The following is a 121,896-nucleotide window of genomic DNA, read 5'->3' on the forward strand; positions in this document are numbered from 1 at the left end:
CAATGATCTGCAACTATCCCTATTTTGTCCAGAAACAACAGGTTAATAGGAGGACACTGCCCTGGGAGGCCTCAATGTCCAACCATATCGAGGCTGAATCCTCACAGGCCCAATCACTCACAAAAGATAAAAGGGAGCTCAACTGATGTCTTCTGACATCCAGGAGATCCACTCCTCCCAACCTCTGGGGCATTTGTAATTTCGTAAGCTTGATAAGGGGCTGCTTATGGCACCAAGTAAAAGAACAAAACCAACCACTTAATTTCTGAAATGTTTGTCTAGGAAAAAGCAAGGGAAGCATCCACAGAGGGTATAATAAGTGAGGAAGAACATTCATTTTAATAAAAGCTACTTGACCTAGCCATGATATTAGAAGGGCCCCCCATCTTAGAAGGTCTTGTTTAAGCTTGGTAAAACAACTGAACAAGATTAGCCTCGAATAATTGATCAAAACTAGAGATAACAGAGAGGCCCAAATAAAGTAAGCCTCCCTGTGCCTAATTAAAGGGGAACCCACCTTCAATGTCCGATATTCCCCTAAGACACCCCTCATAGACATAGCCTCTGACTTTTAAAAATTGCTCTTGTGACCTGAGAAAAAGTCAAATGAATGAGTACATTGTATTAAATAGGGCACCGAAACGGCCTGGTTCGAAAGCAAAATGAGAACATCATCCTCATATCATGTGATCGTATGTACCTTCGACCCCTACCTTTGGGGCAGCTCTGTTAGGGTCCCCACGAATGGCCTCTGCCAGCAGCACAATCACCAATGTGAAGAGCCAAGGTGAGAGGGGACAGCCTTGCCGACTGCCCCTACCAGTGTTAAAATGATCAGACCAGACACCATTAGTGAGAACCACCGCCAGAGGATCACTGTAAAGGACCCTTACCTGTCTAATAAACATTTCACCCAGGCCAAACCGCTCCAGGGTATAAAAAAGATACGGCTATTCCACCCATGCAAATGCCTTCTCCGTGTCCAAGGAGACCATCAACCCTTGAACTAACCACTGCTGGCACGCTTCAATCATGTTAAGCAGTTTCCTAACATTATTAGAAGATCTGCAACCCTTTATAAAGCTCATCTGATCCTCCTTAACAATAGAGGGCAACACTCTTTCCAACCTCAATTCCAGAGTTTTTGATAAAATTTTAAAATCAGAGTTTAAAAGGTACAAGATGGCGGCAATCCAGTAGGTCTGCCCTGCTGAGCTCTGCACCAGAATCCAGACAAAGTAGTGCACTCGCCCTCCCTTTTTTACACAATGTGGTAGAAATTGATAGTTTTTGACCCCCAGAAACTCCGAGAGAAGATTGATTCAGCGATGGGGGAGACCCAGGCCAGGCTGAAACGATCTCGGTCATGCTGCAGAGGCATGACCAGGAGATCCAGTGCCTTGGACAGTGTTGTGGAGGTGGAGCAGCGGACCGCGGCCGCCCAAACCACAGCAGAATCCTCAGCGGATCGGGTCCAGACCCTGGAGCAACAGGTGCGGGCCTTGGTGGAGCAGGTCGATGACCTCGACAATCGAGGCCGTCAGAAGAACATCCGCCTGGTCGGGCTGCCGGAACAGGAGGAGGAATGCCAGCGCGTCGGCTTCTTGGAGCACTGGCTCCTGGAGGTTTTGAAGCTGGAAGTCGAGGCAGCCAGGTGTGGGTCGAGTGGGCCCACCGGGTCGCAGTGTGTAGGCCTGGATGAGACCAGCACCCTCACCAGGTTCTGGTGCGACTCCAGAATTACAGAGATAAGCAAATGGTGCTGGAAGCTTCTAGAGCACTGGGAAAGGATCCACAGGCTCTGGCATACAAAGGATCACGAATTATGCTTTTCCAAGACTTTTCTGCAGCTGTGATTCACAAGAGGAAGGCCTTTGATGAGGTAAAAAGGCAGCTGAGAGACTTGAATATCCAGCACGCCATAAGATTTCCAGCAATATTACGTTACATGCACGGAGGGTTTGTGTTTAATTTTGACTCACCGGAAAAGACAAAGTACTTCCTTAAAATAGACTGGTTGGCTCAAGTAATTTGGACAATAATGTTTATTTTGTTTTCTCCATAGTTTGCCTGATTTCCCTTATTGTCAGGGTTTTTTTTTTAATATGTGGGGGCCCGAATTGTTTTTTTTGTTTTCTCTCTCCCTTCCCATTATCCTTTGTTGTTTTGTTCCTCACCATTTCCTTTTTGTTTGTCTCTCTTAGTATGGGATGGGGGGGCAGTTAGGGAGCCGGGGGGATTTATATTTTTTTTTACCAGGGTAAAAGTATGGATGGGATGGGTTGAGTCCCCACTTTTAACTTTCTTGTTATAAGACTTGTGTAACTTTTTCTTACTTTGTGTTGCCTGGGGCTGGGGCGTGGCTTCAGCTGGAAGGAGCCATGAAGGGGTTAGTGGGTAGCATGAGTGCCCCCTGTGGGCAAGGGGGAAAGTCTCCTTTCATTTGTGTTATATGTTGGTTTGTTGTAGAAGTAGTTGTTAAAAGTTTTGATCTGGTAGTTTTGGCAGTTGTACTTTCAAGTTTATACAAACTGTTTACTGTTTTCACTCGGTGCGCCATGAGTGGGGTTCTTCCTTCCGGGGGGTCATGGACTGTTTCAAATGGTTATGGCTAACCGTTCGTTTAAGTGGTGCACCTGGAATGTTAAGGGGAGTCATTCATCAATTAAGAGAATAAGATACTTTCAAGCCTTAGAAAAGAGAGGGTCGAGGTAGCCTTGCTGCAAGAAACACATCTAACTGATAAGGAGCACTTGAAGTTAGAGCAGGGAGGGTTCGGACGGATGTTTTTCTCATCCTTTAATTCGAAAAGTAGAGGAAGTGCTATACTCATCCAGAAAAATCTCCCATTTCAACTGTTAGACCAAATTAAGGATGAATATGGGCAGTTTATGATTCTTAAAGCTTTAATACATGAAGAGGAATATGGGATTTCGAATGTATATTGCCCTCCAGCACATCCCCTCAAATTTTTAGCAGATGCACTTTCCAGGTTGATGGCCCTTGGGGCACCTCATACAATTATAGGGGAAAACTTTGATCGACTTATTGACCCCGAAGTGGACAGGATGCCTAGGAACCTTGTGGGTGTGTCCCCACAATCCAGGCAGTTGGTGGGTCTTGAACATGGAGCTGGGGTTGGTGGATGTGTGGAGATGTCTTCACCTTGAGGGTAGGGATTTCACCTTTTTCTCTAACCTACATAAGTGCTATTGATAAGGATAACAATCAATAAGGATTGATACGTTTTTTGCCCCATCAACCTTTTTGAACTCGGTGCTGTCCAGCAGAATTGGGAACAAAGCCATTTCCGATCATGTGGCAGTGGTAATGGGAGAGGCTCGCGGCACTGGCTCATGGATCCTTTCCTCCTGAAGGGTAGCAAGTTTATTAAATATTTTTTGTGGGAATTTAAAGTTTTTTGGGACATTAATTTGGGTATGGCCAGTGATCTGTTGGTGTTCTGGGAGACTGACAAAGCCTATGCAGGGGGTTTGATTATTTCTTACTCGGTGACACAGAAGCGACAGAAGGAGGAGCAGCAATGTTTGCTTAAGGCTCGCCAGAAGGCAGCTGAGTTATCGTACTTTGACAGACCATCTGGAACCAAGTTGCAGCGGATTACAGCCCTCAGGGCTACTTTGAATGCTCTGCTCACCCCGACAGCAAAGAGGGAAATCTCCTTCGCAAAACAAAGGTTATTCGAGTATGGTGATAAACTGGGTAGGTATCTAATGTACTTGGACAGAAAGAAGAATGCCCCCCAATCTATCACATCCACTCTTGCTTGCAATGCCAAAAAGATTAATGAAATATTTAGGAAGTTCTACTTTGAGCTAGACCAGTTGGAGGACTGTGAGGGCAGATTGGCAAAGATGGAGTCCTTTTTTAAGACCCTGAACCTTCCAGGTGTAACTTTGGAGCAGGTGTTTCTTTTGAATGCCCCTCTGACAATCCAAGAGATACAGGAGGCTGCGAGGCAGCTCCAGATCGTTAAAGCATCTGGTCCAGACAGATTTCAAAGTGAGTTTTACAAGGAGTTTATCGAAACGCTGGCCAGGCCACTGTTGGATATGTATAATTACTCATACAGTCAGGACTGCCTCCCATCCTCTCTGAGAGAAGCAAATACTTCTCTTATTCTCAAGAGAGGGAAAGCCCCAAAGGATTGCACTGAATATCGGCCCATATCGTTACTGAACGTGGATTTTAAAATTCTGTCAAAAATGCTGCTATTGAGGTTGGAGAGAGTTTTGCCCTTCATTGTAAAGGAGAACCAGACAAGTTTTATTAAGGGTCATAGGTCTACTAATAATATTAGAAGAGTATTAAACATCGTTCAGGTGTGCTAGCAAGGGTCAATTCCAGGCTTGACAGTCTCCCTGGATGCAAAGAAAGCATTTGACCGGGTGGAGTGGCCGAACCTCTTTTATGTACTGGAGCAGTTTGGACTTGGAGGGGTTTTTGCCAGGTGGGTGGCAGTGTTATATAGTGATCCGAAAGCAGCGGTTCTCACTAATGGTGTAAGGTCTGACAATTTTAGTATCGGTACAGGTAGCCGACAAGGGTGCCCCCTCTCACCGCTACTATTTAAATTGGTGATTGAGCCATTAGCAGAGGCCATCCGGAGGGACTCCAATATAATTGCCCTGGAGGTAGAATCAGGCAGACATAAGTTGTCTTTATGCAGATGACGTTCTTCTGTTATTAACTGATCCGATGATAACTGTGCCCCGTTTAATACAAGTGATCAATATATTTGGTTCGTTCTCATGATATAAAATCAATTTCATGAAGTCAGTGGCCATACCTGTGGTGGGTCTTATTAGAATATCCGATCTTCGGGGTGGAACCTGTTTCCCTTTCAGATAGTCACAGGGAGGTTTCATGTATTTCGGCATTTTTATCACTCCCAACCTTCAATCAATTATATGAAGCTAACTTTGTGCAGTTGCCAGAGAAGATAAGGCAGGACCATCGGCGCTGGGAGGATCTTCTGATATCCTGGTTGGGTAGACTAGCTCTGGTCAAAATGAATGTTCTTCCTTGTTTATAATATCCCATGCGAATGCTCCCTTTGATTCTGACCAGGCAAGCACTACAGAGGCTTAACAGTTGGCTTGGATCTTTCATCTGGCAATCCCAACTATATGAATAGTTATACATGTCTAGCATTGGTCCTGACAGTATGTTTACAAATTCTTTATAAAAGTGTCTGGGCAGCCATCAGGGCGCCTTGCCACTTTGAAGTTGCCTCACCGCCTCCTGTATCTCTTGGGCTGTTAACAGAGCACTAAGGATGGAAACATGTTCAGCAAACACACCAGGAAAATCCAAGTTCCTAAAAAAAAACTCCATCTTATCCCATCTGTCCTCACAGCATTCAGACTGGTAAAGTTCAGATTAAAACTTCTGAAATGCCTCATTGATCTTTTTAGCATTGTGAGTAAGAGTCTCATTCCCTCCCCTAATACAAGCAATAGACTGAGAGGCATTCTTCTTCCTGACCAAATATGTCAAGTATTTATTCAGCCAATCACCATGCTCAAACAGCCTCTGCTTCACCAAAGAAAGTTCCTTCCTTGCTGTATGCATTAGCATGGAGTTTAAGGTGGATCAGAGAGCTGTGATCCGCTGCAGCTTAGTCACTGATGGTTTACTGTAACATGCCATCTCAGCTGCCTTCAGTCGTGCCTCAAGCAAACATTGCTGCTCTCCCTTCTGTCATTTCTGATTGGCAGAGTATGAGGTAATTATGCCTCTAGCATGGGCCTTAGCAGTCTCCCAAAGAATGGAAGGATTACTGGCTGTACTGGATTTGGTGGCCAAAAAACCTTCAAATTCCCGAGAGAAGTATTCTCCGAACTTGCTGTCATTGAGGATGAATGGATCCATTCGCCAGTACCGTGAGCCCATTGCATCACCCTTAATCTTAATCATTAAATACACCGCTGCATGATCAGAGATGGTAATACTCCCAATCAAACAGGATACCACCAAATCTAAAAAAGCCGCGGGAGTTAGGAAGTAATCAATCCTTGTGTGGCATTTACGAAGATTAGAAAAGAATGTAAAATCTCTGCCCATAGAGTGTAAACATCTCCAAATGTCTACCAACTCCAGCTCCACACATAGATCACCCAACTGCTTAGGTTGTGAAGAAAGCTTTGGGAGGCCTTTGGGCATTCTTTCCAGCACAGGATCCATAAGGCAATAATATGCCGCAATGCCAAGGCCATCGGCTTAGATAGTGCAATCAGCCAGAAATTTAAGAGGGTGAGCCAGAGGACAGGAGACATTCAAAATACCATATTCCTCGCCATGTAGAAGGGCCTTAAGAATACCAAACCAACCTTACTTATCTTTAACACAACCTATTAAATTAAATGGGAGCCTCTCGGGTGAGTATTGCCACTCCTCTGGTCCTAGTACTAAAGGACGAGAAAAACACCCGATCAAACCCACCCTGCTGCAACTTCAAGTGGTCCTCATCATTAACATGAGTTTCCAGTAACAGGGCAACATCCACCCTCTCCTTTCTAAGGCTCGACAACACCTTTTTCCTTTTCACTGGCGAATGAATCCCTCTGATATTCCAGGGGCACCATTTAAGAATGCAGCTAACCTTGATCCTTTACAATCACCTTTGACCTACCGAGAGGAAGAATTCGTCTTACAACACGCTGAGCATACTCAAACGGAGACTCATAGAGCCTATTTACAAAAAAGACATTCATAAAATGAACTAACTACAAAACACAAAAGGCACTTCATGAGGGACGCTACGCCCTGCCCACTGAGGGCGCTTACATTTCCCACACACACACTTCCATCCCCCCTTCCAGCTCGAGCCACACCCCAAACCCAAGCAATGGAAGAAACCAAACAAAGAACCTTGTAAACACAAAGGTATAACAAAAACAGTGAGCACTCTGCCCACGCCCCACCCCCAATATATCAATATCTCTCCAGCTCAGAGAGAAAAAAAACCCACCAACAACGGCTTCTTTGGGAAAAGAGTGAAAGTACAAGAAATAAAAGCATGACAAAAAAACCCAGACATTATTGTCCATATCCATAAATACATCAACATTATTTTAAAGTGTCCAAGAGTTTTTAGCTTGCTACAAGGAATGAAACGACCGCACAGTCTCCTTGTAAGTAATATGAAGCACCGCTGGGTATCTCATCGAATATTGAATACTGAGGTCCTTTAACCTTCTCTTAACCTCATCAAATGATTTCCTCTTATGGATCACTGCCACAGCAAAGTCCTGGAAAACATTATCTTAGTTCCCTCTTAGATCAGGGCCTGTGGATCTCTCCCCAACCTTCTAGAAGTTTCCATGACTCTCTGCTTGTCCCTGTAGCATTGAAATCATATCAGAACCTGGTGGTGGCGCTGACCATGACTGGATCTGCATACCGCAACCCGGTGAGTTCTGTCAATCTTCACCTGGCATCCCAGCCAAGAAATTGTGACAACCAGTCTTCAAAAAACCTTGTTGGCTGCCCACCTTCTACTTCCTCCGGCAGGCCAACGACCCAGATATTTTTCCTCCTGCCTCTATTTTCCAGGTCATCAACTTGCTCAGCCAGGGCCTGAACTTGTTTGTCAAGGGCGTGGATCTGCCCCACCGAGGACTCGACCTCGGTCTCCGATGCCGTGGTCCCACAGCCCAACCTCTTCAACTCACTTCCCGAGCCCTTCCAACTCCTCCTCATGCTTTTCCAGCATGGCTGAGATGGGCTCCAGTTGATTATGAGTCTCTTCCCTCATCTCCTGGATCAGCTGTCGGATCGCTCCGAGTTCCTCCATGATGTTCTGCTGTGCAGGCATTTCTTTCACGGCTGCTGAGGGAGCAGTAACTGCTTCCCCAGTTACAGTCTCGGGCCTGCCCAATATTTGAGTGTCCGCAGTGTTGAGACTTGGTCATTTGCTTCCCCTTAGTCATTCTCGCATGCTTGAAAAAGGATTGAAATTGTTGTATTACCGATTAACAATAACTTTTTCCAAAAATATATTAAGATGGGGGGTGAAAATCTATTAGTACCCTAGGTTGGGGTGCAGAGCTCAGCAAGGTTGATCTATTTATATCACTGGATTAGTGGTGCTGGATGAGCACAGCAGTTCAGGAATAAAAAAGCTTTTTATTCCTGATGAAGGGCTTTTGCCCGAAATGTCGATTTCGAAGCTCCTTGGATGCTGCCTGAACTGCTGTGCTCTTCCAGCACCACTAATCCAGAATCTGGTTTCCAGCATCTGCAGTCATTGTTTTTACCTCTATTTATATCACTGTCATCTTGAAATCCCCTCCTCTCCAGTACCACTATTTAAGAAAGGTGGTAAGGACAAGCCAGGGAACTACAGACTGGGGCACCTGACATTGGTGATGGACAAGTTAGATTTGATTAGCTTCCCTACAGTGTGGAAACAGGCCCTTCGGCCCAACCTGTCCATACCAACCCTCTGAAGTGTAACCCATCCAGACCCACTTCACTCTGACTAATGCACCTATCACTATGGGCAATTTAACATGGCCAATTCACCTGACCTGTACATCTTTGGACTGTGGGAGGAAACCAGAACATCCAGACAGACAGTCGCCCAAGGCTGGAATCGAACCTGAGACCCTGGTGCTGTGAGGCAGCAGCGCTAACCACTGAGCCACCGTGCCGCCCATATGAACCACCGTCCGCCCATTGGAGTTGTTGGAGAGAATCCTGAACGACAGGCTTTATACATATTTGGAAAAGCAAGGACTGATTAGGGATAGTCAACATGGTTTTGTGCTTGAGAAATCATGTCTCACAAACTTGACTGAGATTTGTGAAGAAGTAACAAACAGGATTGATGAGGGCAGAACTGTGGATGTGATCTAAATGGACTTCAGTAAGGTGTTTAACAAGGTTCCCCATGGGAGACTGGTTAGATCCCATGGAATACAGGGAGAACTAGCCATTTGAATACAGAAGTGGCTCAAAGGTAGAAGACAGAGGGTGGTGATGGAGGGTTGTTTTTCAGACTGGAGGCCTGTGACCAGTGAGTGCCACAAGGATTAGTGCTAGGTCCACTACTTTTCATTATTTATATAAATCATTTGGATGTGAACATAGGAGGTATAGTTAGTTAGCTTGCAGGTGACACCAAAATTGGAGGTGCCGTGGACAGTGAAGAAGGTTACCTCAGATTACAACAGGATCTTGATCAGATGGGCCAATGGGCTGAGGAGTGGCAGATGGAGTTTAATTTGGATAAATGTGAGGTGTTGCATTTTGGGAAAGCAAATCTTAGCAGGACTTTTCACTTAATGGTAAGGTCTTAGGGAGTGTTGCTGAACAAAGAGACCTTGGAGTGCAGGTTCAAAGCTCCTTGAAAGTAGAATAACAAGTAGATAGGATAGTGAAGAAGGCATTTGGTATGCTTTTATTTATTGGTCAGAGTATTGAGTATAGGAGTTGGGAGGTCATGTTGCCGCCGTACAGGACATTGGTTAGGCCACCTTTGGAATATTATGTGCAATTCTGGTCTCCTTCCTATCGGAAGGATGTTGTGAAACTTGAAAGGGTTCAGAAAAGATGTTGCCAAGGTTGGAGGATTTGAGTTATCGGGAGAGGTTGAATAGGCTGGGGATGTTTTCCCTGGAGCATCGGAGCATTGTAATATCAGGGGCATGGATGGAGTCAATAGACAATGCCTTTTCCCTGCGGTGGGGGAGTCCAGAACTAGAGGGTTTAGGTTTAGGATGAGAGGGGAAAGACATAAACGAGACCTAAGAGGCAACTTTTTCATGCTGCGTGTGGTGTGTGTATGCAACGAACTGCCAGAGGAAGTGGTGGAGGCTGGTACAATTGCAACATTCAAAAGGCATTTGGATGGGTATATGAAAAGGAAGGGTGTGGAGGGATATGGGCCAGGCTGGCAAGTGGGGCTGGATTGGGTTGGGATAGCTGGTCAGCATGGACGAGTTGGACCAAAGGGTCTGTTTCCGTGCTGTACATCTCTATGACTCTATATGCACCCAGCTCATGGACTGGACCAGACTGCATCTCAGGGCTATTCATGTGCTGTCTTAGTGCTCACTCACTCTGAGTCTGCCTGGATGCATGCATGCCTTGCCTTTTTGCACCTTGCCCCTCAACCAGTGATACCAGGCTCACATTATGTGTGTCTTGCTTTCCTAGGAGATTGTCATGTTGTCAATAGTCCACAGTCAAGTTAAGGGAAGTACCTCTTGGTCAGAGCGTCCTAACACAGTAACTCAACTAAGTCAAACTGCTATTATATTCAATTGAGTAGATAAATGGCATTCAAATATTTAAAATTCTACTGGTATTTTTAGCAGGTTGGATTAATGTATGAAACACAAAAATACATTGTGAATAAAACAACACTACACACCGTATTACAGAAATATAATTATACAGAATATAACGTGCAGATGCTGCCTGGCCTGCTGCGTTTTTCCAGCATGACATTTTTCAACTCTGGTACTCCAGCATCTGCAGTCCTCACTTTCTCCTACAGAATATAACGTCTCAGTGTAATATCTTGCCTTTGGGCATTATTTATAAAGCCAAAATATTTTACCAAGACTTCTTCTAATTTTCTCTTGGAGCTTACTGTTAAGTTCATGTTTTTAGACAACCAATTAACCAATTAACTGTATTAGATCATGCACTAAGGTTTCAGTACACATCGATGCATTTTGTTTTGCACCTGTTCTTGGAATTTGGGCATTGCAGATAAAATCAGTATCTATTCGCTGATCCTTATTTGGCTTTGAGAATGTGGTAGTGAATTAATTTCTTGAGCAGGTACAGACAACAGTGTGTGGTGTGTGTCCACCCATAGGACTGTGAGGGAGAGAGATGGAGGATTTTGACCCCGCAACAATGAAGGAAGAATAATATTGTTCCAAGTCAAAATGGGAAGTGACTTGATTGGTGGTGTTCTTGTACAGTGTTGTCCCTCTTGTTTAAGGTGGTAGAGGTTGGAGGTTTGAAAGGTACTGCTGAAAGAGTCTAGTCCTTAAGTCACTTAGTGAATTGCGTGGATGGAACACACTGCTGCCAGGTCAAGCTTCTTCAGTGTTTTGGAGCTGCAAGAGATACAAGGACATAATGCCATTCTCCTGACTTTTGATAAGCGTTTGCTATGTTCCCATATGATAGCAAAGTTATGAGCCCTTGGGATTCCAGAATTGGATCCAGAATTGGCTGAGTGGCAGAAAGTGGAGGGTGATGGTTGAGAGGTGTTATGTAACTAGAAACCTGTGTCCAGTGGGATGCTTAAGGGATCAGTGTCAAGGTCATTACAGTTTGTGGGCAGGACAAACAAAACAAAGGAATAGATGATGAATGGTAGGACCCTGGGAAGCACAAAGAATCAGAGGGACCTTGGAATGCAAATCCACCAATCCCTTCAGGTACGAGATGGGTAGGTAAAGTGGTTAAGAAGGCATATGGGAAACTTGCCTTTATTAGCCGAAGCATAGAGTTTAAGAGCAGGGAAGTTATGGAACAGTACAAAACATGGTTGGGGCACAGCTAGAGTATTGAGTGCAGTTCTGGAATCCACATTATAGGAGGGATGTATTTGCATTGGAGACGGTGTAAAAAGAGATTTTCCAGGATATTGTCTGGGCTGAAGAGCTTCGGTTTTGAAGAGACACTGGACAGACTGGGGTTGTTTTCCTTGAAGCAGAGGAGACTGAGGTGGGACAGGATTGAGATGTCTAAAATTATGAGCAGCGTAGACAGGATAGATGGGAAGAAAAGTTTCTCTTCGTGGTGGGATCAATGACCAGGGAGCATAGATTTAAGGTAAGGAACTAGAGGTTTTTTTGCCCAGACAGTGGTGAGAGTCTGGAACTCACTGCTTGTGGTGGTTGTAGAGGCAAAACCTTCCCAACATTTAAGAAGGTATTTAGATGTACATTAGGAAAAAGTGAGGACCACAGATGCTGGAAACCAGAGTTTAGTTCAGAGTGGTGCTGGAAAAGCACAGCAGGTCAGGCAGCATCCGAGGAACAGGAAAATCGACGTTTCAGACAAAAGGTCTTGATGAAGGGCTTTTGCCTGAAATGTCGATTTTCCTGCTCCTCAGATGCTGCCTGACCTGCTGTGCTTTTTCAGCACCACTCTGATCTAAACTTAGATGTACATTTGCAATCCCAAAGCATGCAAGGCCATGGGGCAAGTGCTAGAAAATGAGATTAGAATTGTTAGATGATTGTGTCTGCACTGGTCAAAAATAATGAGCCAGAAGGCATTTTTCAGTACTCCAGATCTCTATGATGTTATGACTCTGTGACTTGTGCCTTGTAGGTATAGAGCTGAAAAATGTATTGCTGGGAAAGCGCAGCAGGTCAGGCAGCATCAGAGGGCTTATGCCCGAAACGTCGATTCTCCTGCTCCTTTGATGCTGCCTGACCTGCTGCGCTTTTCCAGCACCACGTTTTTCAGCTCTGATCTCCAGCATCTGCAGTCCTCACTTTCTCCTTGTGGATATAGGACAGGTTCAGGGACTGAGGAGGTGAATCATTTGCTACAGAATTCCCAGCCTCTGACCTGTTTTTTTAACAATGTACTTATGTACCGTTCTAACGAATGGTGATGCCCTCAAAATGAAGATGGTGGGGCATTCAACTATTATCATGGCATAGAACATCATGAAGAAATGGTTAATAATCTTCTGGTTGGAGATGGTCATCGCTTGACTCTTTTGTGGTTTAGACATCACTTTTTTTAAACGGTTGTCCAACTTTGATCACAAGCTGGTAATTATTCATTACACTTACGTATTATATTTTTCACAGAAGCTGGGATCACTAGATTCTTCGATGTTTTATGTAGTGCTATGCAATATTAAACACAGCAAAGTTGATTTCCATCTTAACTGAAGTATTCTGAAAGTCCAATTGTTCCGGTCCAGGTTTTATTCCCCTCCTTCCTAGCTATTCGAATTTATCTAATTTGCCTTTTTCTCTGCTTGTGCCTCCTTGCATTAATAATTCTTCTGATGCACTTAGTCCTGGAGAAAGGCATTGGACTTGACAGAATTAACTTGAGAGTTCAACATCCAACCGGCAGCTCAAGAACATTAGGGGACATATTTCTGCCAACTTCAAATCCAAAAAATATGTTATGAATGAACAGCTTTTTAAAATCTGAGAGGTGCATTATTTTCATAAAATATGCAATAGGTCAGCGGAAAATACTGTAATAATCACAAAAGAGAGGCTTCCAGAAAAATTGAGGGGTCAATTGAATAGTGCATCAGGTTCTGTTTCTGGATAATTTAAGGTACTTGGGCAAACACCACTGCTAATAAGAGAGAGTCAAAAAGTGCAGTGCTGGAAAAGCACAGCTGGTCAGGCAGCATCCGAGGAGCAGGAGACTCTCCTGCTCCTCAGATGCTATCTGACTGGCTGCGCTTTTCCAGCACTGCACTTTTTGAATCTGATCTCCAGCATTTGTAGTCCTCACTTTCTCCTAGTTAATTAGAGAGAACATAATCATCTCTCTTTACCACCACCGAATCCTCCAACCTTAAATAACTGGACCAGCCCTAAATCTACTCTCACTGCAGCAGTAGGTCAGAAGTAATTAACTCACTACTTAATTCTATAAAACCTGTCCACCATCCATATGTGAAAAGAGGGGATGTGGTGGAATATCAGTCAAACTTTAAAAAGCACAATACTCAAATCAAAGCTTGATTTGCATCCCATTCATGATCTTAAATATACACTCCCTCCACCACTGACACAAGATACACTGCAGCAATTCACAGGCCCCCTCCGACTGCACTTTCCAAAGGCATGACCTTCTAACATACAAAAGGACAAGGGCAGCAGATGCATAGAAACACCATTATTTGCAAGTTCCCCTCCAAGCCTCACACCATTCTGATGTGAAGTAATATTGCTATTCCTGCTCAATCATTGTGTCAAAACTGTGGGATGTGGACATCATTGGCTAGGCTAGCATTTGTTGGCCATTCCTAATTGTCCTTGAAATGGTGCTTTCTTTTCCGGGAGGGGGGTGTTTGGGAAGGGTGATTCGGAATCTATGGCAGAGACTGATACCCATATGATGTGTATCTTAGGAATTCTGCATTGTGTGAACTGACTTCTTGAACTTGTATTTGGAGTGGAAATACTCCCAGTGCTGTGAAGTGGAAAATATATGTGGAATGCATACATGGAATATATATTATAAACATGAAGAATGTTAAGATTGAATTTGAACTACCTCAGAGTTGAAAATGTTTTATGGAGAAAAGTTGAACTGGATTCAAACATAGAATCCCTACAGTGTGGAAACGGGCCATTCGGCCCTACAAGCCCACACCGACCCTCCGAAGGGTAACCCAACCATATCCATTCCCCTACCCTATTACTCTACATTTCCCTTGACTAATGTACCTAACTTACATATCCCTGAACACTACAGGCTATTTAGCTTGGCCAGATCACCTAACCTGCACATGTTTGGATTAATGGAGGAAACTGGACCACCCAGAGGAAACCCAGATAGACTCAGGGAGAATGTGCAAATGCCACACAGACAGTTGCCTGAGGCTGGAATCAAACTCAGGTCCTTGGAGCTGTGAGGCAGCAGTGCTAACTACTGAGCCACCATGCTACCAATTCTGTTGTATGTTTCACTATTTATTTGAAATGTTTTGGAACGTACTTTTACAAATTTCATGAATAAAGTGCATTTTGGAGGAATAAAACTGTTTGATATTTATGTGAGCAAAATATTATTGCAGTGTCAGATGAAAAAAAGCTTTAGGAGTGAGGGAGATATATTTAAGAGGCCAGCCATGAAGAACTAGGGGCTCAGTGGTTCACACTGCTGCCTCACACCACCACCAGGGACCTGGGTTCAATTCCTGCCTTGGGCAACTGTCTGTGTGGAGTTTGCACATTCTCCCTGTGCCCGCGTGGGTTTCTTCTGGGTGCTCTGGTTTCCTCCCACAGTCCAAAGATGTGCAGGTCAGGTGAATTGGCCATGTTAAATTGCCCGTAGTGTTAGGTGCATTAGTTAGGGGTGAATGTTGGGGAATGGATCTGGGTGGGTTGCTCTTTGGAGGGCCTGTTTCCACACTGTAGGGAATCTAATTTAATCTAAAATCTTCAGTGTGATTGCACTCATGGGGCTGGTTTATATACTGAGGGTCGGCTCCTACAATCTCAATGTTAATGCTAGGGCAAGTCTGCCTCTGCTTAGCCTGATTGCCCGTCTTTAATCTTTCAGGAGATGGCCCTTTATTTATTATGTGGCGGGGGTTCTGTCCATTGCCAGTATCAAGAGCAATGGTCACTGCTTGTGCAGCAGGTGGGCCATAGAGGTGGCAATCACCGTAGGCATCTAGGTGTATCTGGGAACTTGCTGGGGCTAGGCTGATAGGCCTTGGTGTGTTTGGGCACATAGAACAGTATAGTACAGGAACAGGCCCTTCAGCCCATCATGTCTGTGCTAACTATGTTGCCATTTTAAACTAATACCACAAGGTCTGTATCCCTCTCTCCCCTAACTGTGTCTGTCTGAACACCTCTTAAATTTTGCAGACTTTTTGGCTTCTACCACCTTCCCTGGCATCACATTCTAGGCACCTATTACCTTCTGGGTAAAACACTTACTTCACACATCGCCTTTAAACTCTCCCCCCTCACCTGAAACCTATGCCCCCTAGTATTTGACATTTCTATTCTTGGAAAAAAACCTCAGATTATTCATCATATCCACGCCTTTCAGAATTTTAGATACCTTTATCAGCCCATCAGCCTCTGACACTCTAACGAAAACAATTCAAGTTTCTCCAACCTCACCTTATTGATAATACACTCCCCACCAGGCAGCATCCTAGTAAAACTCTTTTGCACCCTCTCCAAAGCCGCCACATATAACGTGGCAATCAGAACTGCTCACAATACTCCAAATGTGGCCGAATTAAAGTTTCATACAGCTGCAACATGACTTGCCAACTTATACATTCAATGCCCCAACCAATGAAGTCAAGCATACCACATGCTTTCTTTCCCTCCTTATTCACTTGAGTTGCCACTTTCAGGGAGCTATGGACTTGCACCCCAAGATCCCTCTGTATATTAGTGCTCCATTTACTGCCATTTACTTTATACTTTCCTCTTGCATTTGACCTCCCAAAATGCATCACCTCACACTTGTTCAGATTAAATTCCATCTGCTATTTCTCTGCATAACTTTCCAACTGAAATATTCAGATGCATCCTTTGACAAGCTTCCACACTATCCACAACTCCACCAAATTTTGTGCCACCTGCAAACTTAATGATCAGATCATGTACATTTTCATCTATAACATTAAATTGCAAAGATAGGTACCAGCTCTGACCCTTGCGGAACATCACTGGTCACAGACGTAGTCAGAAAGCACTTCTCCACAGCTAATCTTCGTCTTTTATGACCAAGCCAATTCTTCTGGACCCACCTATCATGAGGGACCTTGTCAAATGCTTTAGTAAAATCCATGTTGACAACATCCACTGCTCTACCCCCAATAATTTTCATCCCTAATAAGTTCATTCTTTTCCAAATGTGAAGAAAACCTGTCCCTAAGCATCTTCTCCTATAATTTTGCAACCACTGATTTAAAATCCTGGATTATCTCTGATGAGAGGGGCAGGAGAGGGTTATAGGGGGAAGGTGGAAGTGGGAGGACCTCTGATTGGCAAGACCTCTGATTGGCAGCAGGGACCCAGCAAGAAACACCCTTCCCCTGCTCTTTATAACTCAGTAGGCAGGCAGGAAGCTGGAAGAACACAGCAAGCCAGGCAGCATTCGAAGGTAGAGAAGTCAACATTTCCGGTGTAACAGTTAGACTTGCCAAACTCTCTTGAAGTATGTTAAATCAGCAGCAGGATGAGGCCCTTAATTAGATAATAATTAATAATGACATTCATTGAGAAGACAACCAGCTTGACTCATCCCTGTTGCTCATAAAGGTCAGAGGCAGTGATGGCAAGGGGTGCTGGTTGGCAAAGGGCATGTGGCTACTCTAGGGTGTAGGTTTGCTCGCTGAGCTGTAGGTTTGCTATCCAGACGTTTCATTACCTGGCTAGGTAACATCATCAGTGGCGACCTCCAAGTGAAGCGAAGCTGTAGTCTCCTGCTTTCTATTTATATCTTTCTCCTGGATGGTGTTCCTGGGGTTTGTGGTGATGTCATTTCCTGTTCGTTTTCTGAGGGGTTGATAGATGGCATCTAGATCTATGTGCTTGTGTATGGCGTTGTGATTGGAGTGCCAGGCCTCTAGGAATTCTCTGGCATGTCTTTGCTTAGCCTGTCCCAGAATAGATGTGTTGTCCCAGTCGAAATGATAGTTTTTTTCATCCGTGTGTAGGGCTATGAGGGAGAGAGGGTCATGTCTTTTTGTGGCTAGCTGGTGTTCATGTATCCTGGTGGCTAACTTTCTTCCTGTTTGTCCTACGTAGTGTTTGTGGCAGTCCTTGCATGGAATTTTGTAGATGACGTTGGTTTTGTCCATGGGTTGTACTGGGTCTTTTAATTTTGTTAGTTTTTGTTTGAGAGTGTTGGTGGGTTTGTGTGCTACTAGGATTCCGAGGGGTCTCAGTAGTCTGGCTGTCATTTCTCAAACCAAAAATCTGGGTTCGCTACGTAGATGACACCTTTGTCATCACAAAACGAAACAAGATAGAAGAGACATTTAACATCATCAACAACACCCTCACAGGCATAAAGTTCACCAAGGAGGAAGAAACAGACAAACTCGCATTTCTGGATGTCACAGTAGAAAGAAAGGACAAGGGAGAATTACAAACCTGCGTATACAGAAAACCGACAAACACTGACCAAATACTCAACTACACCAGCAACCATCCCAACACACACAAACAAAGCTGTATCAGAACACTATTCCAACAAGCCACCACACACTGCACCACAGACAAACTTCGAAAAACGGAGGAGAACCACCTATATGACGTATTCAAGAAGAACAGATACTCAAAAAACACAGTGCGCAGATTCCTCAAGAACAAACCATGACAAGCAGACCAAATACAGCCAGAAATCCTAACCACCTTACCATATATCAAAGAAGTTTCAGAAATGACAGCCAGACTACTGAGACCCCTCGGAATCCTAGTAGCACACAAACCCACCAACACTCTCAAACAAAAACTAACAAACTTAAAAGACCCAGTACAACCCATGGACAAAACCAACGTCATCTATAAAATTCCATGCAAGGACTGCCACAAACACTACATAGGACAAACAGGAAGAAAGTTAGCCACCAGGATACATGAACACCAGCTAGCCACAAAAAGACATGACCCTCTCTCCCTCATAGCCCTACACACAGATGAAAAAAACCACCATTTCAACTGGGACAACACGTCTATCCTGGGACAGGCTAAGCAAAGACATGCCAGAGAATTCCTAGAGGCCTGACACTCCAACCACAACGCCATAAACAAGCACATAGATCTAGATGCCATCTATCAACCCCTCAGAAAACGAACAGGAAATGACATCACCACAAACCCCAGGAACACTATCCAGGAGAAAGATATAAATAGAAAGCAGGAGACAACAGCTTCGCTTCACTTGGAGGTCGCCACTGATGATGTTACCTAGCCAGGTAATAAAACATCTGCATATCAAACCTATAGCTCAGCGAGCAAACCTACACCCTAAACCTCAACCTGAGCTACAAACCTTCACAAACCTTGCGAACACAGTACTCTGATTTATGGGTGCACTCATTGACTTTCCCTCCCATGGGTGGCCCTAGTAACATTAGACCCATGCCTTCCTGTCATTTCCAATAAAGAATCTCTCCCTTAGTCTTGTCTAACCAGCCTGAATTGGCATATGGTTGTGCCCAGCTCCGTCTTTTCACCATGGAGAGCATATCATTAGTTAAAATGAATAAAGTTTGGGAAATCTAGTGGGGAATCTGGAGTTTTGAAAATGCCATGTGTTTAGCTGTGACTGGATCAGAGCACCGGGAATTTTACGGTGAGAGTTGTCAATCACGGCAAGTTGTTCGCTAATGCCTCATGATTCTGGAGCCTGTTGTCCATCAAAAGGTTATAGCTACTCACAACGCCAATGGGTCAGTTATACAGTCATAGAGTCACAGAATTGTACAGCATGGAAACAGAACCTTTGGTCGAAATTGTCCGTGCCAACCAGATATCCTAAATTAATCTGGTCCCATTTGTCAGCATTTGGCCCATATCCCTCTAAACCCTTCCTATTCACATACCCAATCAGATGCCTTGTACCAATCTCCACCATTTCCTCTGGCAGCACATTCCAAACATGTACCACCTTCTGCTTGAAAAAATCACCCCTTAGGTCCCTTTTAAATCTTTCCCTCCTCACCTTAAACCTGTGCTCTTTACATTAGATTAGATTCCCGACAGTGTGAAAACAGGCCTTTCGGCCCAACAAGTCCACACCATCCGAAGAGCAACCCACCGAGACCCATTCCCTTACGCTCACCTAACCTGCGTATTTTTCGACTGTGGGAGGAAGCCGGAGCACCCGGAGGAAACCCACGCAGACATGGGGAGAATGTGCAAACCCCACACAGGCAATCGCCCGAGGCGGGAATTGAACCCGGGTCCCTGGTGCTGTGAGGCAGCAGTGCTAATCACTGAGCGACCTTTAGTTTTGGACTCCCCTACCCTGGGGAAAAGATCTTGAATATTCATGCTATTTGTACCCCTCATGATTTTATAAACCTCAACAAGATCACCCCTCAGTCTCCAAAGCTCCAGGGAAAATAGCCCCAGTCTATTCAACCTCTCGCTATAGCTCAAACCCTCCAACCCTGGCAACATCCTTGTAAATCTTTTCTGAACACTTTAAAATTTCACAACATGCTTCCTTTGGCAGGAAGACTAAAATTGCATGCAGTGGCCTGACTGACGTCCTGGAAAAATGAGGACTGCGGATGCTAGAAATCAGATTCAACAAGTGTGGCGCTGGAAAAGCACAGCGGGTCAGGCAGCATCCGAGGAGCAGGAGAGTCGACGTATTAAGCATAAGCCCTGAAGGGCTTATGCCCGAAATGTCGACTCTCCTGCTCCTCGGATGCTGCCTGACCTGCTGTGCTTTACCAGCACCACACTTTTTAGCCAATGTCCTGTACAGCCACAACATGACCTCCCAATTCTTATAAAGTGACCAATAAAGGCAAGCACACCAAATGCCTCCTTCAGAATCCTATCTAGCTGTGACTCCACTTTAGTTTTGTTGGCTAGATGGCTTGGCTTGCAATGTCGGGTGATGCCAACAGCATGGGTTCAACTCCTGCCTTGGTTGAGGTTACTATGAAGGACTCTTCTTTTCAACCTCTTCCTCTCACCTGAACTATGGTGACCCTCAGGTTTAACCACCACCAGTTGTCTCTCCCTAAAGAGAGTGCAGCCTATGGTCCAATCAGACTATGGACTTTACCATTATAACCAGAATAAATGCTCCAGATCCCATTTATCCATGACAGGATTTATTTGTGCCTGAGTTGCTGCAGTGTAGACTTGCATTCAGATAAATTTATTTAAAAAAGGAAGGGGGCCTTATTAACTATTTAAAACTCAGCCAGAACTGATCAGTTATGAAGTTTTTATACCAGTCCTCATTTGTCTTTGACACTAGCGAAGCCTACAGGCACTGGACATTTGGGTACTGAAAACTGGAGCCTGTTCTTGGCTTAAGCCTCTGTCATTGATGCATGGACACATTTATGTAAGCATTTACAGCAGACAGCTTTCCCACCACTGATAGGCTGTAGCTAATCTTGGGAAGCAGTGGATGCTAAGGAGTCTGTTGTGGAATTCCTGATCGGGTCAGCTCCAAATAGTTTGGCAAACTGCGGCACATTGATGGAGAACAAAACAAAGACTTTCTGAAGGTAAGATTCAGGGAAACTGCTCCTGACCTATGCAACAAGACAGTTTTAGTTGGGCAAAAGCATTAATTGTAAGCATACCACACTCATCACTGCCACTTGAAAACAGCATTAGGCGAAGCATTCTCAGTCCTGACGGGATAATGATACAGGGCTTCAATTTTTCACATTCTCTCTTGCATTTTTATTGCTTTGTGAAAATTAGATACAGTGAATTGTTTGATGGTGACAAGAGTTCAATAGTCATTTGCTGTGTTTGTGATGATCTGTACCATCACTGAATTCTGAAGGCTCAGATTTTGCTTTAAGTTTTGGTAATGGCTTTAACTTGCATGCAAATATTTCTCAGTTAGATTTATTGACTTTTAAAAAATCTGTTTGTGGTAGCACTGTTGTATTATCACTGAAGTCAGTGTGGCTCTTACACTGCAGCTGGGAAGGTTTGTGAGTTTCCAGATGCACCCACCAACCCCTCTCTAATTTAGTTTTGTGTTTTTGGCTTCTGGGAATCCCACTAACTCAATAGCCTCTTTGAGAGAAAGCAAAATCTATTTAATTTCTGTGAGGCTAAAGGCATTCTTTTTTTCTCATGATTTTGAATGCTTTTGCTTTGCATTCTCGAATCCATGTTTTTCACATTACAATCCAGCTCCCTATTTTTATCACCAGATGTTTAACAAATAGGAGTCATGTTTAACTTTCTTTTATTCCCACACTCACCCTATATTTAGCATGGCCCTGCACCAGTAAGGAAAGAACTTGCATTTATATATGCCTTTTTATATCTTTGGGATGTCCCAAAGCTTTTAACTTCATAAAGAATAGTTATTGCTGTTATTTATGCAACATGGCGGTTACTGTGTTACACAGGGATATTTCACAAATATTATACATTCACAGAAATGTTATGATGCAGTACAAGGCCATTCGTCCTATCATATCTGCACCAGCTTTTCAAATGAGCACCATTACCTACTGTCAACTTCCTGCTTTTTACCCATGCCCTTTTGTATATTTATATTAACTAGTCATCCAATATCACCTTGAACTTAACCCCTCTACATCTTCAGCTGCTGCATTCTATAACCTAGGTACTTGTTGTGTGAAAAAAGAAAATGAAATAAATGAGCTGATCGTCAATTTTAGAACTTGGATAAATGATAACTCAGTGATAACAATGTATATGTTCAGTTCTCCAGTGAAGTTTGAAACCACAGCCAAATAGATTCTGATTAAAGTGTCAGCACAGTCCATGAGTTCAAAGATTGCGGATTATTTAACATTAAATTATCTGGGTTTACAACACCAAGGAAGCTGTACTGTTGACTGTGCTGTTGAAAGTCCTATCTACGTTCTCAAATGAATCTAAAACACTTTGAAGAAGCACTGGGGGTAACATAATGTTCATACTGAATAACTCAGTTCCAGTAGTGAAACGTGGATTGTTAGATCCTAATATTGTTTTTTCACCTGTGGGGGTTAGTTACCCAATATATTCACAGGATGATGCCAGTGTGCTTTGAAATCAAAGGATGCATTATTTATTAAACAATAAAAATATGAACTACATTACACAAAGAAAGTCAGAGAGACATCAGAAATCAGAAAAGGATTCAAATTCACACAATTCATTTTATTCCAACAGAATTAGTTTCATAGAAACACATCAGATTCCTGAAGAAGGGCTTATGTCCGAAATGTCGATTCTCCTGCTCCTTTGATGCTGCCTGACCTGCTGAGCTTTTCCAGCAACACATTTTTCAGCTCAGACTATAGTTATTCTGAGGAGAGGATAGCTTCCTAATTTATACCAGGACTAAAAGAGATCTAAACAGAATTCAAAAATGGAATTAAATCATGGATAAGCAGCTTCACAGATGCCTGTCTTCAACTAATTCAATCTATAGAAAGGTTACAGAATAGAAGGTAACCATTTAGCCCATTGTATTCATGCTTGTTCTGGCAAGATCAATTCACCTACTGCTCTTCCCCGATGTCCATAGCTCTGTAATTGTTGTGTCCTCTCCAGATAATTATCTATTTTGTCTTTTCAATTCATGAAGCCAGATTTAGACAACCTAAAAATGTTCTTCCTTTATTTACCCATCACCTAAAATTCAATCCCAACATGAACTGTTTTTTGTCATTTAGATCATTCAGTTTTGAAGATCTCAATAAACCTTCTCTCTGCAAAGGAGCAGGGTCCTAGGTTTTTAAGTTTGTTCTTGGAACAGAGTTTCGTCTTCACTGGAAACCTTGCCAATCTTTTCTCCCTAATGCCTTCACATTCTTCCTAAGCTGTTGTGCCAGAACTGGACAATACTTCAAATGAGGACAAAAATCTTCTATGAAGATTCAGTGTAACTTTCCTGCTTTCATATGCTGTGGCCTTATTAAGACCAGGATCCTTTTCCAACTGGCCCTGTCAGCCTTATGCAAAATTACCCACAGATCCTTCTCCTCCTCTATCCTTTAATTGTCCTGCTTTTTTCATGTTGTCTCTCCTCATCCCTGTGAAAATTAATAATTTCTCTGCTTTAAATTTCAATTCCAAATGTTCGCCTGTTTCATCATTGAAATTTATCTGTACCGTTCCCATGGCTCATAATACTTTCAGATTCTATGTCATCTGACAATTTTGAAATTATGCCATGAGCATCCAAGTGTAATATATTAATGTATCATCCACATTGGATATCAGAGCCATTTCAGTCTTCCTGAATTACACCATGGAAATGTCAACACCTTTAATTATGCCTGACCTCCCTTACCACACCACAATCTAAACCCCTGCATATACCTTCCACAACCTCTACTTCCAACAACCAAGGAATTGAGTTGTCTTCAACTGTACTCTCCTCTGGGGTGCTGGATAGATAGGGAAGTATTCAATCAGGCTAACGTTTGGCAGGAAATCTATATGTAAAAACACTCGAAACTCCTTGCCATTTGGAGGAAAACATCTTTCCAGATTTCTCAATCCTAAATCCTCCCCCACCTGCTGCTCCAAACACTCTCCCATGGAGTATCTGGAATATTAGTGCTGATTTTATTTTTGCTATCACCTTTTCTGCTGAGCAACTCTGGATATGACCCTGAACGTGTCTCATCGGGCTCTGATGAAGATCAGTACATATAAAATTAAAGGTTCTTCTTAGGATTTTAAGCCCCTCCATTCTTGAGTTGCTACCGTAATGTGCGATAGTATTAATGGTTTATGGCAAGATGTTAGATTGACCTATAATTTTATCATTTTGGATGATGCATCATTCTGCTATATGTATTTGTCATACATATTTTAGCATCTGATGTCAGCTAATGGATGAATTTGATAGCTATATTCTCATCAATCAGGAAACTAGGCTGTTCATGATGTATGAATACTTTCTGGTATATCTTTGAAATGTTCCATATTGAATAGGATCACACGTTCACCAAACCATCTCCTCACACCCATCCCCAGGACCCTACCCTAGGAAGTGGACTGTCAGAACGAAAAGCATGTAATACTTGGAAATTAACAACTTCATCAGACTGGAGCTCCATTTTGTGCTGTACAAACAGGTCCAGTTTTTTAAAAAGATTATTCATTGGCTAAGGGTATCGCTGGTCAGGCCAGCATTTATTGTCCATCCATAATTTGTCAAGGATCAACCACATCGCTGGGCTCTGCTTTGTAAAGATGGCAGATTTCCTTCCCTGAAAGATATTAGTGAACAACATGGGTTTTTGTTTGTGAGGTGTCAGTCGGTGATGTTGCTGGATTAGTAATCCAGAACTGTAGACGAATATTCAGGGGACATGTGTTCAAATTCCAGCATGGTAGGTGATGAAACTTTAATTCAATTTTAAAAATTTGGAATTAAAATCGAGCCAAATGATTATCATAGAACTATTACTGATTATTGTAAAAACCTGTCTTGTTCACTAATGTCCTTTACGGAGGAAATCTGCTGTCCTTACATGGTCTGGCTGACACGTCAGACTCCAGTAATGTGGCTGATTCTTGGCAATTAGAGATGGGCAATAAATACTGGCCGAGACTATCCCCATCCTATGAATAACTTTTATTTTTAAAACTGCACCTGTTTGTATCATTTGCATATTTCACTGACTTTTTTTCTGACCGTGTGATTTTGGAAATACCTGAATTTTCTATACTTTTCAGTTTGAAACGTTCCCGTGTTTCATCCTGAACTCTTTCTTCAGTTCTGATCAAAATCTTGCTCCATCTTTATTGAGTCACCATTGCTGGAGTTCTGAGAGCAGAGTTCCATCAGATCCATAGAGAAGGCCTTCCCAACCATGTTGCTATGGACCAGACCAAACTCCCTCAAAACATATCAAGGAGGTAGCCTCGACTCTAACTTTTATTTAAAGGCCAGCGTAATCTGCTGAGTTCCACATGTGAATCCATTGGTACTAGACTTTAAGTAAAACACACTTTAGTCTTAAACTACAGTGTAAGACATTGTACACTACACTATAAACAGAAAAAGAAGAAATGGCATAACTTTAACTCTATTTAAAGACTTAACAGAATAATGTATTATATAACTACTACTCATCAACTATCCCATTATAGCAACATCCCACAAACATGACCTTGACAAAGGCAAATTCAGCAAGACAGATTTCATTCACTTGCTATCTTGTCCAGTCCAGGAGAAAGGAAAGAATGAATCTAGAGGCAGAGAAAGATAGATTAGATTACTTACAGTGTGGAAACAGGCCCTTCAGCCCAACAAGTCCACACCGACCCGCCGAAGCGCAACCCACCCAAACCCATTCCCCTACATTTACCCCTCCACCTAACACTACAGGCAATTCAGCATGGCAAATTCACCAAACCTGCACATTTTTGGATAGTGGGAGGAAACTGGAGCACCCGGAGGAAACCCACGCAGACACGGGGAGAATGTGCAAACTCCACACAGAGAATCGCCTGAGGTGGGAATTGAACCCGGGTCTCTGGCACTTTGAAGCAGAGAGAGAGAAAGAGAACGCCAGCTTTTTGCAGCAGCAGAGAGAGATCTGTGTCTAGCAGCTACAACTCCAAAAAAAACCCCAACTTCATCAACTGAAAGCAAAAGCTAAAACCCCGGGTGTGTGAGCGCATGACTCCACCCACTTCCTCTGTCTAACATTAAAGGAAAAGCCCAAAGCTATTTACTCTGCTTTCCATAAAGCAGACACATCACCACCAAGTTTACAACACTCCTCTTCCAGAGAAATAGGACAGAACAAATCCCTTTTAAAGACACATATCATCACAATGCCCATTTGGAGAGAGCAGAAACTAAGAAAGCTCTAGCTTCAGAGGGGGATGTTGCACTCCTAGAAGGGTAAGAGAGAGAGGCCAACAAAAAGTGGATTAAAAGGGTGAAAATGGGAAATCCAACTACAAGTCATTATCAACTCACTTACACAGTGAAAAGTCAAGAATTTGCAATGGTCAGGTGAAAAGGAAAATTGGTTCCCTTCATTTTAATGCAACAATTTCTTATAGCACACAACTATCAGACTACAATTAAAAACAGATTTGACTAGAAAATAGAGGAGCAAATCACTAAGGCTTTATTGAGTGAAAGAATTTTATTACCTATTAACCCTTGGGAAAAAAAATAAAGACACTACATCAAACATATGCACAAACAAAGGTAATAAGTTTATAAAAGGTAATGCCTGGTACAGACAGCAGTTTACATAAAGTGTTGAGAATCCTTGAGGTTTTAGATTCTTTACCTGAAACCACAGTTGAATAGTTGTTGACTAGTATGCTCAGCAATAGTAGAATCAATAGATTTTTTTGAATTCTTGGTGAACGGTCAATTTCCCAACTTGCTTTTTCACTGGGTGCTATTCCAAGCTAGTGAGAGAAACAGGCAGGAAGAGAGAAAAGGTTCCAGCTCTTGTCACAAATTTACTTTTTCTCCTTCTTCCTCAAAGCAGCTGCTAAAATATAGTTTAGTGTATATTCTGGAGTATGGCCTCCTTGTCTTTCTGAGCTGGCTAACTAGAAGGAAAGCCTGATTTCAATATCTTCAGTTACAAATGGTAATGTCAGTGCATATGGTTTTATTCATTCCTCAAAGCTTGCTTAATCTGTGATCAGGTAATTATTTCCTATCTTTCAGAAACCATTTTAGTCCATGACAGGTCTCTGATATAATTAAATGGTGGAAGTTAAAATTCAATATTCAATATTGAGCTAATATAACAAACCTTAATGCTATTCAGGCTGCACGCCCCTAAATAGAGCAACCTTTTGAGTTTAATAGCCGTATTTCTCAGGGGTTGGAAACTTGATAGCTAAGGAGAGGGGAGCACTCCTGGATTTAACAGGTAAGTGCTTTTCCAGCATTTTCAACTAGGAACAACAGGAGTGGCTTAGAATGGAGAACAAGAAAAGATGGTATTAATTGGCCTATCCCGCACAGTAAAAGGTTCTAGACATGCATGAGACAATCAATTGTATATAATTGAAACCAGTTCAGACATGAAGCTTGGGAATTACTTCTGAATGTAAGTACTAGCACTGCAATAATGAACAAAATACAAGAAAGAGGAGCAGGGGTAGATCATGTGGCTCATCATATCAGCGGCATCATAAAGGCAGATCTTCAGCCTAAACTCCACCTTCTGATTGTGCCTTATATCCCTTGACGTATTGAGCAATGAAAATCTGAACAACGGTAGCACACTCAAGAGGTAGAGAATTCCAAAGATACACAATACTTTTGAAAGAAGAAATTCCATTTCATCTCAGCTCGAAATGATCACCCTCTTATCCTGAGATTTTAGATTTTAGATTCTCCAGCCAGGGTAAACAACCTGTCAGCACCTACCCAGTCAAGTCTCTTCAGAATCGTTCAATGGGAACACTTTCTGTTTTTCTTATTTCCAGTGAACATAAGCACAATTTACCTAACTTTTCAACATGGGATAATTCGGGACTGATCTAATGAATAATCAAATGCAAAGATATCCTTCCTTACAATGGAGACCAATCCTGCACATGGTATTTAATATGTGTGATTACTGCACTACAATCTCCGTGAAATAAAGGCCAGCATGTCATTTACCTTCTGAGTGATTGCTGTACGTGCAGGTTAAAGTTTTGAGTTCCTTTGCATGAAGACGTCCAAATCTCTCTGAACGTCAACATTTACAAATTTCAATGCATTATCATTCGGGCCATTGGCCTGTTCTTCTGCTTGTTTTGGCACAATCAGAATATCTTGGGAATCATTTCATGTTCTCATACACTTTGAGAACATGCTGTCATCCCACAAACTGGAGAAGCAGTTTGAGAAATGATGCAGCTGTTCGTATTTCCAAATACACTTTTACAATGAAAGATTGAATTCCCAAGACCTTTAGTCATAGTACACTCATGAGATCTGCACAGCAGTTTGAATTTGTGACCATTACTCTCTTTCTACCTCTTCCTGTTCTAAGAAAACATACTTTATTAAGATTTCTATAACCAATGATATCATGGTGAAGGTAATTTCTGTTGCCAGTTCTAAAAAGAAGGAAGCATGACAGGAGAAGAGAGAGAGGGAAGAATTATTGAAGCGTGTGTGATTTTGCCAAGGTAGCAATTTATTTGAAACATTTGACATTAAAATAATGTTCCAGCAATAAAGTTTCAGCTTTGATCTCCAGCGTCTGCAGACCTCACTTTCTCCATTAAAATAAGGCTGACAATGATGTGAAGAAAGGGAAATAGTTTGTAACACAACAGAAAACAAAACAATGAAGGTAATGAGGGTCAATGGTACCCTGAGAATTACTGATGTTATGAATTTGCTATAAAATCAATGTAGAATTTAAAGTCTAGAATCCTTCTTGACCTGGAGTCTGTTCGAATAATAATGACACAATGTTTGCATTTCATTGTGATAACTAGCTTGCCACAAAAAAATCATGAATATTACTTTGAGTTTGAATTTAACAATCTTGCTGAAAAGATGTCCCTGTTCAGAAAATTCAAGAGGTTGGATACTATGGATTGTTACTTTGTCCATTTTATCTAACTCTATATTTAGGATGCAAATAGGATGGTAAGTCTGTCATAGAATCTTGAGGGAGAATTAAAGGAATTTTGATTCTCAATATGGCAAGCAATTATAATGAATAGACATTGTTTTAAGCAGAGTGATTCTGGTTTGAGCCATAAATTAAGAAGCAGCTTAGGGTTGAAGAAACCTCTCAAGAAACTGGCTTCAAGCCCCACATTGGAAGTTGAGCTTGTTATCGAGACTGGTACTTCAATACAGGGCAAAGGGAGGACAACAATGTTGAAACTGTCTTTTGAATGATATGTTAAACCAAGGTCCTCCTTACCCGCTTGGGTAGATGTCTGAAGGAAATGTCTGTAAAAGTTCTCCTGGTCAATATTTATTCTCGAAAAACCAGAATCAAAAACACGTTAATTGGGCACTAATCTCAAATTGCTGGAATCCTACAGGGATCAATACTGGGGCCTCAGAGATTTACAATCTGTATAAATGATTGTGTGAAAGCACAGAATGTATGGTCAGTACATTTGGGGTGGCTCAGTGGTTAGCACTGCTGCCTCACAGCACCAGGGACCCGGGTTCAGTTCCAGCCTTGGGCAACTGCCTGTGTGGAGTTTGCACATTCTCTCTGTGTCTGTGCGGGCTTCCTCCGGGTACTCCAGTTTCCTCCCACGATCCAAAGATGTGCACATCAGGTGAATTGGCTGTGCTAAATTGTCCATAGTGTTAGATGCATTAGGCAGGGGTAAATATAGGGTCAGGATGGGTTACTCTTAGGTGGGTCAGTGTGGACTTGTTGGGCTGAAGGGCCTGTTTCCATACTGTAAGGAATCTAATCTACATTAAACCAATGATGCAAAATTATGTAGAAGGGTATGTGTTGAAAAGGATATAAGGAGACTGTAAAGGACCATAGACAGATTAACTAAGTGAGAAAAAGAAAAATTGGCAGAAGAAGTTTAATGTGAGAAAATGTGACCTTGTCCATTTCAACAGGAAGATCAGAAAAGCAGCATATTATTTAAAAGGATTCAAGTTGCCGAACTTTGCGGAACAGTGAGCCCAGTATCCTGGTACTGAAATCTCTACATTTGGTGGGCAGGTGCAGTGAGTGACTAGGAAGGTGTGGAATGTTGACATTTACTGTAAGGAAGTCAAGTAGAAGAATAGAAAAGCTTTGTTCCAATTCTATAGAGTGCTGATCGACCACCTCTGAGATATTGTGTCCTGTTTTGGTCTCCTTACTTAAGAAGCGATGATATGTTGGTATTACAAGTAGTTAAGAGAATGTTCACTCAAATAATTCCTGGGACATGGGAGTTATCTTATGAGGAAACAAATTGGGCATGTATCTACTGGAGTTTAGAAAAATGAGAGGTGATCTTATTAAATCATATAACATTACGAAGAGACTTGACAGGGTAGATGCTGAGAGAATATTGCCTCTTGTAGGAGAAATTAGAACCGGGGACACAGTTTAAGAATAAGGGGTCTCCCATTAAAGACTGGAATGAAGAGTTTTTTTTGTTCTTAGTGAGTTATAGTATACAGGATTCTCTTCCCATAAGAGCAATGGAAGCAAGGCTGTTGAATACTTTCAAGACTCACTTAAGATTCTTGTTCGACAATTGTCTCAAAGATGATGGGAGTAGGTAGGAAAATGGGGTTAAGGCCGCAATCAGATCAGCTTGAGTGACTAAGCGAGCTATTGCACTCCTAATTCACAAATTCAAATGGATATTATTATCCCAACATTTCCTATTTGTGAAGCCTTGCTACATACAATTTGACTGCTTTCTACACTGTGCCTACAGAGTTTAGTGAAAGTAATACATTATCTATAATGAATTTTTGAACATCCTGATGGTGTGAAAGACACACAAAAATGCTAACAATGTCTTTCTTATTTATTTTGTGTTAATTACTTGTTTATTTTTTAAGATTTGCAACTTAAAAATAAATTCAATTCAAAAATTGGACAAATGATGTTAATATTGGTCTGTTTATTTGAATAGGATCATTTACTATCATTTACTATAAACTGACCCACGAGGAGGTTGAACAGTTCATCCACTTTACCAACACCTTCCACCCCGACCTCAAATTCACCTGGACCGTCTCAGATTCCTCCCTCCCCTTCCTAGACCTTTCCATTTCTATCTCGGGCGACTGAATCAACACGGACATTTACTATAAACCGACGATTCCCACAGCTACCTAGATTACACCTCCTCCCACCCTGCCCCCTGTAAAAACGCCATCCCATATTCCCAATTCCTTCGTCTCCGCCGCATCTGCTCCCAGGAGGACCAGTTCCAAATCCATACAACCCAGATGGCCTCCCTCTTCAAGGACCGCAATTTCCCCCGAGACGTGGTCAACGATGCCCTCCACTGCATCCCTTCCACTTCCTGCTCCTCCGCCCTTGAGCCCCGCCCCTCCAACCACCACCAGGACAGAACCCCACTGGTCCTCACTTACCACCCCACCAATCTCCATGTACAGCGTATCATCCGCCGTCATTTCCGCCACTTCCAAACGAACCCCACCACCAGAGATATGTTTCCCTCCCCTCCCCTATCAGCGTTCCGAAAAGACCACTCCCTCCGTGACTCCCTTGTCAGGTCCACACCCCCCACCAACCCAAACTCCACTCCTGGCACCTTTCCCTGCAACCGCAAGAAATGCAAAACTTGCACCCACACCTCCCCCCTTACTTCCCTCCAAGGCCCCAAGGGATACTTCCATATCCACCACAAATTCACCTGCACCTCCACACACATCATCTATTGCATCCGCTGCACCCGATGTGGCTTCCTCTACATTGGGGAGACAGGCCGCCTACTTGCGGAACATTTCAGAGAACACCTCTGGGACACCCGGACCAACCAACCCAACCACCTCGTGGCTCAACACTTCAACTCCCCCTCCCACTCCACCAAGGACATGCAGGTCCTTGGACTCCTCCATCGCCAGACCGTAGCAACACGACGGTTGGAGGAAGAGCGCCTTATCTTCCGCACAGGAACCCTCCAACCACAAGGGATGAACTCAGATTTCTCCAGTTTCCTCATTTCCCCTCCCCTCACCTTGTCTCAGTCAAATCCCTCGAACTCAGCACCACCTTCCTAACCTGCAATCTTCTTCCTGACCTCTCCGCCCCCACCCCATTCCGGCCTATCACCCTCACTTTGACGTCCTTCCACCTATCGCATTTCCAATGCTCCTCCCCCAAGTCCCTCTTCCCTATCTTTTATCTTAGCCTGCTGGACACACTTTCCTCATTCCTGAAGAAGGGCTTATGCCCGAAACGTCGATTCTCCTGTTCCTTGGATGCTGCCTGACCTGCTGCACTTTTCCAGCAACACATTTTCAGCTCTGTTTATTTGAATACCAATTCATTTTTTAACAAATATTTTTATTAGAAATTTAACATTTTTACAAGTTTACAAAAATAAAAAAAATCTCAAGTACAAACATTGATATACAATGAAATCTTAAATAAATAATAACCAAAATTTAACAAAAGAAAAATACTGAGAGAAAAAAACAAAACTCAACTAACTACTAATCTAACCTACAACTAACCAGAGTGTATAATTACGTCTCTTACATTATTCAAATAAGAGAAAGAAAGAAAGAAAAACGAACAGATAACACAGAAATTGGATAGTGAGATACATGCTCGGAATGGGTTAACATCAAATGTAACAAAACCCGTATTCCTGCGGGATTCCTCTCCCAAAGGGCCCCGGACCAGCCAGGTTGGCAATGTCAATTAAATAAAAGCCCTTGTTAGGATCGCCGAAATATCTGTATTTATATAATTCAAGAAGGGCTGCCATATTTTATGAAACAATTCAGTCTTTCGGTGCACCATATTTGTAAGGAAGTCAAGGGGAATACATTCCATAATTAATCTGTGCCAATTTGAAAATCCAGGGGGGCCCTCAGCCACCCAGTTTACCAAAATATTTTTCCTTGCACAGAAAGAGAGAATTGAAAATAGTCTCTTCCCGTGCATATCCAGGGAGGGTAAGTTCGAAAAGCCCAAAAGGAGAGATACAGTATCCACTTTAATTTCCGTTCCTAAAATTTCTGTCAGGGTACTTGCTACTTTAGTCCAATATCTACGGATCTTATGACAGGTCCATAGGCAATGTACAAGAGTGCCCACCTCTATTTTACATTTGGGACACATTGGAGATGCTCCTGCCTTATATTTTGCCAATCGATCAGGTGCTATATGGGCCCTGAAGTATCTTCAGCTGGATAGCCTGAGTTCTGTTACAGATGGTGATTCTTCTGGTGTTTTCCCAAATGTCATTCCACGTTTCTATAGAGATTTCTAGTCCCAAATCCTGATCCCATGTTTTAAGCAGATTGTCCATATCTCCCGATACTTCATCATGTAGTAAATGATAAATAGTACTGACGGAAGATACCCCCATCAGCCATAGCACTCTACATTCTCTGTCTGATTTATAAAGACTATCTAATAACATAGTCTTCTTCTGTATATAATCTCGAATTTGGAAGTATTGAAAAAGGTCTCCATTAGGTAATCCGAATTTCTGACGCAGCTGTTCAAAAGACATCAGGACCCCTTCTTTAAATATGAGATACCCCTGGATCTCCAGAGTTTGAAAGTGGCATCTGTAAACCTCGGTTGGAATCCCCATGCTCCCACTATCGGAGCATAGGGGGATGTTTTATGTGAGTTGCCCTCATTTTGCCGCATTATATTCCAAGCTTTAATTGTGTTTAGTATTATAGGGTTTTTACAGTGATCCGTAATGATTTTCCTCTTGTCTGAAAATAAAAGGTTAATATGTGGGCATTTTACTTGAGAAGCCTCGATGTCCAGCCAGATTGATTGCGGGTCAGACAAGACCCAATCAGCTATGTAACTTAACAGGGAACTTAACTGATATTTCCTAAAATCTGGGAAGTCCAATCCTCCCCTTGCCTGTGGAAGCTGTAGATTCTTCAGCTTAATGAGGGGCCGTCTATGATTCCAGATAAAGGAACCCAACCAGCCATATAATGTACGTAGTGCCAGCCTCGGCAGCATCACCGGAAGCATTCTCATAGGGTATAGGAGACGGGGCAGGACATTCATTTTAATTAGTGCTATTCTACCCAGCCAGGAAATTGGAAGGTCTCCCCATCGCTGGAGGTCCTGCCTTATCCTTTCCAGTAAATGCACAAAGTTAGCCTTGTATAACTGAGCAAATACTGGGATAATAAAAATGCCTAAATATAAGAAACCATCCAGGGACCACCGAAAGGGAAAGTGGGATCCGTCCACTAAGTGGGGTATCATAGCAAGGCCACCCATTGGCATAGCCTCCGTTATTGAGAAATTAATTTTATAGCCTGAGAATGCGCTAAATGTATTAATAACTTGGATTAAGTGAAGCACGGACATCAGAGGATTACTGAGGAATAGTAGAACATCATCTGCATAAAGGGTAATTTTATGTTTACCTGTACCAATCCTCGGGGCCGTTATATTAGGATCAGCCCATATAGCTTCTGCTAGTGGCTCAATTATTAGAATAAATAACAATGGCGAGAGAGGACATCCCTGACGGCAGCCCCTACCCACACTGAAGCTATCCGAGCCTAGTCCATTGGTAACCACAACTGCTTTGGGATCACTGTACAATGTTGAGACCCATTTGGTAAACACCTTCCCAACGCCAAACCTTTCCAATGTGTAAAACAAATATGACCATTCAACCCTATCGAATGCCTTCTCTGTGTCTAATAAGACTACTACTCCTGGTATCTCTCCCTGATGGCAGGCTTGAATCATATTCAAAACCCTTCTAATATTATTGGATGATCTACGGCCCTTAATAAACCCCGTCTGATCCTCCTTTATGATATGCAGCAATACCCTTTCTAGCCTCAATGCTAACATTTTAGAAAGGATTTTAAAATCTACATTTAGCAAGGATATTGGTCTGTATGACACGCAATCTTCTGGGTCCTTTCCTTTTTTAAGGATAAGAGAGATATTTGCCTCTTTCAAAGAAGCCGGGAGACAGCCCTGACTGTATGCATAGATATACATGTCCATAAGTGGACCAGCCAATATTCCTGTAAATTCTTTATAGAATTCAGCTTGAAAGCCATCTGGGCCAGGTGCCTTACCGCTCTGAAGTTGCCTGATTGTGTCAAGTATTTCTTGGATTGTTAGGGGAGCATTTAAGACCGATACCTGTTCCGGAGTTAGGTCCGGAAAGGTCAAATTTTAAAAAAAATGATTGCATCCTGTCTTCACAATCCTGCGACTTATACAAATCAGAATAAAATTTTCTAAAGATTGCATTAATCCTTTTATGATCATGAGTCAAAATACCCGTACTTTCCTTGATAGACGTGATAGTTTGAGGAGCCTTTTTTCTCTTTGCAAGAAATGCTAAGTGTCTACCCGGTTTATCGCCAAATTCATATAACCTTTGTTTTGCAAATAATATTTCCCTCTTAGCCGTTTGGGTAAGTGTGGTGTTTAGAGCTGTCCTAAGGGCCGTAATCCTTTGCAATTTGATAATAGAAGGTCTATCAGCATATGCTGTTTCAGCCGCTTTTAAGCAAGCTTCGAGCAGATGCTGTTGTTCTCCCTTTAATTTTTTCTGGGTGGCTGAGTAGATGATCAAACTTCGTGTGTAAGCTTTGATGGTCTCCCACATCATTGATTAATTTCTAAAAAAGTTTTAAATTCTTAAGAGAAGTGCCTTACAAATATACTATCTTTCATCAGGAAGGGGTCCATACGCCAATGCCAAGGGGATGTCTCATTGTTCCTCGCCTTGATTTCCATACATACAGCAGCGTGATCAGAAATTGCTATACTACCTATTTTACAGGATGATATGGAATTTAAAAAATCGTGGGGGCAAAAAACATATCAATTCTGGTATGACATTTGTGTGGATTGGAGTAAAAAGAAAAATCTCTGCCCTGTGGATGAAGACATCTCCATACATCTACTTGTCCTAATTCTTTGTTCAGATCCACCAATTGTCTAGATCTGGGAGATACTCCAGCAGTACTCTTGGGAATCCTATCTATTTCCGGATCCATAATACAATTAAAGTCTTCCCCTATAATTGTATGACTGGCACCAAGAGCCATCAATTTTGAGAAAGCTTCCGTTATAAATTTAAAAGGATGTGCTGGGGAGCAATACAAATTTAAAAGCCCATATTCCTCTCCATTTATAAGGGCTTTAATCAGAATATATCATCCAGATTCGTCTTTTATCTGATTTAGAATTTTGAAAGGGAAATTTTTTCCGAATAAGAATTACAACTCTCCTGCTTTTTGAGCTAAAAGAAGAAAAAAAGGCCTGATCAAATCCATCCTGTCGTAATTTCAAGTGTTCTTTATCCAATAAGTGTGTCTCCTGTAGGAGAGCTATATCAACCCTTTCTTTCTTGAGATTTGATAATATTTTCTTCCTTTTGACTGGTGATTTACTCCCCTTGACATTCCAGGTGCACCACTTAACCGACTGGTCAACCATAATCGTCCGGGCAAATCTGAGACCTCTTGGGAGGGGAAACCCTATCCAGAACATCCCGAGCATAGAGCATATAAAATTCACAAAAATAAAGGCTCTCTAATACACTCACAATAGTATAATAAAAAACTATTTCTAAATTAAAAAATTAAAACGTCTTTAAATGGAGATTTTCCCCCTTGTTCCCAGGGGGTATCACTTCCTTTCCAAAGGTCCATCGTATCCTCTCCCAACCAGTGCCCCACCCTTGACCAAGGCGCTCCTCAATAGGATAAGGAAAATTCAAATATACTACAGAGCTAGAGTTAACAGTGAGCACCCTACCCCCACCCCTCCACCCATACCAACACCTGGATATATTTGGTAATGTTAATACCATGTATAAACATATATAACTATAAAATTACAACCACAACAAGTAATAATTAAATATAATAATACAAAATAACAAGGGAAAACAACCCCGCTCCTAGAGACAGAGGTAAAATAGAATAAGGTAACCACCTTCCCCACCAACATTAACTAGACCCGCCGGCCTATATATATATATAGAATAATTTAAAAAAACCAAGGGGGGTGTGGAGAAAATCGTTAAGTAGAGTGAATACCAATTCTAATTAACTTTCAGATTAAAAGTAAATTGGAGAAATATTTTATAGACTAAAAACTAAAGATGAGTAGAACATTTTAAAATACAAATTAAAAACTAGTTAAATCATTTTGAAATGCAGGACCAGGCAATGTGTTGTACTGCATGTTGTGGGAGATGGTGAACCCCATTGTGGTTCATCTGTGACAAGTGTTAAGGAGAGATTATTAAACCTTCCAGAATAAGTAATAGGACAGACAGTATTGGAATGCTAGAGAATCTAACTTCAGGCATAGCAAATGAGGGGACAGCTATGAGAAGGGGGACAGTCAACACATGACTAAAGAAGACATTGTACTTAAATGCATGGAGTATACCAAACAAGTTAAGTAAGCTTGTAGCTCGAATTGAAATCGGCAAGTATGATGTTGTCGGTATCATAGAGAAATGGCTATAAGGGGACAGGGCTGGGATCTAATTAACAAAGGATATATTTCCTACTGAAAGGACAGGCAAATAGACAGAGAGGGCAGGGTTGCCTTGTTAGTAGGAAATGAAATTAAATCAATAGCAAGAAATGATACAGGGTCAGAAGCGTTGAATCTGTGTGGGTAGAGTTGAGGAACCACAAAGGAAAAAGGACTCTGATGAGAGTTATGTTTAGGCCCCCTAGTAGTAGTCAGGACGTGGGATAGAAAATAAATCAGGAGATAGAAAAGACATGTAAGGAAGGCACAATTACAATAATTATGGGAGACTTTAATATGCTGATGACCTGGAAGATATCAGATTGTTAGCAGATCTCAAGAAAAGGAACTTGTGGAATGTCTACAAGATGGACTCTTGGAAAAGCTTGTGGTTCAGCCCAGTAGGCAACACACAGTTCTGGATTTGGTGATATGTATAACTTAATTAGCAGATTTTATTAGGGAACAATGACTATAAAATGATAGAAGTCACCCTGCAGTTTGAGAGGGAGAAGCTAGAATCCGACGTAATGGTCTTGCAATCAAGTAAAGGTAACAACAAAGACATGAGGGAAGAGCTGGTAGAGTTAATTGGAAGGGGAGCCTAACAGGGAAGATAATGGAGCAGCAATGGCAGGAGTTTCTGGGGGGGGTGTTAATAAGGGAGGCACAGCAGAAATTGATCCCAAAAAAGAATTTATAAACCCCATAGAAAAGGGAAGATGAGGCAACCATAGCTGACAAGTGAAGTCAGGAACAGCATTAAAGAAAAGGAAAAGCATTCAGTGTGGTGAGGATTAATGGGAAACCTTCAAAATCCAGCAGAGGATAACTAAGAAAAGCAATAAGAGGAGAATATGGCATACGAGGGTAAGCTAGCTAGTAATATAAAAGAAGATGAAGAGAGTTGTTTTTAAATTCATGTTAAGGTAAGAGAGAAGCAACAGCGGACGTTGGACCACCAGAAAATAAGGCTGGAGAAGTAATAATTGGAAACAAAGAATTGGCAGAGGAACTGAATAGGTACTTTGCATCAGTCTTCATGGTGAAAGACACCAGCAGCATACCAGAAATTCAAGAGAGTCAGGCAGCAGAGGTGAGTGTAGTGGTCATCACAATGAGAAGGTGGTGGGGAATGAGAATGGTCTGAAGGTGGATAAATCAACCAGATCAGATGAACTACACCCCAGAGCTTTGAAGGAGATAGCTGAGGAAATTGTGACGTCATTGGTGGTGATCTTTCAGGAATCACTGGATTCAGGTGTGTCCCAGAGAACTGGAAAATATCTAATGTACCACCCCTGTTAAAGAAGGGAGGGGGGCAAAAGACAGGAAAATACAGAGCAGTTAGCCGGACCTCAGTCATTGGTAAGATTTTAAGGTCCATTATTAAGGATTAGATTTTGGAGTACTTGGAAGTGCAAGGTAAAACAGGCCTGAGTCAGTATGGCTTTGTCAAGGGGAGGTCATGCCTGAAAAATCTGTTCAGATTCTTTGAGATGGTAATGAGTAGTTAAAGGAGAGTCAGTGGATATGACCTATTTGGATTTCCAGAAAGCCTTTGACAAGATATAGTACAGGAGGCTGCTAAACAAAATATGAGCCCCAAGGTGTTTAGTTGCAATTTATTGCATGGATGATTGACTGACTGGCAGAAGGCAGAGAGTAGATATAAAGGGTCTTTTAGAAATAAAGCATGACAGCCAGTGACTAGTGAAGGTCTGCAGGGGTCAGTGTCAGGACCACACTATTCATGTAATACATTAATGCCCTGGATGAAGGATCTAAGGCACTGTTACTAAGTTTTCAGGTAAGACAAAGATAGGTGGAGGGGCAGGTAGTGTTGAGGAAGCAGGGACTGGCTAGGTGAATGGGCAAAGAAGTGACACATGGAATACAATGTGGGAAAGTGTGAGGTTATGCATTTTGGTGGGAAGAATGGAGGCATAGGCTATTTTCTAATGGAGAAAGGTTTGGGAAATCTGAAGCTCAAAGGAACTTGGGAATCCTAGTTTATGATTCTGTTAAGGTTACCACGCAGGCCCAGTTGGCAGTGAGGTACATATATGCAATGTTAGTATTCCTTTGGAGAGGTCTAGAATACAGGAGCAGAGGTGTACTTCTGAGGCTGTATAAGGCTCTGGTCAGACTGTAATTGGAATGTTGTGAGGAGTTTTGGGCTCCATATCCAAGGAAGGATACACTGGCCTTGGAGGAGGTCCATAAGAATGATCCCGGGGATGAAGGGTTTGTGGATGTAGGTTTGTTCGCTGAGCTGGAAGGTTTTGAGGTCCTCTGTTTGATTTGACTCTGGATGTGTTTTTGATAGACTTTATAAGGATGAGGGAGAAATCTTGTTGAAACATAAAGACTGCTGAAAGGTCGAGACAGAGTGGATGCAGAGAAGATGTTTCCATTAATAGGAGGGACTAGGATCCAAGGGCAAAGCCTCAGAATGCAGGAATAACTTAGAACTGAGTTGAGGAGGAAGATAGTGAATTTGTGGAACTCATTGCCTCACAAGGCTGTGGAAGCCAGGTTATTGAGAGTCTTTAAGCAGGAAATAGTTACGTTTTTGATAAGTATGGGAATCGAGGATTATGGGAGAAGACAAGCGAATGGAGCTGAGAAACATATCAGCCATTTTCAAATGATGGAACAGGTTTGATGGGCCAAAAGGCGAGTTCTGCTCCTGTATCTTATTGTTTTATGCCCTCCCATTAAAGAGACAGAGAGAGAGCCAACTGGCAGAGGTTTAATTTGAGGATCACCACACCTGAAGTGAGGTTGAGAAGGTGGGACTTTTATGGTAACTGTAACTGGTACAGTGATTGAACCACGCATTGTTGGCATTATTATGTTGCAAACTAGACATCCAGCTTACTGAGCTAACTGGCTCCCAAATTTGATACTAGGTTAGCAGAAAGCTGTCCCTAGCTTAAAACTTTCTTATTCTCAATCACAAATATCCAGTTTTACAAAATGGGAATCTGCAAGTATAACCCAATGTTGTACATGTTTCTAAAAGTTCATCATCGTGAACTTTGTTTTACGCCTGAAATGAAACATATTGGACAAGTTGTAGAAACTTAAAACATGCTTCTGCTTGTATATTTTAGAAATACTTTTTAAAAGTATAATTAAATTCTCATTTCCTGCACATACTTGTGTATCAATTTGATCTGCAATATTTATTGTAATCCACAATAATTTAGAAGAATGATGGACATAAAATCATTCCATGAGGAATAACTTAAAAGTAAGTTATAGTCCAGACATATTAATGTACAGTACTGATTTATGGAAAGTAATTTAACTTTCTTCTAGTAAATGTAGTTTGTAGATCTACTCATTAATTTCTGTTGTGTTTTTAATAATTAGTTACCTTTTCATGATTTTATTTTTTTCTTTTTCCTACTGGACTGTAAATCTATGTAATCTGTAAATTTAAAAGTTTGAATTCTATTTTCATCGTCTGAGTGTTAACATGTCTTTCTCTCAAAATAGATCTATATCAACATAGATTTTATTTTAAAATTATTGCAAATTCTTGTATTGCAGTGTTGCTAATTAGTTTCTCCCTAATTAGAACAGCAGCATTTTATTTTTAAAATTCCTACCATGCAGAAGCAGGCCATTCGGCCCATCAAGTCCACACTGACCCTCCAAAGAGCATCCTGCCCAGCCACATCCATCTACCCTATCCCTGCATTTCCTATGTCTAATCCACTTAGCCTGCTCAGCCCGACAATTTATGCGCAATCTAACATGGCCAAACCAACTAGCTTCCACATCTTTGTGAACCAGAAACTGGAGAAACCATGCAGGCACAGGGAGAACGTGCAAACTCCACACGCAGTCACTCGAGGCTGGAATCAAATCCAGGTTCCTAGTGTGAGGCAACAGTGCTAACCACTGAGTCACCATCCCGCCCATTTTGGAGTAGGCAAGGATAGAACAAAGTGCAAGGCTTTAAATAATTTTCACAGTAAACCATACCTTCTCCATAAATGACTGATCAATCAAATAAAATTTTTGCATTGAAACTTTTCATAACCACCAAATATCTCAAAGCACTTATTGCCAATGATGTAGTCCCTGTTGTATCACATGATAAACAGCAACAAAAGCAAACTCCCACACATATTAATACGATAACAATCTGATAATCTATTTTTGTGCTGTTGATTGATTGACAAATATCCACTGGGTTATTTGGGATATCTTCCCTGCTTGGCTTCAAATGGGATGTTTTATGTCAACCAGGGTTGGCAGATGGGGCTTACCTGAAAGACAGCACCTTCACCAGTGGAGCATTCCTTCAGTAATGCTTTGGAGTACCAACCTAGATTTGGTCTTTGGGTTGGGCATAACTTGTAACCAGAGATATGAGTGCTACAAAGTGATCCACTGGTGACAGGTAGCAACCAAAATTAAGTTTCAAAACAAGTATTTCTTCAATCTATCAGCCTCACCCTTATATTCCTTCTGAACAAACCTGTTAAGCTGTTTGGATTTACTGGAATTTAACACGTACTTGAAAGCAAGAGCCTGCAACGCTGCAGTTTGCCTGTTTGATAATTATTGACCAATTACACTTAATGTTGAACATTAGAATCAATGTGTGCATTAATGCAAGAGGAAGGTCATCTATAGTCTGAACTTCGGAGCTGTATCTATTTGCTACTTGTCTAGAGTGTGCATGCTCTCAAATGTGGAAGTGATTGAATCCAGAGCTGCTGGAAATGTTTTGTGCAGAAAAGCAGAAAAAGTTTTCATACATCACATATATATAATATATAGTATCAAGTTGTTCATTCTAAAATCACACCACACTACAAATTGTTGGTGTATTTTGTACAATAAATTTGTACTCCAGCCTTTTAAACTTGATATAATATTGTTGTTTACTATTAGACTAATATGTTCTTGTTTTAATTTAATAGTAATATCTAACATGACAATTCATGTTTCTGGAAGCATGAAAAAAGTTAAATAATAACCATCTGGTCCATAAATCCTTTGGTATGGAGATGTGCAAATTTGTACTCAGTTAACCCAACCACCAGTTTTGTAATTTCCATGGAAAAGCAAATAAAATTAACAATTTAGAAAAATTTCTGGAAACTCCCTCTCTGATCTCAGGACCCAAATAAGCATGTTCTACCAAACGTCTGTGTAATCTAACTTTATTATAACTTGAAATTGCTTGTCTCTCTGAAGAACTATACGGACAAGACCAAACCTCCTCAAAATATATTCATAAAATAGTCTAGGCCATAAATTCTACTTATTTTAAAGCTAAGTGTAAGGTGTTGTGATATGGATGTAATTTAATTGGTCAAACTACCGGATGTTAAGTAAAACACAATTTATTTTTATACTACATTTAAAACACAGATAAAATACAAAAGAAAAACTGTCTTAACTGTAATTCTATAAAAATGCTGAACAAAATATGTTAACTACTCTTAATTAACTGTTCCAATATAGTAATCACCCATAAATGCACCTGTGGCAAAGACTAATTCAGTAAAGTAGATTATCTCCCATGTAATTCTAGCAACAGGATGAGTACCCCAGTTTTTAACTGTGACAGAGAAATTAGAGCTTCCACATCCAGCTTCAAGGTCCCAGCAACTGCTACTGAAGGTTAAAAATAAAAAAAGGAAATCCTGATTCTGTGGGAGCTTGACCCCACTGATTCAGTATGCTTCTATTGTTCCAACTTTGGAAAAAAGCCCAAGGCTTCACAAGCTTTTTATTTTATTGGCTTTGAAACAGACTGTTAGTCACCTCTGTCACAACATTTCTTCGTTAAAAAAAAGGACAAAATATAGCCCTGAAAGACATAGTATCATCACAACTCTCTTTTGAAAATTGAGAAGAAATCCATACCCAATACATGCTCCAGTCCCTCTGCGGTCATCTAATCTTCAAGGCAAAAGAAAGAAAAATTCAGGACCAATATCACAAAAAAGTCTGGAATATTTACACTTATTTGAAAGAGGTTTCTGATCCTTCTCTCACTGATACAATCTTGATAAGATATTTTGACGATTATTTGATACCTGAATCTTGTGTCTATATTTCTCCATTGAAAATGACAAATGACTTGAAGTTATCCTGATTGCTAACAACCCTAAGAATGAGTGTTACTTTATTCAAGTTTCTTTGGTTTCAAGGCTTTAGTTCCAAAGAAAAAATGTGTAGAGACCAAAACTAGATGTGTCCTGTGAATGTGGCTGTAACAAATTATGTACCATGCAAGGATAAATTTCTGGTTTTATATTGCACAATTCTAGCCTAAACTTCTATTTGCTGTCAATTGGCTGCATTACATATCGGCAGACTCTATTTTCTTTAATAATAATTGCTCAGTAGTCCCCAAATTAAACACTGATGAACAAAGACTAGAAGTTGAGCATTCATCTTATACACCCAAGATCTTGGATACAAGAACCATACTTGAACAGTGGGACACTTCTTTATACAGAATGAGAAAGGGGGTTCTGATTGGTTGGGCTATCATCAACATGGAAATGCAGCATGAGCAGTTACCTGTCAATCTTATTTCTCAGACCACATGGGTAGATTCTGATTGGTTAGGCTGTTGCCATGGGGATGCAGCACAGATTGGTTGTCTCTGCAGTCCCTAGTTTTGAAAAAGGAGTGATGCATGTACAAATTCCTTTCAGCTAGATAAAACAGGGCTCTGGATACACGTGGTTTCCAACACGTGCAAATACATTACACTACAAGCTCAAATGATGAACTGAAATTTGGTTTCCAGTAGCACAGTCCAGATTACTCCAGTAGCAAAATCTTAGCTAATATTATATGTGCTTTTCTAAAGCTTGCAAACACAGGCTGGTTGAGATTGAGTGGCATATTGCCCACTGAGAATCTTTATCATTCTTGTTACCTCAATCATACCTCCAATATCTATGTCTTTCCAGTTAAATCCACAAATTCCATGGGAACATTTAAAGATTTATTTACGCTGATCCTCCTAATCCAGCTCTTAGTTGGGTTTCCTAGCATTGTATTACATAATATGTACAGCCCTGAAACACATCATTAGACCTATGCTGTGTTTTTATACTTCACACTAACTTCCTCACTACCTTCTTCATTCAAGCATCCATCAACATACCCTACTATTCCTTTCACCCTCATATGCCTAAATTTCCCTTCAAATGCATTGATGCTCATTGTCGCATCCATGAACTTTCTAGGTGAATAAGTTACTTATTGTACTTGTTAGTGGCTATGTTAGATTAAATGGAGCCATTACTTTAATGACTGGAATAACCCAACCCACAACTGATCACACTTTGTCTCCAAATATTGAAAGATGCCTGTCACAAAGATTCATTACTCCAGTGTGCCCAGGAATTGTGTTGTACCCTTTGGGCCTAATTTCCAGTAATAAGGCAGGAAGCTTAAATCAGGAACTTTCCCCACTTGGCAGAACCATCTCATGTAAATGACTCCTGAGTGTATATTTCGATTCTGGAGAGTTGGGATGACCCTGGATGTGATTTGGAGTTGGTCAGAGAGATAGAGAGCCAAGGCAGGCAGCTTAGAAGGCTTGCCTTGATGTTCTGCAACTAAAATCCCAGTTACATTAAATGCCCATCAGCATTTATGTACTCTCACCATCACCCAGCTCCCCCTCAACCCCAAGCACTCTTATCCCTCACATCCCTGATATCCATATTCTTCTTCCATGCCCACTCCCACATTATGTATTATGTGCTGAACCATTGAGACGTATAACAACACTTGCAAGTTTTGAAACATTCATCAATAAAGGCATCCATTCATAAATATTGTTTGAAAATAAAACTGCTGCTCTTACAACCTTATAAAAAGTGTTCATTAGCTATTGCCATTCATAATTCAATAACTGAATCTTAACCTAGTTTCGTACTTATAAATAATGTCCAAATAAATGGGAAAAATATTAAAGAGTTACTTATTATAACTTCATAATGATGCCAATCAATTAAAACTGACAATGCACTTCAGCCTTTGTTAAACAGACTCCTGTGAGGGCCCTCTTTTAGCATTGTGGTAGTGTCCCTACCCCTGAACCAAGAGGCCTGGCTTCAAGTCCACAGTCCAGGGCTGTGACATAATGTGTCTGAAGAGGTTAATCAAAAATCTCTATAAAGTAGTTGAAGACTGGGTGCGAGTATAAGAGGAACAGTTAGTAAGTTTGCAGATGACGCCAAAATTGGAGGTGTAGAGGGTTACTTCAGATTACAACAGGATCTTGATCAGATGGGCCAATGGGTTGAGAAGTGGCAGATGGAGTTTAATTCAGATAAATGCGAGGTGCTGCATTTTGGGAAAGCAAATCTTAGCAGGACTTATACACTTAATGGTAAGGTCCTAGGGAGTGTTGCTGAACAAAGAGACCTTGGAGTGCAGGTTCATAGCTCCTTGAAAGTGGAGTCGCAGGTAGATAGGATAGTGAAGAAGGCATTTGGTGTGCTTTCCTTTATTGGTCAGAGTATTGAGTACAGGAGTTGGGAGGTCATGTTGCAGCTGTACAGGACATTGGTTAGGCCACTGTTGGAATATTGTGTGCAATTCTGGTCTCCTTCCTATCGGAAAGATGTTGTGAAACTTGAAAGGGTTCAGAAAAGACTTACAAGGATGTTGCCAGGGTTGGAGGATCTGAGCTACAGGGAGAGGCTCAACAGGCTGGGGCTGTTTTCCCTGGAGCGTCGGAGGCTGAGGGGTGACCTTATAGAGGTTTATAAAATTATGAGGGACATATTTAGGATAAATAGGCAAAATCTTTTCCCTGGGGTCGAGGAGTCCAGAACTAGAGGGCATAGGTTTAGGGTGAGAGGGGAAAGATATAAAAGAGACCTAAGGGGCATCTTTTTCATGCAGAGGGTGGTACGTGTATGGAATGAGCTGCCAGAGGATGTGGTGGAGGCTGGTACAATTGCAACATTTAAGAGGCATTTGGATGGGTATATGAATAGGAAGGGTTTGGAGGGATATGGGCCGGGTGCTGGCAGGCGGGACTAGATTGGGTTTGGATATCTGGTCAGCATGGACAGGTTGGACCGAAGGGTCTGTTTCCATGCCTTACATCTCTATGACTCTATGACAGTCACGTAGCACAATGATAGTTTTTCTACATGTGCGTTCAAGTCTCACCTGCCTCAGGTGTGTCATTATATATCCATGATGTGCAGGTGCCAGTGTTGGACTAGGGTGGGAAAAGTTAAAAATCTCACAACACCTGGTTATAGTTCAACAGGTTTATTTGGAAGCATTGGCTTTCTGAGCCCTGCTCCTGGCGAAGGAGCAGTGCTCCAAAAGCTAGTGCTTCCAAATAAACCGGTTGGACTGTAATCTGTTGTAGTGTGATTTTTAGTGTTCTATATCCAGACAGGTTGTTTAAGTATCAAACAGACTCCTGCTGAGCTGATCTATAAGTCAGTCTTAAATCTCAGTCAAGCATTTGGAATGAAATGATGTTTTGATTCTGAGGACCCTGTTCCACTTCTCATTTTAAAGATATCTGGAGTTGTCCGAAGTCAGCAAAAAATCCTGGCCTTTGTACTTGAGTTCAGTTGCTAATAATTTTTGCTTTTTTACTGTATTGCGAATTAATTGCAAAAACTTCTGTTCATGCCCTCATTGAAATCATAACGGAAGATGTGATGAGCGATAATCTTGAATTGGATCTTCATAGGAATCCAGCATTCATTTGATTCCACACTGAGTTACTTCATTTAATGCCTATTGTTTCCAGACACTTCCAAATCACTGATTCGGTCTTTCTCCCAATTCCACACAATTAAATCTGATCCAATAGTTTTTTGAATGATCATTCATTAAAAGGTTTCTGGATTTTCTGTTTCTTTTTCTTTTTAGAATTAATTGAATCAATTAGAGTCCAAGAGATATGCGGCACAGAAACAGACCCTTCCAGCCAACTCGTCATGCCAACCAGATATCCTCAATTAATCTAGTCCCATTAACCAACGTTTGGCCCATATCACTCTAAACTCTTCCTATTCATGCATCCATCCAAGTGCCTTTCAAATGTTGTAATTGTACCTCACTCCATACATCACTCGCATTGTCCGTGCCCTCATTGCCTCTGGTGATCTCCCCTCCACTGCCTCCAAACTCATAGTCCCCCAGCCCCGCATTGCCCGGTTCTACCTACTCCCCAAGATCCACAAGCCCAACTACCCTGGCCAATCCATCATCTCGACATGCTCATGCCTCACTGAACTCATCTCGTCCTACCTCAACCCCATCCTCTCCCCCAGGTTCAGGCACTTCCCACCTACATCCGCAACACCAAACATGCCCACCATCTCTTCGGTAACTTCCAGTTCCCCGGCCCCTAGCACTTTATCTTCACTATGGATGTGCAGTCCTTATACACGTTGATACCCCACAAGGATGGCCTCCAGTACCTCCCCCGTTCCCCAATATCCTCCTCTGCCTCATCTAACTGGTCCTCACCCTTAATAACTTTTCCTTTAACTTCTCCCATTTAGTCCAAATCCAGGGGGTGACCGTGAGCACCCAGATGGGTCCCAGCTACACCTGCCTCTTTATTGGCTATATCAAACAGTCCCTCTTCAGTACCTAGACAGGCACTGTGCCCCAACTTTTCCATTGTTACATTGGTGACTGCATCAGTGCAGCATCCTGCATCTAGGCTGAACTGGAGCAGTTCATCAACTTCGCCCACAACTTCCACCCCTCCCTCAAATTCATTTGGTCCACCTCAGAACCTCCCTCTCCTTTCTTGATTTCTCCATTTCCATCTCTAGCGACAATATGCAGAGAGACGTTTATTACAAACCCACAGACTCCCATAACTACCTGGACTACACCTCCTCCCACCCAGTATCCTGCAAGAACTCCATCCCATTCTCCCAATTCCTCCGCCTCTGCCACATCTGCTTGGACGAGGAGATATTCCACTCACAAGCATCCCAGATGTCCATCTATTTCGAACAACGTGCTTTTCCTCTCTGTCATCCAAATAGCCCTCCACTGCACCACCTCCATTCCCATTTCCCTGTTCTAACTTCTCCCCAAATGCAATAAAGACAAGAGTCCTGCTTGTCCTCACCGACCACCCCACCAGTCTCCGCATCCAACACATCATCCCTAAGCACTTCAGCCAACTCCAACTAGACCCCACCACCAAGAACATCTTCCCCTCCCCACCCCTCTTTGCCTTCCACAAGGAATGTTCCCTTCAACAGTCTTCAGTTTGCGCCACTCTCCCCACCAAACCCCAAACCACCAAGTACTTCCCCCTGCAGCTGGAAAAGATGCGAAACCTCCATCCAGTGTGCCAAATACTCATTCCAGGTGAGACAGAGGTTCACATGCCTCTCTTTACTGCATCAGGTGCTCCCAAAGTGGTTTTCACTACACTGTGGAGATCAAACAGAAACTTGGGGAATGGTTCGCCAAGCATCTCTGCCAGGTCGGCAGGGGCCTGGTGGGAATTCCCCTTTCCACTTGCTTTCTGACTTGACCATTCTTGGCCTCCTCCATTGCCACAATGAATCAAACCACAAATTGGAGGAACAACACCTCATCTTCCACTTGGGCAGTTTACAGCCCAAAGGACTCAACATTGAGTTCTCCAATTTCAAATAACCTCCCTTCCCATCCCCCAACTCCCTTCCCATGCCTTCCCCCTCCCTTCCACACCTCCCAGCCACCTACCAGATTCATTCCTCCCATTGATCAACCTCTGCCTGTCTTCACCTATCCCTAGTTCACCACCCTGCCCCTGCCACCCTCTTTATCTGCAGCTCCCCCCACACCCACCCCTAGTCCTGAAGAAGGGTTACACCCAAAATGTCAACTTCAGCACAAATACAGACCCTTCAGTCTAACTAGTCCATGCTGACCAGATGTCCCAACCTAATCTTGTCCCATTTGCCAGCACTTGGCCCATATCGCCCTAAACCCTTCCTATTCATGTATCCATCCAAATGCCTTTCAAATGTTGCAATTGTTCCAGCTTCCACCACTTCCTCTGGCAGCTCATTCCATACACACACCACCCTCTGCATGAAAAAGCTGCCCCTTAGATCCCTTTTAAATCTTTCCCTTCTCACCTTAAGCCTATGCCTTCTGGTTTTGGACTCAGATACCCTGGGAAAATGGCCTTGAATATTTACATTATTCATGCTCGTCATGATTCTATAAACCTCTATAAGGTCACCTCCAATGCTCCAGGGAAAACAGCCCCAACCTATTCAGCCTCTCCCTACAGCTCAAAGCCTCCAACCCTGGCAACGTCCTTGTAAATCATCTCTGCACTCTTTCATGTTTCACAACAGCTGTGGCCCAACCAATGTCCTGAACAGCCACAACATGACCTCCCAACTCTGATACTCAATGCACAGACCAATAAAGGCAAGCATATTAAATGCCTTTTTCAATATCTTATCTAGCTGCGACTCCACTTTCAAGGAATTAGATTAATTGACTTGATTAATTAACCAGATCAATTGATTTAACCAATTAATTGAATTAACTAATGTTAATTGATTTGAATAAGTACATCATTTGAGCTAAACAATTAGATTAATCTGCTTAATAATGATTGATCTGGTCAATTAAGATGATTAATTTGAATAACTGAACTAATTATTTAATTTGATTAATTGATTGATTTTATTCATTGATTCTATGTAAGCCTTTCTACATCTTTGACCTTCAACATGCTCTCCAACAGCATATAAATACAAACTAAGCTAGTTTGTGAACTTCAGAATGTAGTGTCTTCACATAAAGAGATATTTCTAAGCATTTTTTTTTCTCCAAGTAATGTTTAACAGCTCTGGACGCCAATGTAATTAAAGGGTTTGGCTGGTTTAATATTCTTGGAACTTGAGATTAAAGCCTCATGTGTAGGATGTCAGGTTCTACTCGGGCTTTGATCAATGTCTCCCAAGTTGGTATAATTGCTATTTATCCGGCCTTTGTGCCTTCTAATTTTAAGCTACAAGGTTTCCAACATTGCTGTTGTTCTTATAGAAATTTCGTGGTGTTTAAATTTTAGCTATGAAGTAATATGTAGTGGTCTTGAAAGTACTCATAGACCGATGGCAAAGCTTTTATAAAGATATAAGTATGTCAATCAGCCCCTGAGATTGAGTGATGATTTTCCTTGTAGTTTCGTTATATTGAGTTCAACAAAATGTTGTAGCTTTTACACATTTTGTCAACAAGTTGGTTATCCCAGTTAGCTGGATGGCTGGTCTCTGACACTGAGTGCTGCCAATAGTGTGGGTTGAACTCATGCACTGGCTGAGGTCACTATGAAGATATTCCCTTGTCAATCTTCACCTCGCCTGAGGTGTAGTGATCCTTGAGTTAAACTCACTGCTAATTGTCTCTCTCTACTGGGACAATGGTAATTTGACTTCTGTTACACATAATTGATTGAACACACTATACAGTCTCCATGACAAACAATGAGAATAAGGCAACTACTTTTATACTGGAATGTTACATGTCATGATGTCTTAAAAGTACAGTGCTGTGTTGTCTGGGATCTGTTCCATAAAACAATTTGTGACCTCCAGAGAGGAGGAAATTAGACCCTATGATTCTTTGGTTGTCTGTAGTAGATAAAACAGTAACAATTAAATTATGATAACCAATCTAGATCATAACATGACTCATTTGCACTTGTTACAAGTTACATACATTCGTACATATGGAGCTGTTCTCTCCAAGCAAAAGGAATATGTTCTAGCCTTGCACAGTTTTTAATTACCCAGTAGCTCGGGTAACTAATAGTCCCTTTCTCCATAACAATCTGACTGTCAATCACAGTCAACTTGTCAACCAACAGCATTCTCTTCCCCTATGGCATAAATTGTTTTAATTGCTTGAAAATTGGTATTCTTGCATTTGTCCTAATGAGTATACGATGAATATTTTGGGTAATACTTCTCTCTTTTCAGGCAAAATCCTTTCAGCTGGAGAGTTGTGGGCGATGGCAATGCACAACTTATGAAAGATATTCAAGAGGACTGTATAAATGGATTCAAGCTGCAATTAGATGCATTTCTAGAAAGATGAGGGGGAATGTATGATATACTGAGTACATAGACTTAATCCACCAACAAGCTGGTGGGACTTTTTATTAGTAAAGCTAATTCCTATATTCTTTTATATGAAATATGAACTATTCTTCTTCATTGTTCATCAGCTTTGCTGACCACTTTCCTTGTTCAGCTTGCTAGTCAGATTTTAGTTTGTGCCCATCTTTAAAAATGCTTTAATATTTTATGAAAAGCCATACCCTCTTTGACAGTTGACTCTGATCAGATCTGATTTGGAGATGCCGGTGTTGGACTGGGATGTATAAAGTTAAAAATCACAAAACACCAGTTTATAGTCCAACAGGTTTAATTGGAAGCACTAGCTCTCAGAGCGCCGCTCCTTGAAGGACTATAACCTGGTGTTGTGTGATTTTTAACTCTGATCAGATCAGTCACACAATTGCCAACACTTATGCAACTATGTGCCAGTAAGAGAGGAGCCAAGAATAATACTGAGGGGAATTAAGTCTTGCTCTGCAACTGATGCCCTGCAAAATAATACTATGAGTTAATTGCAGTCTTGGCTTTGACCACTTGAGTTGTCACCCTGAATGTGGTGTGCTTGATTGTTCATTTTTAAGCAGAAGAATAGCCAGTTCTTCTGGCTGGTTAAGTACAGTAGCTTATTTGGCATAATGATCAAAGAATTTTATTGGCATTTGCATTGGTTGAATAGTATCTGAGTCATTATGTCTCCAAAGCTCTTCCCATGCCTATTAGGAAACCAGGAGACTTACTAGAGCCAAACACATTAACTGACTGCTTTTAATTTTAAATACATCTGTAAAAGGCTTCTCTCCATTATGTCAATCTCAACATTGTGATCAAATTTATGTGCCAGTTTATAAAAGTCTGCTCATTTTGTTGATATTGCTTACAGATTGCAAGTATTGGTGTCAACAGCATTTAGTTCATGCAGTGGTCAAAAAGGCATTATAACTAAGAACTAAAAAGAATCTATTTGCCTGTAAGTGGCAAAACCCCATAAGAACAGGAACTTACGAAGTGTAATATACTAACATAATATTGAGAAATATTAATTACATCTTTGCTTTCAAAAAGTTAGGAAATGCCAGTCATGCCAAATGGAATAATTTTCTCCACTTGGATTGTCTTTCAACATAGCAGCAGACAGATGCTGGAAAAGACATTCTCAGGAGGTATCAGATACGGGAAAGGATGTTAGAATCAAGAACAATAAAAAAAGTTCAGCAGTTCTAAAGGAGACTTTGAATCCCATGATTATAGTGATACAAAAACGTCACTCACCAACACCTTCCAATGGCAATTATGAATGGATAATAAATGCTGACCAAGCCACTGTTGTCCACATCCTATAAATTAATATATAACAAAAAGCCCTCCCCTCCCCACAACTGCATCAGAGCAATTGCTACTTTTATATAAAATATGTTTGAGCTTCCAACAGTGCTGCCAGTGATACTCCCTGTGTGAAATACAGTGGTGACCCTGGAATCCGAACGCCCTATTGTTCGAACAACTTGGAATCTGAACAATTATTTCGAGAAAATTTTGCCCTAAAATCCGAACACATTTTCAGAATCCGAACACCACGTACCATTCAGGTCACACATTGTTTGTTCAGTTCGTCCCGGGAAGTAGTCATGAAAGCATCTCTCATGTGTTCATCACTAGTTTACCTCGTGTTTTCACCTTGATTTGTGCTGTTTTTTTAAATTATCACCCTTTTACATTATTCACCATGGCACCCAAGAAGAGCAGTGAAGCAAATAAGTGCATTCACCATTAGCACTCCTCACTAAGGTAAATGAAGTTATTTTCATGTTAGTACATTTTACTTCTTGCTTTTATTATTATTACTTGATGTTTAGGTCATTTACTCATCTTATCTTACCTTAACCATGTGTATTTGCAGTTAAAAGTGTCTTGAAAATGTTTTTTTTGGGGTCCAGAAACGGATTCATTCGCTTTCCATTATTTCTTACGGGGAAAATAGTTTCGGAATCCAAACTTTTTGCAATCCGAACAGCCTCCTGGAATGAATTAAATTCGGATTCCGAGACACCACTGTATTGGGTTCTGTTTGAAATGATGCTTGAGAAATTTTGAAAACTTGAGTTATCTTTTTAAAACGTTTGGTGAAGAAAATGTTATTGTTCACTCTCAAAATATTTAGCCATGTGCAGTTTGGTTTTGGGAGCATGTAGTTTTGCCAATTCTAATTTATACTCCATTTGGAAATTGTAGCACAATTTAGTGGTGACCTGTGACTGGCAATTTAGTAAGAGTTATCCATAGCCAACTGTCATAGAAGTCTTCATGTTGACATTTCATTTCAACCAGGATTGAAGTTTCTATTTCTGGTGAAACAGAAATAATCCCAGTCCCTGTTGCTTGAATTTTTATGCTGTTTTCTTGAGATTTTGATCCTAGGTAAAGCTATCTATGTGTGCAGCATTGATCTTAGAAGTAGCCTAGCTAGTTACAACACCGACTCGACACCAGCATTTTTTTACAAACCCACCGACTCCCACAGCTACCTGGATTACGCCTCCTTCCACCCTACCTCCTGCAAAAATGCCATCCCTTATTCCCAATTCCTCCGCCTCTGCTGTATCTGCTCTGAGGAGGACCAATTCCACCACAAAACACACCAGATAGCCTCCTTCTTTAAAGACCGTAATTTCTCCTCCCACATGGTTGAAGATGCCGTCCAGCGCATCTCATCCACTTCCCGCACCACCGCCCTTAAACCCCACCCCTCCAACCGCAACAAGGGCCGAACCTCCCAGTCCTCACCTTCCACCCCATAAACTGCATTATCCGCTGACATTTTTTCCACCTACAAATGGACCCCACCACCATGGATATATTTCCCTCCCCCCCCCCCCCATCTGCTTTCCGCAAAGACCGTTCCCTCCGTGACTACCTGGTCAGGTCCACGCCCCCCAACAACCCACCTTCCCCTTCTGGCACCTTCCCCCGCCACCGCAGGAATTGCAAAATCTATGCCCACACCTCCCCCTTCACCTCCATCCAAGGCCCAAAAGAAGCCTTCCACATCCATCAAAGTTTCACCTGCACTTCCACTAATGCTATTTATTGCATCCATTGCTCCCGATGCGGTCTCCTTTACACGGGGAAGAATGGATGCCTTCTTGCAGAGCGCTTCAGGGAACATCTCTGGGACACCCGCACCAATCAACCCCACCACCCGTGGCCCAACATTTCAACTCCCTCTCTTACTCTACCAAGAACATGCAGGTCCTGGGCCTCGTCCACCGCCACTCCCTCACCACCTGATGCCTGGACGAAGAATGCCTAATCTTCCGCCTCTGAACTCTTTAACCCTAGTGCATCAATGTGGACTTCACCAGTTTCCTCATTTCCCCCCCCACCCCCCACCTTACCCCAGTTCCAAACTTCCAGCTTAGCACCATCCTCATGACCTGTCCTACCTGTCAATTTTCCTTCCCACTTATCTGCTCCACCCTCCTCTCCGACCTATTACCTTTACCCCCTCCTCCATCCACCTATTGCACTCTCAGCTACCTTCTCCCCAGACCCACCCCCTCCCATTTACCTCTCCACCCCGGAGGCTTCCAGCCTCATTTCTGATGAAGGACTCCTGCCCAAAACATCGATTTTCCTGCTCCTCGGATGCTGCCTGACCTGCTGTCTTTTTCCAGCACCACTCTAATCTTGACTCTAGCTAGTTACAAACCCAATTACGACCAGGCAATGCCAACCAAAAGTGTTGCACAAAGAATCAGGCACATATCAGTGTTACTGACAATGATTGTCGATTGGCCTAGCCAGTTTCTGCAATTGTTTCAGGTTTGTAGAATAGTTTTAGTCCTTTGGCTGTGTTGACTTTGAATAATTGGAATTTAAAATATTCATATGACTGCTGACTTTATTAAAAATTAATTTTGGAACTAAGTGGATAATGGTAAGAAATGGCAATGTTTTCACCAATTACCACCACGTTGTAAATAATTTGTGCTGCTGGCATGTGGTCTGGCAGAATCTTCTTTGAGTAGATTTTCTGCCACTAACACTTCTTGTAATATTAGTGTATGGGGGTTACTTATGATAAATGGTGAAGGAATAACCACAATACATCTTTGGAAGAGGTTTATGCTGAGCAACATCAAATTATCTCTTACATAATAGTAAGATTACAGGTTACATTAATTTAAGATTAAAAATCACACAGCACCAGGTTAAAGCTATAAATTCTGTGTCATATGATCTTGTTCCACAGCTACCTGATGAAAGAGCAGGGCTCTGAAAACTAGTGCTTCCAAATAATCCTGTCTAGCTATAACCTGGTGTTGTGTGTGCTTTTTAATTTTGTCCACCCCATCCAACATCGGTTCCTCCACATCATAATTTAAGATTTGTTAACGAGGTAAGCAATATTGTTATCTTCTAAGAGATAGTAACTAGGTCCATATCAAATGGTTGTAGGTTATAGAATTCACAACTTAGAACTGACTAGCTCCTCCCAGAGACGGTAATTTCTATATCAGTGGGTGTCACTATTCCAGAGCGTTCAATTTAACCAGTTCACGTCACTAGGTTTAAACAAAATCAATCCCCAAGCTGTTTCTCCTTTGTTTAAACCATAATATAATTGTTTACTAAGTATAACTAGCTTACCCGTGTACCTTCACCTGTCCAATGTTCTGACTTTGTAAACTTTTCTTGACTTGGATGAGTAGGTGGTTGTTGGCTTAACAATGATCTGCTCAGATGTTGCTTTTTGTCATTTTGTGCCAGTGGCTGCTCTTTGATTTCTTGAATATCTTTCACTGAAGATGTTTCTTGATGTTGGTGCGGCAGTTATCCTGTTTGTAGAATCTTTATGTTCTGCAAAGTATGCAATGGGAGACAATTGAGTTCGTGAAAGAAGTAATCTTCTTCCTTTGACATTGTCACCTGGTCAAGATCTTCCATTGCTATCGATGCTGTCAGTGTAGTGCTGTGCAGTATTGGCAAACTCTTCTCTCAACAGTTTGTGTTCTCTAGTTGTGTTGGAGTATGAGTTTATCAATTGTCCAATGGTGGTTCTACCACAGACTTTGGAAATCAAGCCTTGAAAATTTTTCCACAGGTGAGGAACAAGTAAACAGTTCCTTCAGTTTAATGAAATCAAGTTGGTAATGTGAAACAATTGCTTAGTCACAAAGTAGCTGATCTCAGTTGGTACATGCTTCTTCCTGGGCTCAGACAAGAAACTTTGAAAACCATTAAAGCTTGGTGCTGACCCACATATATTTAGTTAATGAGAGAAGTCTCCTTTGAATATTGGGTTTTTCCTAAAAGTTTGATAGTGTTAGGTGCATTAGTCAGAGGGAAATGAGTCTGGGTGGGTTACTCTTTGGAGGACTCTGTGTGGACTGGTTGGGCCGAAGGGCCTGTTTCCACACTGTAGGGAATCTAATCTAATCTAAACCAGATGTCAACAGTAGGTTTCTTTTGCAATATAGCAGCAAGTGGTATGGACATCAATACTTCTTACTACGTGGTGGAGTAGTGTTTAAAGTAAAGAAAACATCAGCAAAACAAAAAATCTACAAAAATCCAAAAAAAGAGAAGGAAAATTCAGCAAAAGAAGTAAATTTAAGAATTCAGCAGCTTAAAAGTCACAGAGAAACTGTCAGCCACTGTAACGGCAGTAGCAAATAGCTAAGGGCTGAAACAGCAAATTTAGAGCAAAACATCTGCTCTGAAGTTAAATTTTCTGTTCTGGATGGCCTAAGCATATTCTGCAAACTGATAATCTTTATTTCATAAAGACACATTTCAACTTTTTTACTCTTAGGTCTTGTTTGTCTGCCCTATGTAATATCAGATTGGTAGGTTGTAACTTTGTTTTTCAACCAAGGGTTTCTCTCAGTTAATACAGTGACGGGCACTCCTGTATCAAGCTTAATTAAGTTTAATGTCAATTGTCATGGTTGAATTCAGTCAGATGGGTCATTTATTTCCTTTAAAAATGGCTGTGGTGCTTCTTTTAAAATAGATACATCAGTATCTAATGATGCATGTTCTATTGGAAGTATATCTCGGGAGTCAGAAATGTTTTTCTAATGGTGTATGGTATTATGTAATGATTTCTTTGCAGATATAATCAACAAATTCTGGATTTAGTGAATTTTTTAAATGTCCCGCTTGACGTTGCAGCATTTCCATGCCTGTAAATATTTTCTGTTGTAGAACATAAATTCATTTTAAAATGCAAATTATTTGTTTTTAATAGAAAGCTTGAAGAGCTGTTAAAGTAATTCCCTTCTTTTAGAAAAAAAAATTGCTGCAGCTCATGATAATGTTTTTGTGGTTAAAAAGATGCTTGTTTTGTTTGAAAGGTAACAAAGTCTGCTTTCTTCAGCTTCCCAACCGCTGAATTTCATCATAAAATGAAGTATTCTATCCTTTCTGCAAAGAGTTTACTTCTGGAGCTTGATGTTCTCTCCCAGATTTATGAAGTTGTAGCTTCAGAAGTTCACACTTCTTCCTGGTCCTCACAAGCTTTTTAATACTTTTGTTTTTGCCTGGTTCTGGCTGATTTAAACTTTTAAAGGAAGTCTCACTGTTGCTATAGCTGTTTCAGCCTTTAAATGTTTGCTGCTGCTGTAACAGTGGCTGACTGATTCTGTGTGACTTTTAAGTTGCTGAATTCTTAACATTTCTTCTTTTGCTGAGTTTCTCTTCAATCTTCTCTTTGAATTTCTATAGATTTTCTCTGCTGATGTTTTCTTCACTTTTGACACTGCTCCACCGTGTAGTAAGGAGTACATACCACTTGCTGCTATATTGCAAAAGATACCTGCTGTTGACATCTGGTTTTGCTAGGATTTCCTTTGAATAGATTTCTTGCCACAAACCTTCCTTCCAACACTAGTCAATAGGGCTTGCTAATATTAAATGCTGAAGGTGTCTTTGGGAAAAGAGACTTGAGTAGCAAGAAGATACAGGGTGGCAGATACATGGAAATACCACCATAGAGTCATAGAGATGTACAGCACGGAAACAAAACCTTCGGTCCAATTCATCCATGCAGACCAGATATCCTAAATTAATCTAGTCACCCCTCAGCCTATGATGCTCCAGGGAAAACAGCACTAGACTATTCAGCCTCTTCTGATAGCCCAAACCCTCCAACCCTGGCATCATCCCCGCAAATCCCCTCCAAACATCCCCCAAGCCTCACAACATCCTTCCCATAGTACTCCAGACAGAAAAAGAAAACTCAGTGAGTCTGTCACGGTAGGAATTTTTATGCCAGCAAGAACAGTCAGGATAACAGTATACTTATTTTAGTGAGAGAAAAAGAGAATTAAATGAATACATCAGAGTAATTTGAAAATTAATCAGAGACCAAGACTTCTAAAGTTGATCTACCAGTAATTAAAATTAGTTGCTATCAAAATGTTTAAAACCCTGGATAGCTGAATACTCTGTTTTCTAGAAAATTACTTAAGTGACTTACAAAAGCTATTAGACACTTATGAAGCAATTTGTTAAATATTCTGGAAAAATCTTTTTGGTTATACATGATGTTAATAAAGAGAATGCATTACTTTTAAAACAACAACCTTATAGACTCAATCCAAAGAAATTTGTTCAAGAAGGACAATGACATTATTGAACTGAGTCATAGTAGCTGAAGCTCACCTGTCTTAATAGTGCTGAAACTGGATACTTTGCAAAGATTCTGCATAGATTATTACAAAGTTAATGAGGTAACAAAAGTGGATTTATTTCCAATTCCATGACTTGAAGTATAGAAAGATTTGGGCAAACATGGTTCATCATCAGATTGACTTGTTGAAAGGATATTGAAAAGTTGTATTGACTGATTGAGTGAAACAAATGTTGATTTTTATGATACTGGATGGACTTTATCAATGTGAAGTCATGCCATTTGGAAAGAAAAATACATGAGCAACTTTCCAATGATTAACCAAGAGAATTATTGAATACTATCTAAGTACATAGTTTATAACGATGACTTGATTGCATCCACATAGATCTGGGAAGAATATTTGCATCTCTTGAACAAATTGTTTGATCAGTTACAAAGATACAACTTGATCATAAATCTGGTTAAAGTGAATATGCTAAAGCAAGGTCGACTTATTTGGGCTAAACCATAAGACACGTTGAGAAGCATGTAGAAATGCGAAAGGTCTATTTTGGATTATCCCATGCTGAAGGCAAAATATGAAATCCTACAATATGTATTGGCATAAGTAAATTGTATCAGATATCCTTTCAAAATTTCTGCATTGTCGTACCTCCTTTGACAAATTTATTGAAGAAAGGCAAGAAATTTGAAGTTAAAAATCACACAGCACCAGGTTATAGTCCAACAGGTTTATTTGGAAGTACTAGCTTTCAGAGCGCTGCTCCTTCACCAGCAGTACTTCGAAAGCTAGTGCTTCCAAATAAACCTGTTGGACTATAACCTGGTGCTGTGTGATTTTTAACTTTGTACTCCCTAGTCTAACATTGGCTCCTCCAAATCAAGAAATTTGAATGGATAAAAGAATGTCAGAGTGCCTTTGGTAACTTGAAAGCCATACTGACGATTCTGGCCATTTAAGCATCATGGAATTATGAGAGACCAATGAAACAGAACTGTTGATGTCAGGAACATTTGTGTGGATGCTCTTGTTTGTCATGTTAGCTGCTGGCACATCGTGGAGGTATGAGATTGATGTAGCACACTATTGTACAGCAAAATGTGCGCCTGCTTGCCTGAGGACTCGCTGCACACTTGTGTGACTGTGTTAACTGGTTTGGCAAGGGATCTGTGAAGATTTAGGCCAGTGCTAAACGAGAGCAGTGCTAAGACAGCAGCCCTGAGAAACAGCCTGGTCTGCTCCATGAGCTGGGTCTCTGTTCCTGTACATCAAAGCAGTCTTTGATGGTGAGGATGTGGCGTCAGATCGAACTTGGAATCATAAAATATATGAACACTGTGATTCAGCATGAGTCATTACCAGATGAGGGGAATGGGCTGAGCACCAATGGCAGTGTGTTTGCAGCAGGAACCAGAAGCAATATTTGACTGGAGTAAATTGACGTTCCTCTAGGGCTAAATTTTTGACAATCAATATGATAGCAGAGGGATTGAAAGAGATAGCACAGGGAGAAGGTGTCCGAGCTCCACAATGTAAAGGAGACCGCATTGGGAGCAACGGATACAATAAATGACATTGATGGATGTGCAGGTGAAACTTTGATGGATGTGGAAGGTTCCTTTGGGGCCTTGGATGGAGGTGACAGGGGAGGTGTGGGTGCAGGTTTGCAATTCCTATGATGGCAGGGGAAGAACTCCCTTCCATGGTTACTTCCATCACCAACTAACTTGCATAGCAGTCTAAACCATCAAACAGATTTATTCGCAAAAGTAATTTGCAGGCACATACAGCAACAGGAGTTGAGGGTAGTCCAAACTAAAATAGCTCTGAATCAGATCATTGGAGTGTTAAACCGGTACGTCCATCAGTTGACATTTCTTTTGAGAAATTTTAAATATGAATGGGCGTGCACTTTTTAAAATGGGAATAGACACATGATTCCAATTAGTTACAGTACATGGAACAACTGTGTTCCTGCCTACAGAATGGTACCTTCTGTGTGTTTGTCACAAAATCATGAAGTGTTATGATTTATGGATGGAAAATTTAATGATGTACAGCATCATCACAGATAAGTTAGTCTGTCAGATAGAATAGGTTCATTCAAACACTGGCCAATAGACTCAATAATATGCAAAAATACATAGCAATGAACATCTAAGGCATTTGATAAATAACATTTCTGTTGATTCAATTATATTATTGATTAATAGATGTTAATGTATACTACTTGTAATAATTACTTAGCAATAATCTACTTGATTATTAACTAATATATGCATTTAAGTGAATCATCAAATAAATTGCCATTTGTCTTATAGCTAATCTTATCAAACAGTTTGGACATGTTGTGACACACAGGTAGGACTTGAGCTCAGATTATCTAACCCAGATGTAGGGATACTATCATTGCACCACAAGATCTCTGGAATTTGAACCTACATAGGGTATACCCAATACAGAGAAACCTTGATTATCCGAAGGACACAGGTGGGAAGTATTTCGTTCAGTTAATTGAATGCCGGATAACCGAGGTTCTTCTGTACATTTCAGCTATTTGGGCTTAGCTACTCAGCCAAGATGACAGGCCTTTCTCTGTCTTACATGCTTAATGAAAAGTCAAAAAATACAAAGCATTCTCCCAGTATAGAGTTCTGAAACCATTTTGAGGATCTGCTTTTTTTAGATAACTACAACTTTTAAGCTAATTCTGAGATAAAAATCCATACTAATATTACATATCAAAATTGAATCATTTGTGAAATCTCTGAACTGTCACATTGTAGATTGCTGCAGGAGATTTCTAGCCTCACGCTATTTGTGACAGATGCATGACTAACCAAATTTACTTTGCCTCACTTGGTATGCTGCATTCTCTTTTAGAGTGTTCCCTGGTCATGTGCCATCTTTTCAAAAGCATTCACCTTATTGGGCTCTTTTAATGCTACAGGGATTTCATTGAGTGAACAATTTGACATGTGCGCAATATTCTATAAAAGAAACCATAACAGATGAATAGGCTTCTGCCTGATGGAGGAAAATGTTTTAATCCATGCCAAAGAACTCATTTTCTATTATCATGTAAAATAATGAAAGCCGAACTCTGTAAAATTGAAAAGTGACAAGGAAGTCCAAAATACCTCTTGCAGTCCCAAAATATCTCTTGAAGCTGGTTAATCCATAGTTATCAAGGTTAGAAACTCAACAGATTGTAGTTACTACACTGTGCGTAAGAAGATATCTTCAGTTATAATCCTTGTTTCCAGTACATTATTCATTAAACAGTAGATTGCGTGACCAGGATGAGATAAAAATGGCAACCTTCAGTCATGCTATCATTAATGATAGGTGAACTGAACCCAAAGTGCAGGTCACCACAAGGACTCAAGGCAAGCTAATGAATATTTGATCAAGTTAGCCAGATAAAAATAACTTTATTCCTGCAAACAGTGATTTAATTATTCTTGTCATACAAGTCAGAAGAGAAAACAACTTAGATATTGGCTGTTTGAGAATAAATTTGATAGTCAAATAAATTTTGCCTGTGTATTACTGCTCGTATGTTTTGTTTTTGAGTGAGTCTGAAGCCGTGTTAATATAAAGGGGAGTTCACTTTCCAGTATATTATTGATGGCCCCTGTAGTGATTGGAACAATGTTGACCAGGTGGATCTTATTGAGTATCAGTTCCCTGGTTGTGGTTGTTAACCTAGGTCAATCAGGGAGCCCTGGCTGACAGATATAAACAGGAGTCTCAGGGATTGTCCTCACTCTAGGGACTCTGAGCTGGCTGGTCAGAGTCCATGTACTGTGCATGTTTAAATAAAGAGTGACTTGGTGATGGGTTACCAGCCTCTGTGAAGTTATTTCAGACTTATTAGACAATTTTTGGCAAAAAAGAATGGCACTAATGATGGCCATTTGAAAGGAAGGTCTACCATAGTATTTGAATTAGAATTAAATTTATTGTCACATGCAATAAATGTTTGAAAATGGCCAGTAGTAATCACTTATATTAAGTATAGAAAATCAAATCTACTTTAATCTGACTGCAAAATGATAATATAACGTTTTTTCAACCTTTAAAAAGGATAAGTTACTTTAATAATAACACCATAAAATTAAAATTGTATTGAACTTTTCCTCTGGTACATTATAGAAGTAAATTACAGTTGTATATCTGTAAATGTACATCAGGAAAGTCAAATAATTTAATTATTGAATCAAACTTCCTTGTTAGTATGAAGCTCCCAATCTAAAAGGGAATGTTTCATGTTTTCACCTTATATCCAGAGCTACTTACTTTTACATGCAAGGTTAAAACAAAAAGGCTTTGAGATGTAAAGAGATGATGGTTTGGAGTATTCTGATTTCCCTCCTACAGGAAGGATGTTGTGAAACTTGAAAGGGTTCAGAAAAGATTGACAGGGATGTTGCCAGGGTTGGAGGGTTTGAGCTACAGGGAGAGGCTGAATAGGATGGGGCTATTTTCCCTGGAGTGTCGGAAGCTGAGAGGTGCCCTTACAGCGGTTTATAAAATCATGAGGGGCTTGGATAGGGTAATTAGGCAAGGTATTTTCCTTGGGGGTGGGGGAGTCCAGAACTAGAGGACATAGGTTTAGGGTGAGAGGGGAAAGGTATAAAAGGGACCTAAGGGGCAACCTTTTCACGCAGATGGTGATGCAAATACGGAATGAGCTCCCAGAGGAAGTGGTAGAGACTGGTACAATTGCGACATTTGGAAGGCTTCTGAATGTGTGTATGAATAGGAAGGATTCAGGCGGATATGGGCCAATTGCTGGCAAATGGAACTAGAGTTACGTAGGATATCTGGTCAGCATGGACGAGTTGAACCAAAAGGCCTGTTTCCATACTGTATATGTCTCTGATTCTAAGACTCTATGACAGGTAAATAGCATTATTTATCCAACAATAAAACTCAGTAACTTAGCAGAATATGTCATCTTCAATGATTACATTTCAGCAAATGTGAACTACGAGGAGCTAGATCTTTGGTCATCCACTCACGCAGAAATGGAAGGAAGTGGACTTCAAAAGTGGCAAGCCAAATCTAATTCAAGAATTCTAGCCCCATTTAGCTATTGCCAGCTTTTTTTTAGATGGTTAGGCTGTGGGTAATGGCCCCTCATGCAACAGTGCTAACCTTGCCAGGTTGAATACAGGGTATGGTATCTAAGACAACAACCCCAACTCCCATGGCTGCTATTTTCAGGCAATCAGGCTTGTGTTGGTAAATGAAGGGTTTCCTACCATAGTCGTGTTCCAAGTAGAGTAATTGCTTCAGGAACCTTGTGTCGGGGTGTGCATGACATGTCCTGTAGAGCACAACAGGTTTCCAGTGATTAGCACCTCGATGCTGGGAGAGGGCATCGTTTTTGGATCACTTTTTGAGCCACAAGATTTGGAAGATCTCGCTATGGCACCATCCAGTGTGTGCCCAGGTTTTGTTTTGAGGTGTCTGCTATAAGTCTCAGATGCTGCACTGCTGGTAAAACATGACCTTAATCTTGGGTTTGAGATCCTGGTCCTCTAATATTCTTTTTCTCAAAATCTGAATTAGCATTTCGGAAGCTAAGATGAAATTGTAGCATGAGATTTGACCACCCAAATTCATGATGCAGGAATTCTTTCTTTGAATGGCAACAAGTCATTACAAACAAGAAAAAAATTAAGGACAAACACTGATGTATGTGATGATTGTGTGGGTTTCATTGAGCTGAGGAATTCCTTTTGTCTGCCTGCTCTCCCTTCCCATCACCCCCTCCCATCAAATGTCCCCTTTCTCCCGCAAGAGTCTGTTGCAATGCTGTAGCTATCCTCCCTCACCACTGACAATAGTAGGTGGAGGTCTCATAGAATTTGCCCCAATTCCTAGACCAGAACCCTCCATCACTATCGCCCCCTCGCTGCTGGAATCTTTTTCATTTGCGTCCATTTTTGTCAAGAAGAAATTTCCAGAATATAGATAGTGGTTTAGAACATCCAGGACCGATCTATTTGATGGGGGAAGGGTTGGGAGCCACGTCAAGGTGTGAGGGCTGCTCGGAAGAGGCCTGGCATTTTCCCAATGATTGAATAAAGGCCCATTTTCAGGGAAGAAGTGAATTATGACCTGGAGCTGCATTTCTTTGCACAGGCAGAGAGACAAGCAGCATCTGCTCTGTTGGAGCTCAACATACGAATTTGGAGACAATTTAGTTTTGGTTGAACATTAGATTTGAACAGTTTTTTTTACCCTGTTCAGTAAATTATCTCCAATCCTACATGTTGAAGATGGAAGGGCAGATTGAGAAAGCACTTAAAGAGTGATCCTGAGTTTTAGGAAGAGTTCTTTTATAGAGCAGGGAATGTATAATAAACCTTTATTAAAAGATCTTGCTTAGCCTAAGTGGAATTCAGTGCACCACACAGTTTCAGAAGAACGTGCTGACATTAGAAAGGATGCAGAAAAGATTGACAAGAATAGTTCCAGAGAAGAGTTTAAGGCATTCGGAATATACTTATGAGGGAAATCAGGAGGGTAAAAAGGGGACATGAGATAGCTTTGGCAAATAGGATGAAGGAGAATCCAAAAGGTTTTTACGAATACATTAAGGACAAAAGGGTGACTAGGGAGAGAATAGGACTCCTCAAAGATCAGCAAGACACAGGAGGTGTGGAGCCACAGGAGGTGGGGGACATACTAAACAAATATTTTGCATCAGTGTTTACTGTGGAGAAGGACATGGAGGATTTGAATATGGGGAAATAGATGGTGACATCTTGAAAGATGTCCATTTTACAGAGGAGGAGGTGTTGGATATCTTGAAACGCATAAAGGTGGATAATTTCCCAGGACCTGATCAGGTGTACCCTAGAATTCTATGGGAAGCTAGGGAAGTGATTGCTGGGCCCCTTGCTGAGATATTTGTATCTGAGATAGTCACAGGTGAGATGCCAGAAGACTGGAGGTTGGCTACCGAGATACCATTATTTAAGAGAGATGGTAAGGACAAGCCAGGGAACTATAGACCAGTGAGCCTGATGTCAGTGATGGGTAAGTTATTGGAGGGAATCCTGAGGGACAGGATTTACATGTATTTGGAAAGGGAAGAACTGATTAGGAATAGTCAACATGGCTTTGTGCATGGGAAATCATGTCTCATGAGCTTGATTGAGTTTTTTGGAAAAGTAACAAAGAGGATTGATGAGGTCAGAGCGGTGGACGTGATCTATATGGACTTCAGTAAAGCATTCAACAAGGTTCCCCATGGGAGACTGATTAGCAAGGTTGGATCTCATGGAATACAGGGAGAACCAGCCATTTGGATACAGAACTGGCTCAAAGGTAGAAGACAGAGGGTGGTGGTGGAGGGTTGTTTTTGAGACTGGAGGGCTGTGACCAGAGGAATGCTATAAGGATTGGTGCTGTATTCACTGTGAGTCCACTACTTTTTGTCATTTACATTAATGATTTGGATATGAAAATAAGAAGTATAGTTAGTAAGTTTGCAGATGACACCAAAATTGGAGGTGTAGTAGTCAGCAAAGAAGGTTACCTCCGATTACAACAGGATCTTGATCAGATGGGCCAATGGGCTAAGAAGTGGCAGATGGAGTTTAATTTAAATAAATCCGAGGTGTTGCAGGACTTATACACTTAATGGTCAGGTCCTAGGGAGTGTTGCTGAACAAAGAGACCTTGGAGTGCAGGTTCATAGCTCCTTGAAAGTAGAGTCACAGGTAGATAGGATAGTGAAGAAGGTGTTTGGTATGCTTTCTTTTATTGGTCAGAGCATTGAGTATAGGAGTTGAGAGGTCATGTTGCAGCTATACAGGACATTGGTTAGGCCACTTTTGGAACCTTGCATGCAATTCTGGTCTCCTTCCTATTGGGAAGATGTTGTGAAACTTGAAAGGGTTCAGAAAAGATTTACAAGGATGTTGCCAGTGTTGAAGGATTTGAGCTATAAGGAGAGGCTGAATAGGCTGGGGCTAATTTCCCAGAGCGTCGAAGGCTGAGGGGTGACCTCATAGAGGTTTATAAAATCATAAGAGGCATGGTTAGGATAAATAGACAAGGTCTTTTCCCTGGGGTGGGTGAGTCCAGAACCAGAGGGCATAGGTTTAGGGTGAGAGGGGAAAGATATGAAAGAGACCTAAGGGACAACTTTTTCACGCAGAGGGTGGTGCGTGTATGGAATGAGCTGCCAGAGGATGTGGTGGAGGCTGGTATAATTGCAACATTTAAAAGGCATCTACATGGGTATATAAATAGGAAAGGTTGAGAGGGATATGGGCCAAGTGCTGGGAAATGGGACAAGATTAGGTTGGGATATCTGGTCAGCATGGACGAGTTGGACAGAAGTGTCTGTTTGTGCTGTACATCTCTATGACCCTACGAGATGAGGAAGACATCATGTATCCTGACAGTTGGAGAAGCTGGAGTTGTTCCCCCAGAGAAGAGAAAATTGAGTCAATAGAAAAATTCAAAATCATGGAACAGAATCGAGAAATCAGGAATGTTGGTATACAATGAGTGGCAAACAAACCAATGGCAACATGAGAGACTGTCTTATGCAGTGGATGGTTAGAATCTGGAATGCACTGCCTGAGAGTGTGACTGGAGATGGAATCAGTCAAGATTGTTAAAGAGGAATTGGATGAGCACATAAAGAGAATAAATTTACATGATTACAAAGAAAGGGCAGGATATTGAGACCAGCTGATTCTTTTCTTGCAGAAAGCCAACATAGACATGATGCACCAAGTGGGCCCCTCCTGGGATGTAACCAATCTTTAATTCTACAATTCTTTTGCCTGAATATATGACTGTTGGTCATTTCTATGCAGCTTGAAATTACAGTTGGAGTCAATTTGTCTCCACCCTTGAAAAGCAAGTACACATGTAGCTCAATTATTTCTACATGTTGGATGCCAATTGGCTGAGTTACCGATATATATGGGTGAGAAGTTCAATCATAGAGTCAGAGTGATGTATAGCATGGAAACAGACCCTTCAGTCCAACTCGTCCATGCCAACCAGATATCCTCACCTAATCTAGTCCCATTTGCCAGCACTTGGCCCATATCCGTCTAAACTCTTCACGTTCATATACCCATCCAGATGCTTTTTAAATGCTGTAATTGCAGCATTTACAGAATTCTGGGCTTGCCCACCTCAGAGAAAAGACCTTATCTATTTATCCTATCCATGTCCCTTATGATTTTATAAACCTCTATAAGGACAGCCCTGAGCCTCCGATGCTGTAAGGGTACCTCTCAGCTTCCAATGCTCCAGGGAAAATAGCCTCTCCCTACAGCTCAAATCCTTCAATCCTAGCAATATCCTTGTAAATCTTTTCTGAACCATCCTTTAAGCTAAGACATGCAACAGATGAAATACAAAAGAAATCGAATAGATTTATAGAATCCCTACAAAGTGGAAGCATGCCATTCAGCCCACACCAACCCACCAAAGAGTACCTTGTGCCTTGTATGAGATGGTTAGATGCTGGAGGGTTAAGGAGGTAAGTTACTTGACTTGCTTTTTCAGCCACTGTATTTATATGGCTCGTCCAATTTAGTCAGGATGTTGAGAGTGGGGGATTTGGTAATGGTAACTCCACTGAATGGTTCGGGTTCTCTCTTGTTGGAGATGGTCAGTGAGTCAGGCACAATCTGAAGAGCAGGAGGAGAAAGTGAGGACTGCAGATGCTGGAGATCAGAGCTGAAAATGAGTTGCTGGAAAAGCGCAGCAGGTCAGGTAGCATCCAAGGAGCAGGAGAATCGACGTTACGGGGATGAGCCCTTCTTCAGGAATGAGGAAAGTGTGTCCAGCAGGCTAAGATAAAAGGTAGGAAGGAGGGACTTGGGGGAGGGGCGTTGAAAATGCGATAGGTGGAAGGAGGTTAAGGTGAGGGTGATAGGCCAGAGTGGGGGTGGGGGCGGAGAGGTCAGGAAGAAGATTGCAAGTTAGGAAGGTGGTGCTGAGTTCAAGGGTTGGGACTGAGACAAGGTGGGGGGAGGGGAAATGAGGAAACTGGAGAAATCTGAGTTTTCTCAGATTTCTGAGTTTTCTCTGAGAACTCAGATTTCTCCAGTTTCCTCATTTCCCCTCCCCCATCTTGTCTCAGTCCCAACCCTCGAACTCAGCACCACCTTCCTAACCTGCAATCTTCTTCCTGACCTCTCCGCCCCCACCCCCACTCTGACCTATCACCCTCACCTTAACCTCCTTCCACCTATCGCATTTCCAACGCCCCTCCCCCAAGTCCCTCCTCCCTACCTTTTATCTTAGCCTGCTGGACACACTTTCCTCATTCCTGAAGAAGGGCTCATGCCCGAAACGTCGATTCTCCTGCTCCTCGGATGCTGCCTGACCTGCTGCGCTTTTCCAGCAACACATTCACAATCCGAAGAGCAGGACAATTGACATTTCGGGCATAAGCCCTTCATCGGGATGGTAAGTACCTGGCATTTGTGTGATACACAAGTTACTTGTCACTTCCTATTTATTGGTCCTAGAAAACTACCTTGAGGAACTCGGAGAGATTTTCCCAAAAGACATCAAGGTAATTCAAATTTATAATACAATCAAATCAATAGGTCTCTTGTTGGGCAGTGATAGAGTATCTACCACTGAGCCAGGTTTAGGGTGAGAGGGCAAAGATATAAAAGAGTCCTAAGGGACAACGTTTGTTTCTGTGCTGTACATCTCTCTGACTCAGACTCTATGTCCTGGAACTGCGATGACTGACCCCCAACAATAACCATCTTCTGTTGTGCCAAGTCATTGTATCTGGTATTTAATTTAAGTACAAATTTGAATGGTAGTAAAAATGTTTAAGATGAAATAAATAAGAGTCACTATAATCATCTGGCTGCTCTCTCCTTAGAGATGGATGTCTGGTGGTGCTTTAACTTGAGGGTCAAAGCCATGTCTAAAATATACACGCGAATGAAATTATAGAAGAAATATACAGACAACAGAAACAGCAGCTTCTTAAAAAAAACCTCACATTTTGGGATCATTACTTTCCATTTCAGTAGCGATATAACTTGTCTTTCAAGAATTACTGGGAACAAAATTCACCCTTTCAATTCCATACAAAAGCTCAATGTATTGAGGCAGTGATTGAGTTCTATAATTTGACCTAACATTTCATTCTTCCAGCTGGACTCAATGTCATGTCTGTTCACATGGAAATTATTATGGCACAAACAAAAGGGCCTGGGATAGTGCATTAGTCACACTACTTCCAGCCGTCCTTTGTGAATGGAGAGGCCTCACAATACAAAGGACGAGCTTGTGTGCATGCAGCGCTGTGTGCATATTTGTTCCTCATCGCTCTTTGACGCAAGAGGACTGGCCAAGCATTCAGAAAGAGATTTGGGAGGGTAAAATAACCTTTACTCCTTCTGTCTGGAGCCAGGCCTTCTTTTTGGAAAGTAAAACCTTTCTTTTGGCTTTGTTTGTTCACTGGCCAAGCATCAAGAGTGTAGAGATTATTAACTTTCACTGAAAAATCTTGATTTGAACGTGCAGTTATTGAAACTCTTCTACATTATCTTTTATTAGATTAGATTACTTGCAGCGTGGAAACAGGCCCTTTGGCCCAACAAGTCCACACCGATCCGCCGAAGCACAACCCACCCAGACCCATTCCCCTACATTTGCCCTTTCACCTAACACTACGGGCAATTTAGCATGGCCAATTCACCTAACCTGTTGCACCATTTATGTATGTTTTTCATTAAAAAGGCAAAAGACAACTTCAACTAAATAAAAAATGCAAAAAAAAAGGAATGTTAGAAATCTAAAATAAAAATATAAAATACGAGTGAAATTCATCAGCTTTCAATGGTCGCAGATCTGAAACGTTTATTCCTCTCTCCACAGTTGGATTGGACCTGCTGACTATTCCCCATGGTTTCAATTTATATTACCTTCAATTAAATTGTGCTTTTCTGAAAAAATAATATAACTTGTAGATATTTCCTAATCTACCTGTTCTCAGATGTTATTACACACTTTGGGAGCAGGTCAGACTAGAGTCATAGAGTAATAGAGTCAGAGACATGTACAGCACAGAAATAGACCCTTCGGTCCAACCTGTCCATGCCAACCAGATATCCCAACCCAATCTAGTCCCACCTGCCAGCACCCGGCCCATATCCCTCCAAACCCTTCCTATTCATATACCCATCCAAATGCCTCTTAAATGTCACAATTGTACCAGCCTCCAACACATCATCTGGCAGCTCATTCCATACACGTACCACCCTCTGCGTGAAAAAGTTGCCCCTTAGGTCTCTTTTATATCTTTTCCCTCTTACCCTAAACCTATGCCCTCTAGTTCTGGACTCCCTGACCCCAGGGAAAAGATTTTGTCTATTTATCCTAAACATGTCCCTCATAATTTTGTAAACCTCTATAAGGTCACCCCTTGGCCGCTGACGCTCCAGGGAAAACAGCCCCAGCCTGTTCAGCCTCTCCCTGTAGCTCAGATCCCCCAACCCTGGCAACATCCTTGTAAATCTTTTCTGAACCCTTTCAAGTTTCACAACATCTTTCCGATAGGAAGGAGACCAGAATTGCACGCAATATTCCAACAGTGGCCTAACCAATGATGATTTGATTGTATTATAAATTTGAATTACCTTGATGTCTTTTGGGAAAAATACATTACAAGTCATTTGATTTTATGAGTTTCTCATGAACATTGCATGAGCACTGGGGCTATAAACTTTAATCAAAGTACCTATTAACACTTCAAGTTAGTACTTTGAATATATTCTGATATTCTAATTTAAGATTTAATTCCAGGAAACAGCATTATAAACTGCCCTACCAGGTCTGTAAATTTCAACCAGGAAAAACCAACAAACAAAAAATTAGCTTGTTAAATTAAACTGGACTCATGACAAGACAAAGGATTGTGTGTGTCCCATAGGTTTTAGATTAAGGAGATTTATATGGTCTTGGTTAAGGATTAAAATCTCCAGTAATCATCAAAAATGTTGAAGGAACCAAATAAAAATAAATATATATTCCCTGGTAACATATTCCCTGGGCAGCTCAGTGGCACAGTGGTTAGCACAGCTGCCTCACAGCACCAGGACTCACAGGCCAAAGATGTGCAGGTTATGTGAATTGGCCATGCTAAAAATTGCCCCATAGTTTCCAGGGATGGGCAGGTTAGGTGGATTAGCCAAGGTAAATACAGGGATATGGTGGGATGCTCTACACAGGGTCAGTGCAGACTCAATGAGCCAAATGGTCACTTTCTGAATTGTAGAGATTCTATTCTCTGATCCTGATCCAGTTCTTGAAACGTCAAAACTCCACTTTGGAACTAAATTTACCAATAACCCTATTGTGCTCAGGTAGGGCCATGAGGTCGGATACTTTGGGTTCACAGTCGTTTTGCTGTGAGGTCATATCAAGCCTACATTTACCTTTCACACATTTCACAGGTCACAGGATTCGTACTGGAGTTCAGATTTGAAGGAGGATACTGAGGTTTTGATGACATTGCAAAGCAGTTATATATCAGGTATATTATTAAAACTGACTTGTGTTATATGATTCTATGACCACTATGGCCCTTACATGTCAACTTACAAATGAACAAATGGAGGATTCACACCACAAGATTAGAATCAACATAAGGGCCAATTTACCATTTTTAATGATAAGTAAATAACTTGAGTATTTTAACTTTGTACAATTTCTATTCTACAATATTATTTCTCAGACAATGAGGATTATAAAATTATAATAAAATATTTTTCATGTTGTTTTGTCTCTCTATAGAGGGCTTCTTGCTTTCCTTTGTTCCATGCTGAACACTTTTTCCATTGTCCCTTTATTTTCTGTCTTTTGGTAGCACTTTTTTTACTCATGCTTTTGCGTGGCTGTTTCAGTTTGTGTTCATCTTACACTTCACTTTATGAAAAGGCATTTTGCATCTGGAGTCCTTGGCATGTTATAACATGAAGACCAAGTGAGCTGTGGCCTAATGCTTTCCCTATCTGCCAGATTGCAATCTGATGACAAGCAAAAAGCAGCAGGGGCTGAGATTTGGAGCAGAAGTTGAATAGTGAGAGGGGCCGGGGCTGGGGCTATCAATGGGATTGCAATGCACAGATACATAGCAGCAGAAATGTCATTGTTAGTGCTGCAATGGCAGTATTTGGACGTGAATAGGCTTATTTGGTAATATGAGGCCAGATCAGCTCCTCATGGATACATTAAAATGGAGGCTGATCCTGAAATCAGATGCAGCCCTGAATAACCTATGATTTCAGTACTGATTTTTCAAATACTGGTGCCGAATAATTTTTATACCTGATTATTCGCTTCCCATAAATATAAGTAAAGTGTACTAATTGTGAAATGTGTATTCAAACTCACATTATTTCCTCCCCAACATCACCAGCCTTATTGCCAAACAAATAGATGAAAATGTTATTGTATTCTGTTCATCACAGAGCTAACCTATGTACTGTATCAAAGAGTAAGTGTTATTGTGGTTCTGTTCGCTGAGCTGGGAATTTGTGTTGCAGTAAGTGTTAACCTATTTAAACAAAAATATCAAGCCGATAATGTTGTTATAATCATAGAATCCTTTCTGTGCAGAAAGAGGCCATTTGGCCCACCTGTTGTGCACTGACCCTTTAAAGGGCATCCTATCCATACCTATCTCTGCAACCCTCCATTTGCCATGGCTAATCCACCTAACCTGCACATTCCAAGACACTTTGTGACAATTTAGTATGCCCAATCCACTTAATCTGCGCATCTTTGGACAATGGGAGGAAACCAGAGCACCTGGCGGAAACAGGGAACACATACAAACTCCACCCAGATCATTAGCCAAGCTACAATCAAACCTAGGTCCCTGGCACAGTGAGAAGTAGTACTAACTGCTGAGCCATCAATCTGCTCATTTAAGACAGTTGGCCTAAAAGACTTAACTCAGAAACTTTGAATAGCTCCATCTATTGAGATAGAAATATCTCTAGGCGGAACTAGTTTGTTCTAAGTTATTAGTTCTGTAGTCTGCAGCCGTGGATCATTGATCTCGATGCTATCTGTTATAACACTTTCTCATATCTAGTTTAAATCAGTTAACCAGTCCTAAGCTAATTTAACATGTTAACTCAGCTTTCTTTTTTAACTCATTCAGGTGATATGGGCTTCACTGGCTGAGCTGGCATTTATTGCTCATCTCTGGTTGTCCTTAAGAAGATGGTGGTAAGCTGCACTCTTGAATGGTTACAGTCCATCTGGTGTAGTTACTCACTCAATGCAGTCAAGAAGGATTTTGACTCAGTGACGGTGAAGGAACAATGATTTATTTCCAAGTCAGGAAGGTGCATGGCTTGGAGGACCAAGAAGTGTCAGATGGAGTTTAATTTAGATAAATGTGCGATGCTGCTTTATGGTAAGGCAAATCAGGACAGGATGTATACATTTAATGGTAAGGTCCTGCTGAACAAAAGGACCTTGGAGTGCAGTTCATAGTTCCTTGAAAGTGGAGTCCCAGGTAGATAAGATAGTGAAGAAGGCGTTTGGTATGCTTTCCTGTATTGGTCAGAGCGTTGAGTATAGGTGTTGGGAGGTCATGTTGCAGCTGTACAGGACATTGTTTAGGCCACTATTGGAATATCCTGTGCAATTCTGGTCTCCCACCTCTAGGAAGGATGTTGTGAAACTTGAAAGGTTCAGAAAAGATTTACAAAGATGTTGCCAGGGTTGAAGGGTTTGAGTTAAAGAGAGAGACTGAATAGGCTGGGGCTTTTTTCCCTGGAGCATTGAAGGCTTGAGGGGTGACCTCATAGAAGTTTATAAAATCACGAGGAGCATGGATGGAGGATATAGACAAGGTCTTTTCCCTGGGTTGGGGATTCCAGAACTAGAGGGCATTGGTTTAGGGTGCGAGGGGAAAGACCTAAAAGGGACCTAAGGGACAACTTTTTCACACAGAGGTTGGTACATGTACGGAATGAGCTGCCAGAGGAAGTGGTGGAGGCAACTACAATTGCAACATTTAAAAGGCACCTGAATGGGTATATGAATAGGAAGAGTTTAGAGGGATATGGGCCAAATTCTGGCAAATTGGATTAGATTAATGTAGGATATCTGGTTGGCATGGATGAGTTGGACCGAAGAGTCTGTGATTCTAGTCACTACATTATTCATATCATTGAGTTTTCTCTTGATTTGATGAAGTCAATGAACTTTTCTTTTACTGATTCTCCAGAGTTAAAACTCACGCAACACCAGGTTTTAGTCCAACAGGTTTAATTGGAAGCACGCTAGCTTTCGGAGCGACGCTCCTTCATCAGGTGGTTGCGGAGGGCTCGGTCGTAACACAGAATTTATAGCAAAAATTTGCAGTGTGATGTAACTGACATTATACATTGAAGAATTGATTGTCTGTTAAGCCTTTCATCTGTTAGAATACAGTGATAGTTTCACTTCTTTCATGTGTAAATCACAAAACCCTTTTTTTTAAAGTTGCATTCTCGGGTTAGCTGTTAACAATGGTGATAGCTAGACAATATGTTGAAGGTGTTAGCCCCCTGTGTTCTCTGTCTATGACCTGATGGTTAGATTGATTCTAATCTAAAAAGTGAGATAACAGAGTTTTACATAAATTCATGCAGTTTTTGAGCTCAGAGTTCTACATGAATGTATGCAGTTTTTGAGCAAAGTGCAATGTAACTCTGCAAGTACAAAAAAATTCACCACACAAAATATATGTGTGCATGTGGGTCTTTGTCTGTCTGTGTGTGTGTCTGTCTGGGGTGGGGGTTGTCTGTGAGAAAGTGTGTGTGTGTAGTGAGTGCAGAGTGTCTTAAGTCTGTGAGGGGGTGCATGTGTGGGAGTGTGTGTGTCTACAAGGGTGTGTGTGGGTGTCTGTTCACGTCTGTGTGTACCTGTGTCTGTGTGTATGTGAGAGTGTGTGTGTGTGTAGGAATATCTGTGTGTGTGTGTGTGTATGTGTGTGTAGTTTAATGGTGATCACCTGTAATGTGACATGAACCCAAGGTCCCGGTTGAGGCCCTCCCTATGGGTACCGAACTTAGCTATCAGCCTCTGCTCGGCCACTTTCCTCTGCTGCCTGTCCCAAAGTCCACCTTGGAGGATGGTCACCCGAAGATCCGAGGCTGAATGTCCTGGACGACTGAAGTGTTCCCCAACTGAGAGGGAACCCTCCTGTCTGTTGATTGTTGTGCAGTGCCCATTCATCCGTTGTCTTGGCCTTTGCTCGGTTTCCCCAATGTACCATGCCTCCGGGCATCCTTGCCTGCAACGTATAAGATAGACAACATTGGCTGAGTCACATGAGTACCTGCCATGTACAAGGTGGGTCCAGGACATTCAGCCTCAAACCTTCGGGTGACCATCCTCCACGGTGAACTTCGGGACAGGTAGCAGAGGAAAGTGGTTGAGCAGAGGCTGATAGCTAAGTTCAGTACCCATAGGGAGGGCCTCAACCGGGTCCTTGGGTTCATGTCACATTACAGGTGATCACCATTAAACTACACACACACACACACACACACACACACACACACACACACACACACACACACATGCACACAGACACACACACACACACACACACACACACACACACACACACACACACACACACACACACATGCACACAGACACCCACACACACCCTTATAGACACACACACTCCCACACATGCACCCCCTCACAGACTTAAGACACTCTGCACTCACTACACACACACACACACACACACACTTTCTCACAGACAACCCCCACCCCAGACAGACACACACACACACACACAGACAGACAAAGACCCACATGCACACATATATTTTGTGTGGTGAATTTTTTTGTACTTGCAGAGTTACATTGCACTTTGCTCAAAAACTGCATACATTCATGTAGAACTCTGAGCTCAAAAACTGCATGAATTTATGTAAAACTCTGTTATCTCACTTTTTAGATTAGAATCAATCTAACCATCAGGTCATAGACAGAGAACACAGGGGGCTAACACCTTCAACATATTGTCTAGCTATCACCATTGTTAACAGCTAACCCGAGAATGCAACTTTAAAAAAAAGGGTTTTGTGATTTACACATGAAAGAAGTGAAACTATCACTGTATTCTAACAGATGAAAGGCTTAACAGACAATCAATTCTTCAATGTATAATTTCAGTTACATCACACTGCAAATTTTTGCTATAAATTCTGTGTTACGACCGAGCCCTCCACAATCACCTGATGAAGGAGCGTCGCTCCGAAAGCTAGCGTGCTTCCAATTAAACCTGTTGGACGACAACCTGGTGTTGTGTGATTTTTAACTTTGTACACCCCAGTCCAACACCGGCATCTCCAAATCATGATTCTTCAGAGACAGATAATAATATTAATACCTTGTCTCCAACACACAGCTTTGAAGTTTAATTTTATTTTGTTTGCTCCAGTTCTCATTGTTGTTGAACGCTTTCCAGATGATTTTGACCAGCGCACATGCTGAGGTTAGTTTCTCTCTGAAACTTGAAACGTGGGCTAAATGTGCAGTTTCTGAAAATTGGTTTATAAATTTCTCTTTAAACAATTTGCTAATTCTCTGACTTCATGCCCACATATCAATTCAAAGGGACTGAATCCTGTGGACTCATTAAATGGAAAACTGTAACAAAAGAATTATTTTATCCCAGTCATTAGGACATTCTTGAAAATAAGTTTTAATCGTAATCTTCAAAGATACAATTTCTAACACACCTTGAGTTTTGGGCAATGATCAGCAAATGTAAATTGTTTTATTCCCAAATCACTCAATATTCACTTGAATAAGTGAGATACAATTTGAACATGGAACTGATTGTATTTCTTTGCATAATTCACTAAAATTGTTGTAGGGGCCTGGTAGCTGCAAGTGTGAAACAATTCTGTATGGATCCAATGAGATGTAACAGCTAAAGCTGTCAAATTAACTTAAGATAAACTGGACTTGTCATCTCTGGTGATTAGAAAGATAATGAGAGGCTGATGACCCCTGCTCAGCGGCAAGCCTTCCCCTATGGATTAGGTCCCAAACTGCAGACACATCTTGTACTTTTAAGTCTCCATAAGGACAGAGGTTAAACGAAAACCTGTTTCAATTCTACTGGAATGGACTAGAGGGACTGAATGCGGAGATATCGCAGTCAAAGAACTATCCTCTAGTTATGCTGTATCACAGGTAAAGACCCTCTCTAATTCTGAGTATTGCAACCAATTAAAAAAAAGAATCTGTTCAAAGGCACTTTGACCATCCTTTAAAATCAAGGTTCTTAAAAAAAACAACTGTTCAACTATCAATATCAACACTACCAATAACCTCCACTGCAACAGTTGCAATGTATAATTCATGAGCAATTCAGAGATGGATTTTTAAAAATAACTTTTATCTTTTTGGACTCACCTGTTGTTCCTGTTCTGGTTGTATATCTCGTGCATTAGTAACTAATGAACTCAGTCCTTTTGGTAATTCAAGAAGTCTGCTTAACTTGGCTTCTTTAAAACACATGCTCATTTGAGCTTGGAATACTTTCCAAGTTAGCTTTCTTGCAACCAACCAAAAGGGATGGATGAATAAGGAAATAATGTGTTTCTGCTGCAATAAGATAAGACGTACCAAAGTCAGTTGCTAAAGCTTAAATGGGAGACCAATTGTAATAGTAGGAATGTCTAAGAAATCCTCAGAAAAGGGTGCATCAGGAAAGGAAATGTGTATTAAGACTTTGCCAGTATTTTGAACAGAATATGTTAAGAATCTACTAAGCAGTGAAAGATGAGTTGGGAATATTTTTTATCAAGTAGTGATAAAAAAAATCAAATGATCCTGGGTTCTGAATATTTTATCTCAAAGTGAGAACTATTTCCTTATTGTCCAAGTCTAGGAGGTAAATCAAGAGATACTGGAGCAGCATAATAATGGATCATGATATAATTTGTCTTCCAGGGGTGATAATAAAAGACAAAATATTAATTGATGGTACGTATGGAGGTCTCATGACACTGAGTTGGTTTAAAAAGTGACTTGGTAAATGGAGAAATTATAGTTGGAGTAATGAGACAAATCCATAAATTTAACATACAAAAGAAAGTAAACAAACTAACCAAACAGCATATACATTGCAGCTAAAATGATCTTAACACAAACTTTAAAATAAACTTAACCTGTTTCCAAATACTATTCAGTAGAGACTCAAGTGCAGGGAAATAACAGTCCTATCTTAATTCTTTAACTTTCTGCTAAACTGATACCTTTCAGGACTTCTTTTCTATTGGACTGTGGAGACAATTTGAAGAGTTCCCCAGTCTGCTGATACATACTCTTCATAAGTTTGAGAATCTAAACTTACACAATTTTGATCACAATATTAATTAATAATCCTCTTCTTTTCCTGAACTCTGCCACTGAACACATTCCTAAGTAACTGGAGGGCTGGAGATAGATCATACAAGGTCTTCAATACATTTCCACCTTAGATTTTACTGCTCTTCAATAAGGTCTAGAATACAATACAGCTTGTAGTACAGTTTGCCTAGCCCTGTTAAAAATTGCCAGTCTTAATTGTTCAGGTTTTCTGTTCTGTGGCAATCTCAATTTCGCCTTTGAGGCTGGAAGATGCCCAACTCCTCGTCACTTCTTATTTCTACAGGAGCAAGGAGTGAGAAATCTACAGCCATCCTGATTCACCCTGAGGATAATAGTTCTGTCCTTCTTTATCCGTTGCTATTTCCCACAGTAACTGAATTTCATACAGTTCTCAAAATCCACACATAATTTCAACTGTTCATTTGTTTCTCAATGTTTCATGTGTATACATCTTAAAAACCTCTCTCTCTATAACTGAAAGCACAATGGGGACACACATTTATGGCTATTCACAACTGTACAGTGACCTTACATTGGGTTCTTCTGGTAGTGGGTCTACCTCTGGGGCAGAAGGCCTGGTTAAAATAAAACAAAGAACTGCAATACTGGAGATCTAAAACAAGCAAAAACAGAAATTGCTGGAGAAACTCAGCAGGTCTTGCAGCATCAGTGGTTAGAAAATAGCATAAAGGTTTCTAGTCCAGTGACCCTTCTTCAAAACCCTTCTTCAGAGTTGAAGAAGCGTCACTTGACTCAAAACATTAATGCTGTTTTCCCTCCACAGGTGCTGCGAGACCTTGCTGGACTTCTTCCAGTGATTTCTATTTCTGTTTGTTTCTGGGTTCAAACCCAATTGGATCCAGAGGTCTGTTTCGATTTGTCAGAACAGATGGACATTTTTGAAAGATAAACAGTGTCCTCACATATTCATTGTTCCAAATACATTTCCAGGGTAAGCATGCTAGGTTCAAATCAGACATTGAGCGAAGGGTCCCAGGCTGCACAAACATGCACATTTCCAAATGGATATGAGTCACAACTCACATCAGAAATAATTCCACAGAGGCCGGAATCCGGTCATCAAGTCACCCTTTATTTGCACAAGCATCGTAGTTGACAATGGATCTGGTTTCCTCTGAACTGGCTCTCTGAGTGTACAGAACCTCTGAGACTCCTGTTTATGTTTTTTTTTCTCTTTTTTTAAATTAACCCCCAAACTACCACCTAACTGCGGTAGTGCTTATTTTTCCCCAGCACCCATATTGTGTGTGTGCAGGTGTGAGACACAGTGAGAGACACAAGGTGTACGAATCTTTATTCAATTTCAACCACCGGGAAGAAAGGAAACACCCGGGTGGCCAGTGACAAACACTGCCCTTCACATCAAAGGGCAATGCTGTGTAATCAAACAGTGAAGGGGAGGGTAGGGATTTAAATCAAAATAGAGTTGGAGGGGGAAATAATGCACTCCACTCCCTGCGGCGCCCACCTCTCCCTGAACAACTCCAGAGACTCCTGTTTTTTTCTTTCTTTGTGTGTGTGCGCGCGCAGGTGTGAGACACAGTGACCCTCCTGTTCTGTTTTTTAATTTTTTTTTAAATTTAATCCCCACACTACCACCTAACTGTGTTAGTGCTTATGTTTTCCCCAGCACCCATGGTGTATGTGTGCAGGTGTGAGACACAGTGAGAGACACAAGGTGCACGAATCTTTATTCAAATTCCACCAGCAGGAAGATAGGAAAACACCCGGGTGGCCAGTGACAAACACTGCCCTTCACATCAAAGGGCAGTGCTGTGTGATCAAAACAGTGAGGGGGAGGGTAGGGACTAAATCAAAATAGAGTTGGAGGGGGAGATAATGCACTCCACTCCCTGCGGCACCCACCTCTCCCTGAACAACTCCAGGGTGTTGGTCGACACCGCGTGCTCCTTCTCCAAGGACACCCGGCTCTAACGTAACCGCGGAAGAGGAGCAGGCAGTCGGCCTTAAGGACCCCCTCCACGGCCCGCTGCCTGGACCTGTTGATGGCCAGTTTGGCCAGGCCCAGGAGCAGACCCACGAGGAGGTCTTCAGACCTGCCGTCCCTCCTCCGTGCCGAGTGCCCAAAGATCAGGAGCGTGGGACTGAAGTGCAACCAAAAGCAGAGGAGGAGGTTTTTCAGAAAATCAAAAAGGGAGTGCAAACGCCCACACCCAATATATATATATGGTCCACGGACTCCACAGCGCCACAGAACAAGCAGTTGGGCTGGGAGTCCGTGAACCACCGCAATCTGCGGTTGCAGGGGACTGCTGCGTGCAGCACCCTCCACCCCAGAACCCCAAGAGAAAGGGGGAGGACTCCCGCGTTGAGAGCCTTCCACTGGGGATCCCCACCGGCCAGTGGCAAATGGGCACGCCAAGGCATGTCCGGACGGTGAATGAGGGAGAAGAGGTGGATGGTGTGCAGCAGCAGTCTGTATAAGGCACTCCTTTTTATCCCCGGAAGGGAACAAAATTAAAATTCCAGAGGCGGCTCAGATTGTGGGGCACAGGCTCCCGTGGGAAGTACGGGACCTTGGGGCCAATGTGAAATTCCGTCTGGGCTGGGGTGAGCGCGGACGGGATCCCACCGCACACCTGAGCGTCCTCCAACTGGTGCACTACGTCGGGTCCGAGCACCGCCGTTTTGAGGCGTCGGATGGCAGTGGCAACGTACTGGACGTCTACCGCTGCCCTGCTGGCTATGTCCTGCGGCAGCGTCCAGCCCAGGCCCCCGGCACCCAGCACGTCCCCGACCCTGGTCACCCTCGCCGCCACGGCCCTCCCCTCAGACAGCCACTCGAACCCGCGAGTACGGAGGTGCGGATTCCTGAGCAACGGCTCCCTGACGACAGCCGCTACTCCAGCCGGAGGGTAGGCGCGGCGCGATTCGACCATGTTCCAGACAGTGATCAGGTCCTGGTAAAAGACAGGCAGTGTCTTGAGGGCGACCTCCAAACCGTCATGGTCAACGAACAGGAGCTGCGTGTCGTAGTTGAGGTTACGCACCTGGCGGAAAAAATACGTTGCCAGGGCGCAGCACCTAGGAGGAGGCTCGACGTAAAGGTATCGCCACAAGGTCTGAAGGCGGAATGTCGCGACCTGGGTGCAGACGCACACCAGCGTCTGCCCTCCTCAATAGGGAGACTCAGAACCTGCGCAGCGACCCAGTGCATCTTTTTGTCCCAGAAGAAGTCAACCAACATTGTCTGGATGTCAGCGACAAAGCCAGGAGGAGGGACCAAAGTGACCAGCTGGTACCACAGCATGGCGGCCACCAGCTGGTTTATGACCAGCACTCGACTCCTGTAAGATAGCACTCGGAGCAGTCCTGTCCAGCGGCCTAGGCGAGCCGAGACTTTGGCCCCCAGCTCCTGCCAGTTGTCCGGCCAGGATTCCTCAGCCGGGCTGAGGTAGACCCCCAGGTAGAGGAGATGGGTGATACTCCAGCTGAACCCCCGTAACTCCTCCGGCAGAGGGTCCACCCGCCACGGACCGGCCAGTAGTCTGGAACATTTGGCCCAGTTGATCCTGGCGGAGGACGCTGCCAGATACACGGCCTGGCACTCGCGCATCCTCCCCAGGTCAGCTGGGTCGGTGAAAGTGAGGAGCACGTCGTCAGCGTAGGCCGAGAGGACCACCCCCGTGCCCGCGCCGTGCAGAACCAGCCCTGACAACCTCCTCCGCAAGAGGCGCAGGAAAGGCTCCACGCACAGGGAATACAGCTGGCCGGACAGGGGGCAGCCTTGACGCACTCCTCTCCCGAAGCAAAGGGGCATCGTCAGGGACCCGTTAACTTTAACCAGACAATCTGCGGCAGCGTACAAAAGTCAGATCCGGGCGACGAACTGCGTCCCGAACCCGAATGCCCGCAGAGTCCCGAGCAGGTACTCGTGATCGACCCTGTCGAATGCCTTCTCCTGGTCGAGAGACAGGAAGGCGCTCGGCAGACCAGCCCGTCGACAGAAATGGATCAGGTCCCGGACCAGGTGGACGTTGTCATGTATCCTCCGGCCCGGGACCGTGTAGGACTGGTCCGGGTGAATCATGTGGGCCAGCACGGAGGCCAGGCCAGAAGACAACACCCTGGCGAAGATTTTGTAATCCGTGCTGAGGAGGGAGACCGGACGCTAATTCTTTAAAGAACGAAGGTCCCCCTTCTTTGGCAGCAGGACGATGACCGCCCTGCGCCAAGAAAGGGGCAGCTGTCCGGCATTTAGACACTCCCCCAGGACCTGTGCATAGTCGCTCCCCAGGACGTCCCAGAATGCCCTGAAGAACTCCACAGTCAGCCCGTCCAGCCCCGGGGTTTTGCTCCTCGAGAGCCGGTCGAGGGCGCCGGTCAGCTCCTCTAAAGTGACGGGGGCGTCAAGCCGTCCGGCGTCCTCTGGGCTGAGCTGCGGCAGGTCCTCCCACAGAACTCTGCGAGCATCCTCGGTGGATGGATCCGGAGAGAACAGAGCTGTGTAATAGTTTCGGACGTGAGCCCTGATTCCCTCCGGATCCGAGACGAGGAGCTGCTGACGGGTGCCACGACTTTTTTCCAGCGAGTAGAAGAAGGGGGAGCCGTGGTCCAGGTCCTGACGAGCTGCAGGTCCCGGAGCGCGGCCTTCTTCTCTTCGTACGCCCCGCGCAGGGCCGGGTCCGCGTCGGGCTGACCGAGGCGTGAATCCAGGTCGAGCATCTCCCTCTCCAACTCCCCGATCCTGGATTTCCGCCTCTTCGACCCCCTCGCGTACTCCTGACAGAAGATGCGGACGTGAGCCTTGCCCACGTCCCACCATAGCCTCAGGGAGGGGAAGCTTCCCCGCTTCCTTCTCCAGCCGGCCCAGAAACGACGAAACGAGTCCCGGAACCGCTTGTCCTCCAGCAGCAGGTTGTTAAAATGCCAGTACGCGGAGCCGAGCCTGGCGCCGAACGGAAGGAGTTCCGCCCACACCAGGTGATGGTCCTTGCACGACACCTGCCGCGTGGAGGCCTTCGGAAAACAGGAGGCGTACGCCCGCGAAACGTACAGGCGGTCGATTCTGGACGCTCTGACCCCAGGCCTCACGAAGGTGAAGGCGATGGAGTCGGGATGGAGATTCCGCCAGACGTCCACCAGGTCGAAGGACTTGACCAAGTCCCCCAACCTCTACCCCGACGCCCAGCCAGTGCGGGCACCGCCGTGGTCCCTGCCCTCAAGGATGCAGTTAAAATCTCCCCCGAAGACGACGCACTGGTTCTCGTCGATGGAAGCGAGATGAGCGGACACTTCTTCGAAGAAGCTCGCTTGCCTCGGCCCGGCCAGGGGAGCGTAGACATTCACCAAGTGAAGCAATGCGCCCCCCCAGCCGAACCGTCAGGTGAAGCAAACGGCCTGGCACTGGCTCCCTGACCCCCAAGATCTCCGGCTGAAAATGCGGGGCCAACAGGATGGCCACCCCGCCAGATCTGCGGGTGAGTTGACTCATGTAGACACCCCCACCCCCCCCCCCCCTCACCACTCCAGGAGCCAGGTGGCTTTGTCTCCCAGGGTAGTGTGGGTTTCTTGCAGGAAGCACACCGCATACCTCCCGTCTCGAAGGACCGAGAGGGTCTGGAATCTGCGCTGTGACTCCCTGCTGCCGTTGATGTTGAGGCTGGCTATAGTTGTCTCCATGTCGGAAGCGTTGTGCAACAACCACCAGTACAGATAACAAACCTATCTACATATTTACAGGGAGGATGAGGGAGGGGCACTGGAGTCCCTCACCCTCACCAGGAGTGCCCCCAGGAAGTTCCTGACTTGCTTTCGCTCGTTAACATCGTGCCCAGGCGCCTGGCGAGCAGCGTGGGCCGACCAGTACACTTTCTCAAATGAGCTCCAGCGGTCGAGCGCCAGTTGGGCTCTATCCCGGCGACCCCGAGTTTCCTCAACAAATTCCTGGAGTTCCTCGAGGGGGATGAGGGGGAGATCGGTGGGGGGCACCTGGGACTCAAAAATGTCACTGCAGATGGAGTCCGCGTCGTCCCCGGTGTCCGCCACCGATCCCCAACCCTCCTCCAGGAGGTCACCCTCGGTCACCGACCCCTCCCCCACCGAGAGGATGGGGGCTGGTCCGGCGCCGCCAACCGGCCTCAAACCCCCGACGACCCCACCCCCAGGGTCACCAGCGGTACCTTCCACGGCACACCCCTTCCCAGAACGCCCCGAGTTCAGGTCGTCGGGCGGTAGAGGCTCGGGGCCCCGCTCCTCTCCCGACACCGGGACACCTGACTCCTCGAAGAAGAGGTCATCCCCCAGGGTCAAGGCCTCCGGAAAAACAGTCTGGGAGGAAGGAGTGAGGATAACACCCTCCTCCCCTCCACTGCTCGACGACCCAGCAGAGGGTCCTCCAGTGTTGCCCGCACCATGGCCCTCGTGGTTATTGAGGTCCTCCCCAGGGGCTGGAGGAGTCGAGGCAGCAGGAGGCCCTGCTGTAGCCCCTGAGGGTTTTGGTAAGTCAGGCCGTGGTGCGGGACAGTCGTGGGGCACCGTTGGTTCATCCCCTGGAGAGGGGCAGCACCGCTGGCGCGCTGCTGGAGTGTCTTTCCCCTCCAGGGACCAGTACCTCTTTCCCAGAGAGACCGGGGGAATTTATAGGCTATCTCCTCCCTGCCCGCCTCGGTGGTCTTGGGGCCCGAGGTCCCTCCCCCCAGCCCTTCCCAGAATACGAATGGCTGGGGGAAGACAGGGGGCGTGGCCAGGGTGGGGAGGGTCAGTCATGTCACTTCCTGCCCCGCCCCCGGTTTATCAGGTGTGGGCGGGCGGGGCAGGAGCCCAGTTCCCTCTCCGCGGCCCGGAGACACGGTCGCTGCAGGAGATGGAGCAGCGGTGGTTCCCCCCAGGTTAGTGCCAGGGCGTGGCTGGGTTGGGCAGGGCTCGGGCTCAGGTGCCCCCGGGCGAGGTGTTGCAGTGCCAGGGGCAGGCGTTGAATCCCGAGGGGTTTCTCTATTGGGGTGGGGAGTGGGTGTGGGGTCAATGGGGTTAGGATCAGGTACAGGTTCGGGGGTTTGAGGGTCAGGGTTCCCGCGCCGGGGCGACGCTGGCACGGCCGCAGGGGCATTGTCGTGCCGGGGCAGGGCAGGTCGTGGGCTAGGTTCGGGGAAGGGGATAGGGTGGTCTCCCCGTGGGCAGGCCTGACGCGTCGCGTCTTCTTCTGCGCCTTCTGGCCTACCGGATGCTCAACCCCCTCCCTGTCAGAGGCTGAAGTATTGGAAGCCTCTGGCCTCGGTGTCGGGGCTGGAGGTGTTGACTTCGAGGGAGGGGGAGTGTGTGCGGCGGCACCACCATCAGCCGTTGGCACAGGCTGGGCAGCCTTCTGGGTGGGGCAGTTTTTCCTTATGTGCCCCACCTCGTGGCACAGGTGGCACAGCACGCCGTCCAGAAGGCGCGGTAGGCCACGCCCTCGTGGAGGACGGTAAAATTGCCCTCGGTGACGTCCTCCCGGGCCAGGCAAATAAATACCTGGCGTCGGAAGGAGTAGATGTGTCTTAGGGCAGGGTCCTTCAGACCGAGCAGGAGCGGCTGGACCCCTGACCGGATCTCCCCCAAGGTGTTGAGGTGGGGGAGAAGGAGCTCGCTGGCAATGAAGGGCGGGACATTAGAGATGACGACCCTCTGCGCCATAACCTCCAGAGGGTCGATGGGCAGATGTGTCCCGCCCACAGTAAGCCCCCTCTCCACGGCCAGGTGGACCGCCTGCTCGGTCTTCAGGAAAAATACGGCCTTCCCGTACATCCGGGCCGCAGCGATGATGGCCAGTGGGCCGACCACACTAGCCATGGCCTTGCTGCAGGCCTCGATGGACATGTTAGGGTGGGGATAGGCCTTGACCCCCAGGCGTTTGGTGAGGTGCCTGAAGGGGGTTGATGTCGCAGCCGGGGTTGGGACAGCCGAGCCCAAGGCAGCGGCTACCCCGGCGTAGGTGCGGCTGGGCCCCACGACCTTCGGGCTCGCCATACTATGCTGCTGAATGTTAGGCCCCAGGCAGCAGCAGCGATGGTGGAGGCAGGCCTCGGACAACAGCAGCGGTGGAGGCAGGCCTCAGGCGAGTCCACGGTAGGCCTTCGGTCGCAGTGTGGGGGCAGACCTGTTGGGGAGAGTCCCCAAGGAAAGTCCCAGGCAGCCCCAAAATTGAGTCCCAGTCAGTAGTGGTGGAGGGGCCCAAGGCGAGTCTCAGGCAGCGGCAGCAGTGGAGGCAAGCCTCAGGCAAGTCCTAGGTAGGCCTTTTGGTCGCAGCGGTGAGGGGGCAGACCTGTTTGGGAGGATCCCCAAGGCAAATCTCAGGTGCCCCAAAATTGAGTCCCAGGCAGCAGCAGTGGAGGTGGGCCTCTAGTAACAGTAGCAGTGGTGGAGGTCCTGGGAGGGGCCCCAAGGCAAGTCCCAGGCAGCAGCAGTGAGGTAGGCCCCAAGCAGCAACAGCTGAGGCAAGTCTGGGCGGGGTCTCAGAGACCAGCAGTGGGAGTGCTGGTCTCTTCTTTCTTCCTCTCTCTGTAGGGCAGCTAGTCTAGGGATAGTCCCCTTCAAGGAGAGTCCTTGCACATACACTCACAATAGGCAAACACCCGAGTGGCCAGTGACAAACACTGCCCTTCACATCAATGGGCAATGCTGTGTGATCAAACAGTGAAGGGGAGGGCAGGGATTAAATCAAAATAGAGTTGGAGGGGGAAATAATGCACCCCACTTCTCCCTGAACAACTCCAGGGTGTTGGTGAGACTCTTGTTTATTATTTATTTTTATGCTGTGTGTGTGCAGGTGTGAGACACAGTGAAAGACACAAAGTGCACGAATTTTTATTCAAATTCCACCACCAGGAAGACAGGAAAACACCCGGGTGGCCAGTGACAAGCAGTGCCCTTCACATCAAAGGGCAGTGCTGTGTGATCAAACAGTGAAGGGGAGGGTAGGGACTAAATCAAAATAGAGTTGGGGGGGAAATAATGCACTCCACTCCCTGCGGCACCCACCTCTCCCTGAACAACTCCAGGGTGTTGGTGAGACTCCTGTTTATTTTTTTTTCTCTTTTTTAACAGTGAAGGGGAGGGTAGGGATCCCCTGTTTTTTTTTATATAGCACTTTTTTTTTTAACGGGACCTTGGGGCCAATGTGAAATTCCGTCCGGGCTATGGACTCCTGTTTATTTTTTTTACCCCTACACTACCACCTAAGTGCGGTAGTGCTTATTTTATCCCCAGCACCCATGGTGTGTGTGTGCAGGTGTGAGACACAGTGAAAGACACAAAGTGCACGAATCTTTATTCAAATTCCACCACCAGGAAGATAGGAAAACACCCGAGTGGCCAGTGACAAACACTGCCCTTCACATCAAAGGGCAGTGCTTGTGTGATCAAAAACAGTGAATGGGAGGGTAGGGACTAAATCAAAGTAGAGTTGGAGGGAGAAATGATGCACTCCACTCCCTGCGGCGCCCACCTCTCCCTGAACAACTCCAGGGTGTTGGTGAGACACCTGTTTATTTTTTTAATTTTTTAAAAATTTTTTCGTCTTTTACCCGGGCTCTAACGTAAACACTCCTATTTTGTTTTTTTTTTAATCAAAATAGATATTTATATTATTGATAGTCAACCTCCTGTTTATATATATTTTTTTATTTAACCCCCACACTACCACCTAAGTGCGGTAGTGCTTATTTTTTTCCCCAGCACCCATGGTGCGTGTGTGTAGGTGTGAGACACAGTGAAAGACACAAAGTGCACGAATCTTTATTCAAATTCCACCACCAGGAAGATAGGAAAACACCCGAGTGGCCAGTGACAAACACTGCCCTTCACATCAAAGGGCAGTGCTTGTGTGATCAAAAACAGTGAAGGGGAGGGTAGGGACTAAATCAAAATAGAATTGGAGGGAGAAATGATGCACTCCACTCCCTGCGGCGCCCACCTCTCCCTGAACAACTCCAGGATGTTGGTGAGACACCTGTTTATTTTTGTCAGCCAGGGGTCCCTGACTGGACACAGGTTAACAGCCCCAGTCAGGGAACTCTTATTCTATGACCTTGTTACACTCACTATATCTCTCTCTATGTTTGAGACATAGACTTACTCTTTTTCTAGTCGCCTCTCCTGGGGCATTTTTACACCGGGCCCCGTTCCTCAGACTCAGCTTCGGATACGGTCAGCATGAACCAGATCATAGCCTGCCTCTTGTGCCCCGAGCATCTCGGAAGAAATTCATTCTCTTCTTCAGGCAGTAAAGATGTCGAGGCTGCAACATTCACCCTGTCCACCCCAGACTCCAAAGTTTCTTCGACACTAGAGAGAGGTGGAGGACCCACAGGTTCTGGTAATCTTGCCGGATGACCTGAGGGGCTGGGTATGTTTTGAACCTGCTCTGATTGAGATTGTGCATGTGGTCCGTGTGCTTGGTCAGGACTGCCTCATTTACCCAAACTTTGAATGTCATGGGCGTGACCTTGCGTCAACCATAACTCTTACCCATGCAGGGCCATTTCCATGGTTTTAGCACCAAACTCACTCCCCTGAAGTAAACTGTCTCCCTTGCTTAGCGGTGTCTTGTGTCTGGCATTAGCCTTCCTGTTGCCGTTTCACCTCCCCCCCCCCCCCAGGTCCAGGAAGATCAGATTCAACCTGATGCAGTGTCTTCTCCCTATTAGCAACACGGCTGGAGCTATCCCTGTTGTTGTGTGAGGGGTGGTTCTATAATCAAATAGGAACCGGGACAGTTTGGTGTCGACTGATGCTGCGGGCTGTTCCTATAACCCCACCTTCAAAATTTGGACCGCTCTTTCTGCCAGACAACGATACAGTGAATGGTAATGAGCTGCCCTTAAATGCGAAATGCCGTTCGACTTTAAAAAATACTCAAAGTCGCTGCTGGTAAATATAGCCCAATGTCTGGGAGTCCATTTGTTGCAAAAGATCCTTGCAGCTTTTCTATCATGACTGAATAATGGCACAGGCTGATGATACCCCAGATGGCAGTCTCATATATTAGTACAAACCCTTTATGGGTAAACATTGTAGCATACTTCTGGGAATCCTCATCTAACTGGAAGTGCAGGTACGGATGGCTCACGTCCAGCTTCATTCAGGACAATCCCCATGTTAGCTTTGCGTATCAGTTTTCCATGCAAGGGACTGGGTATTTATCCAGCTGAGAGAACTGGTTCACCATTTGTTAAAAGTCTCCAGTCAGCTTTCACAATTGGTATGACCTGTGCTGCCCATTCCACAAACTGACGATTCCTTCATTTTCCAGCCTCATTTTGCTTGGAAGGCAAATGGCACTAGGTGGACCTTGCAGAATCGTGGAATTGCTTCCTGGCCAACATGCAGGGTGGACTTGACTCCTGGCCAACATGCAGGGTGGCCTTGACTCCTTTAATAGTCCCACTCTCATCACCACTGAAATAACTCCAGAGGCTGGTATCCCGTCACCAGGTCACCCTTTATTTACATGTGCATAGTACTTGACACTGGTTTCTTCAGTGTGAGCAGAACATCTGAGAGTCCAGTTTATTTTTATGTTATTTTATTAAACAGTACAGTTTACAAATAAACAATTAACATTAACAGCTGTATACAGAGGTAAAAACAGAAACCAGATTCTGGATTAGTGGTGCTGGAAGAGCACAGCAGTTCAGGCAGCATCCAAGGAGCAGCGAAATTGACATTTTTATTCCTGATGAAGGGCTTTTGCCCGAAACGTCGATTTCGCTGCTCCTTGGATGCTGCCTGAACTGCTGTGCTCTTCCAGCACCACTAATCCAGAAGCTGTATATAGAGATACAGTAATTTACAAGGGAGAGGGGCAGCAAAGCCAGAGCCCAAACCCTGAGACTCCAGTTTATTTTTTTTTATTTTATTAAACAAATTACAAAAACAGTTTACAACACAGTTACATTTACAGCTACATACAAGAGACAGCAATTTTACAAGGGAGAGGGGCAGCAAAGCCAGAGCCCAAACCCTGAGACTCCAGTTTATGTCTGTCAGCTAGGGGTCTCTGATTGGATCAGAGTAACAGCCACAATCAGAGAACTCATATTCTACGACGTCCACCTGGCTGACCTCCTGATGAAGGGGTTTTGCCCGAAATGTCTATTTTCCTGCTCGTCGGATGCTGCCCGACCAGCTGTGCTTTTCCAGCACCACTCCAATCTTGACTCTGACCTCTTTACAATCCCAATTACTACAACATTCAATCTCTGATGATCAGGAATTGGGAAGATTTCAGCCAAAACCTTTCCCAAACAACCAATGACCTCAATGTTATGCAACAGACCTTCTAACCGTCTGTCACTTTAGTTAGACTAGCCAGGCTTAGCTTTACGAAAACTGAAACATGCAGTTGCTTGCAATGGGGACTTTGTGAATAGTACCCATGTGTGCGGTGTAACTTTACGTTCTTACGTACTTTAAGTGGGAAAATAAAACTCAGTAAAAGGATAAAATTCGTTTAACTTTGTGCCCCAGCGCTATTGAAACAGATGCTACAGCCATTGGGAGTCAGATGGCAGTCCTCGATGAGCCTGTTATATTTGGGAATATTTGCAATCGCTTCTACTGTCAGCTCGGGATTGGGAGGAGAGTTTCCGCTCAGGGAAATCCCGCCCTACCTGACTGTGTTGCTCTCAGCCGGGGGGTAACGGGATGATTTGGGACACAGGGAGAGGGTTCGAGGCTAGTCCTAGGAGGAGGTTAAAATCTTCCCTCAGTGACGGTGGGAAGCCGCTGGTCTGTCTGGAAATAGGGAGAGGTAAGAAGTTTTTGGGGAAAAAAAAATTACTTTTCTTTGAAAACAAAGTTTCGGCCTGGCTTAACATTCTTGTCTAACGTTTGCAAACAACCAAATGCAGCTCCGAGATGTTCCTACTGCAGATCGTTGCTACGGTTTTAGGCTTTGAAATGAAATGATGCATTCGACCGAAAGTTACAGTTTGTGTAATTTCAGGAGTGGGGGAAGGGGGTAGAGAAAGGGAGGGAAACATTCCGGGCTGGAAATGGGAGAAAGGCAGATCCTCCCTACTAATTTAAAGTTTTGCATTGTATTATTTCCAGCATTAACGCTCCCAGGGAATCGCCTTGTTACTGTCAAAGTCGTTACATGTTGAAGTTGTAACTTTTTCTTCCTGTCTGCTTTTCTTTGTCTGTCTCTTTTTCGCGCTCTGCCGTTGTTTTGTTTTTCCCCCAGACTGCATATATTCAAACGAAAGCAAAGTACATTGCTGTTTCCGACTTTATTGTCCGCGTCGAGACCTACCACTGAATCGTTGGCTTCTCGTCTGCTTTCCCGGGTATGGTGTTGCGACACCCGCGATAGGTTTCTGGAAAATATCGGAATGCCAAGAATGAGAGGCAACGGGACGTGGTTCCATTTTCACTGCGATGGGTTGGGAATTGTTTGCAGTAGTTTTAAAGTTGAATAATTGTTCATACATACACGAAGTACCGTTTTCAGGGAAAGCTGTTATTCTGTCTGCATCAGCATGACTCCAAACGTGAAGTTAACACAAGTCTGATCATTTTGTCGTAAAGTTAGTCATATGTTTCGTATTGTTCGTCTAATCCTACATGCAAATGTTTTAATGTAGGCAGCTATCAAAAACATTTATACTTTAGCCCCCTCTCTCTCTCTACGTTTTTGAAAATTGATATATGTTTGTTGATATTCTGTACATTAAACACATATTTTCTGAGCTAGAGTTGTAGCTGGAGATAAAACCCCTTGGAAATAGGGCAATGGAGATGAAGGGAAATTGAAGATCATACAATTTTATTTCACCCGTTAGTTATTCCGTCGGCATGTAAAGCATACACCCACAGAAGACTTTTTATTATTTTTTTCTGGTCATGACTGGGTACTCGGCCAGGGGTGAGTAAACAGATGAACTAGCCTGATCTGCAGTTTGTGCTTCCTTAGTCATGTCCTCCTTCTATTTTGGTTGAGGAAATGACTGTGGACAAGTACTTTAACTGACATCACTGGGAGTGAACTTTCTGACTGCAGTTTATTGCTTGCAGGCAAAATGAATCTGGTTGCTTTAGATAAAGTTCTTTTGCTGATGTCTCTGTTGCTGTAACTTTTGTAGTATTGTGGTTAGGAAAGTGCCCTTTCCATAACTTTACAGACAAGGGTAACATGTGAAAGTTAGAGCTACTTTGAATTGTAGAGGATATTCAACTGTACACCCTTACATTTAATCTCTCTAAATGATGGTTTAGTGATTATTTATAGCAATATTGTCAGTTTCACTGCTGCTAATTACAGGTCAGTTGCTTTTGTAATTATAGGGCTATTATATTTTGAAGATACTTTGCTAGACAGTCATAGTCGGATAATTCAATCACTACTTTTTCCACATTTGTATGTTCCCAATGCTGATTTGCTAATACTAATGAACTGCTGAGGAGCAATTATAATAGTTTCTGTCTCTTCTAACACTGAGCTTTGTCATTTGGGAAGTTGAAGAACTAGATACTGAGAAACTCCAAGGGTTTGCTCTTGAATCCAACTGCTGACTGAAGTTAAGAGGCGGGTTAAGTTGTCTAAATGTAATCAGGAAATTACAAAGGAACATGAACATGATAAGAGACCACACTGTACTAAATTCTATTCTGTCACCGTGTGGAATAGAAAAGGAAGTTATGCTTCAGTTGTACAGAGCCCTTGATTAGACGATATTGGAATTACTGAGTTCAGTTCTGGACACTGCAGTTGCTTGCATGGGAGCTTTGTGAATAATACCCATATGCACGGTGTAACGTTACGTGTCCTCTTTGTCAGTGACACCCAACCCCTTGCCCCAAGCATGTGTGTATATATGGGCCTAGAGGGGGAACAGAGAAGGTTTATCAAAATTACAATGGGGCCAAAGGGTTATTTTATAAAGACAACAGGTTGCATAAAGTGGTATTCTGGATTAGTGGTGCTGGAAGAGCACAGCAGTTCAGGCAGCATCCGAGGAGCAGGAAAATTGATGTTTCGGGCATCCTGATGAAGGGCTTTTGCTCAAACGTCGATTTTCCTGCTCCTCAGATGCTGCCTGAACTGCTGTGCTCTTCCAGCACCACTAATCCAGAATCTGGTTTCCAGCATCTGCAGTCATTGTTTTTACCTGCATAAAGTTGTATGTTTTCCTTGAGAAAGGGATGCAGTAATTGAGATATTCAATATGTTTAAAAGAATTTGCTAGGGTAGAAATGAAGAAGCTGCATTCTCTGATCAGGCCAGCCAGAACACGAATGTGGAATCGCAGGGTGAGAGTGAAAACACTAAGGACTGAAAGCAAGAAGCACTTTTTAACCCAAAGCATTATAGAAGGTTTGGTTTCACCCAGAAGGCAACCAGAGTTGTACAGTTTTATTAGTTAAGAGCATGAACAGGTTATGGGTCAAACATAGTTAACTGGAGCTTACAACAGTCCTAATCCTGAGGACCTAAATAGTTTCTTTGTGTTCCTGTGTTTTTTTTATCTTACTCACTCCATCCTTATCTCTAACAAATACAGCTCATTGACCTCAAGTCACAAACTATCCGTTTAGCGTTGTCTGATGTTCACGCAGCCAATCTTTGACTCGGAACTATCTAATCCCAAACTCCCATCTCTATCAAGTGTATCTAATATTTCCATTGTGCTGCCTCAGTGCTTTTTGTGTCATTGTCATCCAATTCCTGTTTCCTTGATTTTTGACCTATTTTTCCCAAGTCAACCTCGAGAACAGGTGGGGTATGAACCTGGTGTCCCCATCCAGAGATAGGGACTCTACCACTGTTCCACAAGAGGGTCCCTATCTAATTCCTTTGCCCTATTTCCATTAAACTGTTGCCTGCCACATCTCCTGCCCCACTACTTAGGTGGGCCAGTGTGAAGAATGCACGCAAGATTAGAGTGGTGCTGGAAAAGCACAGCAGGTCAGGCAGCTTCCGAGGAGTAGGAAAATTGACGTTTTGAGCAGGAGCCCTTCATCAGGAATGAGGCTGGGAGCTTTTGAGGTGAAAAGACAAATGGGAGTGGGGGTGGGGCTGGGGAGAAGGTAGCGAAGAGTGCAATAGGTGGATGGAGGTGGGGATGAAGGTGATAGGTCAGCGAGGAGGGTGGAGTGGATAGGTGGGAAGATTGGAAGGTCGGACAGGTCATGAGGACGGTACTGAGCTGGAAGGTTGGAACTGGGATAAGGTGGGGGGAAGGGGAAATGAGGAAACTAGTGAAGTCCACATTGATGCCCTGGAGTTGAAGTGTTCTGAGGCGGAAGATGAGGCGTTCTTCCTTCAGAATGCACTTGTCTCAGGAGGTTATCCAAAGCAACTGTCTTAATTTCAATTTCTCAAGAAAAACCCTCATCTCTCCTGCCCTTCTAAACTACTGCCTCACTTTTCCCTTCTATTTCCTGTGAATCAGTTTATCACCTTCCGAGTCTGGGTTGTCTCTCCAGAAGTTGAGTTTTTAAGATTTTGGAAGAAATTGACAGGGCAGATAGAAAGCTTTTCTGCTGGAGCAGAGAGTCTGAAGATAAGGGGACAGAAAAATCAGAACCACGTTAATTAGGAGAGAATTTAGGAAACAGTTCATAAAAAGTATTGGTAAGACTGTTGCTCATGTAAAACAGTGGATTGAGCTCAGTTAATGATTTAAATCTAAGGTTGGAAAATTTTTGTTAGTTGGTTGTATTACAAATAATTGAACCAGTGTCCTATTTAGTCATAACATCTTTGAATAATCATCTTCCTTAAAACCCTGTGGGCATACCTATACTATAAGGATTGCAGTGGTTCACAAAGGCAGATCACCACCAACTTCTCCAGGGCAAGCAGAGATGAGCATTTAGTAATAGCCTGGTTATGATGGCCACATCCCATGAATGAATAATTTTTAAAAATGGTGGAACAAGTTTGAAATATTAAATGGCTTGGAACATAGGACTCTATGAAGATTGTCTGGGACCATTAACACAATTGAGTATCCTTGTCAAATCTTTTCTATTTTAAATTTCAGGTAGATTGCTTTGCTTGGCTCGATCTTATTTATCCAATCATGTTGAGAGGCTTCTCATCCATTGCTGTCACCTATTTCTGAAGAATCCATTTGTCCGTTTCCTCTTCCTCATCCTAACAACACCTCTCCCTCATTGCATTCTGCGTTGCCTTCACTGCAGCATTTCAAGAAGTGTCTCAGTGTCACCTGCTGAATGGTAAATTACTGGCCTTGTCTACAATCTCCCCACTCATTGAACAAATTACAAAATTTCAAATGTAGCCCTTGGCAATATCATAGGCAGCATCCACAGTGATGACCACCATGACTCTTTGTGACCCTTCTTGAGCTGTGCTATCTATGCTGTTTATGCATTGCTGGAGTCCTGTTGCAATCCTTGTTTGGATTAACCATCATTTTCTCCAGTTAAACATGGTGTAGGATCCTGCCATAAACTCTGTGTCCTCTTTGCCAGTGACATGCACCCCACCCCCAGTTAAGCACGAGGGGAGGTGGCTGCCTAATGGCGAGCCTATTAATCCAGAGACCTAGGTAATGTGCTGGGGACCCGGATTCAAATCCCAACACAGCAGATGGTAGAATTTAGATTCAATAAAAATCTGGAGTTGATGATCGTGAATCCATTGTCAATTGTTAGGAAAAACCCAACTAATGCCTTTTAGGGAAGGAAGCTGCCATCCTTTCGTGGTCTGACCTACGTGTGACTCCAGACCCACAGCAATGTGGTTGATTCTTAGCTGCCCTTCGGCAATTAGGGATGGGAAATAAATGCAGTCCCAGTCAGTAATGCCCTCATCCCATGAATAAAAAAAATGATTGATTTTGTGCACAGTCCAAAGACAATGTTATGTTACATTCTTTGGCCCCTGTCTCAGATCGAGCCAGATTTCTTACAATCTCAGGAATCTGTGCAGGCTACTTAGCCCATGACCCCATGTGTTCTCTAATGAAGAAGCTGTCTGTTTCTACCATTATATCACCAGCTCTTGCCTCCTTTTATCCTGCTTATCTGCTGCTGATTGTCTCATCCATAATTATGTCCTCTTTGGACTTGATTATCGCAATGGTCTCCTTACAGTCAACCTATTCTCTGGCGTTCAGAAAACTCCCGTGATTCCAAAATTCTGTTACCCATTTCCTTCCCAGTGCCAAATCCTGTTCTCCTAACAACTTGTCCTCCCAGACCTAACAATCATTCACCAGTTCCAGAAGTACTGCATTCCTCACTGTCATACTTTAAAAAAATCTGGTTGCCCAGTTATAGGATGGATATTATTAAGCTGGAGAGAGTTCAGAAGAGATTTGCCTGGTTGTTGCTGAATATGGAAGGTTTGAGTTATGAAGATAGGATGGACAAGCTGGGACTTTTTTACACTGGAATGTAGGAGGTTGGGGGTGACCTTCTAGAAGTTTATAAAATAATGATGAGTGTAGATAGTTAATGGTAATTGCTTTCTTCTCTACGATGGGGAAATTCAAGACTGGGGGCACATTTTTAAGGTGAGAGGAGAGAGATTTAAAAAAGACATGGGGGCAATATTTTTTTACAGCGGCTTGTGTGTGGAATGAACTTCCTGAGGATGTGGTGGATGCAGGTACAATTACAATGTTTAAAAGACATTTGGATAAATACGTGAATAGGAAAGGTTTGGAGGGATATGGGCCAGGAGCAGGCAGGTGGGACTAATTTAGTTTGGGATTATGTTCAGCATGAACTGGTTGGACTGAAAGGTCTGTTTCTGTGCTGTATGAATCTATGACTGTCAGTCGTGGCTCAGTTGGTAACATTCTCACCAGTTCTGTCATGAGGTTTTGGGTTCAAGTCTTGCCCCAGGGCTTGAAATGTTAGTGCAGTACTGAAGGAGTGCGCGCTGTTGGAGGTACCCTGAAGAAACATTAAACTGAGACCTTATCTGTCATTTGGCCCATTGAATCCACACCAATCCTCAGAAGAGCATCCCACCTAGACCCCACCCCATCCCACCCCATCCCCGTAACCCTGTATTCCCCATGGCTAATCCATCTAGCCTGCGCATCTCTGGATACTATGGGCAATTTAGATTAGGTTACTTTTAGATTAGATTACTTACAGTGTGGAAACAGGCCCTTCGGTCCAACAAGTCCACACTGACCCGCCGAAGTGCACCCACCCAGACCCATTCCTCTGCACTACGGGCAATCTAGCATGGCCAATTCACCTAACCTGCACATTTTTGGACTGTGGGAGGAAACCGGAGCACCCGGAGGAAACCCACACAGACACAGGGAGAATGTGCAAACTCCACAGAGTCAGTCGCCTGAGACGGGAAGTGAACCCGGGTCTCTGGTGCTGTGAGGCAGCAGTGCTAACCACTGTGCCACCGTGCCGCCCATTTAGCATGGCCAATCCACCTAAATTGCATATCTTTAGACTGTGGGAGGAAACCGGAGCACTCGGAGGAAACCCATGCAGACACAGGGAGTGTATATAAACTCCACCCAAGGGTGGAATCAAGCCCTGGTACTGTGAGGTGGCAGTGCTAACCACTGAGCCAACATGTCACCCATATTAATTGCGCCCCATATAATACTGAAAGATATTCCCTCGTTGAGCTCCTGAGTGTCTCCATTGCTATAGTTTCATCCTTTTGTGCATTTTCTCTTTGCCCAATCAGTGTGGTCATGCCATTAATCCCTTGCATCCTATGCTTTGGAATCCCTTCTTGATCTCCACATTCCCCTCTATTAGAGCATACAAGCTTTCGGTCAGCCTCCTTTCAGTGACTGTCTCTGCTGTGAAGTGTATTTTTAACTATTTATTAATTAGTCAATGAATGAGCTATTTCAAAGGTAAATTACAGGCATGCCTTGCTCTCTGTTTCCATCCCTGTGTGTATAGTTTTGTCCCATTGCAGTGTTATGGCTCCTGAAGAAGGGCCTGTGCCCGAAACGTCGAATCTCCTGTTCCCTGGATGCTGCCTGACCTGCTGTGCTGTTCCAGCAATAAAGTTTCAACAGTGTTATGGCTCCACCTTATGAAGAGCCCAGATATTACAAGAAGAGTAGTTTCCATTTCAAATTCCCCGTGTCCCAGAACAGTGTGAGTTGCAAACGACCACTGATTTGGAACTGTATCTTGTGGGGCCCTGATCCCTACATTTTAATTTGGGGATATAAAAGGCTTTGAATTATCAACAGAAGACTGCAGTCTTTTTCAGATACTAAGGACTTTCCAGAATGTTTCACACCTGAAGAGTTATTGTTTTTGGAGCAATCAATTTGTATGCATTACTGTCCCACAGAAACAGCAAATGAGATAATTGAACAGGTAAATCTGTTGAGTTTTGACCAGGACAGCAGTATAATCCCCTGCCTGTCAAATGGAACCAGGGCTCCTTTGCATTCTGCTGAGAGAAACTCCCAGGTGGCAGTTCTGATATTGGAGCACTCCCTCAGTACTGTGTTTATTTACTGCTCTGAAGTCCTAAAGCAGTCCTTTAGTCCATAATCTGATTCGTAATTATCACTGAACGAAATGACAATCGATTGTCTTAGTTTTTGAGGACAATTTTTGTTCCCCTATATTTCCTTTCCTCCTGTTTTCTGACTTCTGCTTTCTTGGATACATTGTCTCTTGTTCTAATAGCAATCCCTAACAGAGAGAATAAGAGAATAATAAGAGAGAGGGTAAGGCCGATCAGGAATAGTGGAGAGAACTTGTGCCTGGAGTCTGAAGAGGTAGAGGTGGCCTTAAATGAGGTTTTTACTTCAGCATTCCTTTGCGAGAGGGACCTTGTTGATAGTGAGAACACTGTGGACCAGGTTAATAGGCTTGAACAGATTGATATGAAGAAAGTGGATGTGCTGGAAATTCTGGGAAGCATCAATATAGATAAGTCCCCAGGGCCGGACCAGATATATCCAAGGTTACTATTGCAAGTGAGGACTGAGATTACTGTGCCTCTGGCGATGATCTTTGCATTCTCACCCTCAACGGGAATAGTACCAGATGATTGGAGGGAGGCGAATGTTGTTCCTCTGTTCAAGAAAGGGAATACAGAAATCCCTGGGAATTACAGACCAGTCAGTCTGTGGTAAGCAAGGTACTGGAAAGGATTCTGAGAGATAGGATGTATGACTATTTGGAAAAAGCATAGTTTGATTAAAGATAGTCAGCATCACTTTATGAGGGACATGTCATGCCTCATAAGCCTTATTGAGTTGTTTGAGGATGTGACGAGACACGTTCACAAAGGTCGAGCAGTGGATATGGTGTATATGGATTTCAGTAAGGCATTTGATAAGGTTCCCCATAGTAGGCTCATCCAGAACATTAAGAGGTAAGGGATACAGGGAAACGTGGCTGGCTGGAAACAGAATTGGCTGGCCGAAAGAAGACAGCGAGTGGTAGTGAATGGAAAGTATTCCACCTGGAGTCGGTGACCAGTGGTGTCGCGCGGGGATCTGTTCATGGGCCTCAGCTCTTTGTAGTTTTTATAAATGACTTGGATGAAGAAATGGAAGGGTGGCTTAGTAAGTTTGCCGATGACACAAAGGTCACTGGTGTTGTAAATAATGTTGAGGCCTCTTGTACGCTACAACAAAACATTAACAGGATGCAGTGCTGGGCTGAGAAATGGCCGATAGAGTTCAACCTGGATAAATGTGAAGTGATTCATTTTGGAAGGTCGAGTTTGAATGCTGAATACAGGGTTAGAGACAGGATTCTTGGAAGTGTGGAGGAACAGCAGGGTCTTGGAGTCCATATACATAGATCCATGTACAAAGTTGCCACCCACATTGATCGGATTGTTAAGAAGACGTGTGCTGTCTTGGCTTTCGTTAACAGGGGAATTGAGGTTAAGCGTCGCAAGATTTTGCTGTAGCTCTATAAAACCCTGGTTAGACCACACTTAGAATATTTGGTCCAAGTCTGTTTGCCTCATTATAGCAAGGATGTCGAGGCTTTAGAGAAGGTGCAGAGGAGATTTACCAGGATGCTGCCTGGATTGGAGGGAATGTCTTATGAAGAGAGGTTGATGAGCTTGGGCTTTTCACAGTGGAGAGAAGAAAGAGAGGTGACTTGATGGAGATGTACAAGGTAATGAGAGGCACAGATAGAGTAGAGAGCCAGAGACTTTTCCCCAGGGCAAAAATGGCTGTCACAGAGGGGTCATGATTTTAAAGTGATTGGAGGAAGGTATAGTGGAGATGGCAGAGGTAGGTTCTTTATGTAGAGAGTGCTTGGAATGCATTACTAGCGCTGGTAGTAGAGTCAGATACATCAAGGGACATTTAAGTGACTGCTGGAGAAGCACATGGACTGCAGTAAATTGAGGGGTGTGTATGTTAGGTTCATTTTAGATTAAGATAAGTACTTGGCACAACATGGGCAGAAGGGCCTGTGCTGTTCTATGTTCAATGTATGAAATATAATCCCACTGAAGTATCAGCAACAGTTCAGCTTTACTGTTACGTCTTTCTTCAACAACTTGTTTTTTTTCTCTGATAAATTATCTCGCTGTAACCTTTTGCACTCACTCTCGCATTCTCTCTTTCTTATACTCTTGGATTCTTTGCCTGTCATAGTCCCTCTCTTGTTCCACCTCAAACATTTTTCTTTCTCTGTACCCTTTCTATTTCATTCACTTCATCAGAAGTGCCTTACCAAACGTGACCCGCTTTCATTTTCAGGTGTTTGCTTTACATTTCAGAGACAATTTAAAATTTCCGTCAGTTTTGCCATCTACTTGTAGTTGCTTGATCGGAACCCCCATCTGCTGGATTAAACATTCAATCCCTTCTTTGCCAAAGCACAGTGGCAGCATCGTCCCATTTGCCCCCCTTCAGTCGAAGCAAAACGCTCAGAGACACAGTATAGTTTTACCTCCTTCATTTTTATTCCTGGTCCTGGAGGGAGAGAGAATGACCACCCATGTGCACAGAGACATGAATTCACGGTCTTCTCTGGAATAGCAGTTTCTTCATGAATTATATAGTCATTTTATAGGGAGGAGCATCCAGGTAAGGCAACATACATATTGATTGGGTGACCGTTACAATCAGCGAGTGTCAATAGTAAAGATTAAACCATCTGCTGTCACGCAATGAATGTTGTTAACCTTAACTGGCTTCGCATAATGAATACTTTTCACCTTGTTAACTGACCTTACATACTGATTGCTTCCAATATTGTTAAATGGTTTAACATAATGACTGCTTTTCCACCTTATTAACCCATTACCCTTGCCTCCAGCACCTCATTGTTAACTCAAGTTTTTATCTGATCTGAGTCATGCTCAGCTGAACCTCTTATTTCACAAAACCCAAAACTTAACCCTTTCTCTGCTTGCTCATGCCTGATACATATTCTCAGCAGCAGTCTACAAAATGTTCTTCATAAATTCACCAAAGCTCCTCAACTTGCAAACCTTCCAAAGTGGGACCTCCACCACTTAGAACAGAACTTCCCAAAGTTAGGGTTGTGTGTTGAACGTTGGGGTCATAAGCTTTGAGACAACATTGTGTGTTGTGGTGCCATGGTTGAGTTATAATAGCTGTGTCCACACCAACAGTGAGTCTTACGCAGGACCGTTTATGCTCGCAGATCTTCCTGTATCACTTCCACCTCTCATTTGAGGTTTCGTGACAATTTCCAAGCCTCAAAATGAGGCTGAGGTGGGAAAGAGTTGGTCAAAGCCCTGACCTTGAAAGGATAAGGGCAGTGTATAAATGGGAATTCCTTTGCAAGGCACACTCCGTTCTGATTTGGAAATATCTTGCTATTCCTTCACTGTTGCTGGGTCAAAATACTGGACTCCCCCTGCCAATGGGCACCTACCTACACCACATGCTTCAAGAAGGCAGCTCACCACTGCCTGTTCCATATGCGTGGATGTTAATCGCTGGTCCAACCGGCGATGCTCATACCCAGTGAACATATTAATAAAAACAAAAACATTTTACAGGTCCTTCAAATTACATTGTTGATTTTATAACATTGTTTAATGAAAAGTTAATTTAGTATTATCTTGAAACTTGTTCAGACAAATGCTTTATTCTGTGATTTAATAAAAATTGTTTACTATGTTGCAGGAGCTGATTGGGAATCTGATTGAATAACATGAGCTGGAGTTTTCTGACACGCCTTCTCGAGGAAATCCATAACCATTCCACATTTGTTGGCAAATTGTGGCTGACTTGCCTTGTTATATTCCGCATTGTGCTGACAGTGGTCGGAGGAGAATCTATTTACTATGACGAACAGACCAAGTTCGTTTGCAATACCCAGCAGCCAGGTTGTGAGAATGTCTGCTACGATTCCTTTGCTCCATTATCCCACGTAAGATTCTGGGTTTTCCAGATAATCCTGATTGCAACTCCGTCTGTTATATATCTGGGTTATGCTGTCCACAAAATTGCTGCAGCAGAAGATCATGAATATGGACAGCGTAAGCCAAAGAAACACCAGTACGCAGTGCAGTGGAGACAGCACCGTGCCTTGGAGGAAGCTGAAGATGACAACATTGAGGATCCCATTCTATATCCAGAGATAGAACTGCACAGTGATAAAGAGAACCAAGACCACAAACACCCGACCAAGCATGATGGGAGGCGTCTCATAATAAGGGATGGTTTAATGAAAATTTATGTGATGCAGTTGCTCGCCAGGACTGCCTTTGAGTTGAGTTTTCTTGTGGGTCAGTATATTTTATATGGCTTTAAGGTGGCAGCGAAATATCAATGTGAAACCTCTCCATGCCCTCATAAAGTAGACTGCTTCGTATCTAGGCCAACAGAAAAGACCATTTTTCTGTTAATAATGTATGCAGTAAGCTGTCTTTGTTTAATAATAGACATATGGGAGTTGATTCATTTGGGATTTGGCATGATCAGGGATATACTGCGAAGCAAGCAAAACTCAATGACGGAGGCAAGTTACAGTTACCCATACACGTGGAATACCCCTTCAGCTCCCCCAGGTTACAACATTGCAGTCAAACCAGATCAGATTCCATACACCGAACTGTCAAATGCTAAAATGGCTTGCAAACAAAATAAGGCAAATATTGCTCAAGAGCAGCAATATGGTAGTAATGATGAGAACATCCCATTCAACTTGGAAAGTGTGCAGCAACAGCTGAAAATGGCTCAGGAGCAACTGGACCTGGCTTTCAAGGCTTATAATGAGCACAATAACCCCTCGAACCATCCCAGCGACAAGAAAAAGTCTGGATCAAATAAGAGCAGCATAAGCAACAAATCTGGAGACGGGAAAACTTCCGTGTGGATTTGATAATTTTTTGTTGCTCAATTAGTTCAGTTACTTGTGGACTTGAAGCTAACTTATTATCAATGAATAGTTCATACATTTCTGTCAGTTAAGGTAAATAAGCATCTGAGATCCAGCTCATGAAAAACAAAGTGTTACCTACTACAGGTTTGGTTTATTTTGACTCCATCTATGGAGGTCTACATTGGAACTTGCTACACATTAAGCTTTGTTTTGAAGAACTCTGCTAAATGGGAGGTTGCTTCTGTTCGGTAGACTTTAGTAAATTAATTGCAATTCTTGGATTTGATGTACCTATTGTTTCCAGTTACTGTATTTTTGAGTTGGGCATAAGTATTTTGAAAACTGAATACAGCTCTAACTATTCAGCAATATATAAGTGCCTTGGCGAAAGGGCAGGAACAAACATAAGATACAGGCCAGTTGTAGTTACAGCCTGTGTTGCATAGTTAGTGAAAGGTTATTTGAAGAATTTTGTGTAAAAAGGTGTTCTTTAGATATTCAGGTCAATAGTACTTCTTTTTTTTTTATATATTGATACTTGCACACAACATTTAAGGATAATGATTTACCAAGACCAGATACTGACTTCAAATAAGACACATTATACAACACTTTGAGAATAATGGCTGTCTCTTTGGATAATTCCCACTTTGTCAAAATTATGTCTGATTACAATAGGTTTTCCTTGATGTAATGTAGATTGTTATAGTTGCAGAATCTCTTTTGAGTCTAGTGTTTTGGCTTGTGTTACTGTAAAATAACGGTAGGAATGTTTAATTTGAGGTGTCATTGATACATTCAAGGAATCGCACTGTCCAAAACTTGATTTGTAATCATGATCGTATTGCCAAATCAGTTATGGAGTACTCTACATAATGAGAAGGAAGACAAGCAAGTAGCACAAAAATATGTTGAAATCAAATGGGATAAGGTTTGAAATTGATACTTAATAGAGGCACTTCATAAATCAAAAGTTCTCTATTTAAGAGACTGATGATGCTAAATTATCCTTATTGTTTGAAATGCAGCTTTTTATTTTTCATCTTCAGTCAGAAGATGTTCGGTTTTAATTTTGAATTGTATGCATTTTGAGTAAAAGAGCATGTTTCTGGAATATATTGTTGGTACCACAGTATCTTAGAACTTAGGAACTACAATATTTTGATGTGTTCCTGAATAAGATGCTTTTTCTGAAGAATGATGAGGGTGCAAAGAGCAGGCAATTACCATAGCATGTTAGGCAGTAAGGTTTCTTGAGAGAAGACTTCCAAATATCGCTTGTTTCTTATTTTCACAGTTGGTTAACCAAAGTGAACATTATATGATCAGTTGTTGAGCTTCATCAATATTTGCTAAAGTTGTCAATCCGTTCCAAAAAGAAGCCATCACATTTACTTTGGTGACTCAGCATTTTTAAGTTAGTGTTCCAAAGCTTATAAAATGGTTCGATCATCTTAATTATGACCCTCATTGTCTAAATGGCAGTGTCCTGAATGTCAATATTGATTGCTTTATTGTTTAAAAGCAGATGTTTACAATTTGTGTAGAATATATATATATCATCTAGGGCAAATTTGGAATACAAGTTATCCTAGTATATGCTTAATGACACACATTTAGGAGAAATATCCTTTGCTTATTTTGTATTTTACATTTCTTGTAAGGAATTTTTGATGTTCCCCTTTGGTACTTTTAAGAATGGAATTGCCAAATTAAAATCCACTGTCTTCAAATAGTATTTTGAAAAACAGTCAACTCTGACTTCCAAGGAACCAAATGTACCTTTTTATATACTAGAACAAATTGTAACATTTGAAGAATGCCTTTGGTTGGTTTCAGTCTATTGCATATGACCTTGTACTTGGTTAAGTGTTTTTTTTTAGGTCAAACTGATAGAGAAATCGCTGATAAGGAACATTTTTAGTTTAAGCATCATTATATATTTTTAATGGAAAGTTTAATGAGCCCAAGTAATATTAGGTACAGAGTAGGGCTTTGTTCCAGTTATTGGCAGTATTCTGATTGTCACCTTCTGATTGTTCACTTCATGGTGAAAAGGTTGCTTCTGATTGGTTGAAAGCACCATTGTGAATCAATATTAAAGCAGTATTCTACAAAGGGTAGTTTCTAGCTAAAAGGGAAAGAGATAAAACATTAAATATTTTCAAGAATATTGAACTGTGTAAAAATAAGTGTACTTTTTATGTAATTGTTTTTGAATTTAGCTACACAGCACATCTTTAACAAAGTAATTGGAGTGCCAAATGGTAAAACTGTCTAATGTGGTGATTTCGGTGAGTCACTTTACAAAAACAATGATATTACCATAAGGAACAGAAACAGGTGCCTTTTTATGTTGCTGTTACCTACAAAAAAAACAGACTTCATGCTACATTCCAAACTGCAGGAGAAGTATTTTGTTTCAGTGAAAATGTGCATTGTCGTTTAATTGTGTTACACAGTTGTCTAAGTAAATATAACATGTCATTGCAACATCTATGCAAATTATTCTAGTTTTATATGAAACAGATGGATTTTTAAAAAAAAATACATGTCTATGTATTTGGAGAAAAAAGTTTGAATGTCTGTTTTCTGCATGTTTCAAAAATACTTCAAAGTTGTAACTGCAAATAGAGGTTTTGTTCAATATATTGTCTGCCTTATCTTCTTACTGGTGTGTGTTTGTGTATCCAAAACCTCAAATGATTTCCTTCATCAATTTGTATGGGACTTCAGTCAACTTCGAGTACCTGTTGTGCTTGGACAGAGTGAACACTGAAAACATCATTGATTTTAATTACACCAATGTTAGAGCATTGTGTCCAGCTTGTGACACCACATTTTAGGAAAAGATTCATCAGAATGATTCCAGAAGTGAGGACTGTGGTCGGGAAACAACTGGAGATATTCAGAAGGAGAATTAATCTCCATTTGGAGAGTTAAGGTTTAATCCATTTAGAGAGGTAAGGTTTAATCAGGGATAGTCAGCATGACTCTATCAAGGGAAGTCATGTCTAACAAATCTGTTTGAATATTTCAAGGCAATGACTATGTCTGTAGATGAGAGTGAGGAACTTGGTGTCGTTAATATGGATATCAGTAAGGCCTTTGACAAGGTTCCAATGGTAGACTGATAAAGAATTTAACAGCACATGGGATAAAAGATAACATAGCACATTAATTAATGGTATGTTTATATGATTAGATTAGATTACATTACAGTGTGGAAACAGGCCCTTCGGCCCAACAAGTCCACACCGACCCGCCGAAGCGAAACCCACCCATACCCCTACATTTACCCCTTACCTAACACTACGGGCAATTTAGCACGGCCAATTCACCTGACCCTGCACATCTTTTGGACTGTGGGAGGAAACCGGAGCACCCGGAGGAAACCCACGCAGACACGGGGAGAACGTGCAAACTCCACACAGTCAGTCGCCTGAGGCGGGAATTGAACCCGGGTCTCTGGCGCTGTGAGGCAGCAGTGCTAACCACTGTGCCACTGTGCCGCCCACTAAAACTGACTGCTTATATCCTGAATCACTGTCACAATGTTTGAAACAGGTGGTACTGCCTCCTCAGTAAGTCGAGTTTTCAACTATCTCCAAATGCACAATCGTCTTGCTGTCTAGAGCTATTGTCTCCCACTTGACGGTGCATTGGTCCCTTCTTCTTGTTAAGGTGTGGCCTGTGTAGCAATATATAACTCTTCCTGGAAGGCAGGATGTGATCCTAACTGTGTTAAAGTTCAAGAGTTGAAACATTAATGTTCATTTGAAGCCCTTTTGTTTTATGGGGAAGCTAGGGAGGAGATTGCCGAGCCTTTGGCTTTGATCCTTTCCTGTAGACAATGACGACATAGTGTCAGAAGACTGGAGGATAGCAAATGGTGTCCACTTATTCAAGAAGGGGAGTAGAGACAACCCTTTTAATTAAAGACCAGTGGGCCTTAACCTCTGTTGTGGGCAAAGTTTTGGAAAAGACGACACATGTCATTTACTGTACCCTTTGCTCCCGATGTGGTCTCCTCTACACTGGGGAGACAGCATCTACTCAGAACGCATCAGAGAACATTTCCAGGATACTTGCACCATCCAACCCCACTGCCCCATGGCCAAACACTTCAACTTCCCCTCCCACTCTGCCAAGTACATGCAGGTCCTGGGCCACCTCCATCCCACTCCCTAACTACCCGATTCCTGGAGGAAGAACGCCTCATCTTCCACTTTGGGACTCTCCAACCCCATGGCATCAATGTGAATTTCACCAGTTTCCTCATTTCCCCTCCCTGCACCTTATCCCAGTTCCAACATTCCTACTCTGTACCACCCTCATGACCTGTCCTACCTGTCCATCTTCCTTCCCACCGATCCGCTCCACCCTCCTCTCCAACCTATCACCATTACCCCCGCCCCCCACCTCCATCTACCTATGACTCTCTCAGCTACCTTCCCCGCTGCCCCCACCCCCCCCCCCCCCCCCCACACCCCATCTATCTCACCACCCCCTCGGCTCACAGCCTCATTCCTGATGAAGGGCTTTTGCCCAAAATGTCGATTTTCCTGCTCCTTGGATGCTACCTGAACTGCTGTGCTTTTCTAGTACCACACCCTCAACTCTAATTTCCAGCATCTGCAGTCCTCACTTTTTCCTTTGGAAAGGAGTTTGAGTTATGATTTATAATCATCTAGAAAGTAATAATTTGATTAGAGATAGTCAACACTGTTTTGTGAAGGGTAGGTTGTGCCTCACAAACCTTACTGAGTTCTTTGAGAAGGTGACCAAACACATGGATGAGGGTAAAGCAGTTGATATGGTGTATATAGATTTCAGTAAAGCGTTTGATAAGGTTCCCCACGATAGGTATTGCAGAAATTATGAAGATATGGGGTTGAGGGTGATTTCGCGGTTTGGATCAGAAATTGGCTAGCTATAAGGCAGAGGATGATGGTTGATGGGCAGTGTTAATACTGGAGTTTAGTTATTAGTGGTGTACCATCAGGATCTGTTTTGAGCCCACTGTTGTTTGTCATTTTTATAAATCACTTGGAGGAGGGCATAGAAGGATGGGTTAGTAAATTTGCGCATGACACTAAGGTTGGTGGAGTTGTGGCTAGGATGTTGCACATTACAGAGGGACATAGATAAGGTGCAGAGCTGGGCTAAGAGGTGGTAAATGGTGTTTAATGTGGAAAAGTGTGAGGTGATTCACTTTGGAAGGAGCAACAGGAATATGTAGTGGGCTAATGATAAGATTCTTGGTAGTGTGGATGAGCACAGAGATCTCTGTGTCCATGTGCATAGATCCCTAAAAGTTGCCACCCAGGTTGATATGGTTGTTAAGAAGGCGTATGGTGTGTTAGTTTTTATTGGTAGAGGGATTGAGTTTCTGAGCCATGAAGGCGTGTTGCAGCGGTACAAAACTTCGTTGCGGCTGCTCTTGGAGTATTGCGTACAGTCCTGGTCATCGCATTATAGGAAGGATGTGGAAACATTGGAAATGGTTCAGAGGAGACTTACCAGGATGCTGCCTGGTGTGGAGGGAAGATCTTATGAGGAGAGGCTGAAGGACTTGAGGCTGTTTTTGTTAGAGAGAAGAAGATTAAGAGGTAACTTAATACAGGTATACAAGATGATCAGAGGATTAGATAGGGTGGACAGCAAAAGCCTTTTTCCTCAGATGGTGATGGCTAACATAAGGGGTCATAGCTTTAAATTGAGGCACGATAGATATAGAGTGAGGTGCCAGAAAAGCACAGCAGTTCAGGCAGCATCTGAGGATCAGGAGAATCAACATTTTGGCCATAAGCCCTTCATCAGGAATAGATATAGGACAGATGTCAGAGATAGATTCTTTACTCAGAGCAGTAAGGGCGTGGAATGCCTTGCCTGCAGCAGTAGTGGACTCACCAACATTAAGGGCATTTAAATGGTCATTTGATAAATATGGATGACAATGGAGTAGTGTAGGTTAGATGGGCTTCAGATTGTTGCACCAACATGTGAAACCATCGAGAGTCGAAGGGCCTGTACTGCGCTGTAATGTTCTATGTTTTCACAATGGCATTAAGTGAATGTATTGATGCCAGGGTCATGGTTTCTGCCGATTCTTTTAATTCAGGAAAACAATAAAAATGTTAGTTTATAGAAACAAAAAGTATCCGTTTCATGCGGTGAGGTGGCTGCTGAAAGCTTTAGTATTCAACTGATTTGTTCAATAGTGTCTCTACTGCAAGGTATGTGGACTTGGAGGTCGCCACTGATGATGTTACCTAGCCAGGTAAAGAAACGTCTGGATATCAAACCTACAGCTCAGCGAGCAAACCTACCCCCTAAGTGTCTCTACTTTTGATCTACAAAACCTAAAAGGTATTTGTTGCTCATCCAGAGTACATTCTGTGCATTATATCAAGTTCCGAGGAAGAGTCATTAACTCTGACCCTTTTTCCACTGATACTGCCAGGGCCACTGAGCTTCTCCAACGTTTTTCTGTTTTTTATTTCAGATCTCCAGTGTCCACAATTTTTTAAAATGCTTTTATTTCGCATTATGTTCTATTAACTGATATATAAATGCATTTTCTAGGAGTGAGACTTTCCTATGGAATTTGTTTTCCTTCAGGGCATGAGTGTACTTAACCTTGTTAAGGTGAGTTGAATTGTTACGGTTATTTGATTACAAGTATAAGTCTAGTATGTAGTTTGAAATAATCCTATAACTTTATTATCAAGTTGATCGGTTCCACCTCAAGGAAGAAGCATTGTTGTTACACAGTAACTCTTGTTCTTTAACATAGCATAAATGGTAAACTGCTGCTGCCGAGAACCTGCCAGATTTAGGTAAAGTTTCAGCATTTACAGCATGTTCAAAAGAGACACGACAGTCTGAATGATGTGGTTGCACGATTATGCACAAAACAAGATACTCACGGTTGAATGCTGCATCTCATTAGAAGCTGATTACATTGAGAAGATTTATTCACCTTATTTTAAATGGACTCTGTGATTTCATCGATTCGTAGTTTGAGGTGGGAACTGAGCCTAAGTATGAATGTGATTGTTAACAGATTGATGCTGTTTCATTCAATATTAAAGGATGAATAACTCCTTTCTCCTGTTTCTTTTATGCCATCAAATCTTTGTTTCCAAACACTTGAAGGAATGGCGCCTTTCTAAACAACTTTTTAATAGAAAAGGCCTGGAATAATTCAAATTGAATAGGCTAAGTGTTACACTTGTGCGGATGTATTACTTTATAAGATTTTTCTAAGCATGAGTTTCTGATATCTTTTGAACAATAATCTTTGAATCGAGGACAACTTCTGAGCAGCATTGGTGTTTCAGCACAATTAAGTAGTCATTGGGTGAATTGAGTGGCAGGTATTAGCTCTGTTAATTAGGGCACATTACAAAAGTGCCCAAAATATCCACATCTTGCTTTAAACAGCTTCAGGCAGTGGGCTGTGGAGGGGTGGGAGTCACCAATGCTTACTGCCTCTCTTTCACAGTTATGTTTATACCTCAATACCTTTTGAAGAGAAAGCATGTGGTATCCATCTACGCTCTCACTGCCTTTAGAGAGAGATGGGTGTCGTGACTGTAACAAAGTCAGCCAGTTGGACCTCATAGAAAATGGGTTCCCTGTTAATATGGTCCAGTCAGGGAGCCCTGGCTGATTAATTGATTAAAAAAGGGGAGTGTCAGAGATACTGACACTCTGGTACCTGACTCTGAATGAGGCAGTACTATAGTCAAGGACTGTTCTTGTGTAAATAAAGAGTGACTCGGTGATGAATACTGGCCCCTGTGAAGTAATTTCAGTTGGATACAGTGCTCTTATTTTCCCCTCCAACTCCATTTTGAGTTGGCCCCTTCCCCTCCTAACGTTGCCTCGCTTTTCAAACTTTGCATTGCCTTAATGGGGCTTTGCATGGAAACTTTGAATTGGCTGTATGGATGTGTAATTGGTGGTGGTTAGTATTTAAAATGGAAAAAAAGACATGGTGATTTTTGTGGTAGTAAAGTTGCTTAATTGTGTGAGATAGCACTTCTGGTTATTGACAAAAAAAAGTATCTACAACTTAGGTGGGGGAGGGGTCTTGTGCTGCAGTGGTAGTGCACCTATCGCTGAGTCAAGAGACCTAGATTCATGTCTCGTCTGCTCCAGAAATGCTTAGTAACATCTCTGAACAGGTCAATTGGAAATACATATATTTTTCTAAATCCACAACTTGGGAGTTTGACTACAAATTTAATTAGTTGTAAATAGTAATGACTTGATGACTGGATGATAGGGATTATACTAGAAGGTCATGAGTCTGAAATGTTGGCTGAAATTTCACCAGCATATAATTGGCAGTAAAGTTGGGACTGAATGAGTCTATGCTGGTGAACTGTGATGACACTTTTCTAAACCTGTGATGGCCAGTTCAGAACCAAGACTGCCCACTCATTAGAGATGGCGACCTGCTCTCCAACCTGCTAGTCAAATTAAAGGGCTGGCTCCTGTTTAGGGCCATGGATAAAGGTGGCCACTGATCGGGCTGAGAGAGAGGGCATCTCCATATTGAAGTGCCTCGAAGAGTCAGCAGACCCAAGAAGTGGATGACTGAACCCTTTCTGCAATAGTAATGGAGATAATGAGAGTGTGTTGCCATTACTGAGTTGCTCTTTGGGCCATGGAACTTCATAAAGGGATATCTCCCCATTCCCAGAATGGCTAGGAAGCTGCTATCATACAAACTGCTCATGGTGGGGGAGGCATTACATTCTGACAGCAGTAAAATGGGCGGTAGGTCATAAAATGGCTGTCAATAGGCTAAATAACTAAATGGCTGCCCAATCACTGCCATTTCCCCTTTTGAACATATTGCTTAATAATGGGAACACAGCCAGCCCCTCAGTGGGTTTGTCTGTTAATTGTTTTTACTGCTCTTTCTGACATTCCTGTTTATTTATTTTTTATTTTCCTGCACACTACCACCTGACAGCAGTAGTGCTTATTTTTCCCCAGCACGCATGTCGTGTGTGTGCAGGTGGACTCTGCCTGATAACTCTGTTTCTCTTTCAACAGATGCCACTTAGAGAAATTATTACCCTACTGACAACAATATTACGACCTATCCACCATTTTACAGGTGTCAGAATGTAACCTCACCCCTACCACCAGCAGTTTACAAGATAGCGGCCTGTCAGCCAACCTTCTGAGTATCTCATTTAAGATTTCCAGCATCCATAGTATTTTGCTTTTACAGAGGTATTGTAAATAAGGTTTGACTCCCTTAATTAACTTGTGCAAGATGGCTGATGCGTGTTTTAGGCAAACAATCGGGCCAAACATGGGGCTGAAAATGTAGCTTTGGAACTTGAGATCTCCCATGTCCTTACTCCAACCCCTATACACCAGGCCTTGGTATCACATTGTCTGTTATTACACACAACCCATTGTTAGCCACTAACAGTCCCCATTAATAGCTGTTTCATGGTTTTACAGATAAAAGTTAATAAACTGCAGCAACTGCATTGTATGCTGGTACTATAATGAGATTTATTCGAAACACTTATAAATGAAATCAAACTTTACTGTTAGAATTTGTAAGATGACTGCAGGGAAAATTGAAATACGTACATACCATTGTGGATAAAACAATGTTATGCACTTTTTTTTAAACCGTGCTTATGGATTATGGTTAAAAGCTTACATATAAATTATGATTTATAAATTGCCAGGAACAGGATATGTTATTTCAAGGAAGATAACTGCCCAAGATATATTATGAATGTTAGATACGTCAGTAGGTTAGAAAGATCCTGAAATCTTGCTGAATTATCACTTTTGAAACAGGGAAGGGACACAGGCTTGGATTTTTGTTTGTACGTTCAATTGCTTAAACCATTGGTTAAAATACATGCGTATGTTTCTGTTTCTCACAACAGTCTCCAATGTGACTTGCTTAATGTAGCTTACTCTGTATTCTACAATATATCCAGTCAACAGTTGTTCAAAAAGAGAATTATTAATAATTTTCATTTTAATCTATAATGTAAGCATTCATTTGTCAAGTTTGAAGCATCAATCTGTTTTAATAGTAATAACACAGGTATTACTGAGGTACATTTGTTCTAATTATATAGCATAAAAATATTTGAAAACTACACCAAAGGTCAGGAACAATTGAAAGTGGAATGCAGATTTTTCACGTCTGCCTCTTTCTCTTTTACGCATGAAATAATCTTATAGCAAAAATATGTTCCTTTATATAAACCAGTGGATGTTAAATTTCCTATTTTATGCCAGCCTTTATTCTGGAATGCAGCATTTAAGGATTGAGACAATAAGTACAAGAAAGAGTCACATCCAATTATAAAACAGAAGTTCAGAGACGACTTGAGTCCAAAAGTTGATCCTATCACTACCGGGCTTCCTTATTTTAAGAGGAATTCTTCAGCATCACAAATGTTGTGGCTTTGGCAAAGAAGAACAAAATTTGATTAGTGAAAACACTAATTCATTACAATGCATTTATACCAGTATTTACATTGCTCAGTATAGATTGCCACCTTTGGTTTTATCAGGTACCTGATTTTTTTTCATAAATTTTGTTTTAAGTTTCAAGAACATCAAGCTTTGGGTGTTTAAACATTAAAACTTAAGAGCCAATAAATATTAATGAAACTGAGTAACTTCTGACACCTTTCTGATCAATGAGTGGACATTCGATATGTAGAAATTACATTGACCCAAATCCTCTTATCTAGATAGTTGAAGAATTTATGTGAGTTGGGAGATATACACACACACAATCCGCTGTGGTTCTGTTCGCCGAGCTGGAAGTTTTTGTTGCAAACGTTTCGTCCCCTGTCTAGGTGACATCCTCAGTGCTTGGGAGCTTCCTGTGACGCGCTTCTGTGGTGTTTCCTCCGGCATTTATAGTGGCCTGTCCTTGCCGCTTCCGGTTGTCAGTTTCAGCTGTCCGCTGTAGTGGCAGGTATATTGGGTCCAGGTCTATGTGTTTGTTGATGGAGTTTGTGGATGAGTGCCAAGCTTCTAGGAATTCCCTGGCTGTTCTTTGTTTGGCTTGCCCTATAATGGTAGTGTTGTCCCAGTCAAATTCATGTTGCTTGTCATCTGCGTGTGTGGCTACTAGGGATAGCTGGTCGTGTCGTTTCGTGGCTAGTTGATGTTCGTGGATGCAGATCGTTAGCTGTCTTCCTGTTTGTCCTATATAGTGTTTTGTGCAGTCCTTGCATGGGATTTTGTACACTACGTTAGTTTTGCTCATGCTGGGTATCGGGTCCTTAGTTTTGGTGAGTTGTTGTCTGAGAGTGGCTGTTGGTTTGTGTGCTGTTATAAGTCCTAGTGGTCGCAGAAGTCTGGCTATCCCTAGTAGCCACACACGCAGACGACAAGCAACATGAATTTGACTAGGACAACACTACCATTATAGGGCAAGCCAAACAAAGAACAGCCAGGGAATTCCTAGAAGCTTGGCACTCATCCACAAACTCCATCAACAAACACATAGACCTGGACCCAATATACCGGCCACTACAGCGGACAGCTGAAACTGACAACCGGAAGCGGCAGGGACAGGCCACTATAAATGCCGGAGGAAACACCACAGAAGCGCTTCACAGGAGGCTCCCAAGCACCGAGGATGTCACCTAGACAGGGGACGAAACATTTGCAATAAAAACTTCCAGCTCGGTGAACAGAACCACAGCAACGAGCACCCGAGCTACAAATCTTCTCACAAACTTTGAACACACACACACACACACACACACAATCCCTTGGGAATCCTACCACATGAGCTGAACTTGTCTGGAAAGTGTAAGTTTCCAAAGGGTTGATTTCCATTGCCTGGAACCCTCTGTGAAAGTCTCCATTCCGAGTTCAATGTCTCGAATACAAAGCATATGAGCAAGGGGCAGGAGTAGAACATTCAGGCCCTCAGGTGTGCCCCATTGTTTAACACTTGATTTGATTTTAACCTCAAAACCACACTCCTGCCTACTCAGATAACCTTGCATTCCCCTTGTTTAGCAAGAATTTATCTAACTGCCTTAAAAATGTTCAAGGACTATGCTTTCAACACTTTATCCAGAAGAAAGTGTTCCAAAGACACACAGTCCTCTGTGAGAAAAAGCTTTAATCGGCAACCCGATTTTTAAATTGTGATCCTGTGTTCTAGATTCTCTAATAAAAGGAAGCATCCTGTCCACATCTCTCTTGTGAATATCCCTGGGATTTGTATATTTCAATCAAGTCACCCCATACAAGCCTCACCCATCACAACAATGTGCCCATTCCAGGTTTTAATCTGACAAATCTTCTTGGAATTACTTCTAATGCATATGTATCCTTCTTCCCCAATGTTGTCTCTTCTGACCCTTGTGCAATGGAAACAGAGCCTTCCTACTTCTGTATTTAGTTCCCCTTGGAATAAATGATAGCATTGTAACATCTTTCTCACTTACTTGCTGGAACTGCTTATTGACCTTTTGTGAAACATACATGAGGACAAATGGATCCCTCTGTTTCTTAGAGCCTTGTACTCTCACTGTTTAGATTATATGTTTTATAATCTTCCTGACAAAACTCAGTTTCACACTTTCCCTGCGTCCATTTACTTTTGCCACTTTGTGACCTCCTTATGTTCTCTTCTCTGTTTGTTTTCTTACCTATCTTTGTGTCTTTTGGCAACCAGATCTATGGTCCCTTCATTCAAGTCATTTATATAAACAGTTGAATTCCCAACACTAATCCCTGCAGATACCACTCCCTCCATCCTCCCAACCTGAAAAAGATTCCTCTATGCATACTCTCTGCGTCTTGTTAGTCAGCAAATTATCACTTTCATGCCAATATGCTTTCCTCAACATTATGAACTTTTATGTTTCACAAAAACCTTTGCAGTGACACTTTACTAAATGCCTTCTGGAAGTTTATGTGTAGTATATTCACCAACTCCTTACATTGTGTTGCTTCCCCAAAGAACTCCAACAGATGGATTAAACATTATTTTTCTTTCACAAGTCTTGAGTTAGATCTGCAGGACACACCTGGATACTTACCCTGGAAATGTTACACTGATTACCTACATTTATATAGCATCTGTAACTAGCCAACTTAAATCAACTGAGCACCAAAACCGACCCCTCACATCAACATAACAATACTGCCCATCTCTCTATCCCCTCACTCATTCATCTTCTCATGCAATCACTCTTTGAAAGACTTGAGATTTTTAAAAAGTTTCTGAAATATGGCAGCTGCATCTGTGGGGGTGGGGGCGTATGGAAAGCAGGGAGAGAGAGGGAAAATGTCCTTCTCGTTCTTTAGAACTAAAGGAATCAAAGGGCATGGGGAGGAAGCAGGAGCAGGGTAGTGAGCAGGATGATCACATTGAAAGGTGGACTGGGGTTGAATGATCTACTATTTTCCACATTTCTTTGTTTGTCTTTGCTTGCGTTTGGCAGTCTCCCTTGTGGATATCTGGCAGGTTCCACTTATGTTTCACCCAGGATGAAGGGCCAGCGTGCAGAAATCTTTGCGAGCAGGGTCAATGTGTGCAGCACTGATGTTGAATGGGATTCTGGACTGCAGTACATAAGGAATTCAGTTTTGTTTTCTCTAGTATTAAACTTTGTAATAGTTTTGACTTTGGACAAGCCTGAGGAACTAGAAGTGTGATGAATGCCTGTGCGTGCTCCAGACTATAAAACCCAATTCCTTGACAGTCAGCCAAGTATTGTGAAAGGTGAAGGCGGCCAAGACAGCCATAGAGTTGAACCTACTCTACATGGAGCACATGCACTTAGCTATAGAAGACTCCCCATTCCAGTCAGTTTAAGAATAGCTTATCATAATTTGTAAACTTCCTCCAGCTGTACAATTTACAGATAACTGTAGTTGCTCACATTAACATGTTCAGCCCCAGTTTCCAATGCCTGCCATTTGTATCCCTGACTATGTGGTCCCAAAGATTTAGAATTTTTTTTAGATTAGATTACTTACAGTGTGGAAACAGGCCCTTCGGCCCAACAAGTCCACACCGCCCCGCCGAAGTGCAACCCACCCATACCCCTACATTTACCCCTTACCTAACACTACGGGCAATTTAGCATGGCCAATTCACCTGACCTGCACATCTTTGGACTGTGGGAGGAAACCGGAGCACCCGGAGGAAACCCACGCAGACACGGGGAGAACGTGCAAACTCCACACAGTCAGTCGCCTGAGGCGGGAATTGAACCCAGGTCTCTGGCGCTGTGAGGCAGCAGTGCTAACCACTGTGCCACCGTGCCGCCCACGAAACTTCTCCCTAAACCTCTCCCTAAACCTCTCGGGCTCTGTATCCCTCCACCTTCTTTGTGATGTTCCTCAAACCTACCTCTTCAACCAACTTTTTGTTACCTGTTTCAATATTTTCTCGTGGTTCAGTGGGATACTTTGCCTATGATGCACTTATGAACACCATGTAACAAGGTACTATATTGAAGGTGCTACATAAATATATATTGAGCTCTTGAGTTAGTGCAGCATATATTCATGTTAATTAGGTAAAATAGTGATATGCACCAGCATTATGCTGGTAGGTTTGGTGCTACCAACCTAGATAGAATATTCTAGTTATATATTAGCTATTGGTGGTGCCAAGTAAAGGAAGATTATCCATATCAATCCTTTCTTATCTAAAATGAATTGTGGAGTTGCAAGTGTTTTTCTTCAGCAGAACTTGTTTTCAACTAATCAAAGTTAACTACAGTACTCGGTGGAATATTTTTTTAAAATAGGCTTATTTGCAAAACTGACCATTGCTCTAAGGTCAGTCTCAATTCAACAATTCAGAGGTCACTGTACCTCAACTGGCTTAAACTTCCTTACGTAACAAAAGATTGCTATCAATTGCAGTATCACGATGATACAGTTCAGGGTGGCCTGATTAACCCATTTCTTGAATGTTCTCTGCATGCATAGAAGATGGAAAGTGGGGAATGATTGTCATTACCTTTGAACTGTGAAATTCCCATCAGAGATTGTTTCTCATTTGCCTAGGCCATGAGTTCTTGCCAACACGCAATCCACATAAACATCCCAGAACAGCTGAGCCAAATCCCAGAAGAGGAATCTGTGCTTGGGTATCTTGGACTCCCTCAGGTATATCAGGAACTTCCATAGGTCGTGTACACTTTCAACTGCATTTATGTGTCGTGTTTCAACGAGAGCAAGGGATGATGCATCAAAGCACTGATTGTCCACTTCACCTTGGGACAGAAAGTCTATCACTTTAGGAGGGGATCCGTGGGTGCAGGCAAATAACAAGACAAGGAAAGCCATTCGGAGGCAATGGTGCTCAATCATACTGAAAATACAATAGCTGAGAGTAAGTTACAATTATAGTTAATCTCTGCAAATTTAACATAATAGCATAGGACTTCAATATTTTTTTTCACATTAGCTTTAAATAGTTGCCTCCTGGTCCATTTCATTGAGTTTTACAGTCACAATGCAGAAAGAGACCATTTGGACTTCAAAACAAGGGGACATATTTTTAAGGAGAAAGTTTTAAAAAGGACATGAGGGGCAACTTGTTTTTAACACAGAGTATGTTTTGTGTGTGGAATGAACTGCCAGAGGAAGTGGTGGATGCAGATACAGTTAGATCATTTAAAAAACATTTGGATAAATGCCTGAATAAGAAAGGTTTGGAGGGATATGGGCCCAATGCAGGCAAGTGGGTCTAGTTTAGTTTAGGAACATGGTTGGTATGGGTTGGTTGGACCGAAAGGTCTGTTTCCATGCTGTATGAACCTGGAGTCATTCTGAAGAAAGCACTAATTAGTGGCATTCCATTGCTTTTGTTATAAAAGAAAACATGATTCTTAATGTTTGGAATTTTATCCTACAACTGATAGTTAACAAAATCCTGCAAATGCAGAATTCTTGCCATTTCCTCAGCTTGGATTGAAAAAAAACATTATGAGAGTGGCTTCCCCCTGCAATGTATTATTATAAACCCAGACAGAGAATTCAATAGTGACTGACTGCACATCCTTATTCAGATAACGCAGAATAAATTATTTAGATAAAAATTTGTGTTGAGAAGTTTGCTTCATGTTAATGATAGCATTTCTGGTATGAAATTGTGCAAGCGAGTAGAAATCAATGGAATAGATAAATGCTTTCAGGAAAAGATCTTAATATTTTGACTCTCAATATCACCAAATCTTTAAATAATTTTTTAAAAACGATGAAAGAAAGCAGTTTTAAACAGTTCTTTTTTTTTTGAAGTCTTCATGCACTTCTGAACTGCATTATTTACAATGCCACTGCCAGAGATCTGTAAAATAATAGCTGGAAATACAGCAAAAACAAATAATTCCTCTGGTACTTGTATAACAGTCTTAAAGCTACTTATGCCTGAATTCAACAAAAATACTGAAAATATGTCTGTTGAAAATTAAAACATTTCTCAGACTTTAATATGCAGATCTTTCATTAGAATCATTAAATAGTGAAAATTACCTTACCTTTCGGACGGTCTTTGATTTGTCCTATTCTCTCTCTGTCTGGGTTGCTTAATTTTATACCCTTGCTTTCTACTAAGAGATGCATTTTTATTTTGCGTCATGAGTGCACTTGTGACAGTCACCCACTTGATTGTTATCCTATGAGTGAAGAACACTGAAAACTTCCATCAAAATGAATCAAAAATGAACAAATCCACTTCAACTATTTTGCTGTGCATCCTAATTATAATTAGCTTGGCTCTGCAAACAATTGTTATTGTACCATTTGTCGTTCAACTTCTTTCAATACTTTCCTCAACGAAATACATTTTTAATCA

At 42.6% G+C, this 121,896-nt stretch overlaps 1 protein-coding gene and 1 long non-coding RNA gene across 5 annotated transcripts; one reads left to right on the forward strand and one right to left on the reverse strand.

Moving 5' to 3' along the window:
* The first annotated feature begins 20,791 nt into the window (after nucleotides 1-20,791).
* On the forward strand, nucleotides 20,792-107,688 carry LOC122539970 (gap junction gamma-1 protein-like). Of its 4 annotated transcripts, none has more exons than XM_087977889.1 (2): nucleotides 20,792-20,944; nucleotides 103,841-107,688. In XM_087977889.1, exon 2 carries the CDS (start codon nucleotides 103,869-103,871, stop codon nucleotides 105,039-105,041), a length of 1,173 nt encoding a protein of 390 aa, XP_087834015.1. In that variant the 5' UTR covers nucleotides 20,792-20,944; nucleotides 103,841-103,868; the 3' UTR covers nucleotides 105,042-107,688. The 4 variants fall into 4 exon arrangements, with proteins under 4 accessions (XP_087834015.1, XP_087834014.1, XP_043531143.1 ...); XM_087977888.1 differs by lacking the exon at nucleotides 20,792-20,944 and adding an exon at nucleotides 74,532-74,591; XM_043675208.2 differs by lacking the exon at nucleotides 20,792-20,944 and adding an exon at nucleotides 92,169-92,529.
* Nucleotides 107,689-115,115: 7,427 nt separating this feature from the next.
* LOC122539677 (uncharacterized) lies at nucleotides 115,116-121,614 on the reverse strand. The gene is made up of 3 exons (XR_006309146.2): nucleotides 121,580-121,614; nucleotides 120,058-120,411; nucleotides 115,116-115,508 (listed from the first exon to the last, which is right to left on the reverse strand). It is a non-coding gene; the product is annotated as an uncharacterized LOC122539677 (long non-coding RNA).
* Nucleotides 121,615-121,896: the final 282 nt, after the last annotated feature.

The sequence above is a fragment of the Chiloscyllium plagiosum genome, unplaced genomic scaffold, assembly GCF_037043375.1.
Source record: "Chiloscyllium plagiosum isolate Xiang-an unplaced genomic scaffold, Cpla_swu_hap1 HiC_scaffold_32, whole genome shotgun sequence".
In the NCBI taxonomy this organism is placed as follows: Eukaryota; Metazoa; Chordata; class Chondrichthyes; order Orectolobiformes; family Hemiscylliidae; genus Chiloscyllium; species Chiloscyllium plagiosum.

Excerpts from the sequence above, each read along its gene's own strand:
- LOC122539970 (XM_087977889.1), top strand. The coding sequence starts at position 103,869 with ATGAGCTGGAGTTTTCTGACACGCCTTCTCGAGGAAATCCATAACCAT.